At 44.4% G+C, this 144179-nt stretch overlaps 2 protein-coding genes across 3 annotated transcripts in view; both read right to left on the reverse strand.

The window, feature by feature from the left end:
• Positions 1–8047: 8047 nt before the first annotated feature.
• GK5 (glycerol kinase 5) lies at positions 8048–106082 on the reverse strand. The gene is made up of 16 exons (XM_030215806.1): positions 105852–106082; positions 87478–87571; positions 77802–77877; positions 73537–73630; positions 69797–69928; positions 52641–52716; positions 48046–48107; positions 47877–47950; positions 46604–46664; positions 44778–44904; positions 38156–38260; positions 30295–30389; positions 26043–26146; positions 22885–22944; positions 19783–19916; positions 8048–10116 (listed from the first exon to the last, which is right to left on the reverse strand). Exons 1-16 carry the CDS (start codon positions 105981–105983, stop codon positions 10070–10072), a joined length of 1473 nt encoding a protein of 490 aa, XP_030071666.1. The 5' UTR covers positions 105984–106082; the 3' UTR covers positions 8048–10069.
• Positions 106083–136120: 30038 nt separating this feature from the next.
• The window catches only part of XRN1 (5'-3' exoribonuclease 1), a 211961-nt gene continuing 203902 nt past the window's right edge, over positions 136121–144179 (reverse strand). For both annotated transcript variants that reach the window (XM_030215929.1, XM_030215928.1), the window contains exon 44: positions 136121–136648. The gene's annotated coding sequence lies outside the window, so the exon portion shown is untranslated. The remainder of the gene's footprint in view (positions 136649–144179) is intronic.

Genomic DNA, 144179 nt, shown 5'->3' on the forward strand with positions numbered 1-144179 from the left:
TGGATTGCGGCTGACCGTGCAGACCCTCCTCCCTGAGAATGCGCGACTCTGGGGGGGGTGAGAGTTGCACCAAATTACCACCGCCGGCATCGGGACGTGCGAGGACGTCCCTTTCAATTATGCCCCCCTCCAGGTCTCTCTCCACCAATCACAGTGCGTTTAGCTGACACTGGTGACAGCTAAACGCGCTGTGATTGGTGGAGAGAGATCTGGAGGGGGCATAATCGAAAGGGATGCCCAATAGTTTTTTTATTTGGATGTCTCATATTAGAACACCCATCACAAAAAAATCTGGGGAAAAACGTCCAATTGCTCGTCAGGGCCGTGCTTTTTTTTTTTTTTAATGTTTCAGTGGACGTCCATGTTAGGCGCTTTAGAAGGACGTCCCTGACGAGCACTTGGACGTTTTTATTCCTGATTTTTTTTGTTACATTTATAGAAGTTTTTAGAGACTGCGCAGCCCCAATGAGTGGTACAGACCTCCCATTAGATTTTCCACGGTTAGGCAATCGGAAAACGGTAGTGCATCTCATTACAATACGATTTATACACATTGGGGTACTAATTTGCTCATCTGCATTCTGTTTTCGTTAGCTGCTACCGTGATCGGAAAATGGCTCGGAGAAGCATTTAGTGCATGCCACGGTTTACTACTTGCTCATTAATGGCTCGTTAAGTTTACTGCATCTGGCCCTAGATCATTTCACAATCTTCAGTAGATCCTTCAAGTTTTCCACACCTTCAAGTTGTCTACTCTGTTGTAGATTATTATCTGCATAAAAAGGGGACCTTCAATAGCTCTTCTGTAGTATCACTTACAAAAAATGTGGAAAAGAAAGGGCTAAGATAATTTAAAACAGTTCTCTTTTCAGAGGAAAATCCACAAAAATAAGAAATTTGTAAGATTATTCTAATGCCAGTGATAGTGTATGCTCACTCTTTTACAACTTCTTAAAGATCCTACCTCCACTCTGCATGACTGACAATTGACTTCAGGTTTATTACTTGGCTGTGGGCTGGATAACTCAGTTCCAAGATTAAAATTCCAGAACTGGTCTGGTATCAGCAGGGGGGTCCCTCCATTAGTGACAGTTGCCTCTTCTAGTGCTTGTACCTGTCCCAAACACTAGATCTCCTCTAATTTGAAGTGATACAAACTTGTAGCATATTACTGTATCATAAAAACAATTAACTTCAATATCTGAAGGATATTAGGTGCTCTATCTGAAATGGAATCTAACAATTTAGGACCCGAATAAAAAAGAAAACAGAATCCACAAGAGGTGGCCCAGGAGTACAAGACCAGCCTAACGAGTAGAGCAAGCTGAGAATCAGAGAAGCCAGGTACAAACTCAGACTGTAAGCTTTACTTGGGGGGGGGGGGGGGGGGAGGAGAGAGAGGAAAATATCTACTATATCTGAATGTAACTCACCTGGAACTACTACTGAAAAAGGTCTAAACTAAATCCAAAATCCTGTCCCCTTACTTTGGACCTAAGGCAGTGGTATTCACACTGGCAATCCTTAAAGGCTGCAAATGGGTTGTGCTTTCAGGGTATCCCTAATATGCATGAGAGATTTACACCTCATGCATATTAGGGATAACTCAGCACCTTTGATGACCCGCCCTGTAAGGCGTACAAAACCCCAACCTTGGCTGACTTCTAATATCCACTACCTACGTTCCTGTACCCGCTCTGCCGAACGCCTCTGGCGGAAAATCTCGGGCCCTTGCTGATTTCTTACACTTTAAGTTCATGCTGACCTCCTTCCAATCTGCTCTTTTACGTGCCCAAACAGGATTATTATATCCAACTGACCAACTCTCTTGGCTCTAATCCTCGACTTCTCTTCACCACATTGAACTCTCTCCTCAAGGTGCCCCCTCCCCCAACTCCCCCTTCATTATCTCCTCAGACCCTTGCTGAATTCTTTCACAAGGTTCAAAAGATAAACCTTGCTTTCTCTACCTCAACCACTCTCCCTCCACTAGTCCGTTCCCCTCTCTCTCCTTCCCCTCATTCCCTTTCCTCCTTTCCTGAAGTTACTATTGAGGAAACTACACTTCTCCTTTCTTCCTCAAATGTACCACCTGTTTCCTCTGATCCCATTCCCACCCACCTTCTTAATGCCATCTCTCCTGCTCTTATTCCTTTTATCTGTCACATTCTCAACCTCTCACTTTCCACTGCGACTGTCCCTGCTGCCTTTAAACATGCTGTGGTCACACCTCTCCTTAAGAAGCCTTCACTCGACCCTACTTTGTCCCTCTAATTACCGACCCATCTCCCTCCTTCTTTCCTTTTCTCTCCAATTACTTGAGCGTGCTGTTCACCGCCGCTGCCTTGATTTTCTCTCCTCACATGCTATTCTTGACCCACTACAATCTGGTTTTCCCCCTCTCCACTCAACGAAACTGCGCTTACTAAAGTCTCCAATGACCTATTACTGGCTAAATCAGAGGTCAATATTCCATCCTCATTCTTCTTGATCTTTCCGCTGCTTTTGACACTGTCGATCACAGCATACTTCTCGATACCCTGTCCTCACTTGGATTCCAGGGCTCTGTCCTTTCCTGGTTCTCTTCCTACCTCTCCCTCCGCACCTTTAGTGTTCACTCTGGTGGATCCTCTTCTACTTCTATCCCTCTGCCTGTCGGCGTACCTCAGGGTTCTGTTCTTGTCCCCTCCTCTTTTCTATCTACACTTCTTCCCTTGGTTTATTAATCTCATCCCATGGCTTTTCCTACCATCTCTATGCTGATGACTCCAAATCTACCTTTCTACCCTGATATCTCACCTTGCATCCAAACCAAAGTTTCAGCGTGCTTGTCGACATTGCTGTCTGGATGTCTCAACGCCACCTGAAATTAAATATGACCAAAACCGAGCTTCTCATTTTCCCCCCCAAACCCACCTCCCCGCTCCCCCCGCTTTCTATTTCTGTTGATGGCTCTCTCATTCTCCCTGTCTCCTCAGCTCGAAACCTTGGGGTCATCTTTGACTCTTCTCTCTCCTTCTCTGCTCATATCCAGCAGATTGCCAAGACCTGTCGCTTCTTTCTTTACATCCGTAAAATCCGCCCTTTCTTTCCGAGCACTCTACCAAAACCCTCATCCACACCCTTGTCACCTCTTGTTTAGACTACTGCAATCTGCTTCTTACTGGCCTCCCACTTAGTCACCTCTCCCCTCTCCAGTCGGTTCAAAACTCTGCTGCCCGTCTCGTCTTCTGCCAGGGTCGCTTTACTCATACTACCCCTCTCCTCAAGACCCTTCACTGGCTCCCTATCCATTTTCGCATCCTGTTCAAACTTCTTCTACTAACCTATAAATGTACTCACTCTGCTGCTCCCCAGTATCTCGCCACACTCGTCCTTCCCTACACCCCTTCCTGTGCACTCCGCTCCATGGATAAATCCTTCTTATCTGTTCCCTTCTCCACTACTGCCAACTCTAGACTTTGTGCCTTCTGTCTCGCTGCACCCTACGCCTGGAATAAACTTCCTGAGCCCCTACGTCTTGCCCCATCCTTGGCCACCTTTAAATCTAGACTGAAAGCCCACCTCTTTAACATTGCTTTTGACTCGTAACCACTCGCCTCCACCTACCCTCCTCTCTTCCTTCCCGTTCACATTAATTGATTTGATTACTTTATTTTTTGTCTATTAGATTGTAAGCTCTTTGAGCAGGGACTGTCTTTCTTCTATGTTTGTGCAGCGCTGCGTACGCCTTGTAGCACTACAGAAATGCTAAATAGTAGTAGTAGTAGTACATGCACAATACCCTCCACTGTATACAAATCTCTCATATGCACATTCATTAGGAAAATCCTGAAACCCAAGCTGCTTGCAGCCCTCAGGTCTAGAGCTGAATATCACTGTTGATTCAAAACTGGATTTTTTAAAAATGAGAATTACCCTTCAAATTGCTCGAGAATATTGTTTAGTTTAGAAACAAATTAAGGGGCCCTTTTACTAAGCTGCAGTAGGGCTATCGCATGGGTAGCGCACCCCAAATCAACCTTTCTGCCGGGATAGCGCAGGCACCCAGCGGTAATTCTGAAGTTGGCACACGCAGTTTCCCGCAGTAGAAAATAATTTTCTATTTTCTACCACTGGGGGCATTCCCAATGGTAATCGGCAGTGTGGCCACATTGCCGCACCCTGTATGATTACTGCACAAGTAGTGTGTGAGCCCTTACCGTCAAATAAATAGGTGGTGGTAAGGGCTCAGGCAGTAAACAGCCGTGCACTACTTTTAATTTTAGCACATGGCCATTTACTGCCCCATTTAAAAACAGGTCTTTTAACCTGCTACAACATAGTAACATAGTAGATGACGGCAGAAAAAGACCTGCACGGTCCATCCAGTCTGCCCAACAAGATAAACTCGTATGTGCTACTTTTTGTGTATACCCTACCTTGATTTGAACCTGTCTTTTTCAGGACACAGACCGTATAAGTCTGCCCCATCACTATCCCCACCCCCCACCACCAGCCCCGCCTCCCACCACCGGCTCTGGCACAGACCGTATAAGTCTGCCCAGCACTATCCCCGCCTCCCACCACCGGCTCTGCCACCCAATCTCGGCTAAGCTCCTGAGGATCCATTCCTTTTGAACAGGATTCCTTTATAAATAATAAATAAATAGTCCAGTGCGCGCCAATGTCACACACCCACACTACCGCAGGCCACTTTTTACCGCAGCTTAGTAAAAGGGCTCCCAAGTGTCCTCCAGTCCTAATCCAAAATTTCAAAGGGTAGAGAACTACTTAAATCTTATTCTAGAACACTCATTCCGAGGCTATGCTTTAAATAAGAACTGGCACAGTGCAATGTAAAACCGGTACCCAAAATATACCAAATGCCAGAACAAACACAGACCAGCAAACCTGAGACAGGAGCTTTGGAGGACTGGAATCCACTATGACAGATCCATCTAACAAAACAAACCCTGTGTTGAAAGCTGTCTCAATCTATATGGTGCTACTACCCTCTATCATTTTTGCTACTAACAGACAATTGGTAAAACCTGTTAGTTACTAATAACTGAGGTTAACAGTAAAATAAGTTTTATTGGATAAAGTGAGACTTACGGCAAAATAACATGTTTACAGAAGCAAGTAACTATCCCCCAGATTCTACATAGCGAGCCTAGAGATCCATGCTGAAATAACACTCAAAACTTAACAAGCTAATGAGAACTGATAACAGCACTTAAGCAATAATGAGCACTAATTAGAATTTACGCACACAACTTGCTAAGCGTATTCTGTAACAAAGTGTGCCAAACTTCTAACGCACGCAGATAAAAAGAGGAGTGGTTATGGGCGGGGAAGTGTTTTGTGAGCATTCTGAAATTTACTCGCATAGTTATAGAACATGGCCCAGTGTGCGAAAATCTACACATTGGGATTTATGCCACATTTTCACTGGTGTAAATAGATACGCATAGTTTTAAGCTGCAAGATATCAACTAAGCACATTCTATATACCACACCTAAATCTAGGTGCCGCTTATAGAATATGCTTAGTAGGCATTGATTTTTTAGGCGCCATATACAGAATCTCCCACAATACCCCTAAGATGGATGTTTGATTTAACTAAGAAAAGCAACAGCCAGGCAGTGTCCCCAAACTCTGTACTATGAGACACTAAAAGAACACTTCTCAGCACATTAGATGTGCAAGTCTCTCTCTATATGCTCCCTACAATACAAGTGTGCAAAATTTGTGCGGTAATATATTGAATGCCAAACACCCTTCACAGTACAAATCTCAAGACTCATTTCTGCTGGTTCTATTTGCCTGTAAATGTGAAATCTACTTCCATCTGAAAGCATAAGATAAAGAAACCCGCAATTCTTTACAATAGCTTAGCTAAGTTTATTCAAATTTAAAATTAAAGAATGTTACAAAAAACAAATCCTCCTTCTGGGAAAAGCAGGTCTGTGAGGCCCTGATGTGATGATCAAATCCCTGTGCTGTTCCAAAAGCACTAAAAAATTTGTGCCGGAACAGCATGGGGTATTAAAGCCCTCATGATCAAAACTAAATGCATGTAAATTGATGTGCGGTATTAGTTTTGATCATGGAGACACTTCTGGAGGATTGTGCCTGGGTATATGCCCAAGGCAATATACTCCCCACAGAAGTTGTTTGACAGGTCCAGGCTGTGAAAATGGAGGTCTCACCCTAACACGCATGGGACTGGATGTCTCCCCCCAACCACCCCCCCCACATGAGGGCAAAAGGGGGGAGGGCTGAGGTCCAAAAGACCTCTAGGCCCCCTAACCCCCTTGACACAAAAAACTTCCTTATGGTGCAGTAGGCAACATACCCAACCCCCCATATGCCCTGGTGTCTAGCGGCCTCCTCATCCCCCCCCCCCCCCCCGGTACCTTGTTGTGACAGCACTTGGTGGCGCCCTGCCTAGTGCAAGTCTCTTATATGGTGGGGAAGCCTCGTCCAGTGCATTCCAGGATGCACTGGGCAGGGCGCCATTTTTGAAGGCAGTGCTGGGAGGAGGGAGTGCTACTCCCTCCTCCATCACTACATCAGGGGGGGGGATGAGGAGTCCCCTAGACCATCAGGGCAGATGGGGGGGGGGGGTTGGGGGTATGTTACCCACTGGGCCACCAGGGAGTTTTCTTATGTTGGGGGGGGGGGTTAGGGGGCCTAGAGGACTACCGGACCTTCAGCCCCCTGTATCACTGTCCGGGGGGGGGGGGGCACTAGGCCACCAGGGCCTCAGCCATTGGTGAGTCCAGGGGTTCACTGAACCCCCAGAACTGACAGTGGCAGCCAGGCTGCCTGGCTTGAAGGGGGGGGGGGGACAGAGCTTAACCTAATGCCAGCTCTGTTCTCTGATCATATGGGTGGAATAATGCAGAGCATAGGCGCTGTAGACCCTCTGATCATTTGTGTGATGGTAAATGCAGGCAGTAGTCTGGCGCTAGTGGCCTCATTTATCTTTGATCATCGGGGCCTCTGTGCACAATCCTTCAGATCTAATACACATCTTAAATGTGGGTATTACAGCTGGTAAATAGGCTTTAATGCCTTACCTGTTGTCACTCGGAGAAAATTCTCTTGTACCTAACTGCATTGCCAGCAGACTGCTGACCACCAACAGTGTGGCCATCAGAGTTTGTATAGAAATATCAACATGATAACCGAGGACCAAACAGGGACATTTCTTGCTTGAGGTACCCACTGCAGTCAGAAAAACTGCAGCAGAGCCCAAGGGGTGGTGGGTACATACTCCACTGCTCACCGACAGATCTATACAGTACATTAAGGCATGGGGTTTGTCTATATCATATGATATTGGTCCCATGTGTCAAGGCTTATTCTTACGTACACAGCTTGTGAAACCATTTGCTAATCAGGCCTGTATCTACTTAAATCTCCTCCTCTCCCACAAAATGTCCAGCCATAAACATTAAACATGAAATGAGATGGGCTAGATACAACCAACTATATTTTATTACTAGCTAGTAGTAAATATATTGTGGCTGGCTATAAACATTGACAATATATATTAAAAGTTTCTAATACTCAGCCTTTCTCCATTTCTCTATGGCAGCAGCCTGATAGTGATTCAGAATTAGATTAAAACAAACATAATTCTGTTGACCAGTTGATTAATTACTACTGCGTTTATAGATCCCCAATCCCCTTTCCAAGATCATCATATAAATAGTGAGCCAGACAGCTACAATTTAATTGGGTACCTGAAAAAGTGTGCATATTTTCCCAACATTACCTTCTAAAACAAAAGGTTCCAAACCCGTCAGAGGGAGCCTTAGGTACAATAAATATACGGAGAAGGGGGACTTTGGATCATATTGGTGATCATGTGTCATGTCCAAAGTTACAAACCTTTTGGAGTACACCATAAAATTGACCCCTTGCAGGGTACAGCTTCTGCTGATGGAAGCCTTGCTTTCTTCTGATTGAGCCCCTGCTTCATGGCTTCCCACTTGCGGGGGAATCGGTGAGCAGTTCATTATCTTCAGTTACTGCTTCCTCTTGTCATTTTTCTTGCTGAAGTCAGAACCACACAGAGCCATCAGGTCTTGTGAGACTACAGAGCCACAAGTGGGAGGGCAATCCAGGGAGTAAGAAGGAAGATGATACCAATGCCAAGGAGAATAATGGGGGTTGGGGAGAAGAGGGACTGATGGTATTGTATGACAAAATGAACACAGCACCAGGTGTGTGCTGCAACATGAAGAGGTAGGTTTGGAACTGCTAGTCTAAAACAACAGCTTCCACACACACTTCAACAGGTTTGGTTCACCAAGGCTTTCCCACAGAAAGAAATGAAAGAAAAAAAACCCTTAATAAACCTACCCTAAGAATTCCTAAGCTATTTGCACACATTTGCTCTAATAGCCCAATTAAACTGTAGATAGTAAACCTGACCTGGAATGCATTCACAAATCTAGAGGGTAACCCAAGTCTCCACTCAACATGCTTAAATGATTGGTTTATATCTAGAAGTAGCGCCAACCTTCGTATCATTTTTTATGCAATATGTTACTCTCTCTGCTTGATTGACACCTCTCCAAAATGGGCTATGAGTCTACTCGAAACTCTGCATTCTTCTTCTGGCCCCTTATCTCTGGAATAACTTACCACCATATATTCGTGTTGAATTGTCTTCTCCACAATGTAAAACTCTTCTTAAAAGACACTACTTCTTTCAGTCTGCTTTTGGAGCCCCTGGATTGTTAGGCTTGGTTGGCCTGTGGATTGAGATAACTTCTAACTTGTGTTATTTTCTGTCTCCTTCTGTTGCATGAGTTCCTTCTTTCCTATTTTAGATGGATTTCCTGTTACCTGTTGTTTTTCTACATTGTAAACCTCTGTGACCTGCGCTCAGTAACTGCGGTATATTAAGTTATGTTAATAATCAAACATGTTCTTCCATGCTGGAGGATGAAATTCATTTTATCTCAGAAGGCTCTTTCTTAGTACATCACAAAAGCATAGCTACCATCCTCCAGCAGCCAGCCACAGCCTCTCACCCAGGGTTCAAATCCCACTGCTGCCTCATGTGATTTTGGGCAAGTTACTTAACCCTCCATTGTCTTAGGTACAAAATGGCATGAGCCCTAGAGCACTGGAACTAACAGGCAGTATGGAAGACACAGAAAGTCAGGCCCTGCTTTGTGCAGCATATGCATTTCACACTATACCACCTTCTCTTCATCCTCAGAGTCCTTCTCTAGTCTTTTTTTTTGGTGGTGGGGGGGGGGGGGGGGGCACTACGAGCTTTTTTCCATGTCTACACTGTCTGCTCTGCAGCAGCTGGTGAGTTGCACAATATTTTTGAAAATACCAAGTGTGCCTTGAGTTTGAAAAGGTTAGGAAACACTGATCTATTTCACATAAGGATTAAACTGTTATGAGTCACACAATCTTAAAAACAAGTAAATCTGTTATGCTTGTTCTGATTAAAAAAAAAAGATTTGTTCCAACTACAAAAACAACATTATCAAATTGCAGAATAAAAGTGTCTGTATAAGTTCAGATAGTCAAAGTTTTAACTCTATGCCATCAGAATATTTTTAAGACTTGGTATAAGGTCACAAATTCTGAATGTCATGCCAGTACTTTCCAAATCATGATGCAAGATTTACTCAGAGATGGAGAAGAAAGTAATGGACTTGCTGGTCTCCTGTAGTGCAACATTTAAATGAGGTTCCAGTAGGTGAATTATAATCGTAGAAATAACCTAGGAGGAAATCTCAGTTTCACTGTATTAGGACCAATAGGCATATGGAATTTGAAAAGTTCAACACAGAAAGATGAAGTTAAATAGCAGCTGATGAGTGTTTTACAGTGATTGGAATACTATAGCCTTTATCTTATTTGTGCAAACTATTTGCCATGAGGTTCTAAGGCTTTGGAAATGTTGATTTTCTCTTAGTATAAACTTGACTTTTTGCCTTAAGTGTTAATCTCTGTTGTACCAGTTCATGCAACGCTGTACTGCCTTTACCCCAGCTATTCATGGAAGCCTCATAATGCTGAGACTTTTCTGGGGCTGAAAAGTATTCAGTTTGCCTCAGTTTCTTTAGTTCTTCTTTGCTGGTCCAGAAACCCTAATAAGAAAGTAAATGTTTAATAGGAAAACAGGGTTTTACAGCCAACATATGATTATCAATGAACAATTCACCAATTATATGTTTTTGGGGAAATTATGGAACACTTTTTATTCATATTATTCATTATAATTTCTAAATGCAAATTTCAAATTACAATTGTACATTTTCAGTTTGCAATATTTGATGTCCCTACTAAAGAATGCTACAAAAATCAGACAATTGTTTTTCTTGTTTTGATAAAAACCAGCATTTTTTGTAGTGGAAAGGTTATTTGAAAAGAAAGTAATCTTGCAGGTGATGAAATTACAAGCTGTTCTTCTGCAAATTACAAGGTAGTTACTAAAATTCATCAGTATATACAAAGGATGCTAACGGGAGCTATAAAAGGGAATAGGCAGTCCCTTATCTACTATAATAAAACTCACCCTCAACGTTCTGAGGACACTGACGTCAGTGAAGCCAAACCACTGACAACAGTTCCTTCAGGTTCGAAGGTTCGTGGTGTGAAGCCACCAGGCCCTGCCCTCGCGTCAAACGGCATGACATCGAGGGCGGAAGCAAACGTTGACGGTGAGTTTTATTATAGTAGATAAGATTCACCGATGCAACAAGCAGCAGCAGCTCTCTGCCACCATTTGCTAGGAAGTCACGTTTACCTGCTGCTTCACATACCCGGGCTGAAACACCCCAAGCCCGCCCGCACCAAACCGACCAATGGCACTCTGAGGCACCCGAGCTCTCCCGCTGCCACTCACAAACACCGCAAACCCCCAAGGCCCGCCCGCACCATGACCACTGGCACTCTGAGGCACCCAAGCCATCCCGCTGCCACTCACAACACCGCGAAACCGCCCCAGCCAATGAAACGAAACCGCCGTTGGCTGATCGCTCAAACTTGCAGCGCAGAAAACTCCAAAGCCCGCACCAAAGCCAAAGCGACCACTGGCACTCTGAGACACACGAGACGTCCCCGCTGCCACTCACAAAAGCGAACCCGCCCGCAGCCAAGGAAACAGAAAAACCCCCTAATCTTGCTGTGCACACAGGAGAAAAAAAAAACAACAACAGGTAACAGGAAAGTCTTCCCCCTCACTCCTATGGACTGACCCTTCCCCCACACCACGCTCCAAGTTAAAAAAAACCCACTTCCACTTTCTGACACACTGACACGAGCAAACAGAAACACATACAAGGGCAGCTACACTACCACTCAGACTCACAAAAACCAAACCCACCCCCCCACCCCGTCACTGTCACACACAGACACAATTTCAGTATAACAGAGACACACTCACACACCTGCACCCACCTCACCCATTTCCCCCCCTTTCCCCACCAAAAAACAACAAAAAAAAAAACACACACACACATTATTGACATTAACACTTCCACATTCCCAGCCTGAACGATGGTGTGAGGGAGCCTGCCTGACCGTGGGAGTGGGAGGGAGGGAACCAACCTGAACAAGGGAGGGAGGAAAGAAAGGAAGGAAGGAAGGAATGGGGGCCCATGACCATGACAGGCAGAGGTAGGGGAGGCCACTACCCTGAAACTGGGAGGGGGGAGCGGAGGAAAAACTGGAGGGGGAAGGAGGCCAGGAGATGGAGGGGGACCTCTGCCACACACCTCTCTCTCACAACACACTCTCATTCTCCACACACACACTCGCCACATTCACTCGTCTCTCTCTCTCACACCGTCTCTCTCACAGTCAATGTCTTTCTCTCTCACACACACTCTGTCTCACACTGTATCACATTCACTATGTGTCACATAGTCACTCACACACTGTCTTGGCTCATACACTCAGTCTCACAGAGAGTCTGTGTCTCACACACTGTATCTGTGTGAAACACACTCTCACACTGTCTCACATACGCACTTGCACACACTCTCATTCTCACACCACACACTCTCTCTCTCTCACCAGACACTGCGCATCCAGACTCACTCTCTCACACACACACTCGCACATTCACTCTCTCTCTCTCACCACACAGTCACTCTCTCAACATACACACTCCGTGGAAACCTTGCTAGCGCCCGTTTCATTTGTGTCAGAAAGGGCCTTTTTTAACTAGTTTCTAATAATCTTTTGCTATATTTTCAAGTAGTGTTTGTTATGTTTGAGTGTACTAAAACGCAGCAAGCTCTGCCTACTGGCTTCAGTTATACAATGGACATAGATCGGCTCGCTCATCTCCTGTTTTATCCATTCTCCTTGGGGTACACCATCCCCATTCACTCCTGGCCCCATGAAGTTCTAATGCCATGTGAGTCATGCAGCTGTGGGTCACAAGCTGTAAGCCAATGAAGGAGAAAGGCAGGACCGTCCCTCCATACCTCATTGGCACCCGATTCATGTTTACAATTGCTTTTTTACATCACCTGTAAGGCATATGAAGCAAAAGTGAATGGAGATGTCATCATGCAGGTGTAAGGCTCTTTCACTCAGTGATAAGATAGATGTTATACAAAGACTGGACAATAAAGAAAGTCTTGCTGAAGTGGCTGGAACAAATGTGCCAAGGAAAGACTGACACTGCTACTATCATGCAACATGGATGGAAGTGAAAAGTGGAGCACTGAGAATTGGGAAAAGTAACAGCCACATTGCTTCAAGAACGTTAAACTGCTTCTAGTAGCTTATGAGGCAAACAAAAATGCTTGAATGACCCGAGAAATCTGACTACAATAGCCTAAAAAAAATTGGATGGCAGGCAGAAGAAGCAGAAGAGTCCTCCAAGAACACCAAACTGGATAAAAAATGACATTCAACCACAGGGATGTTTATTCACAGTCAATCAACATGAAACAGCTAAAAAAAATTACTCGCATACAATCCTGCCTTTTACCGCCACAAAAGCCTGCTTTTAGGAGTCACATCACCTCTAAAAAACATATACGAAAAACTAAAATATCGTAGAGGGTACTGGTTGCCAGAGTTACAATTATTATGACCTGCTGGACCTTGTCTACAAAACAAATAAACAAACCACTGTACAGAAAACAATTTTAGATTTTTTTCCTCCTATTTTAAAAGACACTAGTTTGTGTTACAAGTTTTATTCATGCTTTATTTGATTCTATTAAAAAAAACTGCCTATGCCTTACAACATTTAGCAGTGATGGAAAATCGTTACTGTTCGATAACAGTAATAAATTAGTTGTGCTACACTGACTACGGGTTACTGAAATAATGCTTTCAATATGGTCACTTTGGTTATATGCAAGTGAAACCTTGGTCCTGAGCCCTTTCACTTAACAGGAGTGCACTGTACCTTAGAGGTGCCAGTTAATACAGGAGATGTGAGATGCAGCATGTATGCTGAAATTGAAGCCTGGTCCCAAAGCAGATTCATTTTTAGGCTCTAATGAGCCAAAGATAAATAGCATGTAGAGGACAGCATACAATGCTATTTATCATCTACTCATTAAAGCCTAATTTGAGAGAATGTATTCAATTAATTACATGAACCAATTTTAGCACTTATTTCCTAATGTCCTTTAGCACTGGTTTAGTGTAGATGCTGAGGTTGGTTCATGATTCTGAGTGTACTGCACAGGTAGCGTAGTCATACCTCAATTTTTGGATGGGTAAGGACCCACACATTTCCTCTGTTCCCCCACCCCCCCCCCCCCCCCCAATAAAGAAAGTACCGTCGCTGGCAGGGATCTCTGGGCCCCGCCAGCGGAAGAATCTTCTGGAGTCCCCTGAGGCCTGAGAAGTCTCATCCCTGCATCAGTCAACACTGCTGCCCCCCACGTATTCTCAGTTCAACCAGCCTACCCATGCATGCATAGGTGGTAGTGTCAATTGAACTGAGCATTGCACAAGAGGTGTATGTGTGTGTGGGGAGGGGCAAAGTAGTGCTGGCGTCAGCAGATGGAAGCATGCTACTGACTGCTGCAGGGTTTAAGACTGCTTGGGGAAATCCAGGCAGAAAGGACGCTTCAGCTGGCTGGGCCCAGGGACCCCCCGCCAGCTACACCAATGATGTGCATCGCCAATGGAATGAGCATGACGTGAAACTAGGTGGGCCCCTGCCCACCCGTGTCTATGCCACTGGTACTGCACTTTGCACTTCTTAGTGCACAGGCTTAAATACAGTGGATTCTGGTTAGTGGGGGTCGCAGGTTATTGGGGGTAAAAAAAAGTGAATATAACCAGAAAATGCTTTACGTATTTGGGACACAATGGTGTGCTTTTTCTTCTTCACATTCCAAATATCATATAACATAGAACCAAGCAATTGTGTTCACTTGTTGCATTAATATTATATATATATATATATATTATATATATATATATATATATATACACACACACACACTAGTAAAAAAGGCTCGTTTCAGAGACCAATGAAACGGGCGCTAGCAAGGTTTTCATAGCCCCCTTCCTCTCTGTGCCAGATGTAAGTGTTGTATTTGTGACAGACAGAGAGTTAGTGTGTGCAAGTGCGTTTGTGAGAGACAGTGTGTTTGTGAGAGAAAGAGTGGGTGGGTGTGTGTGTGTGTGGCAGTGAATGCGTGCCTGCTGGCTGTCTGCCAAGGGGCTTCCATCCCTCTGCCTCTCTCCCCACCTTGTACTCCTCCTGCACCCCTGCCTGCCACTTGATCGGCGTTATTCCGAACTCCTCCCCCTGCCTGCTAGAAGTGACAGGTTTTTACCTCCGCTTCCTCCGGCCTCCGGCCTCTTGATCTGCGATCGTGTTATTTCGTTCCCCTGCCTGCTACACACCCCACTCTTCTCCTCCTCTGGACCTCTGTCTGTTGAGCGTTGAGGCCTTGTTACTCCTCCCCCTGCCTGCTACACATGCACCTTTTGCTCCAGGCGGTTCGTCGGTTTTTGGAGGGTGGCAGCTTTGGGATCGCAGGCCATTGTGGTGAGCTGTTGGACGGCAGAGTCAGGAATAGGCGCAGGATGGCAAGCGTCGGGAGGGGCAGGTGCCTCGTTGTTTTTGGAGGGCAGGAACTTCGCAGTCCCGGTGGATCAGCTTTTCGGACGGCACTCCTCCCCCTGCGTAGGTCGCTGTTTGACGCTGTGCCGTCGGGGGTGGGGTGGGGGGTGAGGCACTGCGTAGGTCGCTGTTTGTCGTTGTGCGTCGGGGGGGGGGGGGAGCGTCGGAGGGCGGTGGAACTGGCGATCGCTGTGTCATAGCCCCGCCCGCAACGTCATCACGTTGTGATGCGAGGGCGGGGCAGACACTCATGGGATTCTGCAACTACACATTTAGAATGTTGGGGTTGTGAATTATGTGTGGATGGGGCGTGGCTGTGGCTGAGGGCGGGTCTATGAGTGAGAGGTTGAGTGGTGCTGACAGCCTGGAACACTACAGGGCTTCGTGTTTCCCTGCCACACAGTGAGCTTCAGAACGTTGGAGGTGAGAATAGATAGATAGATAAGCATTTACTAAAACAAACCGTTATAATCAATTGTAAATCTTTATTATATAACACTAGTAAAAATGGCCCGTTTCTGGCGGCGATTGAAACGGGCGCTAGCGGGCAGGGAGCTCCATTCCCCTCCCTTTACGCGTGTCTCCCTGGTGGGTCTAGAGGTACTGTTCGGTGGGGGGCAGGAAGAAAGAGCCCCACTCTTTCCTGCCCGTAGCGGTGGTGGTAGCATCCTTGCTACATCGTGTGGGAGTCCGGCTCTCGGAGTTTCAAAATGGCCGCGAGAGTTGAAGTCTCGCTGAAGCAGCTTGAACTCCTCGGCGGCCATTTTGAAACGCCGAGAGCCGGACTCCCAGACGATGTAGCAAGGATTGCTACCACCACCGCTACGGGCAGGAAAGAGGGGGCTGTTTCTTTCCTGCCCCCCACCGAACAGGTACCTCTAGACCACCAGGGAGAAGGCGGAAGGGAAGGGGAGGGTAGGTGACGGGGGGGAGGGACGTGCTGGAGGGTGACTGTGGTACCATGGGCGGGGCGGTAACTTCAAAGGGGCGGGGGCTAGTGGGGAAAGGGGCCGGGTTGATGTGGACGTCCTGGGCGGCTGGGAGTTTTTGGAAGGGGAGGAGAGTAGGGGAAGGCAACGCGCTCCCCTGCTTTAATTAGCCTTGTTTTTCGTGTTGCGACCTCGACATCATCACGTGTTGACGCGGGAGGGCGGGGCATGAAGATGTTGTGTGGCTTCACCACCATGAAACACGAAACCGGCTGTGTCGTGAGTGACTCTAAGTGACGTCAGTGTCCTCAGAACGTGAGGCTGCGTTTTATTATAGTAGATTACTCAAATATTTCACATTATTGTTCATAAGCATTAAAAATCCACTCACATAAACCACCAGCATCCAACATTCATCCACAAACACACATATATGCAAAATACAAAATCTCAATACAAAACTTAATAACACTCCACAGAATAAGTCATCAAGAACCGCTATAACAATCATCTATTCCGTGGTTATCATCCTCTGTTACTCCTTCTATCATATATAGTCCTTTTGGTAGATCTCTCCCTCTCATTAGTTGATAATATAAGTTCCAATAGGGTTATCAGTTCTATAAACCACAGTCCATGTCTTAACTCCGTATGCTACTGGAGTATAACTAGCAGTACTCGATAAAAGTACACTTCCTTTGTTCTTATAAACCAGAAGTCGTTCAGTCTAATCTTCTATCTCCTTAATACCACTCTCAACCGGCAGGCTAGAGGAATATAAATCAGTGTTCATCTCTGCCGTACTTACACCAGGTTTTATTTTAGTGGCAGTATAGTTCCTTTTACTCCAAGACCCAATGCTTTTTAATGCTTATGCCCTGAACAATAATGTGAAATATTTGATTAAGGTTCTATAAATAAAGATTTACAATTGATTAAACGGTTGTTTTAGTAAATGCTTGTAGGCTTAGTACAACCAATTGAACTCATTGAACCTAATTTTGGAAGATGAATATATATATATATATATATATATATATATAACACACACACAGTGCACTCCATTTAAGTGCACGTCGGATAAGAGCATTCTCTGTTTAACTTCATGCCGTACTTCGGTCCCGTTTTGGCACCATCAATTTATATGGGGACAAACTTCGTTTTAGCACACCACTGATAACTGCAAGATTCGCTTATATGCATGGTTCAAGACCGCTCCTCTGCAGGAAAGACTCCGCATAAGCGCGCGCATGGAATATGGAAGCTGATTGGCACGTGACAACCAACGAGATTTCAAATTTTCTGCCTCTTTAATTGCCACAGGCAGAATAAGCGAAAGAATGTTGTTAAAGCGTACACCGGGGTCGTCATCGCGGCGGAACTGTAAGACTAACACTGGCTGAACGAATAGATGTTCTTAAAAAATTAGAAAACAAAGTCAAGCATCTATTGCTAAAGAATATGGTGTCAATCCCAATCAAATTTCACATGTCTTGAAGCAGAAAGACCAGCTTCTGGAAGACTGGCAAAACAATCCACAATGGAAACGAAAACGGGCGGGAAAAGCTGAGGAGGTAGAAGATGCTCTTCTTCGGTGGTTTTCTCGAGTCAGGAGCAGACAGTTTCCTGTCAGTGGTCCACTGCTTATGGAGAAAGCTAACCAGGTAGCAGAAAGTCTTGACTGAATTCAAAGCCACTGAAAGATGGAAGGAGAGGAACAGCATAAAATTTAAGAAGCAGCATGGTGAGAAACAAGATGCTGATGACTTTGGTGCTGAAAATTGGGTTGTTTCAGTTCTTCCTACCATCTTGAACAAGTTTGCACCTTCTGACATTTTCAATGCTGACGAAAATGGTCTCTACTGGCGAGCGATTCCTGATGGAACACTTGCATTCAAACATGCCAAAACTACTGGAGGTAAAACATCGAAGGACCGACTGACAATCCTCCTTTGCTGCAATATGGATGGGAGTGAGAAGTTGGAACCCCTCGACATTGGAAACAGCAAACAGCCCCGCTGCTTCAAGAAAGTTAAGCGACTTCCTGTGTCATACAAGGCTAACGCAAATTCATGGATGACTGGGGAAATTTGGAAGCAGTGGCTAAAGAAGTTAGACACTAGAATGCGGGCACAAAAGCGTCAGATTTGCTGCTTTGTGATAATTGTGCTGCACATAGGGATGATGTCAGGCTGTTTAACGTCAAGGTGGTCTTCCTGCCACCAAACACTACCTCTCTGATCCAACCTATGGATCAGGGCATAATAGCCAATTTCAAACAACATTATCGGGCTCTTGTGCTACGTCATTTGATGAGCATTATGGAAGACCAGACTGCCAAGGATAAACGTGCTGTTGAACTGGCTTGTAATCTCACTGTTGGATTCCCTACATATGCAGAAAGAAGCCTGGAATCATGTTGCACAGGCAACCACTGTGAACTGCTACAAGTGGGCAAGATTTGTTAAGGATGTGGAGAGGGACAAAACAGATGCAGCTGTTGCAAACGCAGATGAAGAGGTTATTGACATCCCAGCCGGTGTTACTGAAGAGGAGTTCCATCGCTACGTAGCTGTTGATTACAATCTACAAACAGCTGAAGACAGCACTGATGTCGAGATATGCGCCTACATGCAGGCAACAACGGCTGATGATGGAACAGATGAAGAAATGAGCAGCGAGGCACATGCTGATGAAATTAACAACCTCCTTGTCACTTTTGCAAGAGTGCTGGAGAGTCTCAACACTGTGCAGGCCTATCTGGAGGCCACTGGATGTCAGTGCTATGACAGTTTTTACCGTCTAGCAGACGTAGTCTATGGAACTCATAGACCCAAGAGTGTACAGAGGACTATAACCGATTACTTCAAGCCAGCCTGTCAGTTAACTGAGACTGTATACTGTACATATAATAAACAGTACTGTACATACGTTTATCAGATGTCAAGCTTCTTTGGGTCACAACGGTTAAGTGCACTCTCTGGTTAACTGCATGCATTTCTTTGGTCCAAGACCCTTGCACTTAAGCGGACTGCCCTGTATATATAATTTTTTTAACCAACTGAGGCCTTCAGCTTTGATACACATCGATATTTCCCAGCCACTGAACAAGGAACTGGTAAGCGATAAGTACACACATGGGCAGGGAGACCTTGCTCCTGGCTTAGCTGCATTTGTGCTGAGTGCTGTTAAATCTTTAAAGTTGGGCAGGTGCTCTACCCTGGGAGCAAGCGTACAGAAGACAGAGCTCCTGAGGATGTGTAAATTTGTACCTGCAGCATGAGACATGCTTGAGTTGGGCAGTGCTGCCGTCATTCTGCCACACATCCCCCCCCCTTTTTTTTTAAAACTATTTACATGTAATTTTGTAATTGGGGTGAAGTATTCTAGTCTCAAAGAGGTGTATTTTCAAAGCACTTAGACTTACAAAGTTTCATAGTAATCTATGGAACTTAAGTCTAATTGCTTTGAAAATGAGCCCCCAAGTGTCCCAATTAACCAAAATCCACTGTATTATAGTTTAAAGGATGGACGGACCCAAAACAATGTTACAAATTTAGTCAACGATAGATGCTCATTAGCTTTAAGCCTTATGCTGCAATCGAACTGGCCAGAGAAAGGAACACACCCATAAGAAAAAAAAAGTTGAAATTTTGGCACATATTGGCTTTGATAAAGTAGTTATATTTGAACTTGTTAAGCAAAGCTGGAGCAAGCTACAGCCCAACAGCAGTCCTCTCCAAGCAAGTTCCTAGAACAAAAATAATACGTACCTACAGCAAGACCGGCCAAAAATGCTGCTCCAAGACAAGACATGTCTGTGTGCTTAGGTCGATCTATGCTTTGATTGAGCAAGTCTGCAGTCATCTGCATGACAAAGCTATTATTACAGACACCTCCATCAGCTCTGTAAGGGTATGGAGAAAAATAAAAAAAGAGGTTTTCTTTTGATTTAAATATTTATTAAATGATTTGATACTACAACTACTAATTTTTATAGTGCTACTAGACATATGCAGCGCTGTACACATTATACTCAGGTACTTTCTCTGTCCCTAGAGGGCTCAAAATTTAAATTGATGTACCTAGGACAATGGAAGTTTAAGAGACTTGCCCAAGGTCAAAAGGAGATGCAGTGGAAATCAAACCACCAGGATCAAACCTACTGCATTAACCATTAGGCTACTCCTCCACTCCAGAGTGTAAATTTAACACAACCCAAGAAAAGAAGGGACTTTCCTAATATCTGCTAGGGTCAAGCAGGGCCGTGCCGATTCGGTAAGCGAGGTAAGCGCCGCAGGGGGGCGCCCACCTCTGGAGGGCGCTGCCGCGGTGCTTACCCTCGCCCCGCCGAGGACTTTAAATCTTTTGGCACCAGAGGGGGGGTGCCGCCGCTCCCGCTGCTCTTCATCCTGGCACCCCCCCTCCCGCACCAGCCCTTTAAATTTATTTGCCGAGCGAGCGCAGCACCTCGTGTGCAAGTAAAAGAAGCGGATCCGATCATCTCATTGGGCCTTCCCTCACTGTCCCGCCCTCCTCTGACGCAACTTCCTATTTCCTCTAGAGCGGGACAGTGAAGGAAGGCCCAATGAGATGATCGGATTCGCTTCTTTTACTTGCACACGAGGTGCTGCGCTCGCTATCGCGTCGGCAATTTCTTTTTAAAGACGGGTGGCAGGGAGAAGACGAGGCAGGGTGAGGGTGGGGGACAGATGGGGTGACCGTGAAGGTGGATAGCAGAAGGGACTGGGTGGGAGACAGATGGGGTGAGGGGGACTCGGATGGGCAGAAGGGACTGGGTGGGAGCCAGATGGGGTGAGGGGGACTCAGATGGGCAGAAGGGACTGGGTGGGAGACAGATGGGGTGAGGGGGGGGCACTTGGATAGCAGAAGGGACTGGGTGGGAGACAGATGGGGTGAGGGGGACTCGGATGGGCAGAAGGGACTGGGTGGGAGACAGATGGGAGAAGGGGCATGGAGCTGGAACTGGGGTCTGAAAAGTGAGCAGGAGGGAGAATGGGGTCATGCCTGGGACAGGGGTGGATGGGAGAATCAATGGATCTGGAACTAGGGGCAGCCGCAGGTGGGAACTGGGAGCCGAAAAGAGGGGGCAGTGAGAGAGGGGATAGATCCTGGATGGAATGGGGAGTGAGAGGGAGGGCAGACCCTGAATGGATGGATGGGAGGGCAGAGAGGCATGGATGGGAGGGCAGGGCCCAGGGAGAGGACAAATTGCTGGAAGGGGAGGGGAGAGAGGATTGCTGGCTACGGATGGAGGAGGGGAGGGGCAGAGAGGGACAAGGATGGACATGGGGGCCCAGGGAGAGGACAAATTGCTGGAAATGGAGGGGAGGGGAGAGAGGAGGATTGCTGGCTATGGATGGAGGAGGGAAGGGCAGAGAGGGACAAGAATGGACATGGATGGGAGGGCAGGACCCAGGGAGAGAGGAGAAATTGCTGGAAATGGATATAGAGCAAGAAATGAAGAAGAAAGGAGAAAAGTAAAGAAATAAATGGAAAGGAAGCCCTGGAAATGGAGTTAAGAGGACAGATAGCAGCAGAATCAGATACTGGACCAGCATGATTGAAAAAAGAAAGTCACCAGACAACAAAGGTAGAAAAAAATTATTTTATTTTCATTTTAGCGTTTGGAATATGTCCACTTTGAGAATTTACATGTGCTATCTTATTTTGCAATGTATAGCAATTTGTTTCTAAGAATATTGCTGACAATTCCTTTCAGTGTGGCAAGTGGTGAGCGATCATTTTCATGGGGGGGGGGGGGGTGATCATTTTCACGGGGGGGGGGGGGGGGGCGCGCAACTGATAGTCTGCAGGGGGGCGCCAGAGACCCTAGGCACGGCCCTGGGGTCAAGACTTGTCTTCCACATGCATCTAAAATCAACAGGCTCTGTTTAACCAAGATGGCTGCAATAAAAACATGAGGCTAGCTTAAGTAGTAATATTTTCACTTAAGGCTAAAATCAACTTCTTAAGTATGCACAGATAGGCCAGTTCATTTTGCAAAGGCCAGTTCATTTTGCAAAGTCAGTTTTTACAATCAATGAGCCTAGGGGTTTCCGAATGCATACGACACCCTAGGCATCCATCTGAAATATTCTGTCTGCCATCAGTCTAAATAGTGAACCTAAATCAATATCTCCTCGACTCACCTCTCTCCCAACTTCTAAAGGTTTTGTGGAAACACTACATCAGGATTGCTCAACTCTAGCCCTTGTGAGCTACAAACAGGTCCAGTGTTCATGGTGGGATGGGGATGGGATTTGATATACCGGTTTACATGTTATATACAGGTACTTATTTTGTACCTGGGGCAATGGAGAGTTAAGTGACTTGCCTAGAGTCACAAGGAGCTGCAGTGGGAATCAAACCCAGTTCCCCAGGTCCTCAGGCCACTGCACTAACCACTAGGCTACTCTTCCACTCACAAGCTGAAAACCAGAATTCCATGTCGTGTACAGCAGCCACATCTCATAGCTTAAATACTAGCTCTGCAGATGCAGTGGATACTTGGGCTCTCCCAATCTTTAGCAAACTCCTCTACTGTATCCAGGGAGAAGCAATTTCTACTGAGCTTAACATCCCTAATCATTTTGAAAAGGTGGCTCTTACAACTTGCAGCATAAATCTTTTTGCCAAAAGTTTCCCCAAAGTAAAGTAAAAATAAGCCCTTCTCTGATGTTCCTCCATGTCTGGTCTGGGCAGCAAGAGCCTCCGTATGACATACCAGCTAGCCAGAAGAAATCCTGGTTCCTTCTACACTGGCTCTATCCATCTCTCTCACGTGATTTGTATTTCCTCCTTTATCTCAAAATAGCTTAATTTAAGATTCATGATTTCAGAAATACACTTACCGAATGCATGTGACAGGAATGCATGTTTCTCTGTGCAAAGTATCATAAAGCTGCTTGTTTCTATATAAAAAAAGTTTTAAACAAAACAAGGCATTTCACAGAATATCATGAACTGCTTTTGTGCCCTATGCAAGGAGAGAGATCCAGGAATCCAAAGGGCTTGGAAAGAAAGGTAGCCCTTGGTGATAAAACATATTAAAGCAACTATGAGAAAAAAATAAACAAAGAGCAGGCAATATATCAAGTCTAATCTAATATAATAATTTGTACCTCAATGTTCTATGGCTGGCTGGCTGTCTGGGTTCGTAACATCCTGACGTCAGCAAGCCTCCCGCATTCCCTTCCCTCTCACTGTCCCGCCCTCGCGTAAAGACAAAATGACGTCAGAGGAAGATGGAACAGTGAGAGGGAAGGGAATGCTGGATGCGAACTGATGTCAGGATGTTACGAACGCACACTGGACAAGAGTAAGGAGAGGATGTTCATGCAGTGAGTTGTGCCACCAAATGAGTGCCAGTATGGAGCACATATTGCCTGATGATGGCAAAACAGTCGGAGACAGGAGAATGAACAGTGGTTACAGAGTTCACAGAACCAGAAAGGAGGGGATGACAGTAAGGTCCTTAGTAAGGGAGACCTCTGAATGGGGGCTGAAAAATTAAAGGTGAGTTTCAGACAATTTGAGGAAACATCAAAGAGGCAGCAAAACAAATTAAGGCAGGAATTGCTGATCTGGTGGAGCGAATAGAAGAGATGAAGATGAAAGTGGGAGGACAGGAAATATTTACTCTGGCCAGCTAGATCTATTAACTCATGTGCAGGATTTGGAGAAGAGATCAGGACACAATAATGTTCAAATATGGGGATGCCAGAAACAGATGACTACAGAGATCATGCACAAGTGGTGAAAACGTTTTATTGGGAGGTTATGTGCATTGGAGAGGAGCATGCAGGAGAAGAGGTTCAGCAGCTTAAGGTGGACATGGATCTTAGGGCTCTTGGCCTGCAGAGAGACTTTCCCTAAGGAGAATCGCTGGACATGGAGGGGAGGCCAGAACGCGGGACATGGAGGGGAGGCCAAGGCAGAGGAGAATCGCTGGACATGGAGGGGAGGCCAGAATCCTAGGATACAGAGGGGCGGGCAGGGCAGAGGAGAATCGCTGCACATGGAGGGGGCGGGAAAAGGAGAATCGCTGCACATGGAGGGGACGGCAGAGGAGAATCGCTGCACATGGAAGGGAGGTCAGAATCACAGGACACAGGAGAAATCGCTTAGACGAGAGCCTTCCTAGGGCCCATTTCATTTTTTATGAAACAGGCTTTGTTGCACTAGTAAACTATAAAACAATCATAACCACATAAGCTGCCTGGAAATAAAAGCCAAGTTCTAGCAGTTGTGTTTACCTGGATTGGCCACTGTTGGAAGCAGGATACTGGGCTAGATGGACCACTGATCTGACCCAGTATGGCTATTCTTATGTTCTTATAATCATAATCCATACCAATGCCTCGTACTTCTACCATTACCCATTATCTTACCATTCAGAAGAGTAGTAGTGGAAGACTGTTCAGAATATAATTTTGATAACTTGATTTTGCAGCAAATACTTCTCTACCATCTAATCATCTGACGTCATACTACAACATAGTTTAAATGTAAAATATAAAGATGACAAGGTAAAGAAAAGAACCAATGTCCAACACTCCCTTGCAAAAAGAGTAGGGCAGACTTTTTTCCCCAACCACACAAAAGGACTTACTATAGCAACAAATGTCCACAAAGGGAAATGAGCCAAGAGGACACTGACTACCTGAAAGGTAATCTAAACGTAAAAGTTACAGAATATACTCAGAAGATGGAAGCTGGCATCACAAAAGAGACAAGGACAGCCCTTTGTATGGTTATTGAGTTGCAAGCAATTAAAGGAGTAGCGTTACATAAGATTTATTTTTTTTTTTTTAGTGGCAGTACTAGATTTTAGTATTTTTTTTAAAAGAATTGAATGTTTTGTTTCTCTCAACTTATTTGGAAGTCTGCCCAACAAGATAAACTCATTTTACATGGTATGTGATACTTTATATGTATACCCGAGTTTGATTTGTCCTTGCCTTTCTCAGAGCACAGACCATAGAAGTCTGCCCAGTACTGTTCTTGTACTAAGTTCTGAAGCTAACATCAAAGCCCCTTAAAATTTACACTCCAGCGCATCCCTATCTATTCAGTCACGATCAGGAAGTAGACCCTAGAAGTCTGCACAGCTCCCGTTTTATTTCCAATTACTGGTGTCACCACCCAATCTCCATTAAGATTCCACGGAACCATTCCTTCTAAACAGGATTCCTTTGTGTTTATCCCACGCATGTTTGAATTCCATTACCGTTTTCATCTCCACCACCTCCCGCGGGAGGGCATTCCACATATCCACCACCCTCTCCGTGAAAAAATACTTCCTGACATTAATCCTGAGTCTGCCCCCCTTCAACCTCAATTCATGTCCTCTAATTCTACCGCCTTCCCATCTCCGGAAAAGGTTCGTTTGCGGATTAATACTTTTCAAATATTTGAACGTCTGTATCATATCACCCCTGTTTCTCCTTTCCTCCAAGGTATACATGTTCAGGTCAGCAAGTCTCTCCTCATATGGTTTGCAATGCAAATCCCATACCATTTTCGTAGCTTTTCTTTGCACCACTTCCAGTCTTTTTTACATCTTTATGAAGTTTTTGGGAAGGTTGGGCTGGATGCCAGTAAGAAAAGTTACAGTGATTTAAAATAATACAAACATTTCAAATCAAACTATTTGAAAAAATCTACAGCTCATGATTTTAAATGTTTGGACTTGAAATGTTTGTATTTATTATTTTTCTAAATCATACATTTTTTCTTTGTGAATCAATAAAGATTGGGATTCAAAAAACTGTGTTGCATAATTGATACATATTTACAATTTGTTTCCATATCAGATAGCAAAATTACTAACAAAGCCCTTCAGTTGAACATGAGCGACTGAGCAATTTTCTGACTTGTATCAATGTTCATTACTATATATGGAATCACTAACCCAGTAAAAATTAAAAAAGTTTAAAAGCTAATAGGCTGTAAACTACTCCAATAAAGAGAGGAAAAAGTGAAGGTCATTGCTGGTCATGTGTCACACCTGAAGGCAATGGATTCCAATATGGCTCGTACAAGGTGATCTTTGGTGGTGGAAGCTTTCAGGCCCATAAAAGAGGCACATGCACATGAGTCATTCACAGGTGCCTGAAAAACATGACTGCAATTAGAAAGGCATGAAGATACATTATCTGTGCATCCTTCAAAATCATTCCAATAATACTAGAGAAAAGGACTTACATAATGTCTAAAAACAGGCAGCATTGTGAGGGAAAAATGAAGACAATATGTGAGCAGTGGACTGCAGTTTATAAAAAAACTGTACCTTTTTCTTAATGAATATTTGACATAATGTAAATTCTTCCCCAACAGTCACCATTAGTTTTTCATGTGTTCTAACCTTTGGAATTTCCACACCACTTAATTTCTGCTGTGAATTTAGCCTGCAGTGAAGTCCAAGAATGAAAAACCTACGAGTACTGGTTTCCAAATGCTCACAAAGTTTTCATGTGAACATCCACTGTGGCAGCCTGGAACCTACTACTAGCTGTGGAGTCACCAGGGCACGTTTGGGAGCCACTGGATCACAGTGACTAAAACTGGGACCTAGCACACTGGTGGTCTACACTACGGTCATAAATCACTATTGGGAAAGAACTGAAGTGTGTGTGAAAACAGAGTTACAGGCACACATGAGAAACTGAAAAACCAGAAGAGAGAAAGAGAGAGGATATGAACAGAACTTTTTTTTTTTTTAACAACTTGGTGTGCATTTTAACAACTCTTTCTGCATTTTTCCACAAAACGTAACTTGACTCAAAAAAACATTATTCATTCAAGTATTTATGTACCGCTTAGCCCTAAGTGGTTTACAGTTTCTGGGTCTGTCCCTAGTGGGCTCACAGTCTAAGTAGTACATTGCAAAGGTCTAAAATATAAACTAACGCATGCATCAACCTTTTCTTACTTGAGCACACAATTCTGGAACGCGCTGCCGTGCAACTTAAAAATGATCTATGAACTAACTAATTTCCGCAAACTTTTGAAGACCCATCTCTTTAACAAGGCATACCACAAAGACCAACAAATGTGAACTCCTACACATATATCCAGTACTGCCTTAAGATATTTGCTTGTTATACTATTATCATGCTTTATCATAATCTTGTTTACCCAAGATTTTCTGCAATACTAAATGTCTATTTTCTTATATATTTCCACTATTCATGATGTATTGTAAGCTACATTGAACCTGCAAAGAGGATGGAAAATGTGGGATACAAATGCAATAAATAAATAAATAAAATACTGTTGCCCAGGGGGTCACAAGGAGCTGTAGAGGGAAGTGAACCTGGTTCCCCAGGATCTCAACTCACTGCCGACCATCAGGCAGCAGCAGGAATTGAACCCAGTTTCCCAGGTCCACAACCCTCTATACTAACCATTAGGCCACTCCTCCACTCCACGGTTATACTAATAACCATGCCTAATAAAATGTGGAAAAAAATTCCAACCATTTTAATTTTTAAAACTTTGACTTAGATAAGTATGGCCTTGCTCACTTGATTCCTTCATTATTACACTGATATCTACATTTTCCAGATACAAAAGCAAGAGATGAATTGCCTGGGTTCGTCTGCAGAAAAATGTGCACTCTAGCCCTAAGTTAAAATTAGTACAAGCTTCAAGGCTGGCCTTGTGGCTCAGGTGGTAGGAGACCCTGCTTCAATTTCTGAGTTGGGTGTTCTGTTCTTCAGGTCAGCTGGGCTGCCCCAGAGGCAATTCACACAGCTGGGGAGAGAGAGTGGGGGTGGGAAGGGTTGCACGCGCATCACAATCATTGTTAAAGGATAACACCTGGTGAAAAAAGTTTCAGCACCACACCCATGATTTCAAGTTCTGAAAGGAACCCTGTCGCATGATCTCAGGCATAGTAGACCATCAAAGCAATTGGCAACACTAGGGGAAATGGGGAACAGGGAAAACTCCTTGGGTACCTGCAAATGAAAAGCTCATGGTATCAGATCCTAGCCCTGGTTTTGATTAGACTGGAATTACAAAAGAGCAGGACAACACTGCAAAGACAAAAAAAAAAAGAAAGGCACAACCTTGGAACTGCAGTCTCTTGTTTCTTAATATTCAAAGTCTGGTCTTTGTCAAAGTAGTTGGACTTTAAAAGGTGAAATTACAATGTGCTTCTACAAATACAAATCTGTATCTGGATGGGGACAGAATAAAAGGGAAAAAAAGCCAGTTCATTTTTCTGAGTTTTGCTCAGGCCTTTCTGTGATCAACTGCCACCAGATGCTGGGAAGCCAGTAACTGACAACTGCCTTCAGTCCCACAGATACTTAAAAAATGAATGACACTTAAACAGGACCAAATGTATGAATACTATTAGGCAGCAGCAGCACCATGCCCACACAGTTGTTTCACAAAGACAGCCAATGGCTATTTGCAACTATTTTTATTTAGGGGGGGGGGGGGACTTCAAAATACCTGACTGCATGGAATTGCTTTTTCAGCATAAGAGTAAAATTCCTTCCAACACTTGTATCTGGCTTCTTCTTGGTTTTAGACCACTATACAGAACTGAGACAATAATAACCACTCTAATAACAAAATTCAGAAGATTGATATGCCAAGGTCAGAAAATACTATTACTACAATTTGACATGTCGAGAACCTTTGATATAGTAGACCACACAACACTAATGTTCCTGTTAGACAACATGGGAATCAATGATACAGTGGCAGCCAGGATAATGGTTTCTTAAGGACAAGATCATATACAGTAAAAATGTCCAACCAGTTTTCAACCTCCTGAATCCCAGAGTATGGAGTACCACACGGCTTCCCCATACCACCAATACTATTTAATGCTATGACAGCACCACTCGGAAAGAAACTGGAGAAAATGGGATTCAATCCATATATATGTGCTGATGACATCACAATCTACATACAATTCAACAAAGATATCACAGAGAGCTCAGACAAGGGAAAAAAGGAATAGACCTCATGGAAGAATGGGCCAAAGCTTTCAAAATTAAACTACATAGAGACAAAACCAAATTACTGGTACTATCTAGCTCGCACAATCCCACGTCATACCAAATTCTAATTCTAACAATCAAACATACCCTACTGAACCACAATTAAAAGAATTAGGAATCATTCTTGACAAAAACCTCTCTCTTGAAAATCAGATCTCAGCAGTGACATCAAAGAGCTTAAAAGAAAAAAACTTTTTAGAAACTGAGGAGGATTAGAGGCTACTTTCCTGAACAAACATTCCGTCTCATAGTACAATCTCTGATACTACCACAACTAGACTATAGCAACGCAGCATATATAAGATGCAAAGAAAACATGTTAAAATCATTGAGGACTGTCCAAAACATGGCAGCAAGACTAATATTCAAAAAGTCAAAATACAACAGAGTAACTCCACTCTTGCAATGCTACACTGGCTGCCAATTAAGGCTCGATTATTCTTTAAGACTAGCACCTTAATCTTCAACATACTGTTTGGAATGTCTTCCGACTACATGCTAGACCTGAATGAACTATCACCAAGAAACCCAAACCTAGGTACCAGGAGTTACTTATTACTCCACTTACCCAACTGCAGCAACACCATCTACATGGCTGGATTTAGCAACCTGGGTTCCAAATGGGGGAACTCAATCCCCAAGGCTAAAAGAAGTATCAACAACTATCACCAGTTTAGAAAAGAACTAAAAACTTATCTATGGTTAATCTCGTACGCTGCAAATGTTTCATAATACATTTAATCGAATACTAACATTGTAATCCCGCTTGCTATTTGTAAGCCACACTGAACCGAAACTTGGGATAATTGTGGGATATAAGCATGGATAAATAAATAAACAAATTTGTGCAGCTCTTAGGACTTCAAGGAGGAGATACAAACTAACACTGGGGCATGAAACAAGAAAGGTTAGTGCTCCGCTCATCTGCTTCTCCTTTCTGGTTCTGCAGAGTATAAACCAACAGAAGTGCTTAGCTATTCCATTCCAAAGAATGAGAGTGTACGTGGACACAGAGGAAAAAGAATATGCACTACCTTTGTACAAGGGCATCGGCTTATTATTTAGAATTATTACAAATGAGAAAAAAAAAGTTATTACACCAATCCACAGCAGATAATCTCAAACACTCCAGCACTCACTGCATGAAAGTGAGAAAAACAATTCATTCTTCTACCTATAGGGTCACACACACAGGCTAAAAATCATTTTCACATAGGGCAACACAAACAAGTATTTTACCTGCAACCCACTGAAGGATGGAACAAAATAAACTCCATCAGAATCTGGCAAAGATTTTGCCATACTTGCTGTTTCCTCAGCACTGTGGAAAAGATCTGCAAAGTGAAAAGGAAGAAAATGTGAATGCCATCAATTTGGGGAACAAGCTACATAAGTACATAAGTAATGCCATACTGGGAAAAGACCAAAGGCCCATCAAGCCCAGCATCCTGTCCCGACAGCGGCCAATCCAGGTCAAGGGCACCTGGCAGATTTCCAAACGTACAAACATTCTATACATGTTATTCCCGAAATTGTGGATTTTTCCCAAGTCCATTTAGTAGCAGTCTATGGACTTGTCCTTTAGGAAACCGTCCAAACCCTTTTTAAACTCTGCCAAGCTAACCGCCTTCACCATGTTCTCCGGCAACGAATTCCAGAGTTTAATTACGCGTTGGGTGAAGAAACATTTTCTCCTATTTGTTTTAAATGTACTACATTGTAGTTTCATCGCATGCCCCTAGTCCTACTATTTTTGGAAAGCGTGAACAGACGCTTCACGTTCACCTGTTCCACTCCACTCATTATTTTATATACCTCTATCATGTCTCCCCTCAGCCGCCTCTTCTCCAAGCTGAAAAGCCCTAGCCTCCTTAGTCTTTCTTCATAGGGAAGGAAGATCGTCCCATCCCTGCTATCATTTTTGTCGCCCTTCGCTGCATTTCTTTCCAATTCCATATATCTTCTTGAGATGCGGCGACCAGAATTGGACAATCTATGCATTAGAGCTCTAATTAGTGCATAGGCTGTTCAGCTTCAAATTTATATACATATCTTTACATTTAATCCCTTTTAGCTGATAGTCCTCTAAAATATGGGGTCATACAGTCCCAGAACCTTCACAATAAGCTTCTCACAGAAGTTCAGAAGGCAATCTGAAGATCTTCAAGGCTCTTTCTAGCTAAATCAGACAGGAAAGCGTTTATCCCCATGGAGGGGTGCACACAACTTAATTTAGAGCACTATAGCCCTGGGAATATTCTGGCATGAGTGTAATAAGAAGTGCCTATGCAGGACACTTGAAAAGCAACTCTCAAACTTTAAAAAAAATATGAAGTTACAGTCAATTTTAAATGAAGACACTTTTAGTGTGGACCCCCCCCCCCCCCCCCCCCCCCCATCCCACCATTGGTGGAACATTCTCCATACTGAGATGCATAAGATTGCAGATAGATTTTATACACTAGTTGAAGCCCATTTGCCTTACTTTTTACATTTATTTATTAACAATCTACATTTACCTTGTAACATCCTTATTTCCACCCAGAAGCAACAGCATTTAATAATACATACGATCAACTTCCTTGATTGCTCACATCTGTACTCCTGCATTCCCCTATTAATCTGATTAACTCCACCCCTAACCATTCTTCCCCCTCCCATGTTCACCCCTACCCAATGCCCCCTTATCCCTGGAAAATCACCTCTTACCCCTTTACCCATGGATACAATAGGTAGCCATGTTAGTCCACTTTTAAAGGTAATAAATAAAAAGAGAAACGAGAATACCTTTTTTATTGCACTATCATCATTTCTTTTTCTTATCCTGTTTTATTTCTATTTATTACCCCATATCTATAAATTGTTTCTATCTAGCCACCCCCCCCACCCTCTGTGGCCCACTTTACACCCCTAACTATCCCTCACAGTTCAAATAGGCATGTAACTTTCCCCAATCTTCTTCAAAAAACATATAAATCTATCATTGCACAGGACTGTTAATTTTTTCATTAGCCAACCTATTCCTCCATTGGGCCAATGAAGGAGGTTCTGTGCATTTCCAACTTGCTCAGACCTAGTAGCTGTTAACCCCATTTTTACTAACATACACCCTGGAACCATCACCAACAAAAAGCTATTAGGGTCCTTTCTCACCATTCTCCCCAATAGCACATCCTCCAGTAATTTCCAAAATGGCGAAATACACCCAAGTGTCTGCATGGAAATGTCTACGTTCAGAAATGCCCTTTCATATGTGCAGTGCCAACACTTAGACGTGTAAATATTTAGAACATTGATAAATGTAAAATGGTTTCTTCCCTTTGCATGTAGCCAATACATACATATGCATTCATAAATGCATTTTAGAAAAGGCTCTACTAAAATACCACTGGAAATTAACAGCTCCTTAGCCTTTTATCTGGAATGGATTAAAGATTATATAGTTCGCCCAGCTTGGTTTCTTTTGATCCAAACAGGATGAGAGTGGCCATGGGCAAATGCACAATTTCCTTTTTTTTTTAATTTTTTTATTTATATCCATTTAAATTTTTACAAGCGATAAAACAACTTGCCAGAAATACAGAGAAAATAATATATAGGAATTATTTCAATCAGGTAATTCTATTCTCTTCCTTAGACCACTAAATAGGAAGAGTGCAACAAGACAAGGAGATCAATTAAACAGTAAACAGAAAAAAGAAAACGTGGTATTAACTTGATTATCCCCAGATATTACACATCTAATTCATTATTCCACATTGATCATCTGGTTGGCTTCTTCAAGCCCAATACAGTGTATAGTCAATTCATTTCATTGAAAACATACTTATTGTCCAGTTTTTAGTTAGTAATAATACATCTGATTACATTCTCTCTCTTTTAAAAACCAGAAGGTTATCAGAGGCAGGAGACCTATTCTGCAAAATTTGGTCCCCCCTACTGGGACACCCTGACAACCAGTTGCTAGGAGCAAAAGTTTAAACGCTTGAACTGTGGGAGGGGGAGAGGAAAATTTGGAATGTTGAATGGTGAAGTGTTAACATACATGGTTATAGCATGAGGTGTTGCTTGTAAACACTGTGTTTAGAAAACAATAAATATGATTATTAAAAAAAAAAAAAAAAACCCAGAAGTTATTTAACAATACATCACATAGTAACATAGTAGATGACGGCAGAAAAAGACCTGCATGGTCCATCCAGTCTGCCCAACAAGATAAATTCATATGTGTATACCTTACCTTGATTTGTACCTGTCTTTTCAGGGCACAGACCTTATAAGTCTGCCCAGCAGGAATTCCCCGCCTCCCAACCACAAGTCCCGCCTCCCATCACCGGCTCTAGCACAGACCGTATAAGTCTGCCTCCACTATCCTCGCCTCCCAACCACCAACCCTCTTCCCCCCATCTGCTCTGCCACCCAATTTCAGCTAAGCTTCTGAGGATCCATTCCTTCTGCACAGGATTCCTTTATGTATATCCCACGCATGTTTGAATTCCGTTACCGTTTTCATCTCCACCACCTCCCACGGAGGGCATTCCAAGCATCCACCACCCTCTCTGTGAAAATATACTTCCTGACATCTTTCCTGAGTCTGCCCCCCTTCAATCTCATTTCATGTCCTCTCGTTCTACCCGCCTTCCCATCTCCGGAAAGGATTTGTTTGCAGATTAATACCTTTCAAATATTGAACATCTGTATCATATCACCCCTGTTCCTCCTTTCCTCCAGGGTATACATGTTCAGGTCAGCAAGTCTCTCTTCATACGTCTTGGAACGCAATTCTCATACCATTCTCGTAGCTTTTCTTTTACTTAAGCCTCTAATTCAAATCCCACTGATTAAAGTAATCCCAGTTTTCACAGGCTTCACTCCTTTTAAAGTAATAATTAAGGAAATATTTCTGAGGAAAACTTTAGGAGTCATACCTGGAACTCTGGGAAAAACAAACAATCTCGATATTAATCATCTATAATAATATTCATTTTATTATTCAAAGTTTCTGGTCTATTATCATTTTCAAGATCATAACCACTTCTTGCTCATGTAGAACTTCATTTGTTTTATCAATTTTTCACTCTCAAAGGGTTCAGTTAAATTGTCCATGTAACTCTAATGAGATTATATCTGAAACAAAGTTATTTACTACCGCTGTTAGGTCCCGAAGAGCCTTCCAGATAGTATTCAATGTATCCTCCATGGGAGCCAAAATCTCCAAGTTGATTTCTCTTAGGTGTTTAGGAGTGGTTCCGCCAATTCGGGTTCTGCTATAAACGTCCTCCGTTTCAGCATATGCCGCTAACTCACTCCACCACTCCTTTGGACATGGTGGTTGAATAATTCGGGAGCGATGGAGTTGTTTTTTCCAGGTCCAAGAGCATCGACGCTCCTTTGCCGGCGCTAATCAAAGGACTTGCCAACCCTTTCATATGTGGGCAGTTCATCGCGCAGCGGTCCCGTACTTGCTGCTCAGGGGACAAAACGCTGGCCATCAGTGGCTGACCGCCGGTTGTCCCCTTTCTCTCAGTTAAGGTAAGTGCAATTGCAGAGAGGAAATTTACATAAAGACGACAAAACTTCAGAGGGCAGCTGGGCCGTTGGGCATACGAACTTCAGGTCACCATCTTACCACTCTCCCAATGCACTATTTCCAGTTGGTTAGAGGATTGTATTTCATTCACTTATGCGCAGGTTGGGCTGACTCTTGAGGGTCATGTCACAGCCATGGCTATGTTGGTAGCCTACTCAAGATCAGCCTCCATCGAGGAGATTTGCAAAGTTGCAACGTGGTCTTCAGTCCGCATTTACATCTCACTACTGCCTTGAGCAGGATACCCGAGACAGCTGGTTCAATTAGACAGTCCTGCAGAATTTGTTTGATATCTAGAATCCAACTCCATCCTCATAGGCCCAGTTTTCTGTTCTGTTCCAGGCTGCACCTTCACGACCAGTTTGTAAATACTTTCAGATTAATTGACTTCAAGGCCTCAAAGTTTCGAGTCCCTATTGCCATAGCATTGTTGTTTTCAGCAAGACTGGTAGCTGGGGATTCCCACATGTGAGAATACAACTGGTCTGCTTGTCTTCAAAGAAAGCAAAGTTACTCACCTTTAGCAGGTGTTCTCAGAGAACAGAAGGCCCAAATATTCACACATACCCTCCCCACTTCCCCTAGAAAGGGCTACACTTGACTGATGGCCCTGCGCTCACACGTCGGGCAGGAAGGCACCCACGCATATGTAGTGAGACGCTGCTAGAACTTCCTTTAACTAATAAACGCTAGGCAACATCCGCACCGGGCTCTGTCAGATGACTTCACCCACATGTGAGAATATAACTGGCCTGTTTGTATTCTCAGAGAAATGAAGGATCAAATTACATTTAAGAACATTATTACTAATCATTTCTATAGCGTTACTAGAAGTACATACCACTGTATTTATTATATACCGGTACTTTTCGCTGTCCCTAGGAGGCTCACAATCAAAGGTGCTTTAAAGGTGCTTTTGTAGAGGATTAGGTGACTTGCTCAGAGTCACAAGGAGCTGCAGTGGGAAGCAAACTCAGTTCTTCAGGATTTTAGCCCACTGCACTAGCCTTTAGGCTACTCCTTCACTCCATATTAGTAGTTCTGAGAAATGGCAGAGTGAGAGAACTTTATTCAAATTAGGTTGAATTCAAGTAAACACTGTTGCTTCAACCAAAGTTAAACCTGAATTTTCCATGCAACACTGCTAAACGTCTCTTCTAAAGCTGCACATCCATTTTTCTTCTTCTTGTATGGAGAAATTGCAAGGAAGGAATAGACACAGGGTCAAATATTTACAAGTTCTGACTTTCAATTGCTTATTAATGATAACTTACAAATACAAAGCTACGCAACAATGATTTTGCTACTGAGAGAAAAACATGTGATTTATACTAAATTGAACCCGCCGATTCCAAATATGAACTCCGAATTTGCCTGACATGTCTAGATTTTAAGTTATACATGCAAAGCCTATTCACTTATAATACCAACGGACATGCCCAGACGTGCTCAGACAGGTCTATTGGCTGATGTCAGCAGTAAGTATATAAGGCAAGATGGATAGACGCAAATGTTTTAATGATCCGGACAATTTCTGCTACATATGTGGCAAATACACTGATCAGCGCAAGAATCTGACAAAGCGAGTGCGCCTTGCTTACAGGTATTACTTTGACTGTCAAATTGGAGATCAAGATAAAAGCTGGGCACCTGATGTTTGTTGCACTGTGTGTTACTCTGGGCTAACGCAGTGGTTGAATGGTAAAAGGAAAGGAATGGCTTTTGCAGTGCCAATGGTTTGGCGTGAGCAGAAAAGTCACCATTCAGACAGATATTTTTTACATGACTAAAATCGCTGGATATTCAAAGAGAAACAAGTCACAAATTGTGTATCCTGACTGTGAGTCTGCTCTAAAACCAGTACCACATAATGTAGAGAATCCAGTGCCTGCCCCTCCTGCAGCAGGAACGGCAATTGAAACTGACGCTTCTGATCCTGATGAAGAAGATGTTGATTGGCATGATGTACTTCCTGATCCAGAACAACTGGAGGGTTAGCCGCACTTGCTGAGCCAATCAGATTTAGATGATCTGGTAAGAGATCTGTCATTATCTAAAGAAGAGTCAGAACTGCTAGCTTCTAGACTTCGGGAATGGAATTTGCTAAAACGAAGCATCAAAACTTCACACTTTCGTCATCGACACACCAAGTTAGCTGCATACTATGCAATGGAAAGCGATGTCTGTTTCTGTACTGATGTAAATGGTCTTATGATGGAGTTAGATGGTATACATGTTCCCGATGAATGGAGGCTATTCACAGACTCTAGCAAAACGAGTTTGAAAGCTGTCTTGTTGCACAATGGTAACGAAAAACCATCTGTTCCATTGGCTCATGGGGTTGGAATGAAAGAGACCCAATGCTTCTATGGAGTTAATTTTGAAAATGATCAAATACTCTGAACATAAATGGAATATTTGTGCTGACCTGAAAGTGGTAGCACTGCTGCTTGGCCTACAGTTAGGGTACACGAAGCATATGTGTTTCTTGTGCATATGGAACAGTCGTGATGACAAAAATCATTACAAAATGAGACAGTGGCCTTTCAGAGTCGAACACACAGTTGGTCGGTACAATGTACAACACAAATCACTAGTCGATCCACTTCACATTAAACTTGGTTTAATAAAAAAATTTTGTAATTGCACTTGATCATGATGGAAATGGTTTCCAGTATTTGAAGGCGATGTTTAGCACACTGAAAACTGAGGCTAAAATAAAGGCCGGAATTTTTATTGGCCCCGCAAATCAACAAACCAATGCATGATGACACATTCAGAACAAAACTCAACCCTCTGGAACTTGCAGCTTGGGATGAATTTGTGCTAGTAGTGCAGAACTTCCTTGAGAACAGACAAGCTGAAAACTATGCTGAACTAGTAGACAACATGCTTAAAGCATATGAACAACTTGGCTGCCGAATGTCATTGAAAATGCATTTCTTACATTCCCATCTTGACTTTTTCCCACCCGATTTGGGACACATAAGTGACGAACATGGAGAGAGGTTCCATAAAGACATTTCTACAATGGAGAACAGATATCAAGGCCGCTGGAATCCCAACATAATTTTTGCAACGGGAAAGTATGACCGGTCACAAACGCAAAAGCAAATGCCTGAAGCACTTTTAACAGTACTGGACCTTGCTGAAGTAAGACTTTTAAACTGGAATACGAGACTTTTTTGAAATTTTGTTATTCTATTACATTTTCATATACTGTTTACTACGAAAACTTTGATGTAGATCAGGTAATTGTTGGAGTAAAACTCATTCTGTAAAAAACTATTCAATGTTTTCCAAGTGCTTAATTCATTTGGGCAAACTTATGCATAACAAAATTTCCTGACATGTTACAACAATTCTGACTTTGGATTTGGAATACGCACACTGAATTTAGTATAGAACAAATGGTTTTTGCCCAGTAGCACACGAAACTTTTTTTTTTTGTTGTGCTGTGAATTATTTGTTTAATGCAATATGAAAATTGTTAGTTTAGAGTTTACTTACTCAGGTCCTGAGCCCACTTTATAGCAGTGCCAGTGTCTGATGCATTGCCTTCAGCTAAACAGACAAGTTCTTCACCAATCTTCCAGCCAATAAGAGGATACAGACCTTGAGAAGTAGAGTTCAAATCAGAAAATTGGGAGAACTACCTCTGGATACAAAAAAATACACAAGAGTGTACGAGAGTGTACAGATAACTTGAGATCAGAATCACAAGGCCTCACCTGATGGCAAAGATTCTCTCTCTATTGCTCCACTAAAGATCGTAAGATATATAATGCAGGGTCAAACCAAGACTCCACTGAACTTAGCATCTTGTCTCCAACAGTGACCAGTCTTGGTTACCAAAGTACCTTGCAGATCTGTTGTTGCTCACTCCATGGCATAAGTACTGGCCTACCTGGTTAATAACTGCTTATGGATTTTTCCTCCAGAAATTTTATCAAACCTTTTTCAAATCCAAGTAGGCTAAATGTCTTGACCACGTCTTCTGGCAATAAATTCCACAGCTTAACTGTATGTTAAGTTAAAACAAAATTTCTCCAGTTTTAAAAAGCTACTACTAGTTAGTGGTAGACTAAAGAACTGTTCATTAAACAATTTAAAAAGGTAAATAACCACTTCTTATTTACTGTTTAGAATTTTTTCATAAAGAGGCATATTTTCAAAGCACTTTGGGAGGCTAAGTTCCATAGGTTTCTATGGAACTTTGGGAGGCTAAGTGCTTTGAAAATGAGCTTGATAGTGAGCCATTACATCTTTTCTACTACTTGTGGCTCTTCTCTGTACCTTTTCCAACTTCACTATATCTTTTCTTGGAGATGTAATGACCAGAAAGGCTTGCAGTACTTAAGGTGTGGTCAAACTACAGATTTATACAGAGGCATTATGATATTCTCTGTTTTATTCCCTATTCCATTATATATGGAATTATATATCTATATATCTATCTATATATTATATATATGATGGACTTATATATATTCTCTGTTTTATTCCCTATTCCATTATATATATATATTCCATATATATTATATATATGCCTAACATTCTATTTTTTTTGACCCATTAAATTGCTGGGCTTCACAGCTGAACAATTGATTTTAGACATTCCGGGGTCCTTTAGAGGGCAGAATTGATTTGAAACATTAATGCTCCGTAAGATGAGCTTATTGGCCAGGAAATGTATCTTACAGTACTGGACAGTGAAGGATCCTCCGGCATACTGGCACTGGAGAAACCAGTTACATCAGCTGGTGTCTTGGGAGGCTGGAGAATCCAGGTTCTCACAGAAAAAGAGAGTCACATTTTTGGCTGTCTGGGGCCCTTATCTGCAAAGTCTAAGCCATAGAGGTCGTAGTTTACTTTTAAATGCAGGGTGAACTCCACGGGCTGTTACTGAATGGTTTTCCAGGTCTGGGGTAAAGGGGGGGGGGGGGGGATAAGGAAGGGTACGGGAGAGGGCGGGGGGAGGATAGGTACATCTTGATGGGGTAATAAATGTTGAAATAAAATTCACAAATGCTGCATGTTAGTTAGCAATTGTTGTATAGTTAGATCGAGGTTGGATGGACGTTATATGCAGAGCCTGTATGACAATGTTTATGTTGCTGCAATGTCAATAAAAACCGTTTAAACATAAACAAAACTGAGGGACTTTGTGATTGATCTGAGTGGAAAAAAGATCCATGCTCAGAAGATCTCCCGGGCAATGCCCATGTTGAGAGACCACTTGTGCGGCCGCATGAACCTGCCAGGCCGTTGTTTCTGCCCGTCGGAAAAGTGGTGTGGAGGAGCATACCATGCCAGACATCCCAACATCACAACCGAATGACCTCCTGATACAGAGGGTGTGATCCGCTGCCCCCCCCACTTGTTGGTGTAATACATCACAACCTGATTCACTGTTTGAATGAATACAATTTGGTGAGACAGCCAATCTCTGAAAGCCTTTAGCATATTCCAAATAGCCCGAAGCTCCAGGTGATGTTTCCTGTGCAGACCAAGGACCTTGAGTGTGGAGCGCATGATCTGGTGAGGGACGTTATGGTACTGGGGCCGCTTGATAACAGTGACCATAATATGATCAGTTTTGACATCGACCTTGAAGTAACTGTACACAGAAAGTCAAATACGTTAGCGTTTAACTTTAAAAAAGGAGACTATGATAAAATGAGAAGAACGGTAAAAAAAAAACTTAGGGGGGCAACTGAGAGAGTAAAAACTGTACAACAGGCGTGGACGCTGTTCAAAAATACCATCCTGGAGGCCCAGGCCATACATATTCCGCAAATTAGAAAAGAAAGACGGAAGTCCAAAAGACACCCGGCCTGGTTGAAAAGTGAGGTGAAGGAAGCTATTAGGGCTAAAAGAAACGCCTTCAGAAAATGGAAGAAGGAACCATCTGAAAATAACAAGAAACAGCATAAGGAGTGTCAAAGCAAATGCAAGGCGCAGATTAAGAAGGCCAAGAGGGAGTATGAAAAAAAGATAGCATTAGAGGCAAAAAAACAGTAAAAAAATTTTTCGGTATATTAAAAGCAGGAAGCCGGCAAAAGAATCGGTTGGGCCGCTGGATGACCGAGGGGTAAAAGGGGCGATCAAGGAAGACAAAGACGTAGCGGAGAGACTGAATGAATTCTTTGCTTCGGTCTTCACCGAGGAAGATTTGGGTGGGTTACCGGTGTCTGAAATGGTATTTCAAGCGGACGAGTCGGAGAAACTTACTGACTTCACGGTAAACCTGGAGGACGTAATGGGGCAGTTCGGCAAACTGAAGAGTAGCAAATCTCCTGGACCGGATGGTATTCATCCTAGAGTACTGATAGAACTGAAAAACGAGCTTGCGGAGCTACTGCTAGTGATATGCAACTTATCCTTAAAATCGAGCGTGGTACCGGAAGATTGGAGGGTGGCCAATGTAACGCCCATTTTTAAAAAAGGCTCCAGGGGAGATCCGGGAAATTATAGACGTCTGACGTCGGTGCCTGGGAAAATGGTAGAGGCTATTATTAAAAACAAAATTACAGAGCACATCCAAGGACATGGATTACTGAGACCAAGTCAGCATGGCTTTTGTGTGGGGAAATCTTGCCTGACCAATTTACTTCAATTCTTTCAAGGAGTGAACAAACATGTGGACAAAGGGGAGTCGGTTGATATTGTGTATCTGGATTTTCAAAAGGCGTTTGACAAGGTACCTCATGAAAGGCTACAGAGGAAATTGGAGGGTCATGGGATAGGAGGAAATGTCCTATTGTGGATTAAAAACTGGTTGAAGGATAGGAAACAGAGAGTGGGGTTAAATGGGCAGTATTCACAATGGAGAAGGGTAGTTAGTGGGGTTCCTCAGGGGTCCGTGCTAGGACCGCTGCTTTTTAATATATTTATAAATGATTTAGAGATGGGAGTAACTAGCGAGGTAATTAAATTTGCTGATGACACAAAGTTATTCAAAGTCGTTAAATCACGACAGGATTGTGAAAAATTACAAGAGGACCTTACGAGACTGGGAGACTGGGCGGCTAAATGGCAGATGATGTTTAATGTGAGCAAGTGCAAGGTGATGCATGTGGGAAAAAAGAACCCGAATTATAGCTACGTCATGCAAGGTTCCACGTTAGGAGTTACGGACCAAGAAAGGGATCTGGGTGTCGTCGTCGATAACACACTAAAACCTTCTGCTCAGTGTGCTGCTGCGGCTAAGAAAGCGAATAGAATGTTGGGTATTATTAGGAAAGGTATGGAAAACAGGTGTGAGGATGTTATAATGCTGTTGTATCGCTCCATGGTGCGACCGCACCTTCAGTATTGTGTTCAATTCTGGTCGCCGCATCTCAAGAAAGATATAGTAGAATTGGAAAAGGTGCAGCGAAGGGCGACTAAAATGATAGCGGGGATGGGATGACTTCCCTATGAAGAAAGACTAAGGAGGCTAGGGCTATACAGCTTGGAGAAGAGACGGCTGAGGGGAGACATGATAGAGGTATATAAAATAATGAGTGGAGTGGAACAGGTGGATGTGAAGCTTCTGTTCACGCTTTCCAAAAATACTAGGACTAGGGGGCATGCGATGAAACTACAGTGTAGTAAATTTAAAACAAATCGGAGAAAATTTTTCTTCACCCAACGTGTAATTAAACTCTGGAATTCGTTGCCGGAGAAAGTGGTGAAGGCGGTTAGCTTAGCAGAGTTTAAAAAGGGGTTGGACGGTTTCCTAAAGGACAAGTCCATAGACCGCTACTAAACGGACTTGGAAAAATCCAAAATTCCAGGAATAACATGTATAGAATGTTTGTATGTTTGGGAAGCTTGCCAGGTGCCCTTGGCCTGGATTGGCCGCTGTCGTGGACAGGATGCTGGGCTCGATGGACCCTTGGTCTTTTCCCAGTATGGCATTACTTATGTACTTATGTACTTATGAGCTCCCCACCCCAGGCAAGATGCATCCATCGTCAGCATTTTTTGCGGCTGAGGAATTTGGCATGAAGTCCCAGAGTCAAACTGGATCAAATGGTCCACCACAACAGGGAGCGAGCTAGCTCTGGGGACACTCGGATGACACCTTTCAGATTCCCCGTGACTTGGGTCCACTGAGAAAGCTAGGGTCCACTGGGCAGTTCTCATGTGCAGAGGTGTCATGGTCGTCACAAACTTGGATGCCATGTGGCCCAATAACCAGAGCTGTGATGGCGGGTGCATTGCGAGGGAAGAATGGCACAGGACTGGTGGCCGGCTGGTCGATCAATATCTTGTAGATTTGGGCAATCTGTCTGCCGCGGTTTGCTTTTCAGGACTCCATTCTTGGCCAAGCCATCCGCGTGTTCTTGGACAATGCCACGGCAGTAGTGTTTGTGAATCACAACGGGGGTACAAAGAGTTCGTTAGTAGCTCAGGAGGCTGCGCATATTTTTGCCTGGGCAGAGGGTCGCCTGCAGGTTCTCTCGGCAGCCCATGTCGCAGGGGTCAACAACATCAAGGCAGACTCTCAGTTGAAACCTTCTAAAGCCAGGAAAGTGGAGTCTCAGTCTGTCCATCTTCAATTTCATAGTGCACCAGTGGGGGACTCCAGTGATGGATTTCATGGCGATCTCTCGGTGCACCAAGGTGCACTGGTTCTTCAGCAGGAGGCAAGACAGTCAGGCGGTGGGCTGGACGAGCTGCTCCAGTCTTGGCCCGAGTTTGAGCTTGTGTACATGTTTTCCCCATGAACTCTGGTGGGCAGAATCATTCAGCAGATAATGCATCAGGGGCCCATGGTGCTGGTGGTGCCTAACTAGCCCCGGAGGACCTGGTACGGGGACCTCATTTGGCTGTTGGTGGTGGAGCCTCTCCACCTTCCAGTGTCACCCGGGCTCCTGTCTCAGGGGCCAGTGTTCTTGGAGAACCCAGCTCGGTTCTCACTTACAGCATGGCTCTTGACTGAGCACGTTTGAGGAAGTGGGGTTATTCTGCCTCTGTCATTACCACTCTTTTGCGTTTGCTGCGGCATTCCATGCCCCTGGCATATGTCAGGGTGTGGCATGTATTTGAGGCCCGATGCCAAGATCATAGGGTTCTGCCCTTCAAGGCCCCTCTTCCTAACATTCTGGATTTTTTGCAGGCTGGGTTGGCTCTGGTCTTCAATTAAGTGCAAGTTGCAGCTCTTGGGTGTTTTCATGGCTGTTTGGCGGGGAAGCTACTAGCTGTTCATCTTGATGTGCAACGTTTCCTTCAGGGGGTTTGGTTGCTTCAACTTCTGGTGCAGCCCTCGGTGCCACCTTGGGATCTTAATCTGGTTCTGTAGGTGTTGGTTTCTGCTCCATTCGAGTCTTTAAATTGGGCTCCTCGTTTAAAGATCTTACTCTAAAGACGGTGTTTTTAGTGGCATTGACTTCAGCTAGATGGATTAGGAGCTTCAGTGCCTTTCTTGTAAAGAGTCTTTATTGTTACTCTTGTCTGACTAGATGGACTTCGGGTGGTGCTTCACCATGTCACGTTAATTAGTTAGTGGTTCTTTCAGTGCTTAGGGATCGCTCGGGTACAGAGGAGCAGTGGCAGCAAAATGCTTTGGACCTCTGGAGGGTGCTAAAAAGTTATCTCGGGAATTCCCAGCAATTTTGGTGCACAGACAGGCTTTTTGTACTGATTGGAGGTGCTAGGAAAGGGGAGGTGGCCCTCTAAAACAACTATTGCTAGATGGATTAAGGAGGCAATTGTGTCGGCCTATGTCCTCTGAGGAAAATCGGTTCCAAAATTCTTCAAGACTCACTCCACCAGAGCTCAGGCCTTGTCTTGGGCAGAGCACTCACTGGTAGCACCTTCTCAACATTTGTGAGGTAGCAGTTTGGTCTTTTTTGCATTCTTTTGCATGTCACTGCTATGGAATAAATTAGCAAAGGATATCAGAAATATTACCTGTTATACTACATTTAGAAAAGCTTTGAAAACCGTTTACTCAACATCTGTAGGACTTTGCGGTTTGAAATAATGTTGATCAACTCAATGAGCTCAACAGTTTATTAAATGGAATCTGTTCCATTTGCTTATACTTTGTAATCCCCCTTGAGACTCCCCAGGTAAAGCAAAATAGAAATGCCTATATTAGATTAGATTATAGAAATGGAGATTTAAAAAACAAATGTACCTGCTATAGAGGCATGAGGTTTGCTTCCAGTATTAATGTCCATAAAGGTCCCTGTTCCCATGGTCAGCTTAACATCTCCCGTGTGAAAGCAGCATTCTCCGAACATGGCTGACTGCTGATCTGCCACCTACAAGATTAATGACAAAACAGGACATAGCAAAAGAAAGTTCAGGTACTACTTTAAGTATAGACCCCTGCCATGCTCTCTTCTACCCCCAGAAGCTAAAATACTTGAGTGAAAACAGATGCATGAAAGACAGGAAGATATTTAAAACTTAAGGAAAAAAAAGGTTTCTGCTAATAGGAAAGGATGGGAAATCAAATTCAAATTGCTCTTACAATAGATAAAGTGGTCTACCATATCAAATCATCCATGAAAATGTTGATAATAATTGATAATTGTCTAACAATAGAATCACCAGTTTTACTTATAAAAAGATCTTTTCTAACTAAGGAAACGAAGAAGAATTTGAAAATGTATTAGTAGTACAATTTCTACTGATGTCCGAGTTGTATTATTGCAATGTTATTTGGGTTGTGCAAAATATTTCCATAAAAGGTTACAAACACTTCAAGATACTTGTATTATATTGATTTATTCTCTGAAAAAATATGATGGCCATCACCTCTTTATATATTCAACTCCATTGATTACCAATAGAGGCAACTCTGCAAGCTTTACTGTCTAATCTTTAAAATCATAAATGGAAAGTTCATATCCATATGTATGAGCTGGTTTATGTAATCATTCATTATTACAATTTCCTAGCTTTACTGGTATTAGATATAAAAGTCTTTATTCTTTTTTGTACCAAGTTGCAAAAGCATGGATCACCTTTACCAAAAGCCATACGATGTCAACCTAATTATATAGTTTTCAGGACATCTTTAAAAAACTATGTAGTTCTGTACGTATGTCCTGTCTAGTTAACATTGAACTTACTGATAATAATTAATACTGCATTTACTGACTGTAATTTCTATGTATTGTCCTAGCCCTCTTTTTCTGAGATCCGCTTTGAACTAAATGGTATATGTAGAACACAAGAAATAAGATGTAATCTAAATAAGATTAATGTTAGAAAACGTAGAAACCCCATGCAGAAAGAGCGGGAAAGACCCAGAAGATGAGAATCAACAGACTGGAATTAGAACAACAACAACTTTGAGGTATTCAAACAGTAACAGTTCCAATGACCTGACATGGCCATGTTTCAGCAAAATACTGCCCATGTCAGGGGTCCAAAATGGTCTGAGTGGATATGGTAACCAGCAGTTGTACACAAACAACATAGATCTCGATAAAAGACTTGATAAGTGTCAGGCTTGCTTCATCTTCCAGGTTGTCCCTGTTCCTCATGCATGCTGCTTTACGGCCCCTTTAGGTAATACTACAAAAACATTTTTCTAGCTTACATCAATAATTTTTAACCATGGGTTTGGAATGTCAAAGTCAACCATCAGAAGGAATATCTGGTTACCTTGGATAAGGGAAGAGAAGGGGACAACAAAAAAAAAAAAAAGCAAGCAAAATAAATAGCATCCTTAACTTACTAGGTCAAATAAAATCAATTCATATTAGGGGTGGGACACGGGTGAAGGGAGATAAACGAGAAAACTTTGTTGGCGGCCTATTTTAGGGGCTTCATGTTTCTGTACTATATACTGAATTATCAAATATTTTCTGTTATAAAACAATTGTACTGGTTATGTTTGAGTCGTCAATAAAAATTGATGAAAGTAAAATCAAAAATATGAGAACACAACTACATTTACAAAGTCAATAAGAACAAGTAGGCTAAAACAATTCAAATGATTTCACTTACCAAGGCTACAATTGGTATAGGCACACCGAATATACTTGCATCAACCAATCCATAGTTGTGGCTACAAACAAAGAAAAAAAATTTTCATTCCACATACATTGATGAGAATACTCATTATCATTTATTGGCTTTTGCACTGCAACAAGATACGATACAGTAAATCAGAATGGTTTACAGCTGGTGGAATATGAACATATTTGCCAGCAAGAGCACAGAACTCTGTTCAAGAAGCCCGTGCCTTTCTTTTTCTCATTCTGTAATAGAATGTGGTGTCCCATTTTGGTGTATGTCTTGAACAAGACATGCTTTAATTCTCATTTTTTTCCATTCTCTTTTCTTTCCAAGCCTAACTTTCAACTTCTTATGATGAATGTGCAGGTAACATATCTAGCTAGTGCAAGATTGAAAAGAAGCCTCCTGCCGTGTAATAGCTAGCAGGAGTAACTCTTGAAGTAGAAACCACACAGTCATTCTCTGAGAGTTTGAGCATATTACCTAACTGAGCAAAAGGCCCAAAGCCACAGCTCACACATTAGAGCATCAAACAGAGCTGAAGAGCTGAGGTTCCACTTTCAGTACTTGGAAAGATGTCATACATTATGGGACCCTTTTACAAAGCGTCTGTAAGCCCAATCGGAACTACAGCCAGCCCAACGCAGCCGCTGGCTGTAGTTCCTGCTCGACGGCGTGCCATTTCCGGTGTGCCAGAAAAACATTTTTTTCTAGCGCGGCGCTAACCCAGCAGTAATTGGGCATCGCCACACGCTGCCCGGTTACCGCCGGAGCACTTACTGCCACCTCAATAGGTGGTGGTAAGTGCTCCCTGCCTCATGGCAACAGTTATCGTATCACATGGTCTTTTTTTTTTGGGGGGGGGGGGGGGTGCTTCTTTTATTTTTTTTTAATTTGTAAAGTTTATTAAAACATACCACAAAAAAAAACTACAAATCCATGTCAACATCAACAAAGATGCCCAACACTCCCTGATCACAACTTCTGGGAATTGTACATTTAATCATGAATTTGTATCAAAACCTTCCCCCCCCCCCCCATTTTCTCCCCCCCCCCCACCTTCTTCCCCTGTCCTCTCCCTCCCCCCTCTCCTCCTCCCATCCCTTTCCGCCTCTTTGGGGCGCTGCTTTTTACCTGCTGCAGTAAAAAGGGCTCTGGCACGTGGGAAAACCAGCCCCCGCCACTACCACAGGGTCCATTTTCCTGCAGATTAGTAAAAGGACCCCTATGTTTGCATTCAAGTATAATCTTCTGTCCTTACCTAGTGTCCTCCACAGGAGGAAAGATTGAAATTGGCATGGAAAGGACAGAGCAAATAAAAGAACTCCAACACATCTGAAAAAATACATTAAAAAAAAACATTAATGGTTAAGCTTGTGCATCTGAGTTTGACATCATCTACAAAAGCACGAAATGGAACAAAAGGATACCTGATATGGATCAAAAATACCAGTACTGCTGGCATTAGAATAATCTGTAGCATACACAGAACCTAGAAGGAAAATCAGACATAAGAGGCAGTGATATCTTAGATTATTAGTTGTGCATCCTCTGCAAAAAGTTAAAAAAAATGAATTAACTCTATACATAACCCTCAGACTGACATGTTCATTGGCGCTTGAGATGATCAGTACTGCACTATATGATACACACAAGGATTCCCTATAGCCTCCTGCTAAAAAGCTAGAAACTGAGCCTAGTCTCTTTCCGGTGTACCAGTTCCCATTTCGAAACAGAATCAAGGTGTAATCATATGTGATGGAGTTGCAATCACCTAAGAGAAACCCCAAATTTAGATGGTTTTTAATTTCCAGCTAATTAGGGGTTCTTTGAGAGTAAAAAAAATAATGGTATTTTCATGCTACAGGTACTATTGCTGGGTATCTTTTCTAGGGTTGAATCAAATATGTGTCACTTAAGAGCTGTCCATTCAGAAAAGATTAAAAACAACCCATTAAGATGGGCGTGGGAAAATCCACTGCTTATTTCAAGGATAACTGTCAAACAAAAGACTGAGCCAACACTCCGTCGAGTGTAGAAAAATCACAAAATATCCAAACAAATATGAATGTAGGTTTTTTGTGTCTACAAAAGTGGAGTAAAGTCTCATATAGATAACACGAAGAGAATTATTTTCTCACTCAATCACTGAATTCGTGTATACAATTTAATCATGGACTTAACCTCCACCAACCTTTATTATTAACTAACTTATAACATGTGTTGAGCAAACTCTCACAATCTAATTGTAATCAACAACAAAATATGGCGCCATTGGGACATTATTAAGTCACATCCTGTGTTCTCGAACTCTAATATTAGGACCGCGTTTTCGCGCTCCAGAAACCTCAAAGAAATTTTGAGCCCTGCTGTTTTGCCGGTCGTTTCAACTGACATTGTCAGTCCAGGTCATTTCAAGTGTATGAAGTCCCGCTGCAAAACATGCCCTACTACTATCGAAGGCACGGACTTTTTTTGTAATGGTACAACATATACATTAAAACACAGAACTACATGCCGTTCCAAGGGCATTGTTTACTACATCAAATGCCCTTGTGAGAAATACTATATTGGTAAATCGATCAGATCTTTACATGAGAGACTCATTGAGCATCGCTCGCGAATTTTAGCCCACAATCTCGGGGCACCCATTGTTCAACATTGGCTATCTGAAAAACATACTATTGAAGATCTGAAATGTATGATCATCGAACAAATAACACCATCTAAGAGAGGCGGTGATCTAAACAGAAATATCCTACAACGTGAAACATTTTGGATCTTCACATTAGACACGATAGAACCTATGGGTCTCAACACCTATATCCAATGGAGTTGTTTTTTCTAACAATGTTTTTTCTAAATTGCTTTTTCTAACGTATCCATCTTTTCTATAAGGCTTAGATACTTTTAACTCGACATTAAGTCATGAGGGCACTTACATTTGCCTTTTGAGCCATGAGATAGGGATGACTTCGATGTTGAAGTTCCCGCTCATGACGTCATCAAATCAGCTGGCGCGGGTTAGTAGTAATATAAAGACGCCGCCGCCATTTTTTGTTAGACAAAGCAACATAACATATGCACTTGAGGCAGCTACCGGGTAAGCCAAGAGCAATTAGAAATGAATGCAGGTTATAATATTGTTTAGAAAGAACTAATAGTTTGTTCATCTCTCCTTTATGCACAACAGAATTGGTGACTCCCCCTTGATAAAGACAGTACGAAACGGGGACCTGTCGGGGTTTTTTGAGTGCACCATCCTGCCTAAGCTAAGTGCTAGACATATTTTGTTGTTGATTACAATTAGATTGTGAGAGTTTGCTCAACACATGTTATAAGTTAGTTAATAATAAAGGTTGGTGGAGGTTAAGTCCATGATTCAATTGTATACACGAATCATACATTCAGTGATTGAGTGAGAAAATAATTCTCTTCGTGTTATCTATATGAGACTTTACTCCACTTTTGTAGACACAAAAAACCTACATTCATATTTGTTTGGATATTTCAAGGATAAGCATTATAAAATCTGTTTTACTGTTCTGGGATCTCCCAGGTACTTATGGCCTGAATTGGCCACTTTTGGAAACTGGATACTGGGCTTGATGGACCTTCTGTCTGTCCCAGTATGGCAACTCTTATGTTCTAACTTTGAGCCAGTGGGGGAAAAAAATAAATCTTATTTTTGATCCAAAGATCAACAAATGTCCTTTATCCAGCCTACAAAACTGTACTTCACATAGAAGCAGCCACAAGGAGTTAAAGCGAACAAAACACAATCTCCTTTTCCCAGTTAAAATAGCAGGAGTCAAAAACTAAGATTAGAGAATGATATGGGGACAAAGTTTGTCCCCGGCCCTGCTCAGTCCCCATGGGTTCTGTCTCCGTCCCCACAGGTTCTGTCTCCATCCACAGCCCATCCCCGCAGGCCCTGTCTCCGAAACCCGCCCCGTCCCCATGGGCTCTGTCCTCATTTACAGAAGTCTCGAACAATTATGATTTTATATTTAAATCTTTTTATTAAAGTATAAAAAGGAACAATAATAACCGTGAGCAGCTATAATAACCCTCCTCACCACCACCATCTACCCTTCCAACCCCAACAATAGTGGATTTCTACTACCCCAAGAAATCCTAATCCACCCTGTTAAAATGTCCAGGGGTACAAAATACAACCCATTCTGTATGCCCTAGAGGATAGAAATATGCCCTATGAAGCACTGTTTTGATTTTTTAATCTGTGGATAAATAAGTCATCAACAATCTCAGGATTCAATCTAGCTCTTCTGTCTTCCACAGTCCTTCCTGCAATAGAAAATGTCTTCTTAGAAGATGTGCTGGTAGCAGGATGTACAGGATCCCCCATGCAAATTTTGCTAGATGTGGCCAGCATGTTTGTTTGTTTTTCCAAAAAAATCAAAATATCGTTGTCTGTATGACTCAAACATAATTAACAGTCCAGTTCAACAGGCTTCAAAGCAGAAAACGACATGGGGACAAAGTTTGTCCCCATCCCCTGTGGGCTCTGTCCCCGTCCCCGCAGTTACTGCGGGTCCCTGTCCCCGTGACATTCTCTAAATCAGATCACACTGAAGTCACTCATGGCACAGCCAATACAGATCAAGGATCTGATAAAAGAAAACGGCAAAATGATGGCAGAAAAAGGAGAAAATTCTGAGTTTTAGAAAACAAAGATGAGACACAAGTGGAGCAGTTAGTGAGCATACACCAAAAGCTGACATCACTGCCATGATTGGAGCGTAGTTAGGGACCTAAACACCCAGCCAATCTAAAAGAAATAAATCTACGCTAGCTGGATGTTTCTGAAAGATTATAAAGGACCCTGCTCAGTTTGTGGATCAGACACTGATTAAAAAAAACAAAAACAAAAACACAACATAACATTTATCAACTGACATTTATCAAAATTTATCAACAGGAAAAGGTACAACAAGGGCTGTTGAGTTGGTACACCAAACCTCCAACTGATATTAGGCTTTACATTTTTTTGCTCTGGATCTAAGGTACTGGTAAAAATAAATCTTATATTTAGCAGTACTTTAGATCTAAGACAAAGATAAGTATAAAATGATAAATTTACTTTTTTTTTTTTAACTTTGAAAATGTCAGTACATTTTTACCAACTACAATTCAACCCCAAATTGCTTCTGACCGATAAATTAACAAGATCAAAACTAGATAGCTGAATAGGTTTGGCTTGTGGATTTAATATAGGCCACCAGTAGTCATTGGAATGGCTGACATTCCTGACTGAAGTTTCTTGCAATCAATGGCGACTCCATTATTTATATGTCTCAGGTCCATGAGAATTTGATTGAACAGCCATCCAGTGTGGCAGTAGTGCAGCTTTGGAGTGGTGGTACTTGACTGTTTGTTTAGGAATTGTGCATGCTTTTAGCAAACTGGAGGAAAGTTGAGCCATGTTCCACTGGGATTTGCTTGAGTAGCTGCACAATGTTAGCAGTACTGCGCTTGTTGCACTCAGTGGTACACGAGCTGGGACTACTGGATGTTTGGGGCTTGGCACATGAACAAAAGAGAGTGGAGCACAGCACGCAACGCTGTCTTGAAGCACCTACTGAAAAGATAAGTAGCGGTGCTTACGTAAAGTGTGTAAATGCATAATATTTTTCATGAGACTAATTTAACCAGCAGGAATGTTAGGACATCATTAGGTTTTTAGTGGCCAATGATGAAGGCAGGGTCTGTTGACCCGTATTAGCTTCAACAGATTAATTCAGGATCTGGAAGCTCTTTGAGGCCATTTTTCCTGCTAAAAAAACACAACACCCTGCACTGGATGCAGGTTGAGAAGTGTCATTTTAAGGCAGCAGATTTTTTTGTAGTAGTTACGCATATTTCAGCTGGTCTGCATCCGAACATTATACAGTGTAGTTGTTCTCTTATAAGTAGCCATTTCAAAAAACATTACTAGACTAGTACAATTATAGACATCAAATTCAAACATTAAATTACCAAACAGGTCCTTTGCTACATTTACCTTCTGTGAGTTTATATAACAACCAAGTATCAATAGTTCCAAAGCAACAATTTCCTTCTTCTGCAGCCTGCCGTACCTAGTGAAATGATGCAATAAGTAAGATCACAGAACACATGCAGAATTACTCGAATTCTATAGGCTGTGCACTACTGTCTAGCATCAAAAAACGCACAAGCTATGCTGCACAGGCCTTGGAGGTCCTTGTTCGTACATATATCAGACCGATACCATTATCGTTTAATCAGTGCTTTTGTGATAAGGTATTAATTTTATATAACTGTACTGGATGAATCAAGTTACACTTAAAGCTTGGATTGTTGTCATGACCACTTACACGTACAAGTAATTAGGGACATTTTCAGCTTGGCAAGCAAGTCAGTCTAGTAAAAAATTCCCTTTGTACTGTAAGGTCCTACACATTCTCAAAGGAGAACAATTAGTTAACATAAATAGATCAAGGCAGTGTACACCAAGGAAAACCTGTTCTGTCCCCGGCAGTATAGCTCTTAAATAGTCTCAACAAAGATGACAGGCAGCTTCCACATTCCATACACAGTGAAAAGATCCACACACTGAAACAAAGGGGGCAGATATTCATTGGGATTTACATGGGTAAGAACGGCCTTTGGTCAGCCTCTACTTTTACCTTCTGTGATTCCCCCTGTTCTGCACTTAAGAACGTGAATTACCCCCAAATATACTTTTTATTGAAGCATCATTTTCTTATTTTAAGGGACATGCAATGCTGTATATTTTCAGGCAAGACTCCAGAATGTACTTAACTGCTATCGGCCAGTCAGGCTGGGCACACTGGCAGCACTTCTTGTGACAGCTGATGTATAAAGCATCAAAAGATGTGCTGGGAGATCCCAGTGTCTCTGATGCAATCTCTAACCACTCCAGAACTGAGGAAATTGCCCAACAACTCAGTGTGGCAGAAGACAAAAAACCTCCACGAGTAGAACCACCAAAAAAAAAAAAAAAAAAAGTAGAGCACACAGTCCAGTAGAGGAACCAAAAAATTCTTTATTACCAGCGTCAATCACAACTGCAAAACAACCTGACACAACTAGGGGTTTAGACTAATTCTAAAAGAAAAAAAAAAGTACATAAAAACAAATAATTACATGCAAAAAATTAAAATGACAAAAGTAAAAAATAATTATTCAATGTATAAATATGTTATCTATTTTTAAATTAACTAAGCCTATAAATAAATATTAATACATTAGAATGTAGTACCTGAACAAACAATAAATTAGCAAATAAGGGCCCCTTTTACTGCATGGGGTAAAAGGCTTTTTTTTTTTTTTTTAAGGAAATGGCCATGCAGTGAGTGAAAAACTTGCCGCACAGCCATTTCCTGGTGAAGCCCTTACCACCGCCTATTTAGGAGGTGGTAAGGGCTCCCATGCTAACTCTATGGTAACCGGGCACTGTGCGGAGCTGCCTGATTACCACTGGGTAAGCCCCCAGTGCTAAAAAAAATAAAAGTATTTTTTCAGCGCTAGAAATGGTGTACATTAGGAATCAGGCACTACCGCCGGGCTCCTGCAGGAGTGCTGGATTGGCATGCAGCAAAGCAGCGGTACGGGTACCACTGCTTTGTAAAAGGGGCCCTAAATAAATAAATATTCTCAACTGACATGTAGTATTAATACACTAATAAAAAAGGCCCGTTTCTGACACAAATGAAACGGGCGCTAGCAAGGTTTTCCTCGGAGTGTTTATGTTTGAAAGAGTGTATGTGAGAGTGACTGTGTATGAGAGAGAGAGTGAATGTGTGAGTGTGTGTGTGAGAGAGAGAGTGTGTCTGTGAGAGAGTGTGTATGTGAGAATGAGTGTATGTGCGCAAGTGCGTATGTGAGACACAGTGTGAGAGAGTGTGTTTCACACACAGTGTGTGCGAGAGAGCGTATGTGAGACACAGGCTCTCTCTGAGACTATGAGACCAAGAGAGTGTGAGAGTGACTGTGTGACACATAGAGAGTGAATGTGATACAGAGTGAGACATAGAGTTTGTGAGAGACAGTGTGTGAGAGTGAGAGAGTCGGTTGGGCCGCTGGACGAAAATGGTGTTAAAGGGGCGATCAGGGAGGACAAAGCCGTAGCGGAGAAATTAAATGAATTCTTTGCTTCGGTCTTCACCGAGGAGGATTTGGGGGGGACACCGGTGCCGGAAAGAATATTTGAAGCGGGGGAGTCGGAGAAACTAAACGAATTCTCTGTAACCTTGGAGGATGTAATGGGTCAGTTCAGCAAGCTGAAGAGTAGTAAATCACCGGGACCTGATGGTATTCATCCCAGAGTATTAATAGAACTAAAAAATGAACTTGCGGAGCTACTGTTAGAAATATGCAATCTGTCCCTAAAATCGAGTGTAGTACCGGAAGACTGGAGGGTAGCCAATGTTACTCCGATTTTTAAGAAGGGTTCCAGAGGAGATCCGGGAAATTATAGACCGGTGAGTCTGACGTCGGTGCCGGGCAAGATGGTGGAGGCTATTATTAAGAATAAAATTGCAGAGCATATACAAAAACATGGACTGATGAGACAAAGTCAGCACGGATTTAGTGAAGGGAAGTCTTGCCTCACCAATCTAATGCATTTTTTTGAGGGGGTAAGCAAACATGTGGACAATAGGGAGCCGGTTGATATTGTATATCTGGATTTTCAGAAGGCGTTTGACAAAGTGCCGCACGAAAGACTCCTGAAGAAATTGCAGAGTCATGGAATCGGAGGTAGGGTATTATTATGGATTAAGAACTGGTTGAAAGATAGGAAGCAGAGAGTAGGATTGCGTGGCCAGTATTCTCAGTGGAGGAGGGTAGTTAGTGGGGTCCCGCAGGGGTCTGTGCTGGGTCCGTTGCTTTTTAATGTATTTATAAATGACCTAGAGATGGGAATAACTAGTGAGGTAATTAAATTCGCCGATGACACAAAATTATTCAGGGTCGTCAAGTCGCAGGAGGAATGTGAACGATTACAGGAGGACCTTGCGAGACTGGGAGATTGGGCGTGCAAGTGGCAGATGAAGTTCAATGTTGACAAGTGCAAAGTGATGCATGTGGGTAAGAGGAACCCGAATTATAGCTACGTCTTGCAAGGTTCCGCGTTAGGAGTTACGGATCAAGAAAGGGATCTGGGTGTCGTCGTCGATGATACGCTGAAACCTTCTGCTCAGTGTGCTGCTGCGGCTAGGAAAGCGAATAGAATGTTGGGTGTTATTAGGAAGGGTATGGAGTCCAGGTGTGCGGATGTTATAATGCCGTTGTATCGCTCCATGGTGCGACCGCACCTGGAGTATTGTGTTCAGTACTGGTCTCCGTATCTCAAAAAAGATATAGTAGAATTGGAAAAGGTACAGCGAAGGGCGACGAAAATGATAGTGGGGATGGGACGACTTTCCTATGAAGAGAGGCTGAGAAGGCTAGGGCTTTTTAGCTTGGAGAAGAGATGGCTGAGGGGAGATATGATAGAAGTGTATAAAATAATGAGTGGAATGGATCGGGTGGATGTGAAGCGACTGTTCACGCTATCCAAAAATACTAGGACTAGAGGGCATGAGTTGAAGCTACAGTGTGGTAAATTTAAAACGAATCGGAGAAAATTTTTCTTCACCCAACGTGTAATTAGACTCTGGAATTCGTTGCCGGAGAACGTGGTACGGGCGGTTAGCTTGACGGAGTTTAAAAAGGGGTTAGATAGATTCCTAAAGGACAAGTCCATAGACCGCTATTAAATGGACTTGGAAAAATTCCGCATTTTTAGGTATAACTTGTCTGGAATGTTTTTACGTTTGGGGAGCGTGCCAGGTGCCCTTGACCTGGATTGGCCACTGTCGGTGACAGGATGCTGGGCTAGATGGACCTTTGGTCTTTCCCAGTATGGCACTACTTATGTACTTATGTACTTATGAGAGAGAGAGTGTGTTTGTGTGACAGACATACCCCCCCTCTGGTGTCAGGCCCCCCCTCTCTCTGGTGTCTGAGCGTTACTGTGCAGGACGCTGAGCTCTGTCTGTGCTTCAAGGAACTGACCAATCCTATTTAATAGAATGCACCTCCAACATTCTGAAGCCGAGAAACCTCATGTGGTTGGTCACTTCTGCTTGTGACGAACCCGGAAGTACATGATGTCAATTCAGGAGATGGATATATAAGTTGCTTACCTGTAACGGTAGTTCTCCTTGGACAGATCATCTTGCAGCCACACAACAGAAGTGACTCTCCTCTGACATCACAGTCCCGGAACTCTCACAAGCATTTTTTAAAATAAAATAACTTAACAACGAATATGCTCGTGCTAGCCACGCTCCACTACACCCTATAAATACCAGGTGTCCTGTGCCCCTGACAGTTTCTTACAATAGCTATCGTCAACTGCAGGGAGGGTAGGGCGGGCTTGTGTGGCTGCAAGATGATCTGTCCAAGGAGAACTACCGTTACAGGTAAGCAACTTATATTTCTCCATGGACAGAATGCATCTTGCAGCCCCACAACAGAAGACTCCCAAGCTACACAGGTAGCAGTTTCACACATTAACAAATTGAAAATTGAAAAACTTAGGACTGGTACCTGTGTAAGGAGGTGGAGGTAGTTGACGCTTCACACGCTGGAAGATAACACTGCCTGACCAAAAGTTGATTCGGTTGAAGAGGCAGTGTCAATGCAGTAATGCTTTGCAAAAGTATGAGTCGTAGCCCAAGTTGCTGCTTTACAAATGTCCTGCAGTGGCGTCCTTTGTAAATGAGCCATAGTTGCAGCCATGGCTCTCAGATGGTGGGCCGTGACCCGTGGAACTTCGGTAGCCACTCCTGAATGAGGAGAGTTGGCTAACTGATAGCATAAAGTAATGCATCTGGCAATCCACTGCGACAAGGTACCCTTGGTAACTGGTTTCGGAGAAGTAGACCTCAAAGACAGAAATAACTGAGACGGTCGGTTTACAGATTTTGTTCGTGTCAGATAGATACGAAGAGCTCTCAAACAGTCTAAAGTGTGCAACCGTTGGTGTTCCTCTGTTCCATGTGGAGGAGGGTGAAAGGTTGGTAGCACAATAAGTTGATTCACATGAAAAGAAGATACGATCTTAGGGAGAAACTTCGGGTGTGTACGTAAAATTACTTTATCATGCAGTATTTGAGTGTATGGTGAGTAATGTACTAATGCCTGTATCTCCCCAATTCTATGTGCCGACGTAAGTGTAATTAGAAATAACGTCTTCCAAGTGAGGTACTTGATAGCCGTACTGTCTAGCAGTTCAAATGGCGATTTCATCAAGGCGTCCAACACCAAGTTAAGATCCCACGCTGGTGGTGGAGGACGAACTGGAGGGTACAAATGTATGATACCCTTAATGAACCTTTTCGATAACGGATGTTGCATAAGCGTGCAACCGTCTACAGGGTCATGCAGAACTGACAGCGCTGCCAGGTGAAGTCTTACGGATGTGGCAGAGAGGCCAGTTTTTGCTAGATGGAGGAGATATTCTAATACCCGTGGAATAGATACAGTTTCTGGTCGGAGACTGTACTTAAAGCACCATGCTGAAAATCTCCGCCATTTTGCGCCATAAGATTTCAATGTCGAATCTTTCCTGGAAGCGAGCAGAACTTGAAGTATCTCCTGTGACAACATCATGGGCGACGTGGACCCAGCAACCATTCCGTCAGTTGAAGAGACGGTAGGTCCGGATGTAGAAGGGTTCCGTGATTCTGTGTGATTAAATCCGATTCCAGAGGTAAAAGGAGAGGTGGTTTCTGAAGCAGAGTTAGCAGCAAAGGAAACCATGCCTGTCGTGGCCAATGAGGCGCTATCAGAATGAGTGAAGCTGCCTCCATTTTTGCCTTTTGTAGGACCTTGGAGATAAGAGGAAAAGGAGGGAAGGCGTAAAAGAGGCTCTATGTCCAAGGAATTTGAAACGCATCGTCCGCTACGCTGCTGTGACTGGGATACCTGGAGCAGAATTTGGGACACTTGTTGTTGTGTGGGGAGGCAAATAGATCGACCTGAGGATGTCCCCACCTGTTGAACAGGCCTCGCGTAACTGTGTTCTTTAGCGACCACTCGTGAGGCATAAGTTGCCTGCTGAGAGAATCTACGATCGCATTCTGTATCCCTGGAATGTAAGTTGCTGTAATTGTGGATTCCCAAGTTAGAACCATGTTCCAGAGCCGCATGGCTTCCCTGCACAGTTGCCTGGAACCCATGCCCCCTTGTTTGTTGATGTAAAACATCGCCACCTGATTGTCCGTCCGTATCTGAATGTGTTGCTTGTAAAGGTGCTGTCGAAACGCCTTGCAAGCTAACTTTACCGCTCTTAACTCCAGAAGGTTGATGCTGTACTTGGCTTCTGTTAAGGTCCAAAGTCCCTGCGTTTTGTAAGTTCCACAGTGTGCCCCCCAACCCTGTTTGGAAGCATCGGTTGTTAGGTAACGGGTGGGCTGTCGTTGCCGAAATGGCATTCCCTGAAGTAGATTGGATGTGCAGGTCCACCACTGAAGAGAATCTTTCAGTTCGACTGGAAGTGGTATGACTACTGAGAGCGGTTGATGTGCTTGAATCCAGTAAAGTCTTCAAATGCCACTGTAGATGCTGCATATGCAGTCTGGCTAGAAACACTACTGGTATGGTTGCTGCCATATGCCCCAGTAGCACTAATACTGTGCGAACTGTGGTACAGGTGCGGGACTTTAAATGAATGATGAGGGACCAGATGTGTTGAGCCCTGTCTAAAGGTAAGTAGGCGAGAGCCCGTGGCGTAGCTAGTACTGCCCCTATAAATTGAAGGGATTGTACTGGTTGAAGCTGGGACTTCTTGTAGTTGACTAGGAAACCCAGTTTTTGCAGCACCGAAATTGTGTCCTGAAGAGCCCGAACAGTCTCCTGGACTGACGGTGCAGAAATTAGCCAATCGTCCAAATATGGAAAAATTGCTATCCCTTTCTGCCGCAGGTACGAGACGATTGTGATGACACATTTCGTGAACACCCTTGGAGATGAGGAAAGACCGAAGGGTAGGACTCGATATTGAAAATGGCGTGATTGTACCTTGAAACGTAGGTACCTTCTGTATGAGCGATGGATAGGAATGTGCAGATAGGCGTCTTGGAGATCCAGGGAAACCAACCAGGCCTGCTGTTCCAACAACGGAAGGATTATCTGCAGCGTTGTCATCCGAAATTTCTCGACTGTGATGTAAGAGTTGAGGGGACGTAAATCGAGGATCGCCCGAAGACCCCCTTGTCTCTTTGGAATGACGAACAGCCTGAAATAGAAACCTGTGTTTATTTGTGTGGCTTGCACCGCTTCTATTGCTCTGATTCGAAGAAGGCGGGCGATTTCTTCCTGGACCCATTGACGGTGAGATTGCGGAATGGGCGAGTTGACAATGTGGGAATGGGAAGGTGTGGTTAAAAAATTCAGTCGGTAACCCTGATTGACGATAGACAGGACCCATTTGTCGGTCGTGACACGGGCCCATTGTGGGGCAAAATATTGAAGTCGACCCCCCCACTGGCCAATCCTGGTGCGCAGGGTCAAAAAGAAGGTTGATTTTTCGGAGCCCCAGCACTAATCTGCTTTGGGGGTCTTCGCTCTCGAGTGGGCTTATCATATTGTTGATACCGATTAGGTTTACTATTGTACTTGTAGTTTGACCCATACCTAGGTGCTGTGTACGGTTTTCTATAAAAATACCTTCTCTTTGCCGAATTAAAGGAATTGTTCACCGAAGAACAGTGAGACGAGTATCGTGACTGATGGAGGTTGTTATCTTCTAGGGTTTCTAGTGTGGTGAAATCCTGTTTAATACTGTCAATGATGTCCTTGACCTTGTCACCAAAAAGGTTATCGCCTAAACAAGGTGCATCTGCCACTCTGTTGTGGACATCCTCACGGAGGCCCGAGGCCTTTAGCCAAGCCAACCGGCGAGTGGAGATGCCCACTGCCGCCCCCCTCACAGACGTGTCATAAGAGTCGTGTGCGGCGCGAATGAGGTTTGTGGCACACTTGTCTAGATGTTGCAGAGACGGTGTTATCTGCGCCTGTAAGGGTGCTGGCATGGTCTCCACTATCTTTGACAGAGTTTCCAGGAGAGTAAACTGGTACTCTGAATAGTGGAATATATGCATGCCAATACGAGCGTTCAGCATTGTATTCTGGTACATTCGCTTTCCCAATAAGTCCATGAGTTTCATGTCCTTATTGGGTGGAAAATTGGAGTGGTCTCTGGAACTTTTGTTCTTCTGCATTGCCGAACAGACCACAATGGACTGGTGCGACAGCTGTGGCTTTCCAAAGCCAAATCCATCTTGGACTCTATATTTGGTGTCCAGACTCTTTTTCGAAGGGGCGGCTGAAAAAGGTGTGGACCATATTACTTTGTGTTGCTCTGCTAAAACATCATGCAGAGGCAGAGCAATTATTTCCTTCGGAGCCTCCTTGTAACGGAGTGTCTGTAACTTCTTGGTTCTAGGATCCGGTTGGGATGTGGACTGGATGCCTAAGGCTAACCGATGTAGAAAATTTGGGTAAGAAATGTCTTCTGGTTGAGAAGTGCGGGATGGTTGCGTTGGGGATGGGTCAGACAGCAAGCCTGGTGTGTCCGCACCCAGCTCAGAGTGTGGGTCCGGAGAGGAGGGGTTAGAATGCATCACTGAATTGGGGGAAGAGGAGTCATACTCCGAAGCAAGCTCTGCCGCCATGGAAGCTGAGGTCGATACAGAGGATGTGTGCGCTTATGTGTAAACTGAGCCGCAACCTCCACAGCCGGGAGGGTAACTTGTGGCTGTTTGGGCTGATTTTGTTGCAAAAAGTTGTGGAGGAGATGAAGGAATTCACGGTTGCTGACAGATGGCTGAAAAGAGAGAGTTGTCTTGTGCCCCTCAAGTATGCCAGCTGCCGAGTCCTGTGGAGCGCTGGATTGGGGCAGTGTATCTATAGGCACTTGTGGAGAAAGACCAGGAGGTGCCTTTGAAATATTGCTAATTACTTCCGGAGATGCTGGTGCAGAAAACTGACTTGCAGATTTTAATTGTGCTTTGTCTGTTAATTCTTGAAAAGCTGGTGCTGAAAACTGACAGGCAGATCCTAGCTGTGAAGGGGAGGAGCAGGAACGCTGCACAGAAGAGTGGGAGGAGCCATACTGGTGACTGTAATGGGAATGGGAGGAGCCATGACATCGGTGCCGATGGGAAGAGGCTGCGTGTCGACGAGAGGAGGAAGAACTCCGTCGATGCCGAGAGTGTCGGCGTCGATGAGAAGCAGAAGGGGAGGGGTCGGTGTGCACCCTCGGTTCCCTGTGCTTTCGGTGCCTTGGAGGGGAAATGCTGCTGCTCGGGGACTCGGCACCGACAACTGTGGCAGTGATTTGTGGTGGCCGAGTCTTGGAGGTAAGGTGCTGCAGAAGCGGGGGGAGGGCTCTCTCTAGAGATTGTTCTCTGTCGGTGTGCTTTCGTTTGTGCTGTGCCTTCTTCCCTCGTGATAGGGAACTCGTGGGCTGCTGCAGCTCAGGTACTTCTCATAATTTGAGCTCCCTGATCTTCCGTGTGCGGGGCAACATGCTGGCACAGGCTGCACAGTTGGAAGAGAGGTGTGCCCTGCCCAGACAGTGTAAACACTGGTCATGTGGATCGGTCGCAGACATTTTCCCTGTACAAACGCTACAGCGTTTGAATCCCTGTTTCTTTGGAGGCATAATAGGAAAACAGACCGCTGAAAAGTCGAATTCGCGAAGTATTTTAAACAAGAAAAAAAACAGAAGTAATTGGAAACGAGAGACGGAGTAGGAAACGGGACTGTCCGACGGCGGAAAAGAAAAAACTGTCAGGGGCACGGGACACCTGGTATTTATAGGGTGTAGTGGAGCGTGGCCAGCACGAGCATATTCGTTGTTAAGTTATTTTATTTTAAAAAATGCTTGTGAGAGTTCCGGGACTGTGACGTCAGGGGAGAGTCACTTCTGTTGTGGGGCTGCAAGATGCATTCTGTCCATGGAGAAACAGAGAGCAGGAATGCCTCAGCCATGCAGTCAGCGTCAGAATGTTGGAGGTGCGTTTTATTATACAGGATAAGCAATAAATAATTACTAGCAACAATGGCTAAAAAAGCAAATCTGTAAAATTAGATGTTATTCCAAATATTTCATAACCAAACATGAGTGAAACCATACCAAATCTGTAAAACATAATATACACACCAGATCCAATAGATAATATAAAAATGTATGTAAAAAGCCTATCTCACTGTCAGATTAATGCTAACAATTAACCAGAGTGAGCATAAGTTCTAGGTCCTCAATATGCTGCTAAATAGGAAGTCCTTAAATTTGAAATTCAAAGTTAATGCAATTTTAATTAAAAAGAGAAAAGAACACATCAAAACAGAAAAGGGAAAGGGCAGAACACATCTAAGTGTAAAAAAAGAAGAAAAAATGGGGGGGAAGGAGTGGGGAGAGGGGGGACACGAGAAAAAGGAAGGAAAAGGTAGAAGGAGGAAGGAGAAAAGAAACAGAAGAAAGAAACGCAAGGGAAAGAGAAGAGAGAAAAAGAAAAAAAAAGGAAAAAGAAAAACAAGATAGCAAAATAGAATAATGCCACAGGAAGTAAAGGACTGAAGAGGGAAGGGTAGGAAAAGGTGACAGGGACGTGCTAAGCACCAAGAATTTGAAAGAGTTCTTTTTTTTTTTTTGTACCATTAGATGCACTTTGGTTTCATATATATATTTTTAGGGGTCATGCCATCTTTTATTTGTATCGTCTACTACAAGCCATCTCACTGTATCATACCTTAAACTGTACATCAGCATTTACATTTCAAGTGCTTGGTGCTTAGCAAGTCCTTGCCACTTTATGCCATGCCATCTTTTATTTATAAACTAGTAAAAAAAGGCCCGTTTCTGTTTTAAAGGAAATGGGCGCTAGCAAGGTTTTCCTCGGAGTGTGTATGTTTGAGAGAGAGTGTGTGTGAGAGTGACTGTGTGAGAGAGTGAATATGAGAGTATGTGCCAGGGTCCCCCTTCCCTCCCAGTTGCAGGGTCGTTCCCCCCCCCCGGGTCTGTCTCGCAGTTGCAGGGGGTTCCTAACCTTCCCCTTCCCCCCTCCCCAGTTGCAGGGTCCTCCCTCCCCCCCCCCCCCCCCCCGTGTTGCAGGGTCCCCCCTCCCTCCCTTCCTCCCAGTTGCAGGATCCCCCCTCCCTCCTTCCTCCCTCCCTCCGAGTTGCAGGGTATGTTTGTCTCCCCCCCTCCTTTTGTCCTCCAAATTTTAAGGCACTGTTTATCCAGTTGAAAGAGCTTTAGACTTGTTTCAGATGGAACAACATTTTAAAAACGACAATGTCAAGCAGCTGCAAGTTTTTGCTTGTTTTTCAGTGTATAGCAATGACGGCTGTGTAGGGGAGTGGAAACAGAGATTAACCAATGGGCTTCATTGCTTACCGTAGACTTGCTTTGCTGCAGTGGCGTAGGAAAGAGGGGGGGCGGTGAGGCGGTCCGCACCGGGTGCACGCCATTGGGGGGTGTCAGCTCTGATGGTTCACTGCTCTCTCTGCCCCGGAACAGGTTACTTCCTGTTCCAGGGCAGAGAGAGCAGGGAACCAGCGGAGCCAACGCAGTTCCCAGTGACATGTACTCGGGGGCGGAGCGGCCCTCCCGCCCGTCCCCCTTGGTAAGAATGCGGTCGGGGGGGGGTGCACAGCGGCGAACCGCCCCGGGTGTCAGCCGCCCTCGCTACGGCACTGCTTTGCTGACTTCCACTCCTGTCTATACTGAACTTGCTGCAGCATCTCATAGGTTTGCAACCTTTGTTTTGAGTGAACGGGGACGACGACTGCGCTGTAGTAGGAGCCGCTCCTCTTTGCCTCCTCCGTCTTGCGAGTCGCCAGTGGACCCCGACCCCCGTCCTGAGCCCTCACCCACCTCCTGCAGATTCGACACTCGCCGCAGGCGCTCGCCGTGTCGCCACCCTCCCTCTTTGTCCTCTCCGATTGAGGGCGGTTAGTGTGCGCGGGTGGTTCGGGAAGGTTTGCAGTGTGCAGTGGAGCGTGTTTCCCTACTCCTCCCCCTGCCTGGGTCGCTGTTTTCTGCTGGCTGGGTGGCGGTTTGTTTCTGGGCATCGGGCTGGACTTGGAGGCGCAGCCAGTCAGTCATGACGTCACTTTTATCTACTCTACTCCACTCCATTAAGTAGACCACCTCTGGCCAGAAGCCACGGTTCCAGGCAGCCTCAGAACGTTGGAGGTGAGAATTATTATATAGGATATCTAGCACATGATGTGCTAAGTAATCTCACTGTATCATAACTTGATGTGCATACCAACATTTATGTTTCAAACACTTGGTGCTTAGCGCATCCCTGTCACCATTTGTCACCCTTCCCCCTTCAGTCTTTTACTTCCTACGGCATTTTTCTATTTTACTGTCCTGTTTTTCCTCTTATTTTTTCCCTTTTCTCTTTCCCTTGTGTTTTTCTCCTGTTCCTTTTCTCCTTCCCCCCTTCCTTCTACCTTTGCCTCCCCTTTTCTCTTCTCGTATCCCCCTACCCCTTCCCGCTTTTCTTCTTTCCCTTTTTCCATTTAGATATGTGTTCTTCAAACCTTTTCCCCCTTCCCTTTTCCGTTTTTGTGTTCATTTCTCCTTTTAATTAAAATTGCATCAACTTTGAATTTCAAATGGAAGGGCTTCCTATTTAGTAGCATACTGAGGACCTAGAACTAATGCTTACTTTGGTTAATTGTTAGCATTGATCTGACAGTGAGATAGGCTTTTTACATACATTTTTATATTTGATCTGGTATGTGACAGAATTTTAGCATATATTATTTTTTGCAAATTTGGTATGGTTTCACTCATGTTTGGTTATGAAATATTTGGAATAGCATCTAATTTTACAGATTTGCTTTAACTGTTATTGCTTAGTACTTATTTATTGCTTATGTATTAGTACTACATGTCAGTTGAGAATATTTATTTATTGAGGCGCCCTTTTACTAAGCCGCGGTAAAAAGTGGCCTGCGGTTGTGTAGGGCGGGCCAGTTTTTACCGCATCTACAAAAAAATGGCCCCTTTTTTAATGGGTCAGAAAAAGGGCCTGCAGTATAAATGAAACCAATGAATGGCCAAAACTGGCCTGAGCCCTTAACACCACCCACTGATCTAGCGGTAAAGGCTCATGCGCTACACGCATGGTGACCAGTTGGCACACACCAAATCGCGCATAGGAGGAAATAAATAATTCATCCACGTGTTATGGGCATGCGCCAAATCTGAAATTACTACCAAGGAGGGTGTGCTGGCCTGGCAGTAGTCTCATTTTGGCATGCACGGCACGTAGAGCCTACCACGGCTCAGTAAAAGGACTCCTTAATAACTAATTTGAGGTCCTGTTTACGAAGGTGCTCTAGTGTTTTTAGTGCATGCTGTGTAGACACTCATAGGAATATTATGGACATCTACACGGTTGCTAAAAACGCTAAAGTGTCTCTAGTGCAGCTTAGTAAACAGAGCCCTTATTGCTTACATATAGGTACTACATATATCTAATGTATGAATATTTATCTACTTATGGGCTTAATTTATTAAACATATTAATATTTATTTTTAGAGTTGTTGGTATTTTTAACTTTTGTTGTTTTAATTTTTTGCATGTAAATCAATCTAAACCTCTGACACAGGCACCTATTGGTGCTGAAACACAGCTGTGTTGGGTTGGCGTTTGCTTCTGATCATCCCCCTGTTAGTACAAGAACAGTGCTGGGTAGACTTCTACGGTCTGTGCACTGAGAAAGGCAAGGACAAATCAAACTCGGGTATACATATAAAGTATCACATACTACGGGAATGAGTTTATCTTGTTGGGCAGACTGGATGGACCGTACAGGTCTTTATCTGCCGTCACTTACTATGTATGTTTTGCAGTTGTGCTTGACGCTGGTACTAAAGAATTTTATCTCCTTAAAAATACAGTCAGATTTTCAGGATATCCTAATGAATATATGAGAAAGATCTGCATAAAATGAAGGCAGCGGACATGCAAATCTCTCAAAATATACTCCTATGGGAATTCTCTGCACTGTAGAATTTGCATAGACCTCCTCTCCTGTACAGAATTCTTCACAGGGACCAGGATGCAATGGGTGATTTCATTATGACCCATTCCACCCACAGCTCCTCGCCTCCTTCCCATTTGCTCTTTCCCTCCCCTCACTGTAAACATGCCTTTTGCCAGACCCCCTCTCCCCCCAATTCTCCCCATAAAGGACAGCTTAAAAATATCTTCCCCTACTCCTCTTTCCTCCTCTCTTCTGAAGTCTAATCTGCACAAGTGGAGAAGGAAGAGGAAAAATGTGGCTACATGTCAGGCCATACCCTCTTCTTCTGCCCCCCAAAAGAACTGCTAAATTTGAACCAAAGGGCTGTGCAGTGCAAATTTCTCAGCCAGTCCAAGCAGCAGAGGAAGAGGAGAAAGACAAAGGTGGGCTGACAAGCAGCCAACTGCCTCTTCTTCCTCCACTTGGGCAGATTAGACTCTAAAGTGCATTTAATATACTGTCTAAGGTATAACCAAAATGGTTTACATATTAAATACAGGTACATCCTCTGTCTTTGGTGGGCTCACAACCTAAGTTGTGGGGGTTTTTTTTTTTTTGTTCCTGGGGCAATGGGGGGTCAGTGAATTGCCCAGAGTCACAAGGAGCCACAACGAGAATTAAACCCAGCTGCCCTGGTTCTCAGCCCACTGCACTAACCAGTAGGCTACTCCTTTATAAGAATTATCATACTAGGTGAGACAAAAGGTACATCAAGCCCAGCATCCTCTTTCCAATAGGGCCAATCCAGGTCACAAGTACCTGGAAGGACCTCAGAAAGTAGCTAGATTGCATGCTACTTACCCACAGGGCCAGGCACACACATTCCCCAGGTCTACCTTAACAATGTATTGACTTTCTCCAGCAGCTTGCCCACATCTCTCAAACTCAGCTACACTAACCACTTTTACCACATCCTACAGCAGTGTGCTTCCAAATTTAATTATTCACCAAGTGAAAAAAATATTTTGCCCTATTTGTTTTAAAATGTACTGCTTTGTAACTTTAATGCATGTGTCCTAGTCTTTTCTCCGAGCCGAAGAACCCTAACTTCTTTAGCTTTTCCTTAGAGTTGTTCCAACCCCTTAATCATTGTGGTCACTCTTCTCTATACCTGTCTTAATTTTGTTCTATGTTGTTTGAGATCTGGAAAACAGACAGAACTGCACATAATTCAAGATGCAGAAGCAGGGAAACATTACATGATAAGAAACCATATAGCAGTGTGGGGGACAGTCTGGTCACAGAGTTTGTGCCATGGTGAGGGGGGGGGGACCCTGAGCTTGCTCTCTATGTGCAAGTGGGATTGCAGGATTGTGGGAAGGAAGCAAAGAGCTGAAGGGACTGCCACAGGGGGATTCAGGAGCAAGAGCTATAAGAGAAGGGCGCAGGAGCTATGGTAAAGCATGAATGAGGGGGGGGATTAGAGAGAACAAGTTATGGGGATGGGTGTAGAGAGGAAGGTTTGAAAAAACAGCTATGTTGATGGAGGAGCTGAGAGAAGACTAGGAGGTATGCATGTTCAGGGGGTGTTCAAGAAAGAGGGATGACAAGAGAATGGGGGTGGGGGGGTTCTTGCTAGAATATAGGGAGAAGGGAAACTGATATGAAGCCTTGAGGAGGTTTCAAGCTAATATGGGGAAGTGGATCAACTGGATGGGGGATAGGCCTGGGTCAAACACACACACAAGTTACAAATAAAGAAAATATGTGCAGAATTTTCTAAAAATTTTCTACAGAATTACTTCCAGGAGTAAAGACATTATGCATACCTTGAAAACCTGACTGGCTTGAATCCCTCAAGGACCAGAGTTTGAGATTCTTGACATACAGGGAAGGCTTGTGCTATCTCAAGTATCACAGTAAGAAGAAATGGCTGAAGATTAGCTTTCAAGAGCAATCATTGCCCTGAGGCATATGAGAAATGCTAGTAGGTGGATACGGCTTCTGGCCAAAACACAAATCAGGGGAACTTAGGGCATGGTCCAGTCACGGCGAGTCTGGAACAAGTGGAGTCAAATGATACCATTATATCATGTCTTTTCTACCAGTCTTAATTCCTTGATTGTAGGGTCTTCATTTTTCTTGAAAAGTTTAAAAGGCTCAAAGAGCTTATATGCCTGCAGAACAGTTTCAAAATCCTCAGGCCTCAATGATAGTGCTTCTCTATTAGACTAAAATAACTGTTCTACTGCCTAGTTTTTACTATATGAAAATAATTTTGCAAAGTGTGTGTAACTTAATTATTTGGGGTGGTACTCATTTTAAAACTAAACCATAAATCATGTATTCTAAAACAAACCAAAAAGGGTTGCATTAAAGTGACTCTTTGGCTAGTCCCAAGCCTGAAGCATGCTTTAAATGTTTTCATACCTGAACTACTTTGAAGTAAATGCTGCCATGGATCTTTGCTTGCGTAAGTAAAATGAAAGCTCTGTAAATACTCATTTTACCTGTCCAGCTGTGAAAGAAAAATACTTCCCATGAAACCTCCCTTCTGCAGCAGTAATAGTAGACTGGGCTTTTTGACACAGTAGCACCTAGGCCACATTGTTGAACATATGGGGAATGATATAAGCTGTGCTATTCTTTAATATGGTGTTTTACTTTTGATGTTCCCATGCTAACCTTAGTATTGATGCAGTAAGGGTTTTTCAGTCAGTTTCTAGTTGCAACTATATTGAAAGCTCTAGTTCAATGTATGGGAAATGAAGGTGGACAGTTAACAAGCAAGCCCAAAATAAATGGATTACCATACTTCAGAAATGAAATGCAAGAATAGAGGAAAATTTAATTTGTTTAAAAAGTGCCAGTAAAATTTACTTAACAATCAGCAGAATGTTAGCTCAGCATTTTAAGCAAACAATATCTTGAAAGTGCAACACACATCTAGGGAACTCTGCCTCATGTAATTGTGAATGAAGGCCTATGGTGCTATTGATCTAGCTGGAGCAGGCTCCAAATGGGCTGGAAGTCAAAAGAAGCAAGCTCCCTGATCTGTTTCTACTTCCCCCTCCCCAAAATAGAAAAACTCATCACCAAGATTAAAGCAGGTAACTACAAAAGTCTTACCTCGCTCATATTTTGCAAAACCCATGCCAACCTCATTGAGACATGCTGTGTTGTGAAGGTTATTAAGCTTGCAGCTAAAAACTGGTTTCTTCGAGTAAAGAAATGAAGAACTTTGCAGGAGCCGTGAATTGCCTGCACCCAAGAGGAGAGACAAGACAATTACAAACATCTGAAGAACCTATCCCATCTTGTCTTCAAAAAACGAAAGAAAATAAAGAGCAGGAAACAAAATACTTGGCATTCAAGTTAATGCCAATCCAATTGCCATACCACAGGCAACATTTACCATCCCTTCTCATCCCCACTAACAATAGATCAACCAATTATATGTATTCCATCACTTTTTCCCCAAAGCACTCCCCCCCCCCAATTCTATATATCACGTCTTAATTTCCACGCAGAAATCAAAGCATATTCTACAACTATCGTGATTTATGTTAAGCAAAACATGGCCTAAATGGATGCAACCAAATTTGATCGTCTGGTGCTCAACATATTCTATATACCATTCTATAAAATGTAGCGTACTTTAAGCCTATTCTATAAAATGTAAGTTTACTTTACAGAATACGCCTAGGTGGGGGGTTTTACCGCACAGATTTTTCAATCGCCATATACAGAATCTAGCTCTTCGTGCTTACATATATATTCACAGATTCTCACAATCAACAAACACAGACAACAGTAAGGCTTAACCCATTAGTACCCAATGTTCCCATACGTGGGAACATTGGGCACTAATGGGTTAATTAAAATAACATATACATGCAGACAAAATATGGAACTTTTTGTGCAAATAAAAGAAAATACATTTAAGGTAGAGAAGTTTGTCCTCATGAGTGGCTGAGATATGAAGGAACTCCATCTACAGGAAAGTCTGCATATTTCTTATATACTTGTTAAAGCGTCCTGCACTGGACATTGAGGCTACCCATTAAGCACGGTTATCCATAAGAACAAAATATCTATATGGCATTCTGCAAAGCACAAAAGATATACATTTAAAAATGTTTGAGGGTAACCCAGTGGCAAAACTTGAGTGCAACTATGCAGAGAATAGGAAGCTAAGACAGCTCTAATTTTACTCCCCACTGCACGTATGGAGTTGTAGTTCTGATTTCCCAGTTATTTCTCTAATAAAAACAGAACTGCATTTGAAAGCATGAAATTTAAGTAAAATAAAAGTGGCTCAGGTTAGCTCCCTTGACATGGAGCTACGTAGCCAGCTATATAGTCATCTTTTCCACGTAAAACTTTTATACAGATATTCTTCTATAAATCAGCCTCTAGAAACTCTCTTAGCTTTTCTCTATTTAGAGTGTGCTTGTGTTCATATAGAGTTCAACCAGGAACAGGCAAACTAGTCTCCGATGGGTATCTACTGTAATTTGAAAAAAAAAGTCATCCCTTTATTATGCTTCCCCAATAGTGGCCTAGATAAGAGAGTGCCTCCCTTTCCAACTGAGTGAACTTGTGTCTAACCCTGTCAGACGTCTGCATTCCCGCATAATGGCAAAAATACAAAGCTCCTGAATTTTGTCCCATTAAATGTAACAATTCTCTCCATAAATCTCTTAAGGAGATCATGAGTATGCTTTTATTTAACCCATGTGGTATCTATCCTCTCTGTGTCTCAAGCAAATGCCAAGTGTAATTGTTGAATTAGTTCTCGATCATAGTATAGGGGTGTAATCCACTCCATTTAGCCCCAACTTCATAGATGTCTTAAACAGGCCCAATTATATACCTTCAAATCAGGAAGGTCCAATCCTCCTCTGCCCCAATTTCTATAAATGCATCTTGACTTTATCCCTTCCCAACAATATGCAGAAGAGAAGCCTCCCCAGCAATTTCAAATCCTTTTTTAATATTTACAAAGGAATTAACAGCAAATCAGTGTCACTTGGAAATAGTCATACAGTATAAACTTATTCATGTGATTTCTAATAATTTGGATATACTGGCTTTATACAGTTGCCCAGGGTCTACTGTTAGCTTTATAATTAAGTAGCTAAATGAGCATGCCGCATACTTTAGTGGAAAGGCTACTCCCTATCCCACTCAAAGTTCCTCCTGAGTTGCCATAACTTCTGAGTTACCCAAATTCAATTTCAACCATGATCTCTCTCCAAAATTTCCTAAGGGCCCCTTTTACAAAGCAGCAGTAAGCCCAACTCTGGAATTCGTTGCCGGAGAAAGTGGTGAAGGCGGTTAGCTTAGCAGAGTTTAAAAAGGGGTTGGACGGTTTCCTAAAGGACAAGTCCATAAACCGCTACTAAACGGACTTAGGGGCTTATTTTCAAAGCACTTAGCCTCCCAAAGTTCCATAGAAACGTATGGAACTTTGGGAGGCTAAGTGCTTTGAAAATATGCCTCTTGGAAAACTCCAAAATTCCAGGAATAACATGTATAGAATGTTTGTACGTTTGGGAAGCTTGCCAGGTGCCCTTGGCCTGGATGGGCCGCTGTCGTGGACAGGATGCTGGGCTCGATGGACCCTTGGTCTTTTCCCAGTATGGCATTACTTATGTACTTATATGTACTTACTGCTTGCTAAACAGTAAGTATTGACGGGCTACTGCAGCAGCCCAGCAGTACTTCCCACCCCCAGTGCGCCGTCATATCCAGCAATACAAAAATATATTTTTGTAACGCCGGGGTGTACCCAGTGATAATTGAGCAGTGCCGCACGCTGCCCGGTTACCACCAGGTTAGCATGGGAGCCCTTACCACCACCTCTTCAATGGGTGGCAATAAGGGCTCCCCCCCCCCGAAATGGCTGCTGCTTTACTTGCCACACAGCCATTTCCTGCAAAAAAAGAAAGACTACCCTTTTACCAGAACAGGCCCCCTTTTGCCGCAGCTTGGTAAAAAGGGCCCTAAATTTCTCCACCACTGCTGCTAGAGATAATTTGGGTTCAATGATATGCAGTTACAGATCACTTGCAAATGCTGAAGTTTTAAACTCCTGTCATTTAATTTTTATCGCTGGTATCTATTTAGCAGCCTGTACTTCCTGCAGAAAGGGATCTAAGGTTAGAATAGGAAGAACAATGGGGGCAACCCTGTTGCATCCTCCACTGAATTGGCAATTCTTCCATTATATCATCCCTGACCCATACGGCATCTTTAGGATCAGAATAAAGCTTTTACTACTGCTGCTTGAAATTTCCCCGTATTAACCTATTTTTTTCTAATACTATAAACACAATCTCAGTTGTCCATATCAAAACGTTTTTCCATGTCAAAACTAACTTAAAGAGGCAATTTTTTTATCATCTAACATATTCTAAGGAACCTTTTTTAAAAAAAAGATGTTTTCAGCTGGATATCTATCACAGACAGACATGGTTTGACATTCTAGGGTCACACTCATCAATAGTTGCACCAACCTATTGGCCAGCAGCTTAGTTTCAAAGTTGAGCTAAAGATGTTGGTTGATAGGATTCTGGTTTTTATGGGTCCTTGCCAAGTTTAGGGAGGAACCAAAAAGGAAGCACAACTGGGCCTTCAAGATTCTTTATTCTGAAAGGCCCATGTCAAGCATTATTTTAAATGTTATTTAATAAGTTTGTCTTCTACTCGTTTCTGCTTCTACAAGTTCCCTCCTTCTGGAGCTACTGGACCGTTTGCCTACTTGTTTCTTGTGACATATATGCAACACCTATCAGTATTATATTTCCCAGTTATCTATCTGTGTAGGCTGTATAAGCAAACTCTGCAAAAGAAAAACCTATTACCTTCAGTAGGAGAGAATCATTCCAGGATTTTACAATTTCTGTCGCCCTTAGGTCTCGCCAGCTTATGAAGTTATGAAAATGATTACCGGTTTCTCTGAAAGATAGCAATTTTAAAAGATATATCTTTTTCTTGGAAGCCTTTAGTAACAAGCATATTTTTAAAGTTGTAAGAGGAAAAGGAAGCATTTGTTATTCAAACCAAGGCATAAAATGCCTGAGATGACTAGTATACCAATATTCTAAACTAAGAAATACATTCAATGCAACTGTCACCATAAGGTTGAATTCAGTAAGCCATCTCAATGGCCCAGTAGAAAGTGATTTTAAATGGGGCCTAGCAAATGTGATATTCTGTTGTGCTTTGAGATGTAAGAGGAGGGTGGGCAGGTGGAGTTGCTGTTACTCATGAATTGTCACTGGTAGAGAAAGAAATCTCTGCTGGTGCTTTGAGGTTACAACTTCGCTAGCACCTCAGAAACTGCAACTGAAGCCCAGTAAGTCAAACTTCAAGCAGCAGCAGCAAAAGGGGAACATCAGGCTCAAAATGGCCTCATGACAGTGGTCATAAGAACATAAGTGTAGCCATACTGGGTCAGACCAATGATCCATCTAGCCCAGTATCCCAATTCCAACTGTAACCAATCCAGGTCACAAGTACCTAGAAGAAAACCAATTAGTAGCAACATTCCATGCTACCAATCCTGGGGCAAGCAGTGGCTTCGCACATGTCCATCTCAATAACAGGCTATAGACTTTTCATCCAGGAACTTGTCCCAATGTTTTTTTCAAACCTAGATATGCTAACCACTGTTAGCACATCCTCCGCCAACAAGTTCCAGTCAGGCCCTTCAAAGGATTCATTGAATCATTAAGAGACTGAGTCGCCCACACAGAATTTTGAAACTAGTGTGCTGGCAAGATTTTACACTGGTCAGCCAAAGCCACCAAGAATGAGGAAAAAAAAAAAACAGGGCGCATCAGTGTGGCGAATCTGGGGACTTTCATGCTTTGTGATTTGTAATGCTGCCCTGACTTTTCTTCCCTTCAGTATATTTCCCTTGATTGGCCAGCAGGTGGTGTCTGACCTCTGCATTATAGCTGTAGTAGAGGTCTGTTTTCTTTTTAGCTTACCTTTCCCAAAGAAAAGAGGAAAACACATGAGGAGAAAAGTAATCTGCAGTGCCAATGACCAAACACCCTCAGTGCTAATGCTCTGTACCCTGAAGCCAAAGATCTAGACCAGAATGTGCTAGAACTCCCTTGTCTGAGTTGGGAGTAGACCTCTGCAATGAGACCCTGTTCAATTCCTTTGAGCATTTTCTTTTATTATTTATTGCATTTGTACCCCACATTATCCCACCTTTTTGCAGGTACTACATAGGTAGTAAAAAGTATTGTTAGATTTAACATTAAATCCTTGTTATTTTACCTGTTCCTGTTTTGAAACTTTTACCATTCACTGCTCTATTTTTTTTTTTTTTTAATAATATACCTATTCGTTTAATAGCTGTTGTCCTGGACTAAGAATCCTGGCAGTTTGTATTCTTGGTCTGCAAGTGTTTTTCTAGGAACTGTGGGATTCCAGAATTGCAGCTCCCAGCGTCCCTAGTAACCACCAGGGAATAACTTGCAGGTGGGAAACTTGCCCAGAGGCAAGCGGAACGAAGTGGTAGGTGGAGGATATGCCGGTGTAGGTGCACATGCGCAGGTGGGCCTGGGCAGTGCTGGGTGGGACCAGTGGTGTGCTGGAGCCGGAGCCGGTTGTTAAATTTTTTAAGATCTTGCGAGCTGGTTGTTCTGCACGGCGAGCCGGCTCCAGTAAATGAGGTAAGCATGGCAGGAGGGCGCCACAAGCCATGCTTACCTCACCTCCCACAGCCCATGTTTGCCTGCGTCCGCCCCACACTGTCCTTGGGGGGGGGGGGGGGGGGGTTAAATCTTTTTTTATTACCTCCGTCGAAGCGGTCATGTCATTGAAAGTCCTGCCCGTCTCTAGCCTTCCTTTCGTGAGTTCGTTCCCTCAGAGTCCTGCCCTCGCAGAAAATGACATCATAAGGCGGGACTGAGGGAACGAACTCACGAAGGGAAGGCTAGAGACGGGCAGGGCTTTCAATGACGCGGCCGTGTCGACGGAGGTAATAAAAGAGATTTAAACCCCGCAGGGTGGCACAGTGGCAGGAAGTAAAAGGGGGTTTGTTGGGGGGAGAAGAGGGCGGGCAGGTGGATATGAATGGGAGGGGAGGGCAGGGGAGAGAAGAGTTATTGGACATGGGTGGATGGAGGGAGGGGATAGGAGAGTTGCTGGACATGGATGGATGGAGGGGAGGGCAGGGAGAGAGGAGAATTGTTGGACATGAATGGAAGGGAAGGCAGGAAAGAGATGCACATGGATGGAGGGGATAGAGAAGAAATTCTGGACATGGATGGAGGGGAGGGAAGACAGAGGAAGGAGATGCACATGGATGGAGGGAAAGGGAGAGAAAAGAAATGCTGGACATTGATGGAGGGGAGGGAAGAGACAGGAAGCGAGATGAACATGAATGGAGGGGAGAGAGGAGAAATGCTGGTCATGGATGGAGGGGGAAGAGGAAAAATGCTGGACATGGGTGGAGGAGAGGGAAGGGAGAGAGAAGAAATGCTGGACATGGATGGAGGGGAAGGAAGAGAGAGGAAGGAGATGAGATGAGGGAAAAGGAAGAGAGGAGAAAAACTGCACATGGATGGAGAAAATAGGCAGAAGCTGGATCCACTGGACAGTCAAATCTGCGGAGGACCCAGCTTTTACTTACGGATGTGGGGCAACAAATGAAGAAGAAAGGAGGAAAGTAAAGAAATAAATGGAAAGGAATCCCTGGAAACAGAGTTAAGAAGACAGATAGCAGCAGAATCAGATATTGGGCCAGCATGATCACCAGACAACAAAGGTAGAAAAAAATCATTTTATTTTTATTATAGAGTTTGGAATATGTCCACTTTGAGAATCAGGTGCTCAACGTTAAAAGTTTATATTTATTTACTTACTTATGGTATTTTATCCCACATTAAATATGAATTAGATTGGAACCTGGGATCATTTTTTTTTCCTGGCGAGAGTAATGCATTGCCCCCCCCCCCCCCCCAGGCTCTCTCCCCAGCTATAGCCAGCTCTGCAATTTTGAGGGGGGGCGCAGAGGTGGACCGGGGAGAGAGCCTGTTGTTAAACATTTACCAGCACACCACTGGGTGGGACCCTCCAGATAGCCACAGGGTTAACCCCCAGGTGGGTGCTAGGGGTAGTGCTCAGACATTACATGATAATCAGTTGCATCAAAGTTCTCTTTTTCTGCCATATGGCCTGTAGTATTTTTTCAGCTGACAGAGGAACAGGCAGTGCCTACCTGCTGCCTATGCTTTATCTTCTGCAGCTGAAGCTATGCTGGATCCTCAAGTCTTGTGAAATTACAAGGCAATACAGTTCTAATTGTGGTAGCACTTATGTGCTACTTGCCTGACTCTTGACTGAAAGATCAGGAGGGATAAATGATCATGCCATGTGGAAAAGCAAAGCAATTATGTCAGAGAGGTAGAAGGAGAGATGGTGATTATGCCAAAAAGCTGGAGGAGGAGAGATGAAGGGACAGCAATTTTGCTAAGGATCTGAAAGTTGATAATTAAAGTGGAAGGAAGAATGTGCACTTGTTAAATTCACTTACTGTGAAGTGTCACCACCTGCCATTGCCTCATGACCTGCTCAGTAGACCCTTCTCTTATCTACTATAGTGAAGTAACGTCTACTCAGATATGAAAGGAAAAATGTGATCCAAAATGGAGACTATTAATGGGATTTATACATTGCAACATAGTTCACTGACTTAACGGTAGCTGTGACAAGGAAAATGGTTTACAACAGATGAATGATAACAGCATATGTATGTTTATATTCTCTGGAAATATCTAAAACTAAATTCTGCCAATTTGTCTTCTAAACTGTGGTACACTGTGAATTGATTTCAAAAATAAATATACAATGAATACCAGTTAATACATTACGTAAGATGGGCTATTTGATTGCCATGGAATATAATCCAAACTATACCTCCTTCACTGGGATTTTGACTCAAGACAAACAAATTTCAAAAACTATTAGGAAAAAGAAATGAGCTTCACAGGTGGTGGTTAGTAGAATACTGTGTATAGAGAATATTAAACACTGTACATCCATAACTATTGGATTTATCCATTAGCAGTGGAGTGAACTGAATACTAAGGGTTAAACAAACACTTACTTGTTCCATGTAATGAATGTTGCTCTTTGTGTTGAAATACCAAGACCAACAATTTGATTCATCTGTATTCCTGCATCTAAAAAAAACAGACGAAAAAAAACAGACGAACAAATGCATTGTTACAATGTTACAAATTCATGGAATCATAAAATTCTAAAACTATTTTTACAAAATGTTTAAGGTTTCACACAGTTCAGAGCTCACTCAATCAGTCTAGGTCTGAGAATAATCTTAAGACTGCTGAGTTTGGAGTCAACACAATTAAAAAAAAAAAAAGATTTAGCTTTGCAGAATGTTCTCAGTCAAAAGAAGATGGATACACAACTTATGTATTCTTCAAAGGAGGCAAACCACACTGACCTAGCAACATCTGTCAGAGTAAACGAAGAAAAGAGAAATAATTCAAACACTCCCACCTGGTATATTTATTTGGATTTTGCTCACACCTTTTTCAGTAGTAGCTCAAGGTGAGTTACACATTCAGGTATGCTGGATATTTCTCTGTCCCAGGAGGGCTCACAATCTAAGTTTGTACCTGAGGCAATGGAGGGTTAAGTGACTTGCCCAAGATCACAAGGAGCAGCAGTGGCATTTGGACTGGCCATCTCTGGATTGCAAGACCGGTGCTCTAACCACTAGGCCACTCCTCCACTCCTAATTCCCCTAATTCCCAAAGAAGCCCACTCTTCAAGCTTTAAAAATGTGAGACTAACATCTAAAGAATCTGTACCAAGAACACACACTCCCTGACGATGTCCTCAGATGATTATCGTATTTATAAATTATGCACATTCACCTAACAAGTTTCTAAACAAAGTGCATGGGATAAGAACATAATACCATACTGAGTCAGACTAAATGGTACATCAAACCTAGTGTCCTGTCTGTCACAGTGGACAAACCAGGTCACAAGTTCACAAATTACGGCTGGTGCACACTTGAACAACAGAGAGTTCAAATTTGGGCTGAAACTGCTTTTAAAAACAGAAACAGCTATTTTGTTATAAAGTAATCATAACATTGTTTACTGCAAACATAAGCAATGATTATACATCTGTAACTGACACAGACAATCAAAATTAAAGAAAGCACAGGGCAAGAACCAAATATCTGGGAGACAAGGAGTTGTAGAGACTATGCTGTTGGTTTTGACAGACTGATTAGTCTTTCTGCCATCATATTTCATGATTCACTTTCAGGGTTCTCAACATACCTCCTCCCCTTTCTTTCCAGGTCTTATGTAACATATCCCAAAAAAATGCTTTTAACAGTATCAAATTCACTAAAATGAGTGTTTGGATAAAGCAAATTTACTTACCTGTAGCAGGTGTTCTCTGAGAACAGCAGGCCAAGTATTCTCACATGTGGGTGACATCTGATGGAGCCCAATGTGGATGTTGCCTAGCACATATTGCTTTAAGTTCTAGCAGCGTCCCACCATGCATGTGCGGGTGCCTTTCCGCCCGACGAGGAAACATGAGTTCATCAGTCAAATGACATAGCTGGGAGGTGGATGGGTATGGGAGAATACTTGCTCGCCTCAGAGAACACCTGTTATAGGTGAGTAACCTTGCTTTCTCCAAGGATAAGCAGGCCAGTTATATTCTCACATGTGGGAATTCCTAGCTACCAGGCTCACCGAAAATAACAATGCTATGGCAATAGGGACTTAAAAGGCTGAGGCCTTGAAGTTAATTAACCTGAAACTATATACAAACTGGTTGTGAAGGTGCAACCTGGAACAAAACAAAACCAGGCCTAGGAGGATGGAGTTGGATTCTAGGACACCAAACAAATTCTGCAGGGCTGTCACATCAGGTATTCCATAAGTACATAAGTATTGCCATACTGAGACAGACTGAAGGTCCATCAAGCCCAGTCTCCTGTTTTCAACAGTGGCAATCCAAGTCACAAGTACCTGAAAAGATCCCAAAACAGTACAATACATTTTATGCTGCTTATCCTAGAACTAAGCAGTGGATTTTCCCCAAGTCACTCAAGGCAGTAGTGTAATGTGAATGTGTGCACTGAAGACCACATCACAGCCTTGCAAATCTCCTCAATGTAGCCATGGCTCTGACATTATGAGCTGAGACATGACCCCCAAGAGTCAGCACAGCATGGGCGTAAGTGAAGGAGTTGAAATCTGCTGCTCAATTGGAAATTGTGCATTTGCCAATGGCTACCTCCATCCTGTTTAGATCAAAAGAATCAAAAAGCTGAGTGGACTGTCTATGGGCTTTAGTCCAACCTAGATACAAGGCTAAGGCTCACTTGCAGTCTAAGGTATGCAGTGCACTTTTGCAAGGATGGGCAATTGACTGGTTAAGATAGAACTCTGACACCACCTTAGGGAAAAACTCAGGGTGCATGCGAAGAACTATTCTGTTGTGATGAAATTTTGTGTAAGGTGGATCAGCTACTAGGACCTGAAGCTCACTGACTCTGCGAATTGAAGTGACCACCACCAAAAACACAACTTTCCAGATCAAACATTTCAGATGACAGAAGTCAAGTGGCTCAAAAGGAGCTTTCATCAGCTGGGTGAGAACGACGTTGAGATCTCATGACATGGAGAATTGACAGGGGGCTTTGTCAACAGCAAACCTCTCATGAATAGAACTAGAGGCTGTACAGAGATGGGGTTTCCCCTTACAGAACTGGTTTTCAAACCAAACTCAAAAGTGTAGGAAATATTCAAGCAGTTTTTATGTAGGGTAAGTAAGAGGATCTAGGGCCTTGCCCTCACACCAGATGTTATTCTTTTAAATGGAGGAGGTTTCCCATCTCTTAATGGAATCTTTCCTGTAAGCGAGCAAGATTCTGCAGACACCCTCAGGCAGATTCAAGGTCTGAAATTCTAGGCTCTCAACATCCAGGCCAAGAGGGCCAGGGACTGGAGGCTGGGGTGCAGAAGAGACCCACTGTTCTGCGATATGAGGGTCAGACACACTTCAATTCCACAGTTCTTCAGAGGACAACTCCAGAAGAAGTGGGAACCAGATCTGTCTTAGCCAGTACAGGGTTATGAAGATCACTCCTTGATTTTGCTTCAGTTTCAGCAAAACCTTCTCTATGAGAAAGGTATGGGAGGATACACATACAGAAGACTTACCCCAATGAAGGAGAAAGGTATCCGACATTAGTCTGCTGTGTGATCTGATCCTGGAACAGAACTGAGGATCTTTGTTGTGTGCAAAACTGAAAGGATTTACTGTAAAGGGCAGCAAACCTTTTTGTAAGGAAAGTAAATAAAAATAAAACAGGAAAAGGAGGCCACTTTGGTTCTCAAAAGTAGTCGCTGAAAAGGGTAAGGGTTTTAAAAAGAGGGTCGCCTTTAAAAAAAAAACTACAAGAGTTTTCAGAAAGAGGAAAACAGACAACAATATCTGGAAAAGCTAAGAGAAGAGTAGTCAAGAAAGCAAAAATGCAAATGGAAGAAAAAAATAGCCTAATATGGTAAAATATGGGGACAAGACATTTTTTGCATATGTTAGTGACAGGAGAAAGTGCAAAAGTGGCATTGTAAAACAAAGATAAAAGGGGAGGAATATGTAGAATCTGATAAAGATAAAGCGGAATTCCTTAACAAATGTGTTCATAGCTGAAGGGTTGGGAGCAGGACCACAGAAGCCAAAAACAAATAGGAATGGAGGGGTGGTAGTCCCTGAACAATTTTCAGAAGATTATGTTCGTGAGGACATGGCTAAATTAAATGTGGACCAAAAGAAAAAAGCAACACTGGGCCTTCAGAACTAGGACAACAGGAGTACTTTATTAATCAATGACCCGACACGGGCCGTGTTTCGGCGCCAACAAAGGCGCCTGCCTCAGGGGTCGATGTACTGATGCAATGACGTGCAGATGACAAAACACGAGTGCCTAAACTTAGTAAAAGGGCCTCTAAGTTTGTACATGAGACAATGAAGGGTGAAGTGATTTGCCTTGTCTCGAGCCTTTTTCATATTTCCGGTCGGTACGCACGCGCGGAGGTGTTGGCCGTCCTGCGGTGCGCGTGCGGGCGTCTCACAATTGCCGCACAGCGGCAGCACTTGAAGCCAAAGAAAGCAAACTTGGGAGACATGGCTAAATTAAATGTGGACAAAGCAACGGGGCTGGACGGACACTGAAGGAACTTAGGGAAGTTCTAGCGGCTCCACTGGCTGACCTTTTCAAAGCTTCTCTAGAGTTGGGAGTGATCCTGGAGGACTACAAAATAGCAGATATGGTCACTCTCCACAAAAGCAGAAGGAAGAGGTTGGAAATTACAGGCTAGTAAGTCTGATCTCTGTGGTAAATAAATTAGTGGAAATGCTTTTGAGAGAGAGAATTGTAAAGTTTTTGGAATCCAATAGATTACAGGACTCGAGGCAACATAGTTTCACGAAAGGCAGACCTTGTCAGACAAATCTGATTAATGACTGGGTGACCAAAGAGTTGGATCAAGAGAGAGTGCTAGATATGATGTATTTAGATTTCAGCAAAGCCTTTGATACGGTTCTACACTGACAAAAAATGAGTGCCCTCAGTATGGGCCCTGAAGTGACTGACTGGTTAAAGAACTGGTTGAGTGAAAGGTGAGAGGGTAGTGGTAAATGGAGGTCAGTCTGAGGAAAAGGATGTTACTAGTGGAAAGTCACAAGGTTGGACCCCTTCTTTTTTCAATCTACACCTGTGGCCTAGAAATCTCAACATCTGCTGAGCTATAACCTGCTTGCAGCTGCAGCATGGTGAGTGCGACTAAGGCATCTGCCCTCACTTGTGGTAGGAAAGCCCAACCTTGCACTGTATCGAGCTCCTATGTACTCCAATTGCAGTACTGAGTGCAGGTGGGACTTTGGGTAGTTTATAATGAACCCTAGTAGCTCCAGCAACCGATTAGTTCTCTGCATGGATTCATGTGCCCCTTCCTGCGACGTGCTCTTGACCAGCAAAACGTGCAGGTAGTGAAACACACACAATCCCAATCTGTATAGTGATGCTGCAACTACTGCTAGGAACTTGGTAAAGACTGTGGCAAAACAGGGAATTTCCTGCTTGTAAACTGTATAGCTATTTTTTATGATGTGCATTTCCCTTGTTTGGCCAGCAGATGGTGTCTGTCCTTTGTTTGCAAAGTTGTTACAGAAGTGACAGTTTCTTCTTCTCGCCTAAGATGGAGAAGTAAGCTACACTGCTGTTGGACAGAAGCCCCTCAGTGCTTACGCTCTGGGCTCTGATGGAAATCTTTAGTCTCAGAGTGGAAGTGTGGAAGGTACAGACTTCTACACTGAGACCCGGTTCAAAGACTGTGAGCAGTTAATTTTTCTGAACTCCCCAGGTACTACTCAGGTAGTGAAACTGTTTAGTTAGTTTAATATTGATTCCCGTTTAATTTACCTGTTATTGTCTGCTAATTATATCCTATTCATCCGTTCACTGTTCTAACTTGTTATGATAATAAATCAATTCATTTATTAGCTCTGTTTGTCCTGGACTAAGAATCCTGGTGGATTGTGTTTTGGGTCTGTGGGTGCTTTCTAGAACTGTGGGACCCCTGGAAGTGTGGCCACAGTGTCCTTAGAAACCACTGGGGAATTAAGTTGTGGATGGGAGACTTGCCCAGAAGCAAGCGTAACCCAGCAGATGGGAGGAAGGGTATGCCAGAGTAGAGCACGTGCACAGGTGGTAGTGGGCCTGAGCAATGCTGGGACAGACCCTCTAGGTAGCTGCAGGGTTAGCCCCAGGTGAGTGCTAGGCATTCCGTAACAAAGACCCTAGGAGCTGATTCAAGGCCAAAAGGCATAATGTGATACTGGTGGTGGTGGTTTCCCTACTCAAAACCTGAGATACTTCCTGTGACTGAGAAGCATCGACATGTGGGTATATGCCTCCTTTAAATCCAGAGAGCATTGCCAATCTTTTTCCTAAATCATGTGAAAAGGGGTGCCCAAGAAATCATCCCGAAGTTCTCAGACTAGGAATTAGTTCAGGGCCCTGAGGTCTAGGATAGGACTAAATCCACCTGTCTTTTTTTTGGCACAAGGAGTATCTGGAATAGAATCCCTTCCCTTCTTCCCCTAGTGGCATGAGTTCGACTGCACTGGCCTGTAGAAGGGCAGAAATTTCCTCTACAAGTACCTGCTTGTGCTGAGAGCTGATAAATGATCCTCTTGATGGGCAATTTGGTGGTTTTGGACATCAATGTAATGCGTAACAGAGACAGAATAATTGAAGAACCCACCAGAGGTAACAAGGGGCCACCTCTGATGGAAAAAATTTCAGCCCCCCTCCCTTTACTGATAGGCCATCTGGAATGGTTACTTGGACTGCAGCTATACTCTCCTGAAGCCAGTCAAATATTCGCACCTTGTTTTGACTGGGGAGCCAACTGAGACTTTTGGGTCCATGGCTGATAAATTTAGGACTTTGGGATTGGGACTACTGGGTAGAGGGGAAAGGCGATGGAAACCTACACCTTTGAGAATAGTAGGGTCTCCACTCAAGAACCTCCTAGCTGAGCATGCAGAAGGGACAAGCCTCCTTCCGCAAATTACTGAAGACTCATCTGTTTGAAACAATTTATGGCAAGAGCCAAAACACAGAGTCCACACTCACTGATCATGAATGCTCCATACATCCACTCCTAACCCTCATCCCCCGTAATTCCACATCACTCATACATCTGCTCACAGGAATATGTACACCATATATCTCTGTGTCTTAACACTGCCCTTTAAGCTTCCCATTGTCTCTTTCCAACGTTTCAATGTTGATGTCCCATTGTCATATTCTTAATGATACTTCGATGGTTTCACAAAACTTGTACAATGTAGCCTATAACTAAGTTGTAACAAATGTATTTCCATTATTCATATCTTATTGTAAGCCACACTGAGCCCGCAAAGAGGTGGGAAAATGTGGGATACAAATGCAATAAATAAATAATTTGACTGGCTCCAGGAGAGCATAGCCGCAGTCCAAGTAACCATCACAGATTGCCTACCAATAAGGTGTGTGTTGGGGGGGGGGGGGGGGGGGGGGGGGGAGGCTGAATTTTTTTCCATCAAAGGTGGCCCCTTGTTACCTCTGGTGGGTTCTTCAATTATTTTGTCTCAGTTATGCACTACATTGGTGTCAGAAATCACCAAATTGCCCCTCAAGAGGATCATTTATCACTTCTCAAAGGCGTAGATTTCCATCGCCTTTCCCCTCTACTAAGTAGTTCCAATCCCAGTGGTCGTAACCTGATCAGCCATGGACCCAAAAGTCCCAGTTGGCTCCCCAGTCAAAACAGGGGACGAGTAATTCACTGGCCCCAGGAGAGCATCCCAGTGGTCCTAACCAGAGACCACAGAGACAAGGACTGGATGGTATTAGTATTTTTTTTTAATGAGGTCAGCAACCTTTTTCACCTTGTCCCCAAAAGGCTATCACCTCAGCAAGGTACATCCGCCGATCTCTGTTGAACCACTGGTTCCAGGTCAGAGACACAAAGCCATGAGAGTCTACACATCCCCACACTCATGGCAGAGAGCCTAGACGCAATATCAAAAGTGTCATAGGTACTCATGGCTAGATATGTCCTGCACTCCAGCTGCTTCCTGGCCAACTAGCAAAGCTCTACAGCCTGCTCCTGAGGGAGAGAATCCATGAGATTGAGCATACTGCGTCCCAGACACTTCAAGTAAATGCTTGTATAGAGCTGGTAGGTCTGGATGCAGGCAATGAGCATCGAGGACTGATAAAGTTTCATCCCAAATGAGTCTAGTTTCCAGGGGAGCTGAGGAATGAGTCATGGAATTTCTGGCTCATTTGAGGGCAGATTTGACTACCAAGAAGTGGTGATGCAATTGCACCCTTTCAAATTTGGGAACCGTTTGGGTACAATATTGCATATCCACCTTCTTTGGCATTGCTTGCACCAAGAGGGGAGATTCCCAGTCATCAGTGCATCCTTCAGGATAGGGTGTAACAGAACTCCCTGGGAGGAGATTCCTAGTCCAAGACTGATAGCACTTCAGATCTGGGCTCCTCCTCTGTCTCAACTTAAATGGAATGGCAGAAGCCATCTCCTTAACAAAACCGGTGAAAGAGACCCTCAGGTAAGGATTTATGCCTCTTGGAGGAGGAGGAGTCCTATGGTATCCTTTCTGATATCTCCCCACAATGTGGATCCTCCTCAGACGCCCATGAACGGTTCAGATCAGACTCCTGGAAACACTCTGGATGGACAGAGTCTGTGCTTGCTCCAGTTTAGTGGGACTGTGTCCACAGCCCAGAGGTTGCCGAGGTACAGCCTTATCCTCAGACTCTGGGGAACCTACCTCACCCAATGTTAGGAGCTGAACTACATGGGTCAATATCAACACTGATGCCCGACAAGGTGCCAGCATTGAAGACCTCTCCACAGGCAGAGTCTGGGCCTCAGGAAGGAGCCGTGGCTGAGCTGCAGCTGGCACAAGAACCCTCAAGGCCTCAACGGAGTGCAGCTGAAATATCTGCGCCAGCTTCTCCCTGAACATGGCCTGGTACCGCTTGAGGGCAAGCATCGGCAAAAGCTGTGAAGCCAGTTCAGACACGGCCCAGGAAGTGTTGATGTTGAACCAGAAGTAGGAATCTGGCTGTCCGGAGACTGGCACCTCCAAAGAGGGGGAGTGGTCCTCTCAATGCCTGTACTTTTTGGGTACTGGTGGAACCGACGCCCCAGTGCTCCTGGCACCATGCTTTGAAGAGGGTCAATGCTAATGCTTCTTAGGCTTTCCTCAACACTCGGAATCGTAGTCCCTCAGTGCTGATGAGGACAATGTCGAACCCATATGCGTCCTCAGTGTCAGATCCAATGTTGGCCAGTCCCGGGGCCTGCTATCAGCACCCTATGTCAAGGGAGGTGGAGATATCTGCAATGCCGGTGTACTCCCAGTGGTTGATGCAATCTGGCTAGCCATCGAGGGCGATGTTTCCAGTGCCAATGTCAATGAACCAGCCTTCGAGAAGCCAAAAGGCTTCTCTGCTGGACCTGACACACTGTGTCCTCAACTGCATTTTTAAACAGAGAACAAGAATCAGCCTTGTGGTTACGCCCTAGGCATCCGATGTACCAATTGTGTGGGTACATAATAGAGATCACCCTATTACCTTGAGTGCACCTTTTGAAGCCACCGGGGATCGTCTTAGACATCAAGAAAAGAATCATGGCCAAATTATACTCCTCAATTTTGAGAGTAAAAAGAGGCTAAATTCAAATTGAGGCCAATGCTCAGGCCTAAAGAGCTGTGGGGGAAAAAAAAAGAAAGAAAACTTGGGCCAAAAAAATACTAAGATCTAACAGGTAAATGCACTGAAAATAAAGTATTGAGAAAAATAACCAAAGTGGTAAAACCCATATGGGAAGGCACCCGGGGGGGGGGGGGGGGGTTTAGAATATCACACTCAGGGGAGACTGCAAAGATGAGTCCTCCTAGCGCCATGAAAAAGAAGAGACTGATGGACCCACGCTCCCGTGTCAGTCAGGAAGGCACTCGCACGGTGGGATGCTGCTAGAACTTGCTTAAAGCAATATGTGCTAGGAAACATCCGCACCAGGCTCTGTCGGTTGATATCACCCACATGTTAGAATACAACTGGCCTGCTTGTCCTCAGAGAAAACAAAATACATACCACATGCATTTATGTGAAAAATAAATAGTATGATTACCTTGTACTGCTTCTTTTATTACTGAAACAAACTGACTCCACAGAACATCAGGGTCTATTTCTACCCAGCCATGATGTGGGTAAAGCGATTCTACCTGTTTACAGAAACACATATAACATTAACACCTATTATCCATGAAGGTAAGAGGTACAAATAGTGTTACCTAAGAGATGATTGTGGAAACCAAAGTATTTCTCCTCTTGCGGTATTTTCAAAAAGATGCATTTTATAGTACAGTGCACCTGGAGAAGTGTATGCAGTCAGCTACTGCTTCATATCTACACTAGCTACCACATGACATCTAAGCAGGCTAAGAAGTACAACAAATAAACAATGAGGCATCTAGACTAAGTAAATAAACATGGGGAAAAAACATTTAGAACATGATGCTGAATTCAGCATTATCAAAATAAAAGTAGAGGGTGGACAATGGGCACTCCAACACAGGAACTGATGCATACAAGTTGCTTTATTAGGTGTCAGTACAGCAGGACCTGACACGGGTTGTGCTGGATGTCTTTATGTCATTCTAAATGGAGTCTTTTGGATAGCTTTATAATTTATCCGTTCAAATATATTGTGACCCCTGAGGCAGGCGTTTTATCACGCCGAAACACGGAGCACCTAATAAAGCAACTTTTAAGCATCAGTTCCTGTGTTGGAGTGTCCATTGTCCACCCTCTACTCTTATTTTGATTGGACTCTTTACGTGGAGATTCTTCCTGTTTGTTTGTTGTTCCTGAATTTAGCATTATTTCAGTCCACAATGTTTTTGCACACTTACAATGCTGCTAAATAGAAGCCACTATTTAAATTGTTCCCTTAGTTTTTAAGTTATAAATACCTATACTAAAACTGATTTTTCAGCATACCACACCAGAATTACACTGAATCCCAATGACTGCAACCTTGATCTAGAAGTCACTATTAGGATACTCTCTGTTGTATCTACAATCCTAATCACATAATACCAGCACAAATAGGTTTACTACAAATCTGATGACAGATACTGTAATGTTTGAAACACCTGAAAAAAAATACCTTTTTAAAAAAGATATCACTGCGCTTAGTAAGGGTGGATACAGGGGTAGTCTTATTGTTCAATATTAGTTTTTTTTTTCCTGTTCTTTTTAAGACTCTGTCATACAATAAATTCTATAACTCATACAAACAATTACAATCAATGTAGATTTAATTACAATGAGCTTAACAGTTACAAAATTACAGATATCAAACATAAATGGCAAGAGGCGTACTCACTCGCAAATGCGCAGTAGAGACTCTCTCTGTCCCGCCCCGTATCAATACGTGATGACGGGGGCGGGACAGAGAGGCAACCTGCGCACCTGCGAGTGAGGGAACCGCCGTCGCCACCACTCCCCCCACCCACAGTCGCTGCCGCCCCACCCACCACCCGGCCCGGGTACCGGGCTTCACTATTCAAACCGCCGGAACGCAGCACACAGCTCATCTGAGCTGCTGTTGGCCTTCCTTACCTGCCTGTGTCCCGCCCTCGCTGACGTTACGTCACACGAGGGCGGAACACACGCAGAGAAGAAGGAAGGCTGACGGCAGCTCAGATGAGCTGTGTGCTGCGTTCCGGCGGTTTGAATAGTGAAGCCAAGTACCCGGCCCGGGTGGAGGGGTGGCGGACAGGACTCTGGGGAGGGGCGGCGGTGACCTATCCGGGGGGGGGGGGGCTTTCAAACCCCCCCTTCCTTTACTAGCCCCTTTTTACGGGCTCAACGGCTAGTTCTACATAAAAGAAATGTTGTACATTAATATCAGATATTAAAGGGTCGTCAAAAAGTTAAAACAGCACTTTTAAGTTCAAATGTCTTGTTATTTCCATTTAAAAACAAAAGTAAAATTTTAAAAAAGTAATAAACTGTCTTTGCCTACAAAAAAGTTTGGCATCTTGTAATTAAATCAAACTAATAATTGTTCAAAAAAATTACAAATAACACCCTTTATTCAGTCCAGGACCTCTCACAATGGCCTTAAAAGCTATACAATACACTCTCAGAACATTTTTTTCACTATTCAAGAAATGCCTTATACTGTGATCTGGTGCAAGACATACAGAACTATATTGTGGGTTTTATATATTTTTTTATTTTTCTCATAGATGCTGTCACATTTCTATTTTCAACAAATTAAAAAAACTGTAATACAAATTAAGTGTGCTTACCCTTCCTCCTGATCTAAAAACCCTCCCTCCCCACCCACTATCCTAAACTCTAATCCACTTGCTATTTCCCTCAGTCCCTTTCCTCTCCTACCTTACTTCCACATGCCCTTCTGCCGGGTATCAAGTGCAGTAGACCAATACCAGGAAATTTTTCAAAACTCATGGCTGCTTCCAAATTTCTCCAATAGTATTACACAACTTCAGACATAAACAGGAAATAGGTAAATTTTGCCAGATATTCACAGCTTCCCAAACCCTACAATGTCCCAAGGTAAAATAGCAAGCTCAGGTTTGAAATCCTGTTAATAATTTCTGAACAGGCTGACAGACACTTCAGCTTCAACATTAAATTTCAATAGTTAATTAATTTGTTTTAAAATCCACATTAAACATCAAGCTGAAAAACATTAAAAATGCATTAGATGTTGCATTAAACACCTAATATAGAAATTCAAATTAGGGGGTCGGGAGTGCAGCTTGTAGTTAACATGGCTTTCCCTAATACATGTTAACATGACACAAAGGGCAATTCTTTAAATGGTGCGCTATTCTATGATAGGGTTGGCAACTAGTTGATGCGAACACAACTAAATTGCCTAAAGAGTCAATTAGAACCAATAACTGTGCACTATCAACTGGCATTAACTGGCAATTTAGTTTTGAATGCGCATCTTGCTAAGCGCTATTCTATAAAGATCCACACGCAAATCTTACAGCATGAAACTGAAATGGGGTGTGGCCATGAGAGGGGCATTGACTAAATATGCACAAAGTAGTGCTGGATACTGGGGATCCATACCTAACTTACGCGCAAAGATTTACACCAGGTTTCAGTTAGTGTAAATCCTCATTCACAAAGATTGGTATGGAAATCAGCTCTCAGCACCAGTCTATAAACAGAACACAACTTGGAGCACCGTTTATAGAACAGCGCTCCACACAGATTATTTTTTGTATGCCCAAATTTGGGTGCCGTATACTGAATCTAGTCCATAATGGATAACAGCCACACCAGCACAGGTTCAACCAAGGGAAGTCTTGCCTTACCAATTTGCTTCTTTTCTTTGAGGTGTAAATAAACTTGTGGATACAGGTGAATCGGAAGATGTATTGTATCTAGATTTTCAGAAAGCTTTCAACAAAGTTCCTCATGAGATAGGAGAAAATGTACTTCTGTGGATTAGGAATTGGTTATTGGGGGTTATAGGGTTAAATGGCCATTTTTCTCAAAGGAGGAGATGAATAGTGGAATGCCGCAGGGATCTGTACTGGGACCAGTGCTATTTAACATATTTATAAATGATCTGAAAAACAGAATAAGTGAGGCGATTAAATTTGCAAATGACAAAAGTATTTAGAGTTGTCAAAACACATACAGACTGTGAAAACTGCAGGAAGACCTTAGGAAACTGGAAGACTGGGCATCCAAATGGCAGATGAAATTTAATGTGGACAAATGCTAGGGTCTACCTTAGGAGTCAGAACCCAAGAAAAAGATCTAGGTGTCATTGTAGGCAATATGCTGAAATCTTCTGCCCAGTATGCAGCGGCATAAAAAAAACAAACAGGATGCTAGGAATTATTAGGAAAGGGGTGCAAAATAAGACTAAGAATATTATAATGCCTCTTTATTGCTCCATGGTGCAACCTCACCTTGAATACTGAGTTCAATTCTGGTTGCCATATCTCAAAAAAATATATAGTGGAATTAGAAAAGGTTCAAAGAAGAGCAACCAAACTGACAAAGGGGATGAACTCCTCCCATATGAAGAAAGGCTAAATATATTAGGACTCTTCAGCTTGGGGAAAAAGACAGCTGGGGGGGGGGGAGGATATAATTGTGGTCTATAAAATCATGAGCTAATGTAGAACAGGTAGAAGTGAATCAATTTTTCACTCTTTCAAAAAGTACAAGGACCAGGGAACACTCAATGAAATTACATTGAAATACTTTAAAATAGCTAAGCTCTGGAACTCGCTACCAGAGGATGTGGTGGCAGTTAGTGTCTCTGGGTTTAAAAAAAGGTTTGGACAAGTTGCTGGAGGAAAAGCCTATAGTCTGTTATTGAAATGGACATGGGAGAAGCCACTGCTTGCCCCGGGATTGGTAGTATGGAATATTGCTACTAACTGAGTTTCTTCGAGATACTTGTGATCTGGTTTGGTCACTGTTGGATTCAGGTTACTGGGCTAGATGGATCATTGGTCTGACCCAGTATGGCTATTCTTAAGTTCTTATCAAAGGTGCTTCAGTGAATGTATATATTTAAACATTTAGCATCAGCCCTATCACTAAAGTTCAAGGCAAGGTACAAAGAAAGATTGAACATGCTTATAATTATCATATAACGCAATACAACAAAAACTTAAAGGAATATAAAATATAAGTAGCTTTAAAAATATGCCCATCTTGCTACGTTAACTGCTTTGATCTGCTGAGTTAGCAAAGGTGGTATATCAAATACCAATAAACTAAACAAAAAATATTCATTAAAATATATATACATAAAATGCATCTTCAAATGCCTGCTAAAACAACATAAGTCTTGGGCCCCTTACAGAATATCACCACATTCTGCATTGAACATAACTAAAAATGAAGGGCATTCCATAAATGGGCATACAATTAACACAACTATGTTTGTATTAAATGCCATTTTCCAGTCACCAAAGATAGGACAACTAAAGTATCATACAAGGAAGAACTTAAGAGACCAAGAGAAGAATACAGACGACACAGAAAAGGGAGGAGGGTAAGCAGTATTGCCGTAATTTAAAAATAAAAAGCAATATCTTATATTTAACCAAAACTATGGGAAGCCACTGAAAGTGAGCTGAAATAGGAGTCACATACACAAATCGAGGTTGGCCAAGCAATAAATATATAAACTGTTTTGGTTGTACTATAGAAAGGCAGTAGATCAAATGCATGACACTTGACCCATAACCTAGCAGCAGTATTCTGTGCCAATAGAGGTATTTTTAAACACAGACATCAGCAAACCCTGATAAATAAGGTTACAATCACTGAAACAGGACATGAGGGGCATCTAAAAAAACAGTATGAAAATCACCATGTTACAAACAGGGACACAACCTATGCAACATTTCATTCAAAACAACAACAAAAAATGATCAAACTACAACACTGATTGGTTTAACTAATGTCCAGTACTGATCCAACAAAACAAGGTACAAAACCTCAGACTTTACTGGTACTTCAACCCCCTGTAAAGATAATTCTGGTGTGCTGCAGTACTAATTATGCCCTCAATCCACCCATGAGGTTGGTGTGTTTGTTTTTTTCCAAGTTAGCTGGCTGACTGAGCATGGTTTGCAACTTGAGCCAAGACATGCAACATTAGGCAACTTAGAAAAAGGGGCATACAACATGATACCATTGTGATAGGGTACAAGTCCCATCATAAGGCAGTAGAAACCCCCAACCCCAAATAAATATCATACAGAAGGACAACCTGGATTTAGTCCCCACTAACAGTTAGGGTGAACATCTGGAACCCTGCTTCGGCAGTTGTAGCTAGACAGGAAATGTTACATGGGAGGTGGGAAGGTAGGATTAACCCAATCAAACGTTATTTGGATAATTCCCTGAGCATTGATAGTGAAAGCACTCAGAATCTGAACTGCATTCTAATTAGCATACAATTTGCATAGGCAAATGAAACCAATCCAGAATGATTGCACCAATACCAAAGAAACATAAGTGTGACAACAGCTGAGGACACGTCGATAAAACAAAACAAAACAAAAAGCATAAACCATGACCCCCTGTCCCCTATGGCAACAACCATTACCTCCTGTTAGCAGCACAGCTACCTTCTCCAAAGTACTGGAACTACTGTGGACAGTAACCATGGAGGTTCTAAAGTTACTGTGGGTTAATGTTTGCTACGATACTCATTAATTGCAAAAGATTAACAACCAAGGGGTAAAATATAGGATGATCTCTATCCAGTATTTGACTTTGACAAAGCTCAAGGTTAAAAACTACAAAAAAGCAAATATTGCAGTTTAATTACAGTTCCAAGCGGGGCCATAAAAATGTTGAATAGCATTGGTGCCAAGATCGAACCCTGTGGGACCCCACAAGTAACAGAATGTGCTCATGAGAGAATGGTGCCAAAGTGTCCGAGTTCTATTTATTAAATATGATATAAATGATGAATAAACTAACTTTAAAACATCTATTTCCTCCCAATGGTGAAGTAGAAGTGAATGGTTTACCAAATCAAGGCAGTAAGTAAATAGACTAGCTTGTCCACAACCACAAAGCTACTATCCACCACAGAAAAGAACAAAAATGTGTAGCCAATAAAGGTAAAATCATAAGCTTATTTTCTGCTTTAAACAAAAAAAATAAGAACTAGAAAAAAATCTCTTCAGTTAAATATTACATCAGCTTTATAAAACAAAAAGACTGCATTGTGAGTAGAACCAACAAAGTACTAAAAGTATTGCAACAGGCATTTCTTTCCGGGAGTATTTCCGGTTTTAGCTAGCCTCCAATGGCTTCTAATTGTAAAGTTTTTCTATATAAATTTTACGGCCTTATATAAAATGGATCTAAATAAGTCTAAGCTCTACACACCTACTCATTAGATCGGAGAATTGATTTCCATCTTTTCTTTCCTTCAGAGAATATAGGCGTGTTACATAAGGCAGCACAATAAACGTGTGGGCTTTAACACTTCTTTGGAAATCATCCTAGACAGCTTGGTAGAAAAAAATGGGTTTAGAAATCTCTGAAGACAATTTATTTGATAGTCAAGCTTTTTACAGTTTTGGTGATTTAAGATTGTCATGATTTATTAGTACGGTATTGGTTGGTATAAAGATATAAGAAATTGTACTACAAGAGACTATTACTACTACAGTGTGAAGTTGGTACACACTTTAAATGACTCGTGGCTATTACTATTGCAAGAAGGGGCTTCTACCAAGTATTGAGGTTTGTTTAATTTAGTCTCCAATTTGATGTTCACCTTTGATCAAACTGCATAAACAGCAAAGTCATAATACATAAATATAAGATTACAGCAGCACGGGAAAATTAGGTTCTTACTTTGGTAATTTTCTTTCCTTTAGTCATAGCAGATGAAGCCATTACGTATGGGTTATGTCCATCAACCAGCAGGGGAGATAGAGAGCACTCAAACTTTCACAGTGCCCTCTTGGCCAGCTAGCTCCACTGCCTCTTCAGTATTTGAAGCTTCCAAAGCAGTATGGCAAACCGCAATGGCAATCACAAGAGCTTTCCTCACAGCGAACGATGGCCCATCACAAGGGCATGAACTCATAAAGGAGGGAATGCACATCCTCCTGGAGGGAATAAACTCATCCTCCATATTGTATAAGTGGAGGGGAACACACGCGCCTCCTGGAGGGAATCACACATCCTCCCAACACACTGGAGGGAATGAACTCATCCTCCTATTTATAGAACTGGAGGGGAACACACGCGCCTCCTGGAAAGAATCAACACATCCTCCCCAAAAAAAAACATGCTGGAGGGAATGAACACATCCTCCTAAATTTAAACTGAACATGAATCCTGAAGATTGTTTTCCAACTTTCTCCCAAGGAAGGAACTTCAGGAAATTAGAACAGAACCTGAAAAACAGATTCACAGCATACAGACAATCATACAGGGAGGGCTCATTGCTTCATCTGCTATGACTAAAGGAAAGAAAATTACCAAGGTAAGAACCTAATTTTCCCTTCCTTGTCATCAAGCAGATGAAGCCATTACTTATGGGATGTAACAAAGCAATCCCTAGATAGGGTGGGAACAAGCCACACCACGCGCTAGCACTTGTGCTCACAAACGCGCATCCCTCCTGGCAGCCACATCCAGCTGTAATGTCGGGCAAAGGAGAGCTTAGAAGCCCATGTTGCTGCACTGCATATCTCTTGAAGAGAGAGTGCTCCAGTTTCAGCCCAAGAGGAAGAAATCGCTCTAGTAGAATGTGCCTTAAAGGCTACAGGCAGAACCCTGCGGCCAGCAGATAAGCTGAAAAGATAGTTTCTTTGAGCCAGCGGGCATAGTGGCTTTAGACGCTGGAGACCCTCTGCGAGAACCGGATAGCAAAACAAACAGATGATCAGAAGTCCTGAAAGAGTTAGTAACTCGCAGATACTGCACTAGAGTCCTGCGCACATCCAAAAGGTGCAGCTGCCCAAAAGATTCTGGAAACTCTTCCTCTGAAAAAGAGGGCAGAAAATAGGTTGGTTAAGTGAAAGGCTGAAACCACCTTAGCATAAGGAAGGCATGGTCCGAACCGTGACTCCGGACTCTGAAAATTGCAAGAATGGGTCTCTACAGGACAGCGCCTGGAGCTCTGACACCCGTCTCGCCGAGGTAATGGCCACCAGAAAAACGGCCTTCAGTGTCAAGTCTTTCTCCGATGCTCGCCGAAGCGGCTCAAAAGGAGATGCCTGCAGGGTTTTCAAAACTAGCCCCAGGTTCCAAGCTGGACAGGGTGCTCGCACTGGAGGTCGGAGCCGAAGCACCCCTCTAAGAAACCGTGCCACATCTGGGTGAGCAGCCAAAGACACGCCTACCACCTTACCACGAAGGGAGGCCAACGCTGCCACCTGCAACCCGCAGGGAATTATAGGCCAAAACCTTTTGTACACCTTCCTGCAAAAAGTCCAGAATCGGCGAGACAGGAGCCCGCATTGGAACAATGGCTCTGGAAGCACACCAAGACTCAAACAGGCACCCAAATCCTGGCATAACCACGGAAGTGGACCGCTTGCGGGCTTGCAGGAGAGTGGAAATAACTTTATTGGAATAACCTTTATCCCTCAATTGCGCCCTCTCAATAGCCATGCCGTAAGACCAAAGCGGCCGGCGTCCTCCATGGCTACCGGTCCCTGAGGTCAACAGGTTCGGTACCAGAGGTAACGGCAGAGGAGCCTCCAGGAGCATCTGTCGGGAGGTCTGAATACCAAGGTCTCCTTGGCCATCCGGGGCGATGAGGACACTTCTCCTTGGGTGCAGCCGAATCCGCAAGAGCAGGCGCCCTATCAAGGGCCATGGGGGAAACACCTAAGTAGACTCGGAGGCCAGGGTTGAGCCAAGGCATCCAACCACGCCGAGCGAGGATCTCTCCGTCTGCTGCAAGAAGCACGGGACTTTGGTATTGGCATTTGGTCGCCATTAGATCCATCACGGGCTTGCCCCATTTGGCACAGATCTGCAGGAATACTTCGTCTGCCAGATTCCATTCTGCTGGATCGATCTGATGCCTGCTCAGATAATCGGCCTGCACATTGCTCTGACCTGCAATATGAGCTGCCGACAGACACTGAGATGCAGCTCGCCAAGTGGCAAATCAGTTCGGCCTGCGCGGCTAGTGCTCTGCACCTTGTTCCGCCTTGTCGATTTATATAGGCCACCGTTGTCGTGTTGTCCGACATCACTCTGACAGCCAATCCTTCCAGGGTCACTTGAAAGGCCAGAAGCGCCTGAAACACCGCTTTCAACTCTAGGCGGTTGATGGACCACTCCGACTCCTCGGGTGTCCATAGACCCTGGGCATGCTCCCCCTTGCAGTGTGCGCCCCAGCCCTTCAGGCTGGCATCTGTTACCACTAGGCACCAAACGGGGAGCGTCAGCGGCATTCCTCGCCACAGCATGCTGTCCGAGAGCCACCACTCCATGCTGAGACAGGCCGCAGGGAGCCAAGTAAGTCTGCATTGGTAATCCTGAGAAATAGGAGACCATCTCCGGAAGTAGGGAATAACTGTAGAGGTCTCAGGTGCGCTCTCGCCCAGGGTACCACTTCCATCGTGGCTGTCATCGATCCCAGCAGCTGGACAATGTCCCAAGCTCGCGGGCGGGGCATCCTCAGGAGCAGACGGACCTGATTCTGAAGCTTGCACCGCCTTAGCTCGGGTAGGAACACATAGCCCGAGACTGTGTCGAACCTGGCCCCCAAAAACTCTAGAGATTGTGAAGGGGACAGGTGACATTTGGCCATATTGATGACCCAGCCTAGAGATTGCAGTACTGAGACCACTCTGGCTGTAGCTTGTAAGCTCTCTGTTGCAGAGTCTGCTCTGATGAGCCAGTCGTCTAGGTACGGGTGAACCCTGATACCTTCTCGCCTGAGAAAAGCAGCTACTACCACCATTACCTTCGAAAACGTTCGAGGAGCTGTGGCGAGGCCAAAAGGCAAGGCCCTGAACTGGAAATGTTTTCCCAACACCGCAAACCTCAGAAACTTCTGGTGCGGGGGCCAAATCGGTATGTGCAAGTAAGCTTCTTTCAGGTCTACAGACGTGAGAAACTCTCCTGGCTGAACCGCCGCAATGACGGAGCGCAGGGATTCCATGTGGAAATGCCGCACTCTCAGGGACTTGTTCACTTCTTTTAAGTCCAGAATAGGGCGAAAGGACCCACCTTTTCGTGGCACCACAAAGTAGATTGAGTATCGGCCGCAGCCTTGCTCGGCGGGAGGCACCAGGGTCACTGCCCCTAACTGAATCAGACCTTGTAAAGTCTCCTCCACCGCCGCCCGTTTGACGGCAGAACCGCATCGGGACTCCAGAAACACGTCTCTTACTGGGGCGTTGAATTCTATTCTGTATCCATCTCTGATCAGGTCCAGAACCCACTGATCTGAGGAAATCTTGGCCCACTCCTCGACAAAGAGGGAAAGCCATCCTCCCATGACAGGCATCGAGGAGAGGGCCGGCGCACCATCATTGAGAGGGTCGCCCCTGAACTCCTGGTCTTGAGCCACCGGCTGCGGAACGCTTGTCCGAGCGAAAGGAGTTCCTCTGCTGACCACGGGCACGTGAAGTGAACCCAGCAGAACACCGCGGGCGGTACCTTCTAGCTTCACGGAAGCGAGGTCTGTACGAGGAGTGGACCTCCTGGCCCTTAGAGGAAGGCCTCTGCCTATCTTCGGGCAAGCGCTGGGGTTTTGGATCACCCAGGCCTTTCACAATTTTCTCTAACTCCTCACCAAATAGGAGAAGTCCTTGAAAAGGCAACTTCACCAACCTTTGCTTAGAGGCCATGTCCGCTGCCCAGTGTCGTAGCCACAGACGACGGCGAGCCGCCACTGCTACTGCCATTTGTTTAGCCAAAGCTCTGACAAGGTCATAAAGGGCATCAGCCAGAAAGGACAAGACCACCTCCATCCGCGGAGCCACATCCAAGAAGGGCTCCGCTCCATCTCCGGGCTGAGCCACTGCCTGTTGCAGCCAAGCTAGGCAGGCTCTCACAGCATAACAGCTGCATGCAGACGCCCGAACAGTGAGACCTGCAATTTCAAAGGACCGTTTCAACGCTGTTTCCAGCCTACGGTCTTGAACATCCTTCAGGGCAACACCTCCTTCAACAGGGAGGGTAGTTCTCTTTGTCACCGCAGTGACTAGGGCATCCACTGTAGGCATTTGAAAACGAGCCATATGTCCCTCACGCAGAGGGTATAACTGCCCCATAGCCCTGGAAACTCTCAAAGGTCCCTCGGGGTCAGCCCACTGAGCCGAAACAAGCTCTAGGATGGAGTCATGCAAAGGGAAGGCCCGAGCAGCTTTCTTGGTACTAGCCATCCTGGGATTACCCGAGGAGGCCATGCCACTGTCAGGATCTTCAATCGAGAGGGCCTGCAGGGTATCTGAAATAAGCGCTGGCAGCTCATCACGGTGGAAAATCCTCACCAGCGGAGGGATCATCCAGATCCTGTGGTAAATCCGCACCTGACTCTGGTTCCTCAGACCAAGAACGTCTGTCAGAGTTCTCCGAATCCTCACACCCCGACCACGGGGGGGGGGGGGGGGGGGGGGGGGGGGGGGGGGGGGGGGAAGGTGCACCACAATCTGAAGGGGAATTAACCCTTCTGCGCTTATCTTTAGGCCAAGCATCCGGGAAAAAAGCCTCACTGGGCAGTCCCAGGCCAGAATCCATCGGGGGGGCAATCAGAGGAGCCTCAGGCGACCCTTGCGGAAGGGCTCTTTTCATCATGTATGCTTTATGCAGCAAAAGCACAAAATCCGGGGAGAAAATCTCACCCTGGGCACCCAAATCCTGTCCGGTGCTAGCCACTCCTGAAATAACCTCATCTCGAGGTGCCCCACCCGGCTCAGGTCTCTCCGTGTCCACGGAGGCCGCGCCATGCGGTGTAAGCAAAATGGCGCCCGCTGCCAGCTCAGAGCGGGAAGAAACATCGCTCGCCATGCTCGGGCCGGCTCCTATGCCAATACAGCACGATTTACAGAGCCCTGCTGCTGATTTGCGCTTGCCACAAGTGGAACAGCGCTTTACATTGTCCGCAGCCATCGCTGAAAAACGGCGGTAAAATCCAAAATGGCGGTTTGCGCCAAAATCGCCCCGATCGCGGGCCCACCCCGGAGGAGTTGGAAAACACTCTTACCTCAAAGGATCTAGTGTACAACTACGATCCTGCTGAAAATCAGGTCAAAAACCTCTGTTTCAGCGTCTCTGCGTTTAAAAACGCGACGCAACTTTTTTTTTTTTTTAAAGCTGTGAGGAAAGCAGAGGTATTGAAGACTCCGGAGGCTCAGATGAGTGGGAAAGGCAGGGAAAGGGCGAACCTATATGCCTGCATCCACTGTTGGTGGGTAAGGACAGGGAAAGCAATGCAATATGTCCATATCCACGGAGGTATGGGTAAGGCAGGGAAAGGGCTAACCTATGTGCCTTTAAAGTGAAGCTGCTATAGCCTCCAACACCCCGGTTAACAACTGGCAAGCCAGGAACCACCTCCCGGCAGATTTTTCTGGAGCTCGAACAAGCTGCAGCCACCCTGCTAAGGGAGATAGAGAATACTGAAGAGGCAGTGGAGCTAGCTGGCCAAGAGGGCACTGTGAAAGTTTGAGTGCTCTCTATCTCCCCTGCTGGTTGATGGACATAACCCAGACGTAATGGCTTCATCTGCTTGATGACAAGGAAAATTCAAACTTTTCTCAGTGTTAGTAGTGGTACTTTTAAGTTTTCTGTATTTTGTAGCTCTTTATGGAAAAGATTCCACAATCTTGGGGGGCATATATTACTCCTGAGGGATTACTGCATTTGCTATGTGGAATTCTGTGCCGGGAACAGCATAGACTGCTTTTCTCCTCAAAGATCATGCTGAAAAAGATGGAGGTGAATGGCTAAACATCAAACCATATCCTACCTCTCTGCTGTCCTAGGCCCAACTGTTCGTTTGAATCAAGCAGCTGTAGGGAGGCCTGCATGGTTCAAATAAGCAATCATGCCTAGGATGGCAGAAGAGGAGGATGCAGCTCAATGTGCAACTGCTCATCATCATCTCTTGCCACACAACAGGAAAGGCAGGAAAGGGAAAAGGCTGAGGTACTATGGAGGGTGGAGAAGAGGTGGCAGCATGTGCCTGGGAGATTGAGGACCACATGGGATTCATGATCTTGCTGGGAGTTAAAGGGAGAGAAAACTGGAGGACAGCAGGGAGGGCTGAGAGGAGGGAAAGGGTGGGGTGTATGTCATCCCTTATTAATGGGTGGGATTTTTCACAAAAAAAAATTACAAAGTATGCAGAATTTTAAAATATTATGAACAGAATTCCCCCAGGAGTGGTATATGAAAAGGCCATTCGCCATGACTCTTAACACCAAAATCCTGATGCTGCAAAGGCTTCAGTAGACTTGATGGAATGCATATTTTCCAGTCCTGCAAATAGGATGGCATCAAATCTTTCAAGCATTTAAATACAAGGCCGAGTATCTTGAATTTTGCTCACTTAAATACAGGGAATAAAAAAAGGTCCTCCTAATGGGATGCACATGAACCCTTAGGTCTGCCCCCGCAAGAGCCCAACAACTGTATTCGAATCAGTTAGACACCTGACAAGAAAATCTGTTAACTCTGCATATAAGGAATTACAGTTATCTAGTTTTAACATGTGAGTGTACAATCACATTCAGATTTTTATTCAGCAGAGAAGGAACATATTTGACAACACTGAAAAATTACAAAAGGTTGATTTCAGAACAGCAAATACTTGAACAAATTAAATCTAAACCTCAAATTATGTCTAAACTATAGATTGAAAAACTTAACTTCGGATATACAATTGTCAATACTAACAGACTGCATACAGCAAATCTTCCTTTTTTAGATACACAAAATGCTTCTGATTTTAATGGATTCGATTTCAACTAGTTTCTGGTCAACCAGACAGACCCTATCTTTCTCCAAGAAAAGGATGAGATGAGCCAGATCATCATCCTGATCACCATCAACAGTTTTTATTTCATTGTTACAGTGTATAAGTACATAAGTACATAAGTAGTGCCATACTGGGAAAGACCAAAGGTCCATCTAGCCCAGCATCCTGTCACCGACAGTGGCCAATCCAGGTCAAGGGCACCTGGCACGCTCCCCAAACGTAAAAACATTCCAGACAAGTTATACCTAAAAATGCGGAATTTTTCCAAGTCCATTTAATAGCGGTCTATGGACTTGTCCTTTAGGAATCTATCTAACCCCTTTTTAAACTCCGTCAAGCTAACCGCCCGTACCACGTTCTCCGGCAACGAATTCCAGAGTCTAATTACACGTTGGGTGAAGAAAAATTTTCTCCGATTCGTTTTAAATTTACCACACTGTAGCTTCAACTCATGCCCTCTAGTCCTAGTATTTTTGGATAGCGTGAACAGTCGCTTCACATCCACCCGATCCATTCCACTCATTATTTTATACACTTCTATCATATCTCCCCTCAGCCGTCTCTTCTCCAAGCTGAAAAGCCCTAGCCTTCTCAGCCTCTCTTCATAGGAAAGTCGTCCCATCCCCACTATCATTTTCGTCGCCCTTTGCTGTACCTTTTCCAATTCTACTATATCTTTTTTGAGATACGGAGACCAGTACTGAACACAATACTCCAGGTGCGGTCGCACCATGGAGCGATACAACGGCATTATAACATCCGCACACCTGGACTCCATACCCTTCCTAATAACACCCAACATTCTATTCGCTTTCCTAGCCGCAGCAGCACACTGAGCAGAAGGTTTCAGCGTATCATCGACGACGACACCCAGATCCCTTTCTTGATCCGTAACTCCTAACGCGGAACCTTGCAAGACGTAGCTATAATTCGGGTTCCTCTTACCCACATGCATCACTTTGCACTTGTCAACATTGAACTTCATCTGCCACTTGCACGCCCATTCTCCCAGTCTCGCAAGGTCCTCCTGTAATCGTTCACATTCCTCCTGCGACTTGACGACCCTGAATAATTTTGTGTCATCGGCGAATTTAATTACCTCACTAGTTATTCCCATCTCTAGGTCATTTATAAATACATTAAAAAGCAACGGACCCAGCACAGACCCCTGCGGGACCCCACTAACTACCCTCCTCCACTGAGAATACTGGCCACGCAATCCTACTCTCTGCTTCCTATCTTTCAACCAGTTCTTAATCCATAATAATACCCTACCTCCGATTCCATGACTCTGCAATTTCTTCAGGAGTCTTTCGTGCGGCACTTTGACAAACGCCTTCTGAAAATCCAGATATACAATATCAACCGGCTCCCCATTGTCCACATGTTTGCTTACCCCCTCAAAAAAATGCATTAGATTGGTGAGGCAAGACTTCCCTTCACTAAATCCGTGCTGACTTTGTCTCATCAGTCCATGTTTTTGTATATGCTCTGCAATTTTATTCTTAATAATAGCCTCCATCATCTTGCCCAGCACCGACGTCAGACTCACCGGTCTATAATTTCCCGGATCTCCTCTGGAACCCTTCTTAAAAATCGGAGTAACATTGGCTACCCTCCAGTCTTCCGGTACTACACTCGATTTTAGGGACAGATTGCATATTTCTAACAGTAGCTCCGCAAGTTCATTTTTTAGTTCTATTAATACTCTGGGATGAATACCATCAGGTCCCGGTGATTTACTACTCTTCAGCTTGCTGAACTGACCCATTACATCCTCCAAGGTTACAGAGAATTTGTTTAGTTTCTCCGACTCCCCCGCTTCAAATATTCTTTCCGGCACCGGTGTCCCCCCCAAATCCTCCTCGGTGAAGACCGTATTCATGCAGACAACATCCAATTGTTCTTTAAGATAGAGAATTCAATGAATGAAAGTATTCAGTTACTATGTTTATATCTCAAAACAATTAAGCAATGGATGAAATCAAACCAGCTTAGTCTGAATATGGCAAGAACACAGGCCACTGTCCTATGTGGTTCGATCCCAATTAATGTTCCAGATTCTTTCTTAATATCATCAAGATTGTGCTCAGCAAGAAAATTCGATCCTTGGGTGTTCTGATAGATTCATCGCTGAATATGAAATTGTAGATAGCCAAGATGATTAGTACTATCTTTTCCAAACCAAGACTTGTAAGAAGATTGAAGGATTATTTAACTTCTGAGAATTTTCTTCTAGTGATTCAAAGTATAATAATGACTCATTTTTATTACTGCAATGCATTACTGTTAGGTTCATCAAAATATGTTCTTCAATCACTACAAACAGCACAACGCCATAACACTTGTTCTGCTGGGAATGAACCGTTCCAAACATATTACACCCACTCTTGTCTCTCTGCACTGGTTGCCTATTGCTTACAGAGTGCAATATAAGATTCTGCTGTCAGTGTTTAAGGTGATAATCAATAAAATTCTCTGGTGATCCCAGCAGGTTTGCATATACATCAGCCCTCTAGGTCCTTAAGGTCTGCATCCTCTAAACTGCTCGATGTTCCCTCTTTCAATACTATTTTTCTAGATAAATACAGAAATTCAATCTTCCAATACTGCTGGACCTAAACTGTGGAACTCCTTGCCTGACCAGCTCCGAGCCTTACGCAATTTCGGCAAATTCAAATAAAAGTTCTAAAAACTCTTCTTTTCCAGCAAGCCTTTTGAGATCCCTTTTAAAGAGTAAAACTTTAACCTTTTGTACAATAATACAACAGTCTTGATTATGATGTATGTCTGAAAAATGTCTTTAGTATTGTGAATGTATATTGTTCCCTGCTCAGGATTGTATATGTGTGGGTTAAACACTTTTAAATAAATAAAGATAAATAAAATCCTTTCCAACTGCTGACTAATAACCACATAAAACACTGTCTCAAAGCCTGAGTGTCCAACTCCCTCTCTGTGCTGAGGACAGTTGGTTGCGTACTTAAACCAGCTGAACCCTTATGGACAGCTAACACTCTCAACAAAACTAAATCTGCAAACTCATCTAAGGTAGGAATTTGAGAACCTTTTCTCTATCCTACTACATTGTTCCATCAAGATATAGGCTAATCCATAAAGTTTCCTTTGGACAGTCTCCAGAAGCTACTAATTTAGAGGTGTAACACTCCTCCTTACACAATCCAATAGCAGCACAAGCCTTACATAAATTCTGGTAATAGAGTGAGACTTACACCACATCTGCTTTTTATTACTAACCTAGTACTCTAAACAATCTTACACCCTCATTATAACCAGGAAACCGAACCTAAGCAAAATCATTCACACAAGTGCTAAGTACACAGTCTTAGGTAAACACTATATCAATCCAAGCAGAGAATTCAAACCTAAAAGACACTTTCTGCAGCACTTCTTTCAATAGTTAGCCCTCTTTGAATGTTCCTATAATTATTTCATGCTGAACGAGTATAGTATGCATCCAGAATTGCATTTTGTCAACAAGATGTAAAAAATGTACAAGATTGTAAAGACTGCTATTATATATGAGAGCTGTTTTTTTTATTTTACTGTATCAACCTCCCAAAATGCCAATCAGTATATATGCCCACTTGTGACATCACACTGATAATTTATTACGACTAAAAGGCAACCACCTCTTGAGCACAATCAACCTAACCTGTTGAGCTATTTGAAAGACACTACTTATAATAATAAAATAACACACTCAGAACTCCTATTACGCATAGAGAATACAAAGTATTTAAACATTACATTACTGCATAGACTGAAACCCAGACCTTGCTCATTAACTTCAGCAGTGTCTTCCTATAAAAATAAAATTTGCAATGATCACACGTGTAAGACAATACAGTTAAAAAATAAAAGCCAAAATAAAGCCATCAGAAAGAAAACTAGACGACAGTATTACTGAACGTGTATGCTAAAAGCCAAACTCAAACCGGGGTTCAGCTTCCCCACAAAAAAACAGCTGTCTGTACCTTCCGCTCACTATATCCTCTGACCACAGCTGCCCTATCGTAGACGTGACCCCGAAGAACGGAACTGCCCACGTCCACCGCCAGCAGGAAGCCTCTCTCGGTGTACCCGTTCCTCAGGCCCTTCCCCGGCATAGCACCTGACACTTCCTCCGTGGTAGCAAACGAGCGCTTCAGCGTCGCTCGTCTTTACTTTTGAAAGAGGCTGGCTCGCTCGCCTTCCCACCCGCGGCATCGCATGATACAACGTCACTCGTTGCACGTGCTCGAGCAAGGAGGTTAGATTGAGAGCAGGAAACGGTATGAGTCAAAGAAGTTGGATGAAAACTGGAGAGATTGGGTGAGCTCAAGGAGATTCTATAGACAGGAGTGGAAGTGAGCCTACCGTAACCTAGGCCATTGTAAGCAAGGAAGCCAATTTGGTTAATCTCTATTTCCACTCCCCCCACGCAGCCGTCATTGCCATACACTCACAACAAAGCAAGCAAACCTATAAGCTGCTGCTTCCACGTTGTCGTTCTTTAGTGTTGGTCCGTCTGTAACTAATCTAAAACTGTTTCAGTTGGATAGGCAGTGCTTTGAAAGGCGGAGGGAAAAAAAATAACAATTGAATATCACTAAAAGAACTTCAAACATTATCTTAACGGGTAGAAACAGCAATTATAAACTCTGTAGTTTGTGCGTAGTTTTCGTCACTGATCTTCACAATATGAATGGCCAGATTCCAGTGAGGATATCCTGTTTCCTGATGCGTTCAACATACATAACTGTTGTAATCTGCCTTGGGAAGATGATGGAATATATTGAAATTAAATGGAAGTAGAAGTAAACTGTCCTTTGGGGCACATGGAATCACATGTTCCATATCATCAAGCTGATCAATCCATAGACTGGTGGGTTGTGTCCATCTACCAGCAGGTGGAGATAGAGAGCAAACTTTTGCCTCCCTATATGTGGTCATGTGCTGCCGGAAACTCCTCAGTATGTTCTCTATCTCAGCAGGTGGTGGTCACACACAGCAGCAGCTCTGGCTAGGCCTCCAAGCCTAATCCTTAGGTTTTGTTGAGGCCTGGGGTTGAGGGCTCTTTTGAGCAAGTGCAAACCTGGTGGTGCCAGGTCCCTCCTTTTCTCCCCCCTCCCGCTGGCTCCGTTTAAAAAAAAAAAAAAAAAAATTTAAACGTCTTTAAAGGCGTTTAATTCGACGTTTCTTTAAACGTTCATTGCAGCTACTCACTGGGACACCAGTTCGTTACAGCTCGGAGCGGCAAGCAGGTAATTTTACCTTTTTATAGCGGGCAGGGGGTTCCCCGATTCTTCTCCTCGTGGCATATGGCGTCGGAGGGCGAGGGCGCAAAGGGTCGCTCCCCGGATCGCTGGAGCGCTTCTAGAGGGGATGCGGGGGTTTTACAACCTGATTCGCCCTTGATGGGTGACAGTTTAGTGACCGATGAATGTCCTGGTCGTTCCTCCGGCGTGGCGGTTTTTTCCCGCCATAAACGCCCATCCCCCGCTCCTCGCCTCCGCCATCTTGGCCGGCCACGCGGCTCGGACGGCTTCTTCGTGGGCCGCCCTTGAGGTTGGAGACATTAATGCCATGAACGCCCTTAATTTGGGCGACGGCACAAAGCGGCTAAAGTTAAGCGCCGTTCTTCCCGCGCGGCTCCTTCGCGGAGTTTCGCGCCGGACGCCATTTTGGATGCGCAGCATGTCTCTCCCCCGCTATTGCGAGCGCCGGTTGAGAGTGCGTCTAGGGCTGTTGCCCAGGCTGCGGAAGTGCACTGTCTGGGGGGTTTCTCCCCCGAGTTTGTTTTGCTGCTGCATCAGGCTTTTCTCATGCTAAACGCTGCCCCTGCTCCCTCTTCTGATAAAGAGGTTGAGGTTCCCAGAGGTAAACGCCCTCGGGTTGATTTCCAGGCCTTGGAGGACTTTGTCTCCTCCGATGTAGATGAGGGCAGCGTGTCTGAGGTCTCCCAACGGTCCTTTGCGGATTCCTTGGAGGAGACGGATCCCCGCTCGGATGGAGCGGATGACCCCTCTGCAGCGCGGCTTTTTAGCCCAGAGGATTTGCCCAGCCTGTTGTTACAGGCCATGGACACTTTGAAGATTTCCTCTCCGGAGGACGTCTCTCCCTCAGCCCCTGTTGGCTCTGCCATTATGCTGGGGACGAAGCGCCCGCCTAGATCCTTCCACGTGCATGATGCCATGCACACCTTAATTGCGGCTCAATGGGATGTCCCGGAAACGAGCCTTAAAGTGGCTAGGGCTATGTCCCGCCTCTATCCTTTGGCTGTGAGTGAACGTGAGGCCTATCTGTGGCCTACCGTGGATTCTTTAATCACTGCGGTGACTAAGAAAACGGCGTTGCCGGTGGAAGGTGGCACGGCCCTAAAGGACGCCCAAGACAGAAGATTGGAGGCGGCCTTAAGGTCGTCCTTTGAGGCAGCTGCGTTAAGTTTGCAGGCCTCAGTTTGCGGCAACTATGTGGCCAGGGCGTGCCTGACTATGGTGCAGCGGGCTTCCCCCTCGGATCTTTCCTTGAGGGCTGATTGGCCGGCCCTGGAATCGGGCTTAGCCTATTTGGCAGACTTGCTGTATGATGTCTTGAGAGCCTCAGCTAAGGGCATGGCTCAGACAGTCTCTGCGCGGCGGTGGCTTTGGCTGAAACATTGGTCTGCTGACCACGCCTCTAAATCCCGCCTGGCTAGATTGCCTTTTAAAGGCAAGCTGCTCTTTGGGGTCGAGCTGGACAAAATCGTGACCGATCTCGGCACGTCTAAGGGCAAGAAATTACCAGAGGTCAGGGCTCGGGCTAGTACTCGTCCCGGTACCTCCAGAGGACGGTTGCTGGAAGCCCGTCGGTACCGCCCGGGCAAGTCGGGTTCCTCTGCCCCCTCTTCCTTCAAGAGGAATTTCTCCCCCAAGCAGCATTCCTTTCGCAGAGACCGCCGTCCCGGAGGTGCTCCCTCCGGTCCTCCCCCAGGGTCTCGTACCCAATGACGGGGCCTTGGTCCACGCCCCAGTGCAGATTGGAGGACGGCTGTCCTCGTTTCTGGGCGAGTGGACCACTATAACTTCAGACGCGTGGGTGCTGGAAGTCATCAGAGACGGCTACAAGCTAGAGTTCTGCCAACCCTTAAGAGACGGGTTTGTACTCTCTCCCTGCAAGTCTCCGGTCAAGCTGTGGCAGTGCAGCAGACCTTGGACAACCTGATCCGCCTGGGTGCGGTCGTTCCGGTGCCAAAAAATCAGATTGGCAAGGGACGTTACTCCATTTACTTTGTGGTTCCAAAGAAAGGAGGTTCTGTCCGGCCTATCCTCGACCTCAAAGGGGTCAATCGGGCCTGGAAAGTGAGGCACTTTCGCATGGAGACTCTCCGCTCTGTTATAGCGGCAGTGAAGGCAGGAGAGTTCTTGGCTTCCTTGGACATCAAGGAAGCGTACCTGCATATTCCCATCTGGCCTCCTCTCCAACGCTTTCTGCGTTTTACAGTCCTGAGACGACACTTCCAGTTCAGAGCCCTCCCTTTCGGGTTGGCTACTGCTCCGCGGACCTTTTCCAAAGTAATGGGGGTCATAGCGGCCTTCCTGATAAAGGAAGGAGTACAAGTCCATCCTTATCTGGACGACTGGTTGATCCGAGCCCCCTCTTATGCAGAGTGCGGCAAAGCTATGGACCGGGTAGTTGCTCTGGTGAGCTCCCTGGGATGGATCATCAACTGGAAGAAGAGCCAGCTGCGCCCGACTCAGTCCCTGGAGTATCTGGGAGTTCGATTCGACACCCAAGTGGGCAGAGTGTTCCTGCCAGACAATCGGATTGTCAAGCTTCAGGCTCAGGTGGACTAGTTCCTAGTAGCCTCTCCTATTCGGGCTTGGGACTACGTGCAGCTGTTGGGCTCTATGACGGCCACGATGGAAGTAGTGCCCTGGGCCAGGGCTCATATGAGACCATTACAGCTATCTCTGCTGCTGCGCTGGACTCCGATGTCGGAGGATTATGCTGTGCGCCTTTCCGTGGACCCAGCAGTGCGCAAGGCGCTGAGCTGGTGGACGCAGACAGACAAGTTGTCTGCAGGATTGCCTCTGGTGACCCCGGAGTGGATTGTCGTCACGACAGACGCCTCTTTGATGGGCTGGGGAGCCCACTGCTTGGGAAGGACAGCGCAGGGGCTCTGGTCTCCTGCAGAGGCAAAGTGGTCTATCAACCTCCTGGAACTCAGAGCCATTCGGTTGGCGCTTTTGGAGTTCATCCCGGTACTGGTGTTGAAGCCTGTACGGGTCCTGTCGGACAATGCCACGGCTGTGGCCTATGTCAACCGCCAGGGAGGTACCAGGAGCGCCCCTCTAGCCAAGGAGGCTATGAGTCTATGCCAGTGGGCAGAAGCGAACCTGGAACAGCTGTCAGCGGCCCACATTGCCGGAGTCATGAATGTCAAGGCGGACTTTCTCAGTCGCCATACCTTGGAGCCCGGAGAGTGGCAGCTATCTGCTCAGGCGTTCTTGGACATCACGAAGCGCTGGGGCCAGCCGAGCCTAGATCTGATGGCGTCATCGGCCAATTGCCAAGTGCCGCGCTTTTTCAGCAGAGGACGGGACCCTCGATCCCTGGGAGTAGATGCTCTTCTCCAACAGTGGCCGACACAAGAGCTTCTCTATGTGTTCCCGCCCTGGCCCATGTTGGGCAGGGTGCTAGACCGGGTGGCAAAGCATCCCGGCAGGGTAATCCTGGTGGGTCCGGATTGGCCCAGACGTCCCTGGTATGCGGACTTGATCAGGCTCTCAGTCGACGATCCTCTGCGGCTGCCAGTGGAGCAGGGCCTGTTACATCAGGGTCCCGTGGTGATGGAGGATCCCTCCCCCTTTGGTCTTACGGCCTGGCTATTGAGCGGCAGCGTCTGAGGAAGAAGGGCTTCTCAGACAAGGTCATCGCCACTATGCTGAGAGCGAGGAAGCGCTCTACTTCTACTGCTTACGCCAGGGTTTGGCGTATCTTTGCAGCGTGGTGTTAAGCAGGCTCACTTTCTCCTTTCACTGCTCCAATTTCTTCAGTGTTGGCGTTCCTGCAAGAAGGTCTGGAGAAAGGCCTGTCGCTCAGTTCCCTTAAAGTCCAGGTAGCGGCTCTGGCTTGCTTCAGGGGCCGCCTGAAGGGTGCTTCCCTGGCTTCGCAGCCAGATGTGGTGCGCTTTCTCAAGGGAGTTAATCACCTGCGCCCTCCTCTGCACTCAGTGGTGCCTGCGTGGAATCTCAACCTGGTGCTAAGAGCATTGCAGAAGCCGCCGTTTGAACCCTTGTCAAGGGCATCTCTGAAAGACCTGACGTTGAAAGCAGTCTTTTTGGTGGCTATCACTTCAGCCAGAAGAGTTTCCGAGCTCCAGGCGCTCTCATGTCGAGAGCCTTTTCTGCAGTTCACTGAGGCAGGAGTGACTATTCGCACAGTGCCTTCCTTTCTGCCCAAGATTGTTTCTCGCTTCCATGTGAATCAGCAGCTCTGTCTCCCTTCCTTTCGTAGGGAGGACTACCCAGAGGAGTACTCTGCTCTTAAATATCTGGATGTGAGACGAGTCATCATCAGTTACTTGGAAGTGACCAATGATTTCCGGAAATCGGATCATCTGTTTGTCCTGTATGCAGGTCCTCGTAGGGGTCTGCAGGCTGCTAAGCCTACAGTGGCAAGATGGGTCAAGGAAGCCATTGCAGCGGCTTATGTGGCCGCGGGGAAGGTGCCGCCTATCCAGCTGAAGGCTCACTCCACAAGAGCTCAGGCGGCCTCGATGGCAGAGGCCGGTTCCGTCTCCTTGGAAGAGATATGCAAGGCGGCAACTTGGGCTTCGGCCCATACATTCTCCAAGCATTACCGCTTGACTGTGGCTGCTCGGGCGGAGGCCCGGTTTGGAGCTTCAGTGTTGCGGTCAGGGATTTCTATGTCCCGCCCTGGGTGAGTACTGCTTCGGTACATCCCACCAGTCTATGGATTGATCAGCTTGATGATATGGAAGGTAAAATTATGTATAATCATACCTGATAATTTTCTTTCCATTAATCATAGCTGATCAATCCATAGCCCCTCCCAGATATCTGTACTGTTTTTATTCTGGTTGCATTTCAGGTCAAGTTCAGTCTTCAGTTACTTCAGAAAGACTTCGTGTTCAAGTTTTTTCACTTGGATTCTTCAAGAGTTGAGACGAGTTTGTGTTACAGTGAGCTGCTGCATTCCTCTCCCCTCCGTTTTACGGGGCTGGATTGAGACATAAATTCTGCCGGCACTCCCTCCCGCTTCGTGCGGCTGTAGGGCAGCTTTGTACCCCTCCCGCTTCGGCGGTGTTAGGGTCAGTCAGCTCCTCCCGCGGTTGCGGTTGCAGGATAAGCCAGATCCCCCCGCATCGGCGGGTGTGGTGTCCCTCCCCCGCTCCGCGGGGATGAGCTGGACGGATTCCCCTCCCCCACTTGTGTGGGGATGAGCTGGGTTAATTCCCCTCCCCCGTTTCGGCGGTGGTGAGCTGGGCAGAGTGTCCCTTCGTGGGTGTAATTCTCTAAGTGCTGAGTCCTGCGGATGGAGCTTTGATATCGACATACTGAGGAGTTTCCGGCAGCACATGACCACATATAGGGAGGCAAAAGTTTGCTCTCTATCTCCACCTGCTGGTAGATGGACACAACCCACCAGTCTATGGATTGATCAGCTATGATTAATGGAAAGAAAATTATCAGGTATGATTATACATAATTTTACCTTCATCTGTTTTGTAGAAGTTTACCTTTTAGATATACAAATGGATTATTCTGTCTTGAACATGTTTCAGGGACAAGTGGTTTTGAGGCAGCCTGGGCAAAGAAATCATATTAATTTGGTGTTTAACTTTTCTGTCCTGCAAGTGATGGAATGCCATCAGGTTTTAATTGCTCAGAAGGCTAGCTTTTGCTAGACTAGAGGTTAGAAAGGTCAGTGAGAAATGAAACTTTCTTTGTCCCTTTTGAGTGATGGATTGTTCATAGGTATTATTTACCACACATTCTCAGTAAGGCATACTGCAGTTTTAAAAGAGTAGGCTGAATGCTGTTTAGATATTCTAGATGAGTTAGATTTTGTCTTATAAGGAATTCTGATTTCTGCTTATTTTAGAATATGTTTTATTCTGTGTAATTAATAAGTTCTATTTCTATGTAGAATATCTTTTCAATCCAGTGTCTGATTTTCAAGTGAGATTGTCTGCAGTTTAAGAGGTCATCATCTGGTTTGAATTATCCACAGTCCTAGCTAGGTGAAAGAGGTCAGGACAAGTCAACTCTCTTCTCCTTGATGAATAGCTAAATGTAGGACTGGTCTTCTGAAAGTAATAATAAACCATGTCTGTGTGCCATTAAGCAAGATTAGCCCCTCAATGAACCCATATGACCGGGAATCTGATTATGAGAAATAATAATAAAATACAGGAGATAGGTGCCACATTGTCTAGTTTGAGAGGCCCCGGGTCATAGGTCAGTTTAGGAAATATATCAAACCTATGTAACTGATATTTTTAAGTAATGTGTAAGTAATAATTAGTTCAAGACAGGGTAATCAATCTATTCTTTACCATCTGGTGAGAAAGGGGGGCTAGAGAGGTGTAAGACCCTATATAAATGGGAACAGAAGCAGCTTACGTAAGAAGAGAGACAACAGACAAAAGAGAAGGAGCTGAGACGAGAGAGACAAGACACAGAGAGCTGAGGAGGAGCTAGAGAGACCTAGAGCTGATGTCCTACTTTGTTTGCTGGCAAATAAAGAAGATTTCTCTCTCATTCTGGTATGTGGTGTTTGACTCCTGAAGTACCACAGATTCTGCTAACAATAGTGGTAATTCCTGCAACAGTTTTGTAAGTCAAAAATAAAAATATTTTGTTTTATGCAGATCTCTTTTGTTTAAACGTAAATGGGCTATAAGCCCCTACTGCAGCCCATTGGTTTTCTTATATTTTGTTCTTGTGACGACTTCTACTGTGCCTGAACTGAAAACTCTTATCTCCATCTGATCAATAATAAAAGGAGCTCATTATGAACACTACCCACCAGGGGCGTATCTGGACTCTGGCAGTAGGGGGGGAGGGGGCACATTTAGCCCCCCCCCCCGGCACCACCGACCCCCCCCCGCCATTGCCAGAGCCCCCCCTGCCACCAACGACTCTCTCCACCTCCTCTCCCACCGCCAACCCTCCCCCGCTGACGTTGTTTACCTTTGCTGGTGGGGACCCCAACCCCCGCCAGCCGAGGTCCGCTTCTGCCTGCTTTTAAAAATAATTCTTCAGCTGGCGGGGGACCCCAACCCCCGCCAGCCGCCGAGGTCTTCAAAGTTCTTTTTCATCGTCCTCCTCCGTGGCCATGCTGTACGCTGCTGATTCGGAGTCGCCGGCGCTGCAGTTCCCGGTCTTACCTGCCTACCTCCTCAGCTCCAGGCTCCCTGCATTCGAAGCGGCAGTCACAGATCGCCTCCCTTCGGGCCTTCCCTCCCTGTGTCCCGCCCTCACGGAAACCGGAAGTTACATCAGATGAGGGCGGGACACAGGGAGGGAAGGCCAGAAGAGAGGCGATCTGCGACTCAAGAGAGGCAATCTGCGACTGCCACTTTGAATGCAGGGGGCCCGGAGCCGTGGAAGCAGGCAGGTGAGACCGGGGACTGCAGTGGCAGGGGTGTGACGGGGGGCAGCAGCGATGGGGGGAGTGACGGGGAGCGGCAGGGGGAGCGATGGGGGGGCGGCAGCAGCGGGGGGCGGAGGCGGGGCGGCCTTGCCCCAGGCCCAGCCTAGTCTCTCAGCGGCCCTGCTCCTGCCCCTCCCCCCCAAAATGCAATGAGGGCAACAGTGCAGGCTTTTGTACCTGCAGGCCAAATCAGGAGGGGGGGTAGAAGAGGATTGTACTCCAACCTCATTGAGCCACAGTCCCTTAACAGACACATGCTTCCGCATATACTGTTAAATTCAAATGTATATTCTGCCTTCACAGAAACCCTAATAGGTGTCTCACCCAACAATGGATGCAGAGCAGAGCTAGGATGTTTTCACTTAGGACTTACAATACTAAAACATTTTTGATTGATTTCAACACAAATCCTCTCAGTACCAGGCATATTGTGAAGTAATACAAACCTACAAAAAAACAAAAAAAAAAAAGCTAGGACCTAGAACAAACCTGTTATACCAGCACTTCCAACAACAATGATCCTACACTACAAAAAGGCAGTACCTAAGATACTACAGTTTGTAGAATATCAATATCTCTATTGGGAAAACTGAACAAGACAAATTACTACATAGAATATTAATGCTAACAGAATATGTGGCCTCAGTCATATACACAGAATGACCGTCACCAGGTACAGAGTTAGTAATACAAATTTAAAACAGAAATAGGTAGACAAAAATTAAACTGAAACTACAAGCCAGATGCTGCATGCAGTGGAACACATTTGTCTTGTATGGTGCAAAACAAGAAGACAGCAGATGTTAGGGCTGGTGTTAGAGGGTGCAACCAGGGCAATTGCCCTAGGCCTCCAAGTTAGAGAAGACCTCAAGCCTGCCTAAAGCTGAAGAAGACACAGCCTGCTAGTGGGCTATGGAGTCCTCTCCTAAATTCCAAGATAGCCACAGCAGATATGCATGCTAAAAACTGACATATTCCAATCACTTACATAGAAAATAATTTTTTCTACTTTGGTTGTCCAGCCAATTTATTTTTCTAATCGTGTTAGCTCAAGTTGTTTCTGCTTTCCTTTGTCTTTTCTTAATTCTGTTTCTAAAATCACCTTTTCGTTGGCCACTTCTCTCTCGTACTATCTTTACTTCTTTCTCTATATCCATCTCTAACATTGATCTCTGCCTTCAATATATTTTTCTGCTTTTCACAATTCATTCCTACCAACCAGTCCTTAGTATTCCTTTTTTTACTGCATCTACCTACAGCCTTCCATCTCTTTCCATGACCCCAGCCCTTCCATTCCTCAGTCTCTCAGTAACTCCTCCTTCTATCCCTTTCTCTATTGGTCCAACAATCCTCCTTTCCTTCTCCTTTGGTCCAGCATCCCCCCTTTTCCTCCTCCCATGATCCAGCATCTCCATCTCTCTCTTCCTTCCATCCTCTGTCTTATATCCAGCATCTCCTCTCTGTCACCCTAGTACCCTTAGGTGGTCCAGCATCTGCATCATCTGTTCTCTATTAACCTGCTCCTCCACTGCCCCATGATGTCCAGAATGGCTTTTCCAACCTTTCCACACTCTACCCTCTCCAAGTCCAGCATCTCCCCATCTGTATCTCTATTCCCACTCCCACTGCCCCTTCGTGTCCAGAATGTCCCCTCTTATTCCCCACTCCATACCCCCAAGTCCAGGATCTCTGTTCCGACCTGTTGCAGCACCTTGAGTCCAAACCTGCAACTTCAAGAGCTGTGATAGAAGTAAAAGATGTGTGGGACCTGCCTTCTGCATAGGTATGCTGAAGCAATGCTGGTCTTGCCCCCACAGATATAGGAAGCATGAATCAATGTATGAAAAGAGGGCTTATCAAAGAACCCTTGAACCGCTCATAATTTACATAAAATACAAAAGCCCCTCCAAACAACAGAGGACATCTGTGCAGAAAACGTTAACCTACTACTACTACTATTTAGCATTTCTATAGCGCTACAATGCGTACGCAGCGCTGCACAAACATAGAAGAAAGATAGTCCCTGCTCAAAGAGCTTACAATCTAATACAGTCGAAATGCATGCCAAGATACTTAAAACTATCTGCCACTGGGATTTGCATTCCTAGCAAAGACAAAGCTGGTTTGGATAATCGTGTAAGCCAGCACATAACAGTTGTAGACAAATTCAATACCAACCGATGCCTAGCCAACCAATGGGAAACAACCAATAAGCAAGTATTCAATGTGGAGGAGATCCTAGCTACCAACAACAGATCATTGGCAAGCCCATTAATCCCCTCAAACCCCTGAATCAATGATAATGGTGGATTTAAATATATTTTAAAGAGAATGGGAGAAAGGGACAAACCTTGAGGAACCCCACAAACTAATTCCTTAGACTCTGACAAATCCTCACCAACAGCCACTGAAAACTTAACATCAAGCAAGGAAGAGAACCAGGAAATCACAGTTCCCCCAAGACCCAATAATTTCTACCAGGAAAGCAACAGCTCGTGATCTACAAGGTCAAAAGCAGCGGACAAATCCAATGATACTGTCAACACCTGTATTTTTTAGGGTCAATTTACCCCTCATGATATGGTGGTTCACCCACCAATACTTAGGAGGAAATAAATCACCCAAGGCTGCATCAGTTAGGAAATTAATTAGATACCTTAGTTCTTATCAAGTATTTGTACAATTAGCAGATCAGTGATATCTCATTGGGAGTACAGAACATTGCTATACAAAAGTACTGCTATATCTGAGACTCCAAAGCATATACAAGCAATCAAGTACTTTTATTTATTATTCTCCAAGTATATGTACAATCAATTGCTTATGGGAGTACAGTACCACAGCTGCACATAGGTGTTCTCTGGGTCTGCGTCTCTAATGTTTTATTTTATGGTCTTTTTTGCCCTCACCTCAAATTACCAGCTAAAGCCAATTTGTAGATATAAAAGACTCAAGACTACTTAGGAGAAAGCAATAGGATTTATTCCAATTAATTGGTTTCTCATGGGAGGGCAACCCTGCTTGCACAAAGGAACTGGCTGTGACTGTCTCTCCCCATTGAAGTAGGAAGTACAATCACTTATATACGTTCATTAACATAACAGGTCATACATAGATAATCTGACAATAATCCCATTTATTGGATATATGCTAATATTATAGTTAACACTGATTGGCTATGGTAATGAGTTGGTTAGTTCTTCTTGGAAATGCCAATAATGGACTAACTCTTTCTGGAAGACTAAGTTATCTTCCTGAGGAATTATCTTGTTCTTTTTTTCACTAAAACATCTGTGACCACCATGTTGCTAAACGATATTACTCTGTTTTTCCGCTTACACCCGTTCCTCATTTTGCTGCATCAGAATGTCACAACAGTTCATGAGTTCTGCAGTCACACTGAAGTTCAGATTAAAGTCATGGGCCTGTAAGGTTTTCTCTCATTTTAGATCCTGAACCAAAGTCAGGCCTTGAACCAAAGCTCATAGCTGTAATGATAATAGACATACCACACATCACCAGCACCCAGGATTTCCTGCAGCTCACTAGTAAATACTTTAAGAGCTGACTCAGTACTGCATCCAGCTTGAAATGCAGATTCTGACTAAACAGCAATAATGGACAGATGGCATCTTATGGATAAACCAGTTTATCAAGATGAGCTTTCCAGGACCAGAGTCCACTTTGTCAGATGCAGCATTACTCAAACTCTCAAAATGAAGGACCAAAAGACCACTTATCACATTGCCGAAATCTCCTAATTTAAACCAAGAAAGTAATTGAGTTGTTGGGGATGTAGAAAACTATAAGCTGACTTTCTTGCGAGGATAATAGGGTTCACTCTCAAGCGTATAGGGATTTAAATGATCCAACAAGCTCAATTTTTTATTTTATAGGTCAATAATGGCACTTTTAAGTGGCAGAGACTTTCTACAGGCAGGTCCTGGAGGACTGTAGTAATGTGGTCTCTTCCACTAGTGTTAGAAACTTAGCTGCTACATTATGTACACATTGAAGGTGATGCAGCTTTCCCTGTGGCAACCTGGCATAAATGGCATTACAGTATTTAACATGTAAGACTACCAATGCCTGCACCAAGTATGCCACATCAGTCGGGTAGAAACAATGGCATAGTTATTATAGTAGGCAAAATTGCCCAATGCTCTCTTAACAACCTATGAGATCTGATTGTCCATTAACAAAAATGCATCAAACCATGCTCTTAGATTTCATACTTTTAACTGAAGAGGGAGGGCAATACTATCCCCTCCATAAAAAGATAGACAGTAATATTTGGAGTAGGTCTTCCTTTGAAAAGTTAATGTTCAGTCTGTTATCTTTAGTTTAGTCTGCAAGATAAATTCTTGCATAGTTTTATCAGTTATGTTTCTAAGGGGAAAAAATAAGCTGCATGTCATCCAAATTTTCGGAGGCATTGAATCGTAGATATGAAAGAGAACAAAGTCTTGCAGAATGTCACAGGTCATTGTGGCCAAGGCTCAAACCCCTCTTGTCCTAAGGTAAGTCAATGCTCTCTCTTACAAAGAAAAGAGAACACCACATCCTCCCATCCTCCAACCAACCAACCCATTCACCCTTTGGTGTAATAGATGTGACCAACAACATTTAAAGTTGAGAAAAAAAATCCAGAATTATTCCCCTATCTAATCCACAGTGCAAGCTATCTAGTAGAGCTACCAGCACCATCACTGTGCTCCTTTTTGAGCAAAATCCTGATAACTATCTAATCAACCTCGCAAACTGCCGGCACCATGACTTTGTGCAAATAGGGTAAATTGGACACTGGTCTAAAGTTCTCCATATTTTTGAAATCCAGTGCTTGTTTTATTATTATTTTATCAGGAGTGGCTTCAATGATGCTTGTTTCAAAGGATCATATCACTGCTTTAAGCTGACTCAAAATATTAGGACCAATAGATTCAATCAGAAAGGAGGAATAGAAATCTAAATTTAAACTAGTTAGTCACATTCTGCCTGCAAGATAGTTACATTTAGGGGTCCTTTTAATAGGGCACACTAATTTATTTATTCATACTTGTATCCCACAATTATCCAAAAATGAGTTTCGGTTCAATGTGGCTTACATTTAACAGTTGTTAGAGATTACATTGATTCAATCACATTTACAAGGTTGTATGATGCAGTGTTTTACAGTGGTTGGCATGATAACTATTAATATGTATGGCAGAGTCATTGGGTTTCTGAAGATATGTCTTAGTTCATTTTTTAAATGAAAAGATGCGTTACAGTTAGAGGCGTTCCCTGCAGTAATCGGCAGCGTGGCCACATTGGCGCACACTGCATGGTTACTGCACAGGTAGTGCGTGAACCCTTACCGCTAAAGTCAATGGCTGGCGGTAAGGGCTCAGGCTATAAATAGGTGCGCGCTAGTTTTAATTTTTGCACACGCCCATTTCCTGGCCCATAAAAAAATGACCTTTATCCCAGCTGTGGTAAAAAGTGGCCTAGCATGCAGCCAAAAGACGCGCCCACACTACCACAGGCCACTTTTTACCGTGGCTTTGTAAAAGTACCCCTAAGTGAGGTAAACTAGGAAACAGCAAACTGAAACCTAATAATATGGTTAACATAAAACATTATCAGAAATATACATATTTAACAGCGCTGCAGAACAATCGTATAACAGAAATATGATATCAGTACAATACAAATGATACACCATTAGGTAGCATGGAAGAACATTCAGATAACCTAACCTACCCTTTGGTCTGACTTTCCTTACCAGAGTCTTTCTGATAATGCTTTTACACTCACCTTGGAGTACACCTTTCAGTATACAATGATCTTTCTAAGAGAGCAAGCTGACTTTCATAACCTAGGAGAAAGCACATGATCCCAGAATTCTGCTCTTATGTTATTAACAGTGAAGATGACTCTAAAAAATAAGGAGAACAAAAATGTTGAAAAATGAAGATGGTACTCCGATGGTGAAGATTTAAAAAATGTTATTAATCATAAAAGATATAAAATAGGGGAGAACAGGACTGACACAGCTGTGTTTCGGCCAGCAAGGCCTGCGTCAGGAGTCTTCTCACCACATCGATTATCTTTCCCTGTTTTTACATCGGATAAATTAAATCTTACTGAAATGCTGTAGCATCTCGGTTTTTAATGCTTTAATGCATTTTCTACTACTACTACTATTTAACATTTCTAGAGCGCTACCAGGGTTACGCAGCGCTGTACAAAAAACAAAGAAGGACAGTCCCTGCTCAAAGGAGCTTACAATCTAGAGGACAAGGAGTGCAGATAATCAAAAATTGGACCAGTCTAGATTACCTGGGTAGAGGTACAATGGATAGGTTCCAAAAGCGACATTGAAGAGGTGGGCTTTGAGTAAGGATTTTCTAAGACGACTAGTTCTCTGAAGAGACAGCCGTAGACTTGCCTTTACAGACGCATTCAATTTAATCTAACACATAAACTCTTCCCTACATTTCAGTAAGTTTAATTTATCAGATGTAAAAACAGGGAAAGATAATCGATGTGGTGAGAAGACTCCTGACGCAGGCCTTGCTGGCCGAAACACAGCTGTGTCAGTCCTGTTCTCCCCTATTTTATATCTTTTATGATAACATTTTTTTAATCTTCACCATTGGAGTACCATCTTTATTTTTCAATATTTTTGTTCTCATTTTTTTAGAGTCATCTTCGCTGTTTTGTGTATTGTTGTATTTTTGCGAAGATAGTTTTCTTCTGTTTTTTTTGTACTTATGTTATTAACTCTATCATCAACTGGAATGATGAACTCTGCCAACACTAGGACCTTCAGAAGTTATAGTAGTAATCTAGCATATCTAGAATTATGTCATGTCTCCTGGCTGCTTAGCAAGGTAAACCACACTGGCCAACCAGACCTTAGTCTTAACTTGTACATGCAGCACCTCCACTACATATTATGGAAACTCCCAGAAGGTAAAACTATCTTTAAAGGTTCTAACAACTCCTTCCCTCTTCATTTATTCATCCATGCACTGTGTACAGCAACAAATTCAGGAGAACAGAGTTCTTTCAGCACCACTTGTTCTGACTCTGAAAGCTATGATTCTATTATTACAAGCAAATCTACATTTTTATCTAAATGTTTATCATATGTGAATGAGATCTTATTCCGGCTCATCACACATTAGGAAAAAGAATGACTGTTTTCCATAAAGAGATTTTTTATACCATGTTTTCCTTACAATGGGCTCTACTGACCTCATAAAGCACATAGGGAACTCCTCAGGGTCAGGTCAAGAGGTTGTGGTGCCCTGAGGCACTTGCTTTTGCATCTTTCCCTCATGGGGCCAAGCTTGCAATATGGACTGCATAAATAGGGGTCAGTTTTCAGCTGACACGGTCACCATCTTAAGTTCAATGCCAGCAGCACCATTTACCTTAATTCAGCATCACTAGCTGAATAAATAGCAGTGTTGAACATTTGGCTAGTGGTGCCCATGTTGGAATTATCTGTTTAGTTTAGGCTTGCTATTTGACAGTGGTTCTCAACTCAGTCCCCGGGACACATCTAGCCATTCTGATTCTCAGGATATCCACAATGAATATGAATTAAATAGACCATTTATTTTATGGAAATCTATCTCATGCATATTCCAGAGATGCCAAGGGCGGCCTATCACAAAGCTGGAGATTTACCATCACTATGCTTGAGAATGATGAAAGTTTTTCTCATGCGCCCCAGCCATGTTTAAAACCAGTTCTAGCAAACGTTTATTCGAAAAAATACCCTCCCTCCCTACACACACATAGAGAGCTAGCATGTCCCTCAGAACCAGCCCATCCCTATCTCTTTTCCTTCCCCAGCTAATGCTTTTCCCCTCCCCCATAGGCAACACTATTTTTTCCTCCCAGCACCCTTTTTTTAAATTTCTCCAACATTCCACACAGGCAGTACTATTTTTCCCCCATAAAACTCATCATACAAAGGCAGTTCTGAAATCAGGGGCATAGCCAGACACCCAATTTTGGGTGGGCCTGGGCCCAAGATGGGTGGGCAGAAGAACTCCGCCCTGGCCCACAAGTGATTTGGTCTCTCCCTCTCTCGCCTGCATGCCATATGGTATCTCAAACATCCCCCTCCCCCCATACCTTTTAAATAGCAGATTTTCACTGGCAGCAAGCAGCAAATAATACATACGGCTCATGTTGGCTCCACAGCCTTCCCTCTGATGCAACTTTCTGTTTCCACATAGGCGGGAATACATCAAAGGGAAGGCTGGTATGCAGGAAGGACAGGAATTTTTGGCTGGTGGGGATTGGGAATCCCTACCAGACACTTCATAGGTATGCTGCTACTGGGTGGGCCTGAGCCCAAAGTAGGTCAGGCCCACCCTTGGCTACGCCACTGGTTCTGATTCTAGTGTAATCTCACTAATGCTAGAGGAATGGCTTTTGTTATGATTCTGCAGATTCTTGTCATGTGTGATCTGCACTTGACTCTGTACACTTTCAGGTGAGATTTCTGCTATCTGCATTCCAATCTGTTTCCCAACTGCTTCAGTTGGAGCAGCAACCTTGATTCCAGCCAAGATAAGTTGCAAGCTTTGATTAGAATGTTATATTTATCTGACTAGCACAAATAGTTGTAATTCTGTAAGTCAGGTAAGGCATCCTTGTTTTGATTAAGGTGCTTTTGACAGACATTTTATGAATTAAGAGATTTGAATAAGAACACATTATATGAATGTTTTGAGTTTGAGCACATGATTGGAAAGTATTATGATGTAGTGAGAGTGGTTATGAGTGGTCAGTGAGCAAAGGCAATCTCATATAACATACTCTCAGACCTGGGTGAATCCTGCTGAAAATCTTTCCTACACATTATTAAATTTGTAAAATGTATTTAGATTGAAGATTTTGGGGAATACCTGTATCCTGTTTCTTTTTTGGTCAGAGGGCAGGTTTTGTGGTATTTGTTAGATATTTCTTGTGTTTTTGGGCTTAACAGTTATTCCAACTGCTTCAGTGTCATTTTAAAAAGCAGGGCTGCTGGATGTGCAGCAACCAGTTCCATGGATGAGAGGATGAGATACCATGAGAGGTCTGGAGAGGCAAGGGAGGAAGAGATTTTTTGTTTTTTTGTCTTTTTACTTTTTTGGGGGATGAAGGAAAAGAGCATGGTACACTACATCATTTTATTAATAGGACAGCTAAGGTTTTTTTTTTTTTCCTAACTGTGGAAAATTTCTCCAGAACTTTAGCTATACTTATATTCCAGGAAACTGTTACTGGAGCTGCTGCTAGTGGCAAATCGTGTTGGGGAGGGGGGCACACAAAGCTAAAGATTCACTTAGAGTGTCCACTATCCTTGCAGTAGCCCTGAGTGGTATAGAAATAATTGGTTGGAATAGAAGCAGTAGCACTAATAATCTATCAGTTAAAAAAAAATCCCAAAGAAATTAAATAAGATTCCCCTTCAGTTTAATGTCTCCCTTTTCCACAATGACGCAGAAAGTTCAGATCCAGCTAACAAGGTAACATTTAGGGTTTGCATTCAATGACACAATCACTGCACTATGAAGTGACAGTGAGCCTGTGCCATGCAGACATGAAGCTACAAGCCAAGGGGACAAAGAGTTAAAATAGAGAAGAAAACCAAAGGAAAAACTGTACAGGGAGGATCAGGAAACTAGACTGAATATTTCAGGGATTATTTATGTAATAATTTTAATTATTTTCTGCTGCTAGGGTGGTGGAGATCATCCTGCTCTGCCACCTTTCCTCTCTAAATCAACCTCAGATGGTCTCTTCCACCCATTTATGATGTCACATTGACAATGGGATGGCTTATAAAAAGGCTGAGCTGCTCAGGGTCACTACTAGTTCACAGGATGGCAGCAAGCAGTGAACATCTCTGCTGTGGGTCTGGAAGGATAGCAGGAAACTGAAGTAGTCAACTTCAAGAAAATGAATAAGGTGAGACAATTGCATAATAGAGATAAATTCAACACATCAGGGGACTGACAGTGGTCAGGGCCCCTGGGCAGTGAAGGTCATTGAGCCGCCACCCCATTGTTGCACCAACCTCCCACCGCTGCCACTGCCACCCCCTCCCCGGTCCTACCTTCAAGGGCCTAGTGGTCTAGTGGCTTATTCGGGGGGGCAGAAAGAACCCCACTCTTTCTTATATACTATTGCTTCTGTGCCCGGTGGCAGTGGTGCCACCATGTTTTAAAAATGGCTGCTGAGACTTACAGTGGTAAGTCTGGCAGCGATTTTTAAAACATGGTGGCATTGGGCCAGCACTGCCACACAGAGGAGCAGGCAGGAAAGAGTGGGATTCTTTCCTTCCCTCAGCAGAGGCCACTAGACCACCAGGCCCTTCAAAGTAGGACTGGGGAAGGCTACGGTGGGCAACTTGGGCAGAGCCTCTGTGCCCTCAGACATTGCCCGAATGGTCTGTCTGCCTCTGCAACACATTAATCATTTCACTTACCTTTGCCTCATTCAGCTTTCTACTCATTTATATTGCTGTAGTACTTTCCCCTCCCCAACTTCTCCTCTATTCCCTTACCCCATCCCCAATTTTTACCCCTTTCATCCCCTCCCCTCTCTTCCTTTTCTCCCACTTCATGCCCCTTTCTCCCACCCCATGTCCCCACTTCCTCTTTTTCTACAATCCCCCACGCCCCATCTTCCTACTTCCACCCTCTCCATGTCTCCACTTCTCAACCATCCATTCCACTCCACTTCCTCATTTCCTCTTCCCCCTCACCTACTTCCTTCCACTTTTCCCAATTCCTCACTCTTCCTACTCTATTTCCCCTCTCCTCCACTCCCCACTTTCACCACATCCCCCACTTCCTCTAACTGATAACCAATTTCCTCACTTCCCTTCCCCCACTACCCCTTTCCCCTCACTTTTCTACCCATTCCATCTGCTTCCCCATGTTCTCCATGCCTCCCACTTCCCCCACTTTCTCCTTCTTTACTACAACCATTCTGCTTCCCCAGTTCCTCCACTCACCCACTTCCCCAGTCCCCCTCCTCCACTTTCCTATTTTCCCACTTCACCCCCTGCACCACGTCGCCACTCTACCCACCCCAATTCTACTCTTTCTCCACTCGTCCTCCTTCCACTTCCCCCACCCCATCTTCCACTTCCCCTTCACCCACATCCCCACTTTTCCTTATTCCTTCCAATTCCCCATGCCCCCCAATTCTCCTTCCCCCAATGCCCCATCCTGTATATTCCCCACTTCTCTCCTCCCTCACTTCCCCCAGCTGTCCCTCCACCCTCTTTCCTAGTCCCCATTCCACTTTCTCCCACTCCCCCACTTCTGCTTCCCTTTACTATCTATTCCCCAGTTCCTCCTCCTCAACTCCCTGCACTCTTTCAACTTCCCCATGATCCCTACTTCCCAACTTTCTCAACTTCTGCATGCCTCCCCTACTTCCCCTCTTCCCAAATACACAACTTTCCCCTCCTCTTACATTCTCAATTTCCCACTTCCACATTTACTCCTCTTCTCACTTCCTCCACATTCCCCTCCACTTCCCTAACTTTCCCAATCCCTCTTATTCCACTTCTTCCAGTCCCATTTCCCTTTCTCCTCCTACTCGCCTGTCCCTAATTCCCCACTCCCTCACCCCTTCTCCACTTTCTATATTTCCTCTTGCTCCCAAATCTCCCACTTCCCATCTCCTTCCTTCCTTCCCTTCACCCCAATTTCTCTATCCCCCTCCTCTACCTCCCTTCTTCCTCCCCCTTACACATTCTTCCCACTTCCCCTCATACCCTCACCTCACCCACTTCCTCCACTCCCCCTTTTTTCCCCACTTCTCCATGCCCCCATTCTCCCCACTTCATTCATACCCCCCACTCACCACTTCCTCATGCCAAATTCTTGCCTTGTCTCTCCCCTCTCCATGTCCCCACTCCTACTCCTTTTACTTCTTGATTCCTCACCTCCCTATTTTCACACTTTCCACTTCCTCCTCCCCCACTCCTGCCTCTTCTTAAGCCCCCTATTTCCTCCACTTCCCCTTCCTCCACTACCCTCCCCCTACCATTCTCATCCCATTTTCCAATTCGCTATGTCCCTTCCTGCTCCTTACGCTCCCCCTGCCCATTTCCCACTTCTCCTCACCCACTTCCACACTCCCCACTTTCCCATTCACATTTCCACTTCTTCCTCCCCACATCCTCATTCCTAACTTCATCTTCCCTCACTTATTTCAACTCCCCACTTCCCTCACTGCCCCATGTATCCACTTTTCCATTTTCCCTCCCCCACTTCCTCATATCTCCACTTTCCCATTCCACCCAGTTTTTCCACACCCCTACTTTCCCTACTTCTTCCTCCTCCACTTTCCTCCTTTTTTACATTTCCCTACCCCCTACTTTCTCCCACCTCTACTTCCAACTTCCCTCATTCCTCTTCACTGCTCCACTTCCCCTACCTCCCCTTCACCCATTTGACCCTCCCATTAGGCCTACCATCAGGCCCCAAGCACAGCCTCTCTGTCACATAATAGTGCAGTGATTGTGTCATTGAATGCAAACCCTAAATGTTACCTTGGCCCACCCATCAGGCCCCTAGCCTGAACCCAGCTATTGACCTCTACCACAACTCTACTCACTTCCCCCTACCTTCACAGACATCTACAGCCCCCACTTCCCCCTGTACTCCCACCCAAGCTTTTTCCATGCCTTCCAATCCAGCCCTCCCTCTTTTTTGGCCTTCTGTGGTCACATGCATGTAAATAAATTCACTATTGGTTTGAAGGTGTTATTTTGATTGCCCATTTTGAAGACATTTCAAGTGAAAAATGGTGGAACTTTAAATAATTATCATATTGTAGTCTCACAAGAATTTAAGACTGATTGCAGTAGGTTAAATGATCTGAGAAGATTTGGAACGTATACCAAGAAGCAATACAGCTATTGTACTATTATTATTTAGGCCATAAACCAGCCTTCAGAGGCAGTATGAGCTGTTGTTCTAAACATCTGATTTGCCTCTCATGTTTTGTATGTTTATACAATACTGGCACAAAAATCACAGTGATGCAGTTTAGTAAAACAATTAACCCAATTGCTAAAATTTAACTTTTTACAGTTATCTACAGGAATAACTTTTAGTTTAAATCTCCTGAAACATATCCCATTTCACTTTAAGAATATGGGAACCAAGAATATAAAAAGCAGTCTCTATATGTACAACCCAGTGCAACCTTTCTGTAGACACTCCTGCCCTATTGACTACTTTAAGTTCTGATTCTTTTCAGTGAAGAAAAATTAAATTGATTAATTTAAAGGACTCATCAAATTCCCTTCAAAACAGCCTCCCACTTTGCCTTTTAAAGAAAAAGGGAGACCAAGAAGCATTCAGAAAATACAATTAAAATCGCCTTTCAAAATAGCTTCAAGAGTTACCGTTGGCCCTACTCTCTTAGAATGGTTGACAAAGTGTTGGAAGGGTCAAGACATGCAGCATATGCCAATGTGGCAGCTCTCCTTTCCCTATGTAGACTTAAGATACAGTATATTTTTTAATTGCTCTTTAAGTACACTGAGTATCCTCTCTTTTCCTTGTTTCATATTATAGGGGAAGAAATGCTCCCTATGTTCCAATAAAATATTGTTATAACCATTAAGTAATCGCCACAGGGAAGTGACTTACATAGAATATGGTAGAAATGTTAATTATTGGGATGTTGTCCCAGCCTCTGACATTCCAACTGCATCTTCTCCATCAAGTGATACCAAACCATCCATTGAGCATTATTTCTAAGACCTATATCACCCAAGATACATTGGTAACAGTCCTTCTCTGCCATCAATTGAAACCCTATCACCACCCCCCCCCCCAAACCAACAGAAGTAGCAAATCCATACAGGAAAAGAGCACATACCCAGACCCTCCCCACTCCCTCCCAGACCCTACTCCTCCTCCCTCTAAGAAATCCCCTCATATCTTAGACCCCCTATCCCTCTCTCCACCAACCAGGTCCCTGCTTCCATCTAGTAAAAGCAGCTGATTAAAAAAAACAAACCCCAAAGGGTAATGGTATAATGTAAAGGCATGCATAAAAGAGATGTTTCCCTAGGTTAAATTTCACAACTAAATACAAGTACTATATAATAATGAGAAAAGGCATGCGTTTGTCACCAGCAAATCAAATATTCATAGATGCAGGGACCCTGCAGATGCCCACAGGCCATCCCACAAGGTAAACCCTTGTATTAGCAGTAGTATAGTTCTCCAACTATGGAAAGAATCCTATATTCATGCCAGATACTATCAAGTGGTTGCTTCCAAGGATGAAGTCTCACATCTAGAAATGTGAGCATCAGTAGTCCATAAAGAGTAGTCAGACTGGAAAGAAGGAGGAAAAAAAAAGAGGTTTTGAAGACTGATATGTGAATCAAACTAAGGGAGATCTTTGGCATCCAAGGAAAGAAGATATGTCCATTTTGGCATACTGAAATATAGTCCAAAAGTCCATACCACAACAGTTCCAGAAGCCCAAAAGGGGACCCTCAATAAAGGAGACAATAGGGTCAGTCAAAACATTCATAGGCTCCACATGCTCCCAGGATACCTCCAGGTCCAATTATAAACGCAGTCCAACATCGGCCTCTTCAGCTTGAGACAGGGCAGGTGCACAGTGTGCAAAACAGGTCTCAGAAAGCCCCCTGAACCATGGTAAGCCTCATAACAGGTAAAGGATCAGAACTAGGTGTATCCAAGGCTTACAGTGGTCACATACAGCATGGCGCAGACTTGGAGATATTCAGGTGTCCATCGAGTCTCCAGACAAGCTATTGAGAAATTCCTGCACCAAGGCCACTGTTTCAAAAAGTTTTTGCTGACCATTATGAGCGCCTTCAACTTAACCAGGTTAAAGTAAGGCAAACTTAATCTGCTGTTGTGGAGAGCCGTACATATCAGCGTATAAGCTTTACGCTGAGCTTGCACTTGTGCAGAGTAGTCTTGAAAGCATAATATTTTCTTTCCATCATACTTAAGTTCCTTATCCATTCCTATTGCCTGAAGAATGATCTGCTTAAGAGCAAAATTTAATACATGAAATATGACTGCTCGTGGGCGATCCGCGGCCTGGCGTCAGGCCCTCAGTTTGCGTGCTTGTTTTACCCAAAAGGGGGATCCAAGTGCTCACCTAGTTGTAGAGTTTGGGGTAACCATGTCTCCAAGAAGGTCCAGAGGTTCCTATTTCGCCTGGAACAGTTCTTGAGATTGTCAACTTTTTTTATTCTAGTTCCACTATCCTCTTCAAAAAATGAGTTTGTATTTGCTTTAGAGATTGGGCTTGGTCCTCCAGTTCTCCTGTCTTTTGAAGTTGCAAATCCAATTCCAGGCCAAAAGCATCCAAGATTTGTTGGAGCTTTTGATCTAGAGTGGCCTCAACTGCTGCAGTAATTTCTGAGGACCACACAGAGTTTATGGTTGGGCTACGTAGTGAGCGCGGTGCCGCCACCTTGCTCTCCTGAGTGCACTGCTCATCTCAATCTTTCTTCAAAGTTTTGGAAGCCATTGTATAATGTAAATGGCACCAAAATCTACAAAATAGTAAAGGAAACCTTCCTGCAGTAATCTCTCAAACTAGGTAGGAAAAGAAGCAGATAAGGAGCAGATGGAAGAGAGGCACAGAGGAGCTTCACAGTTCAGCTACTGCTCTTTTCCATTGTCACATGACCAGGATCCTCTCTTTTTAAAAGCCAAAGAAGGGGCATTTTGGGGGGCAGACACTTTTAGAAAACCTTAAACATGGCTCAATTCAAATTTTTATAGATATTGAAATAATATGAAATTGTATTACATCATTTATAAACATGATAGAGTGAGAATGTACTTATTTCAGAGGGTCTTTTAATAAGGCACGCTAGTGTTTTTAGTGCACGCTAAAAATAGGTGCACACTAAATGCTAGAGACGCTCATGGGAATACATTGGTGTCTCTAGTGTTTAGCACGTGCCTTTTTTTGCGCATGCTAAAAACACTAGCGAGCCTTAGTAAAAGACCCCCTTAGTGTACAGAAAATGTACTTTCATAAACAGAAAAACAGTGATGTACTAAGGGGGAGGGGCAGCAGGACCACGGCTGCCAACTTTCTGAAAGAACAAATCCTGCCCCCCCCCCTCAACAAATAACTACAGTGACTGTAGTTAGTGTAGGCTTCAGCCCCTGCAGGCCATTTCAATGGGGTGGGAGATACAAGATGACGGACTGATTAAACACCCTACCCCAATTGAGCCAAAGACTCTTTCCCAACACACAGTATAAGATCCACCCCTCCCCCCAGATTCCCCATACATTGTACTTCTCCAGTAAATAAAAAAAAAAAAAATATATATATATAGACTGCATTAAGCACAGAAGCAAAAAGCCCAATTCCCAGTACCCTTCCCCCAAGGTTACCAACTCACCCCATGTCAACCAAACAGGCAAATTTAGTTGTATAAGGCAATTAGAATTGGTCATCAATTCAAAGCCCCTCCAGCATAAGATTACATTCAGCTGTACTCACCTTCCAGCAACAATCCTTCTAGACTCCCTGGCCTAGTTTCAGCCTTCTATACCTGCTGACCTCCTTAGACTTGTTGACTAATCACTGTAGCTGTTTTCTGCTGCTTCAATTTTGTGGATCTGGCCAGATTATCCTACTCTGTGCTGCTTTTCTCCTTACAACTGTCCCCACTTCTCACATTCTGCTCTCCTCCTGCTCCTATTATATATTTCTCTCCCTATCCCTCCTTACCATCCCCTTCTTTCTTTCTTCCCGCCCAATCTGCCTACCACATCCCTCAGCCCCCCTTCATGTCCATCATCTTTCTTCTGTTTTCTATTCCCCTGGTGTCCTGCATTCCATCCTGTCTTTCTATTCCATCTTCCATGTCCAGCATTTCCATTCTGTTTTTCTAGTTCCCCATGTCCAACATTTCCCATCTGTCTTTCTACTCCTGCCCTCCTCAGGAGGTCCTGTATCCCCCGTGTCCTTATTCTCATCCCTATATGGTCTAGTATCTCCTCTGTGCCCATACTCCCCTTGCACGGCCCTATTGTGTCCAGCATCTCCCTAGTCCCTGCTCTCCTGGAAGACCAGCATCTCCCCAATCTGAGTCCCTATTCCCCTCTCCCCAGATGGTTTAGCATCTGCCTTATCTGTATATCTGCTCCCCTCATTCTCCCACTGCCCCATCATGGCATCTCCTATGTCTGTATTCCCCCCCTCTACAGCCCCATCATATCCAGCATCTCCCGTTTGCATCCCTATCCCCCCCTCAGCCATGTGTCCCCCTATTCCCCTTCCCTGAAGGTCCAGCACATCCCCCATCTGTGTTCCTCCCACAGCCCCAGCATATCCCCTCCAACCTCTCCACCACTCCTGTGTCTAGATCTGCCTTCGCCACTCACTGCAATACCCTGGCGTTGGACACTGTGGTGCTGCAATACTAAAAGGAGACCCAGCTTTGTGTATATGCACACACTGAAAGTGATGCTAGTCATCTCTCTTTCAACACAGATTTCTTGTATCTGTGGAAGCCTAACTGGTGTCGCTTTTAGTGGACTAATATGACTACCTTTGTTGTCTGATCTTTTAATTTTTCTAATTGTCTTGGTCCCAATCTCTGGTTTTGCTTTCCTCTGCCTTAACTCTCTTTCCAGAGTCTCTGGATTACAGTGTGATGGGTGAGATACTGGACACATGGAGACAGGGGAGGGACTATGGAGACACAGAGGAGATGCTGGTGGGGGTGAGCTGGAAATAGTAAGACAGTGGAGAATCTGGGTGTGGCGGAACAGTGGGTTTCTGTGCCTATGAACTGTACTGTCTTGCTGATATATGTGTTTCTCCTGGTTGGCCAGCAGATGGCGATTTTCTTTAAAGCAATACCAGAAGTGACAGTTTGTTTTTCTTTTCCCCACCTAACTGTGAAGTAATTGGTCGGTCTCAGTTTGGAAGTAGAGGGAGCAAGACCCCTCTACTGAGACCCTGCAATCAGTTATATTCTGTAACAGGCGAGCAGCTGTATTTCCTGTGCTTTCCAGGCTCTACTCAGGTAGTGATAAAATGTTTAGTTTATAATTAATCCTATTTTAGTTACTTGTTATTGTGTGCTGTTGTTCCCATCTTTTTTATAGTTAACTGTTCAATAATTTATGAAAATAAATTGTTTGTTTGCTCTACTAGTCTGGACTGACTAAGAATCCTGGTGGTTTGGGTCTGTGGGTGCTTTCTGTGAACTGTGGGACCCCTGGGAATGTGGCCTCCAGTAACCTAGAAATCATTGGGGATAATTTGGAGACTCGCCCAGAGATGGCTGTGACCCAGGGTGTTGGTGGGAGGAAGGTGCTAGTGTAGAGCACAAGCAGCAGGTGCAGGTGGATCTGAGCTGTGCTGGGGACAGACCCTCCAGGTGGCCACAAGGTTAGCCCCAGGTGGGTGACTAGGCGTTTCATGACACTGGGCATGGCCATGGGGAAAAGGAGTTGGAAATAGAGACTGAGAAGAGATGGTGGACATGGGGAGAGAGAGACAGCAAGAAGGGATTTGGAGGCTTGAAAACAAGTTTGATGCTGATGCTGGTATTCCACGAGAACTGAGCATGCTCGTGTTGCCAGCATTAGTGTCCCAAAGTGCTTCTACTGACTGCTGCACTTTAGCTGACTTGGGGCAGGCTTCAAATTTCTTCTCCTGGTAGGGCTTGGGGATCCCCACCAGCTAAAGTATTTTTAATTTAGGTGGAAGGGAAAGGGGAAAAGCAAAGCAAAGGGAAGAAGAGGAAATGGGGTGGCTAGTGCCAACCTATGTCAATCATCCCCTCCTAAAAAAATTAATGTTATGCTATTGGTTGGAAATTACCTATGGACTGCAATCCTGACATCTTGACACATTTTCTACTGAATTCAGATCTTGGCTTTAATGGGCCACTTGAGGATTTAGTAACATAGAAACTGAGGGCAGATCCAATCTGCCCATTCATACCAACTACTATCCTTTCATCTCCCTTTGAGATCCTTTGCGCTTGTAACCATGTTCTCTTGAATTCAGTCCTCATCTCCACTACCTCCAGAAGGAGGCTGTTCCATGCATCCACCACCCTTTCCAGACTGGAGCACATGAAAGATTTTACAGATTCTCACAACTTCTCCCACGTTTCCCAGACAGATCAGACCAGAAATGTGGAGAATGAAGATGTTGTGATTACCTAGGACAACCCCATTCTGAATGATAACTAGCATGACGCAAGAGAACATGATGCTCTTGTGACCATGGGCAAGTCACTTAACCCTCCAATGCCCGGAGTGGGGGAATAGTCTAATGATGTGCAGTGGGCTGAGATCCTGGGAAACTGGGTTCAATTCCCACTACAGCTCCTTGTGACCCTGGGCAAGTCACTTAACACTCCATTGCCCCACGTACAAATAATACTTAGACTGTGAGTCCATTTGGGACAGAAAGTACCTGTACAGATATTTCTATGTGAACCATTCTATGCCTATGTGTTGGCTTGAATTGTATATCAAATGCGTTAAATAAATAAAGCATAGTGACAAAGGTTTTTTTCTTCCATGTAGGCAACCAGATATGTACTACTAACATTACAACCCAGATCTGCATCTGTAATAATTATCATAATCTTAAAAAAATTTAAAAAATTCTGCAGTATCGCATATAATCATGTACCAAAGGAGGATGAGAATTTGAAAACATTCTATTTTAAAAATCAGTCTCTCTCTGCTTGTGTGTATATACTTTTATTTTTACTTGACAGTTTCCTCCTCCTCCTTTGTACTCTCTCCCAGCTCAGTCAGAACCAGAAATAATCTATGACATTAGGAGCTTCACCTGCAACTACTGCGGCTTTCCCCCCTATTCCCAACCAACTTAGGGGCTGATGCTCAAAAGTCCTCGTTAAAAACCATATGCATTTAGATCCACAGTAGAAGTTACCGATTTTGAAATAGTGAGCGATGCTCAAAGGAAATCACGTGCAAATGAGATTCACTTAAATGCATACAAGCAGCTCGGTAGGGAAAAGCGCCTAGCACATGCGCAAAAGTCTCTTGGTAAGTGCCCATGTTCTGCGTATGCCCAGAAATCCTGCTGCTGTACTCTCTCCTTTCCCTTGAAGTACTTTCTGGCTCCACTGTCCCCATCTCCTTTCCCCTGCAGTGCTCTGACGCTGGCTCCAGCTTCCTCCTGCAGCATACTTGCCTTCCCTCAGGCTGCTCCTGATGATTTAGCTTGGGAATCTCCTTGCTGAAAGCCCCCCAGATGATATGATAGGGGCTTCCCCCCTGCTGACTGGCTGTCTTCTTGTTTCTCCACCCCCCCCCCCCCAGCTGACATCATAGGGGCTTCCCCAAGTCGACTGGCTGTCTGCTTGTTTCTGGCCCCTAAGCTGTTCTCTGCTCTCCCACACTGATTTGCTATTGAAAAAAAATCTCTCCTTGCTGAAAGCCTCCCCCCCCCCAAGCTGTCATCATAGGGGCTTTCCCTAGCCAATTGGTTGACTGATTGTTTCTCCACCCCTCTAAGCTATTCTCTGCTCTCGGACAAGTTTTGCTATTGAAAAATGCAAACGGAGTGCTTCTTCCAGAAGTTGCCCTCACATGACAGCTGCAGACCTGCCAGAAAATTTTGCACGTTAAAGGTAGGCACTCCTTTCTGTGCATCACATGGAATGCTCATTTTAATACTAATGAGCTCATTGTAATACATTTGCAATGGATTATCACTAGCAGCTATGGCAAATGGTTAAAGCCATGCAGAACCCCTTTGTGCATTAGACGCTAAATAAGATTTGCATTAGACCAGCTCCAACCAGTCTAAAGCAAACATTGCAGGCCCTTAGTTTGGTCATTGCAATGCTGATCCGGAGGCCATGCACCAGGGGGTCCCTTCCAGAACCATGCAACCAGATGCCAAAACCTGGCCTCTACGTGTCACCTTTAAACAGTGACAATGGCCTTTTCTGAGAACATTACACCTGCAGAGAATGGAAGATTGAAGTTGGGCATCAAACTGGGGACTTCCTGCAGGACACCACATAGCACTGCCATCAGGTGGTACTAAGAACTTGTTTTCTGAAATTCTTGCAGTGACATCACTGCAGCTCCACACACAGGGCTACATTTCTGGAATCAATTACATATACCACATTAAGAGCCCTGTTTACTAAGCCGTGCTAGAGATGCGTTAGTGTTTTTAGCATGTGCTAACAATAATATTCCTATGGGCGTCTACAATGTTAGTGTGCGCTAATATGTAGCACGTGCTAAAGACGATAGTGCACTTTAGTGAACAGGGCCATAAAATACAAATAAAACTGAAGCCATCTGCAAAAATCACAGCTTCTTGTGGTAAGTGTTTACATGGCAAAAGCATAAGATTATTGATGAATCCTGTGAATAAGAATGGACGTCATAATTTACATGGCAAAGCATACTAAAGTTTTCTTTGGATGAAATACACTCATATGACAGACATCTATTACATATATTTATAGCATAATATTTTGCACAAAGGAATCTGTTCCTAGTTACAGTATTACTGAACAGAAATAGAAAAGGCGCTTAAGCAATTCTCTTTCCAAACTTTTAATTAAAAGTTCTATATATCATCTGATTTTCACGAGTGTTTAACTCCAATGTATTTTACAATCATGTTTTAAAATATCTGTGCACAATCTACATGCTAGAAATCTGTTAATTCACAAGTACAACACTATACAGCACAAAAATTACAGTTCTCATTTATATGCAAATTTAAAACATTGCACTTGGCAGATAATGAAAAGATATTAAAAAAATTTAGAAACTGCAAAAGGAATGAGCACATAAAAGTCTTTCCCTTTTCTTTAATAAAATACCACTCTGTGTAAGATCTAATGAAAAATTCCAGTACTTATAAAATATTTTATATCTATGGGAAAATGAATTTTAAAAAGATATGCATATATATTAAACATAATCCTTATCGTGAAAAGTGAAAAAACAAATATAAGTTGAACTTGTTGACGATATGGCACACATCCATTATTCATGTTCCAGGATGTATGACAAGTGTGATCTAGCCATTTGGCATCAGAGAGAAGAGTCTGTAGATGGCCCTGTAAGTAGAAAAAAAAAGGGACATGTCATGCATACGTAATGCGCTGAACACGGACAGGGGAACTAATATAACATGTAACTTGTCATATCTGTTATACAAAGCATTGCTGTACTTGGACAGATCAAAGGTCCATTAACCCATTATCCTGTTTCCAACAGTGGCCAATCCACATCACATGTACCTGGCAGGATCCCAAAAAATAGATTTCATGCTGCTTATCACAGGAATAATCAGTTGATTTTCCCCAAGTCCACCTTAATTATGGTTCATGAACTTTTATTTCAAGAATTTGTCCAAACCTATTTTAAACGCTAACCACTTTTACCACTCACTGGCAATAAATTCCACAGCTTAATAAAACTTTGAGTGAAGAAATATTTTCTCTAATTTGCTCTAAATGTACTACTTAGTAACTTTACTGCATATCCCCTAGTCCTTGTATTTTTGGAAAGAGTAAACAAGAGATTCTACTCAAGATTTTACAGACATCTTTCAGTTGTTTCTTCTCTACTTGGTTGTCTGCAATATGAAAGCAGGTAACAACCACATTTTGCCACAGATGCAGAACTTGGTACATGTGGCACAGTGTTTGCAGAAATACAAAATTTCATACTGTCTGTCTAAGCCTAGTGGTTAGTGCAGTAGGTTTTGATCCTGGCGACCTGGGTTTGATTCTCACTGCAGCTACCTGTGATCTTGGACAAGTCACTTAGGGGTCTTTTTACTAAGCCGCAATAAAACGTGGCCTGCGATAGTGTAGGCATGTGTTTTGGGTACGCCGGGCCAGTTTTTACCATGCTTGCAAAAAAGTTTTTTTTTAAAATGGAACGGGAAAAGGGCATGCGGTAAAACCGGCCTGAGCCCTTAATGCCACCCACAGATCTATTGGTAAGGGTTCATGCATTACATGCGCAGTAACCGGTCGGAACTCGCAAACTGCTGATTACCACCGGAAATGACACGCGTGGGAGGAAATAAATAAATAAATCATTCAGGCTTTGTGGGAGCACGGCAAATCTGAAATTACCACCAGTGGGGACACAGTAGCCTGGCAGTAGTCTCATTCTGGCGTGAGCTGCATGTGCATAGAGCTTAACACACCTTTGTAAAAGGACCCCTTAACCCTCCATTGCCCCAGGTACAAAAACTTAACATTCTGAACCCTCTAGGGACAGAGAAAGTACCTGCATATAATTTATTTATTTATGGCATTTATATCCCACATTATTCCCACCCCCATGGGCAGGCTCAATGTGGCGTACAATATAATGTGTACAGTGCTGCATACATCTAGAAGCACTACAGAAATAGTTAGTAGTAGTAGTAGTAATAATTGAAGTTTTATTCTAATGAGTGTTGGATAAATACTGATGGATGTCGATAGCAGCTAGGGAATGAAGCAAAGCTGTTTTTACATATCTGACTGGTGATTCCACGGCATTCAATGACTAAGGTGATTTTATTCCTTTTTAAGGTAAAATTATGTATAATCATACCTGATAATTTTCTTTCCATTAATCATAGCTGATCAATCCATAGACTGGTGGGTTGTGTCCATCTACCAGCAGGTGGAGATAGAGAGCAAACTTTTGCCTCCCTATATGTGGTCATGTGCTGCCGGAAACTCCTCAGTATGTCGATATCAAAGCTCCATCCGCAGGACTCAGCACTTAAGAGAATTACACCCACGAAGGGACACTCTGCCCAGCTCACCACCGCCGAAACGGGGGAGGGGAATTAACCCAGCTCATCCCCACACAAGTGGGGGAGGGGAATCCGTCCAGCTCATCCCCGCGGAGCGGGGGAGGGACACCACACCCGCCGATGCGGGGGGATCTGGCTTATCCTGCAACCGCAACCGCGGGAGGAGCTGACTGACCCTAACACCGCCGAAGCGGGAGGGGTACAAAACTGCCCTACAGCCGCACGAAGCGGGAGGGAGTGCCGGCAGAATTTTAAGTCTCAATCCAGCCCCGTAAAACGGAGGGGAGAGGAATGCAGCAGCTCACTGTAACACAAACTCGTCTTAACTCTTGAAGAATCCAAGTGAAAAAACTTGAACACGAAGTCTTTCTGAAGTAACTGAAGACTAAACTTGAACCTGAAATGCAACCAGAATAAAAACAATACAGATATCTGGGAGGGGCTATGGATTGATCAGCTATGATTAATGGAAAGAAAATTATCAGGTATGATTATACATAATTTTACCTTCCATATCATCAAGCTGATCAATCCATAGACTGGTGGGATGTACCGAAGCAGTACTCACCCAGGGCGGGACATAGAAATCCCTGACCGCAACACTGAAGCTCCAAACCGGGCCTCCGCCCGAGCAGCCACAGTCAAGCGGTAATGCCTGGCAAAGGTATGGGCCGAAGCCCAAGTTGCCACCTTGCAAATCTCTTCCAAGGAGACGGACCCTAAGCCGCTGCAATGGCTTCCTTGACCCATCTTGCCACTTGTAGGCTTAGCAGCCTGCAGACCCTTACGAGGACCTGTATACAGGACAAACAGATGATCCGATTGCCGGAAATCATTGGTCACTTCCAAGTATCTGATGATGACTCGTCTCACATCCAGACATTTAAGAGCAGAGTACTCCTCTGGGTAGTCCTCCCTACGAAAGGAAGGGAGACCTAGCTGCTGATTCACATGGAAGCGAGAAACAATCTTGGGCAGGAAGGAAGGCACTGTGCGAATAGTCACTCCTGCCTCAGTGAACTGTAGAAAAGGCTCTCGACACGAGAGCGCCTGGAACTCGGGAACTCTTCTGGCTGAAGTGATAGCCACCAAAAAGACTGCTTCCAACGTCAGGTCTTTCAGAGATGCCCTTGACAAGGGTTCAAACGGCGGCTTCTGCAATGCTCTTAGCACCAGGTTGAGATTCCACGCAGGCACCACTGAGCGCAGAGGAGGGCGCAGGTGATTAACCCCCTTGAGAAAGCGCACCACCTCTGGCTGCGAAGCCAGGGAAGCACCCTTCAGGCGGCCCCTGAAGCAAGCCAGAGCCGCTACCTGGACCTTAAGGGAACTGAGCGACAGGCCTTTGTCCAGACCTTCTTGCAGGAACGCCAACACTGAAGAAATTGGAGCAGTGAAAGGAGAAAGAGAGCCTGCTTCACACCACGCTGCAAAGATACGCCAAACCCTGGCGTAAGCAGTAGAAGTAGAGCGTTTCCTCGCTCTCAGCATAGTGGCGATGACCTTGTCTGAGAAGCCCTTCTTCCTCAGACGCTGCCGCTCAATAGCCAGGCCGTAAGACCAAAGGGGGAGGGATCCTCCATCACCACGGGACCCTGATGTAACAGGCCCTGCTCCACTGGCAGCCGCAGAGGATCGTCGACTGAGAGCCTGATCAAGTCCGCATACCAGGGACGCCTGGGCCAATCCGGACCCACCAGGATTATCCTGCCGGGATGCTTTGCCACCCGGTCTAGTACCCTGCCCAACATGGGCCAGGGCGGGAACACATAGAGAAGCTCTTGTGGTGGCCATTGTTGGAGAAGAGCATCTACTCCCAGGGATCGAGGGTCCCGTCCTCTGCTGAAGAAGCGCGGCACTTGGCAATTGGCCGATGACGCCATCAGATCTAGGCTCGGCTGGCCCCAGCGCTTCGTGATGTCCAAGAACGCCTGAGCAGATAGCTGCCACTCTCCGGGCTCCAAGGTATGGCGACTGAGAAAGTCCGCCTTGACATTCATGACTCCGGCAATGTGGGCCGCTGACAGCTGTTCCAGGTTCGCTTCCGCCCACTGGCATAGACTCATAGCTTCCTTGGCTAGAGGGGCGCTCTTGGTACCTCCCTGGCGGTTGACATAGGCCACAGCCGTGGCATTGTCCGACAGGACCCGTACAGGCTTCAACACCAGTACCGGGATGAACTCCAAAAGCGCCAACCGAATGGCTCTGAGTTCCAGGAGGTTGATAGACCACTTTGCCTCTGCAGGAGACCAGAGCCCCTGCGCTGTCCTTCCCAAGCAGTGGGCTCCCCAGCCCGATAACGAGGCGTCCGTCGTGACGACAATCCACTCTGGGGACACCAGAGGCATTCCTGCAGACAACTTGTCTGTCTGCATCCACCAGCTCAGCGCCTTGCGCACTGCTGGATCCAAGGGAAGACGCACCGCATAATCCTCCGACATCGGAGTCCAGCGCTGCAGCAGAGAGTGTTGTAGTGGTCTCATATGAGCCCTGGCCCAGGGCACTACTTCCATCGTGGCCGTCATAGAGCCCAACAGCTGCACATAGTCCCAAGCCCGAAGAGGAGAGGCTACTAGGAACTGGTCCACCTGAGCCTGAAGCTTGACAATCCGATTGTCTGGCAGGAACACTCTGCCCACTTGGGTGTCGAATCGAACTCCCAGATACTCCAGGGACTGAGTCGGGCGCAGCTGGCTCTTCTCCCAGTTGATGATCCATCCCAGGGAGCTCAAAAGAGCAACTACCCGGTCCACAGCTTTGCCGCACTCTGCATAAGAGGGGGCTCGGATCAACCAGTCGTCCAGATAAGGATGGACTTGTACTCCTTCCTTTCGCAGGAAGGCCGCTATGACCACCATTACCTTGGAAAAGGTCCGCGGAGCAGTAGCCAACCCGAACGGGAGGGCTCTGAACTGGAAGTGTCGGCCCAGGATTGCAAAACGCAGAAAGCGTTGATGAGGAGGCCAGATGGGAATATGCAGGTACGCTTCCTTGATGTCCAAGGATGCCAGGTACTCCCCTGCCTTCACTGCCGCTATAACAGAGCGGAGAGTCTCCATGCGAAAGTGCCGCACTTTCAAGGCCCGATTGACCCCTTTGAGGTCGAGGATAGGCCGGACAGAACCTCCTTTCTTTGGTACCACAAAGTAAATGGAGTAACGCCCCTTGCCAAGCTGACTTTCTGGCACCGGAACGACCGCACCCAGGCGGATCAGATTGTCCAAAGTCTGCTGCACTGCCACAGCTTTGACCGGAGACTTGCAGGGAGAGAGTACAAACCCGTCTCTTAAGGGTCGGCAGAACTCTAGCTTGTAGCCGTCTCTGATGACCTCCAGCACCCAAGCGTCTGAAGTTATTGTGGTCCACTCGCCCAGAAACGAGGACAGCCGTCCTCCAATCTGCGCTGGGGCGTGGACCAATACCCCGTCATTGGGTACGAGACCCTGGGGGAGGACCGGAGGGAGCACCTCCGGGACGGCGGTCTCTGCGAAAGGAATGCTGCTTGGGGGAGAAATTCCTCTTAAAGGAAGAGGGGGCAGAAGCACCCGACCTGCCCGGGCGGTACCGACGGGCTTCCTGAAACCGTCCTCTGGAGGTACCGGGACGAGCACTAGCCCGAGGCCTGACCTCCGGTAACTTCTTGCCCTTAGACGTGCCGAGATCAGTCACGATTTTGTCCAGCTCGACCCCAAAGAGCAGCTTGCCTTTAAAAGGCAATCTAGCCAGGCGGGATTTTGAGGCGTGGTCAGCAGACCAATGTTTCAGCCAAAGCCACCGCCGCGCAGAGACAGTCTGAGCCATGCCTTTAGCTGAGGCTCTCAAGACATCATACAGCAAGTCTGCCAAATAGGCTAAGCCCGATTCCAGGGCCGGCCAATCATCCCTTAAGGAATGATCCGAGGGGGAAGCCCGCTGCACCATGGTCAGGCACGCCCTGGCCACATAGGAGCCGCAAACTGAGGCCTGCAAACTTAAAGCAGCCGCCTCAAAGGACGACCTTAAGGCCGCCTCCAATCTCCTGTCTTGGGCGTCCTTTAGGGCCGTGCCACCTTCCACCGGCAATGCCGTTTTCTTAGTCACCGCAGTGATTAAAGAATCCACGGTAGGCCACAGATAGGCCTCACGTTCGCTCACAGCCAAAGGATAGAGGCGGGACATAGCCCTAGCCACTTTAAGGCTCGCTTCTGGGACATCCCATTGAGCCGAAATTAAGGTGTGCATGGCATCATGCACGTGGAAGGTTCTAGGCGGGCGCTTCGTCCCCAGCATAATGGCAGAGCTAACAGGGGCTGAGGGAGAGACGTCCTCCGGAGAGGATATCTTCAAAGTGTCCATGGCCTGTAACAACAGGTTGGGCAAATCCTCCGGGCGAAAAAGCCGCGCTGCAGAGGGGTCATCCGCTCCATCCGAGCGGGGATCCGCCTCCTCCAAGGAATCCGCAAAGGACCGTTGGGAGACCTCAGACACGCTGCCCTCATCTACATCGGAGGAGACAAATTCCTCCAAGGCCTGGGAATCAACCCGAGGGCGTTTACCTCTGGGAACCTCAACCTCTTTACCAGAGGAGGGAGCGGGGGCAGCGTTGTGCATGAGGAAGGCCCGATGCAGCAGCAAAACAAACTCGGGGGAGAAACCCCCCAGACTGTGCACTTCCGCAGCCTGGGCAACAGCCCTAGGCGCGCTCTCAACCGGCGCTCGCAACAGCGGGGGAGAGACATGCTGCGCATCCAAAATGGCGTCCGGCGCGAAACTCCGCGAAGGAGCCGCGCGGGAAGAACGGCTCTTAACTTTAGCCGCTTCTGTGCCGTCGCCCAAATTAAGGGCGTTCATGGCATTAATGTCTCCAATCTCAAGGGCGGCCCAAGAAGAAGCCGTCCGAGCCGCGTGGCCGGCCAAGATGGCGGAGGCGAGGAGCGGGGGATGGGCGTTTATGGCGGGAAAAACCGCCACGCCGGAGGAAGGACCGGGACATGCATCGGTCGCGAAACTGTCACCCACCAAGGGCGAATCCGGCTTGAAGACCCCCGCATCCCCTCTAGAAGCGCTCGAGCGACCCGGGGAGCGACCCTTTGCGCCCTCGCCCTCCGACGCCATGTGCCACGAGGAGAAGAATCGGGGAACCCCCGCCCGCTATAAAAAGGTAAAATTACCTGCTGTCCGCTCCGAGTCGTAACGACCTGGTGTCTCAGTGAGTAGCTGCAATAGACGCTTAAATAAACGTCGAAATAAACGCCTTTAAGGCCGTTCAAAATTTTTTTTTTTTTTTTTTTTTTTAACGGAGCCAGCGGGAGGGGGGAGAAAAGGAGGGACCTGGCACCACCAGGTTTGCACTTGCTCAAAAGAGCCCTCAACCCCAGGCACTCAACAAAACCTAAAAATTAGGCTTGGAGGCCTAGCCAGAGCTGCTGCTGTGTGTGACCACCACCTGCTGAGATAGAGAACATACTGGGGAGTTTCCGGCAGCACATGACCACATATAGGGAGGCAAAAGTTTGCTCTCTATCTCCACCTGCTGGTAGATGGACACAACCCACCAGTCTATGGATTGATCAGCTTGATGATATGGAAGTGTATATTTTAAAAGCAACCAGTTTACTCAAGTGGAGCAGGGCACCAAGATTCAAGTGAAAATGATTATTTTATTTCATTGTATACCACTTAGGTTAACAAATGATATGCTCAACAGTAAAGGACAGATTTTCTAAGAATAATTTGGCTATTTCCATAGGGAAAATTGGCCAGGCAGGATTGCACAGTTTGTGCTAGAATTTTTATCATCAAACCAGGATTAACATCCTTACTTTTGGGAAAAATGCCATAGGCAG

The sequence above is a fragment of the Microcaecilia unicolor genome, chromosome 10 (assembly GCF_901765095.1).
Source record: "Microcaecilia unicolor chromosome 10, aMicUni1.1, whole genome shotgun sequence".
NCBI lineage: Eukaryota > Metazoa > Chordata > Amphibia > Gymnophiona > Siphonopidae > Microcaecilia > Microcaecilia unicolor.

What these genes read in the sequence shown, in the direction of transcription:
- GK5 (XM_030215806.1), bottom strand. Translation starts at nt 105,983, where the DNA reads ATGCCGGGGAAGGGCCTGAGGAACGGGTACACCGAGAGAGGCTTCCTG. An exon ending in ACATTCATTACATGGAACAA is followed by an intron (nt 73,631 to 77,801) that starts GTAAGTGTTTGT and finishes GCTATCTTTCAG; the next exon opens with AGAAACCGGTAATCATTTTC. An exon ending in TTGGAATCCATTGCCTTCAG is followed by an intron (nt 22,945 to 26,042) that starts GTGTGACACATG and finishes TTTTTTATATAG; the next exon opens with AAACAAGCAGCTTTATGATA.